Below are 144,179 nucleotides of genomic sequence, written 5' to 3' on the forward strand. Positions count from 1 at the left end.
TCGTTTAAATTCATTATTTCCCTCTTCAATCTACACTTAATACCCTATAATGACAAAGAGAAAACAGGATTTTAGAAAGTTTTGCAAATTTATTAAAAAGAAAAAACTGAAATATCACATTGACATAAGTATTCATACCCTTTGCAATGACACTTGAAATTTAGCTCAGGTGCCTCCCATTTCTCTTGATCATCTTTGAGATGTTTCTAGACCTTCATTGGAGTCCACCTGTGGTGAATTCAATTGATTGGACATTATTTGGAAAGGCACACACCTGTCCATATAAGGTCTCACAGCTGACAATGCATATCAGAGCAAAAACCAAGTCATGAGGTCGAAGGAACTGCCTACAGAGCTCAGTGACAGGATTGTGTCGAGGCACAGATTTGGGGAAGCCTACAAAAAAATTCTGCTGCATTGAAGGTTCCCAAGAGCACAGTGGCCTCCATAATTCTTAAATGGAAGAAGTTTGGAACAACCAGGACTCTTCCTAGAGCTGGCCGCCCGGCAAAACTGAGCAATCGGGGGAGAAGGGCCTTGGTAAGAGAGGTGACCAATGTGTGCACATATATACAGTCACGTGAAAAAGTAAGTACACCCCATGTAAAGTTTGGACTTTTTCAACATATTTCAACATACAGCTATTTGATCTTCATTTCAACAATATTGATAGATAAAGGTGATATAATATAACAAATATCATGAAACATTTACATTTTGTAGTCCATTGTATAATTTAAATAAACATAAATGCAAATTTCGCATGTGGAAAAAGTAAGTACTCCCCTACAATTAGCACTACTTCAAATACCTAAAATCAGAATCAGGTGCACAAGCTCAGGTGCAAATGATTAGAACATCGTTAGAGAGGATCTTGGAGGAACCCGTCTTATTTAAACCTCAGACATTTAGTTTGGTTTGCTCTTTGTTGTTGAAGTGTGCGGCGTCACCATGCCTAGATCAAAAGAGCTCGCTGAGGCCTTCAGAAAGAAGGTTATAGATGCCTACGACTCTGGGAAGGGATTAAAAAAGATCTCCAAACAATTTGAAATCAATCATTCGACTGTTCGGAAGATCATCTACAAGTGGAGAAGATTCCAAACAACTGCCAACTTGTTCAGGTCAGGCCGCCCCAGCAAGTTCAGCCCGAGATCAGACCACAAGATGCTAAAAAAAAGTCTCGAAGAACCACAGAATGTCATCACGGGACCTACAGGTAGCTCTTGCCACTGTTGATGTCAAAGTGCACGAGTCTACCATTAGAAAGAGGCTGCACAAATTTGATCGACATGTTAGGTGTGCCAGGAGGAAACCTTTCCTGTCCAGAAAGAACATCAGGGCAAGACTAAAGTTTGCCAATGAACACCTAGGCAAAGACCAGCACTTCTGGAACAATGTGCTCTGGACAGATGAGTCAAAGGTAAAGATATTTGGCCACAGTACCAGAAGACATGTTTGGTGAAAACAAAATCAATTTGCATTTGACCACAAGAACCTCATACCAACTGTAAAGCATGGTGTTGGAAATATTATGTTTTGGGGCAGCTTTGCTGCATCAGGGCCTGGGCAGCTCACCATCATAGAATCCAGTATGAATTCTTAATTTTACCAGAGGGTGCTGGTGGATAATGTGAGGCCATCTGTCTTAAAGTTGAAGCTCAACCGAAGGTGGACCTTGCAACATGACAATGACCCGAAACATACCAGTAAATCCACCAAGGAATGGCTGAAAAGAAAGAAATGGAGTGTTCTGGACTGGCCAAGTCAAAGCCGGATCTAAATCCCATCGAGATGTTGTGGGGGGATTTGAAATGAGCTGTGCATGCAAGAAACCCCTCAAACATCGCATAGCTGAAAGAATTCTGCATGGAGGAGTGGGAAAAAATTTCTCCCAGTCGATGTCAGAGACTGGTAGACAGTTATAAGAAATGCCTACTTGAGGTTGTTTCTGCAAAAGGGGGCAATACCACCTATTAGAGCCAAGGGTGTACTTACTTTTTCCACATGCGAAATTTGCATTTATATCTATTTAAATTATACAATGGACTACAAAATGTAAATGTTTCATGATATTTGTTATATTATATCACCGTTATCTATCAATATTGTTGAAATGAAGATCAAGTAGCTGTATGTTGAAATATATTGAAAAAGTCAAAACTTTACATGGGGTGTACTTACTTTTTCACGTGACTATGTGTGTACATATATATATGTATATATATATATATATATATATATACATATTGTTGCGGTTTTAGAACCCACACTTGTGTAAATATGACATTATTAAATGGTTAAAGGTAGCACCCCATAGTTAGTCCACAAGCAACACGTAGGCCACCTTAGAATTCCAGTTATTTCATTAGTATGTGTTTTCGATAAGGCCGTGTTTCCAATAGTTGAATCTGCATTGTGTCAATCAAATAAGAAGTAGGCCCCATGCCGTTCAGTTTGCAACCTCCCTCTCCAAGAGACGCCATTACGCGCCCTCCAGTCTGCCCTATGGCTCTCCAGCGTTCGCTGCCTTGAGCTGGAGCTTGCTCAAACGCCGCCATAAGCCACGCGGTGAGGCCCGGAAAAAGGGGGGGGGGGCAGAACTCCAAGAAGAAGGTGTGGCCACGTCATCCAGCCATCAAAGGCGGAGCCGGTAAGCCCTCACCAGCCAACAAGGGCTGAAGGGACATCGCTGGCAGGAGTGGCTTTTGGGCTCGCGGAGCGATCGTTGCTTGCGTTATAAAAGCATGAATGTAAAGCCCTTTCAGGAGACTCATGCGCCGGCGTTTGTTAAAGAGGACGTGTTGGAAGGGTGGCTTGGAGAAGGACTGAGAAGAAGAAGGGCGCGCTTGTTAAAGAGGACATTGGGGAGAGAGAGGGCGTTTGGCACAAGTGTGCACATATTACATACGCAGGACACCAGCTTCCCCCCGCTATATAATTGTCCGGTCGCGTTCAACTACACGTGGAGCTGCCTGCTGGGTGTCGCCCACTGGACCGGAGCCTGGACTGGAGCCGACCGGAGCCGACCGGAGCCTGGACCCCATCGCCGGACCTTCCGCCCTACCATCTACAATCCCCGTGTGAGTGTCTGAGATGGGCCCGTTGTCCTGGGTATTAAGGATAAGACTGCTTTAAGACTGCCCTGTGTGCTGCTTCTTCCTCTTCCTATCTTGTATATTCCTTTCGTTTCCTCTTCATCTTTCTCTCTACATTGTTAATAAATCAATCTTTGTTCTTCCTATTTTCTGGTTTCCTCTTGTCCGATCGCATTCGTCTTTTCTCTAATTGGGTAAACGTGGCACGATTAGGATCCGCTCAGAATCGGGTTTCGTCACTTTGTTAACGGCTCGGATCGCGGATTGCTATCCGCTCGGCATTTTCCATCATATCCGTGGTTCGAGCGGCAGTTATCTCCTGGCTTTACAGCCGGTGGTAGTACTTAGGTAATTGGACTAAGACTCGACCAACAACCCTACTTACCACCGGCCGGAAGGAACGTTATAACTTCTAAGGACTCCGGTCGACCAGATAAAAAGACAAGGGGATGAATCCCCCCCCCCCTTGATAAGGGGAGCGCCGACGTCCGAGATCCGTAACAACTGGTGTTGGGGAGTGGGATTTGGACTCGAACCAAATTTTTATATTTTTGGACAAATATTTGGTCGAAATTACGAGCGGCCGAAATTTTATTTAACATCTAAATTTGAATCGTGCCATGGATAACCAAGGCGATCGGATGCCGGTGGGGGTAAATGAGGAGGTAGAGGAAGGGTTAGAATCAACCCAGGACCCCAGGGAAGAGGTGGGAGAGATGGAGGAGGAAATTAAAGAAGGTGCGGTAGTGGGGGTTGCAGGCACACAAAATGGCGGCGCCTCGCATATGGCAATGAGGGCCGCGCCGGCTGCGCAAGTGGGAGGGATGGATATGCAGGCCCTCATTGCGCAGCAGCAGGCAGCCATACAAATGGGGTTGGGAAACCAAATTGAGGGAATGAGAAATGAATTGGGAAGCCAAATTGGGGGATTAGATAGAAAAATTGGGGGATTTAGGAAAGAGATGGGAGACATGAGGGCCGATAGTGAGGGAATGGAAAATAGAATAGGGGGGCAATTGGGAAGTCAAATTGGGGGGTTAGAAAATAAATTGGGGTGATTAGAGAACATATTGGGGGTTCAATTGGAGGACGTGGGTGGCCAGATGAAGGAAATGAAGGACGGGTTGACGGGATTTGAAAACAGAATGGCCGCCCAGGAGAACCAAATGGAAGGAGTGAAGTATGGGATAACGGGGTTAGAAGACAAGATGGGGGGCCGATTGAGGGAAATGGGGGCTCAATCCGCCCGGGAAATAAAACAAATGGAGGATCGGATAGAAGAGGTCAAAAACGGGCTGGAAAGCAAATTGGACGCCCAAAAGAACGAATTGGAGCAAATGAGGGCGGCATCTAAGAAGGAAATGGGAGAGATGGGGGAGGATATAAGGCGCGGGCTGAGAGAAGAGGTCGGAGGGGTACGCAACGAAGTAAAGCGGGGTGAGGAGCGTGTGGAGAAGGAGGTGAGAAAGAGTACGGCTAGGTTACAGGGGGGTATAGAGGAGTTGACACGAGGAGTAGAGCAGCTGACAGTGGGACAAAATGAGTTAGGGGAGCAAGTAAGTAAGAACACGGACGTGATAGGGGGGCTGAAAGCAGCACAAAGGGAAATTAAGAAAACTTATGGCGACGAAGAAAGAATGTCAGATGGTACACGAGGGGCTGACAAAGAGGTTGGATGAAGTGGGAGAGAGGTTGGGGGTGAGAGAACGAGAAGTTCGGAAGCATACAGAGACGACTTAGGTGGCCTTAGAAGAATAAATTGTGGGGGCGCACCGGGAAATAGAGGAGGTGAAACAAAAGTTGGAGGAGGTAGAAGAAGGGGTGAGTGAAATTAAAAAGAGACGCAAGGAGACTAAGAATGAAATAAAGGAGGAGGTGATAGAATTGGTACAAGGTCTGTGCTCACATCGTGATGACGTACTTGCTAACCAAATAAAGAGTTTGCAGGTGGCAGAGGAGGAGCGAAGAGGAAGAAGCGCCGAGGTGAGTGGCGATATGATCGGAAATGTATCTGGTGTGAGGGGAGGTTCAGCGAGCTTGGGGGTTGGTGTAGACCCGGGCGTTCGTGAGAGGCCAATGGTAAGGTGTGCGACTGGTCCGGAGTGTGTGGAAAGATAGTGTGCACAGGGATGTCTGACCATGGGGAGTGTGAGAGGTGTTGGTGAACCGGGGTGTGCAAGAATGGAGTGGGTAGCGGGTTGCGACGAGGTGACCCAAGCATCGACACCGACAGGGGTAGTCTTTAGAGGGACGGGGGATGCACGCGAGCCCCCCGGGAATAGTGTACTGTGGGGGCCCGAATGGTTCGGCCCCGCGCTAACTCCGCAAGGAGCGACGCACGGGGTCCGGCCTTCGGGCAGCCATAAGGTTCCACTCGCGTCGTATGACGGCAAGAGTGATCTGAGGGCGTACCTGGCACAATTCGACCATGTGTGCAGGGGGAACGGTTGGAATTTGGATGTAGGTGGACTACACCTTGTGGGGGCAATGTGCGGCACGGCGGCAGAGGTGCTGACAGCTTTACCACCGGGTGCTCTCTCCCTGCCAGCCCTCCGCGCGGCCTTAATTAATAGATTTGGAATTGAACAGCAGAGCGAGCTTGTTATAGCTCAGCTCACGGTGCGAAAGCAAAAGCCCCAGGAGTCCATCGGGGAGCTTGCCCATGACATTCGCCATGCGGTAGGGATTGCACACGCCTACATGGCGGCCGCCGCCAAGGAAAGCCTGGCGCTGGACCATTTCATCCAGGTCCCGGCTTCGGCAACAACTCGCCATGTGGCGCCCGCGGACTTTGAGCCAGGCGGCCGACGCTGTGGCCCGTTGGGAAGCAGCGAGGCCCCTGGCCCGGGGAAGCGAGCGCCACGCAGTGGCGGTGCGCCAGGTAGGGCCCGTGATGGGTGTCGGCCCCCCGCCGAAAGGTGCCCTGATTTGGAGAGCATGGTCCGAAGGCTGGTGGACCAGCGCCTGGCGGGATCTGGACCATGGCAGGTGGCTCCGGAGGTGGCCCCCGGTAGGCCACAGACAAATGCCCCAATTCGGCCTTTTAGGGGGGGGGGGGAATTTGGAATTTCGGAGGCAAGCACCTTACCAGGTGAGGTGCTTTAATTGTGGCCGGCTGGGTCACCGTGCGTGAGAATGTCGAGCTCCCTGCCGGACGGACTCCGACAGCCGGGACCATCAACTCCACCTTGAACGGGTCGGATTAGCCGACTCCAGACACCCCCCCCCCCCCCCCCCCGCCAGGGCCCAGGAAACTAGAAGGTGCCGAACATACAGGGCCGTGTTCGGTAGTAGGGGATGGTGAAGCGCCCTCATTGACGCGACAGGTCATTCATTGTGGCCAAATTGGTACTGGTAGTTTGACAATTCGGTGCAAAATTGCCGGCGTGGGGGTAGACGCCATAGTGGACACAGGAGCAAGTGCCACGATCATCAGCCCTGTGATCCTCAATTCGAGTGCAGACGGCTGGGATAAAATCAGCATCTGGAAAATTATAGTTTGCAGTTGGCTAACGGTGTAATGGCCCCAATCATAGGGTGTGGTTTTGTAACCCTCAAGTTAGGGTCGGTAAAGAGGGAGATAGTAGTTTGGGTGGCGGAGGTGTGCGACCTGTGCTTAATAGGGTTGGATTTGTTGACTGCCAGCGGTTGTAAAATCGATTTGTGCCGGGGGACCCTGCAAGTGGGAGTCGAAGAGCTACCATCGGAGGGGGTGAGCACGGCCGAGAGGACAGAGCTGGAGGCTTCTGAGGCTGTGACCATCCCTCCAAGGGCCGAGGCCATAGTGCCGGCCCGATGGTTAGCTCGCCCAACATGGCAGGAGTCCTGCGGCCTAGTCGATCCGGTGGCAGCGCAGTCCATCCCGGGTTTAATCGTGGGCCGCACCCTCGTAAAAACGGACGGGCCGGTGGTGGCCGTCCGAGTAATTAACATTAGTGCAGAACGATTAGTAAGGGGCACGAAGATAGCCGGCTGCACCCCAGTTAATGAAGTCATGCCAGTGAGGGATGAGAACGTCCAGCCGAGCCGACCCCAGAGGGAGCCTTCAAAAAGTATTAGGAATTGGCCCGAGCCCATTTGGGAGATGGTAAATCGGAGTAGTGTAGAATTGGGAGGTACCTAGAGGGAGGCCTTACACAAACTGGTTGGGTCCCATTTGGACCTCTTCTCCTTGTCCACCGAGGATATTGGACGTACGGGCCTGGTGAAACAGCAGATCCACACCGGTGACGCCCGGCCTATTCGTCAGCCCGCCCGACAGCTCCCTTCGGAGCAAGCGGGAGGAAGCTGACGAGCAGGTAGAAAAAATGCACGATGCAGGTATCATCGAGCCCTCGGGAAGTCCTTGGATGTCACCTGTTGTGCTGGTCAAAAAGAAAGATGGGACCACACGTTTCTGCGTGGACTATCGCCAGCTGAACAACGTGACGCTCAAAGACTCATATCCCCTGCCAAGAATTGATGACACCCTCGATGCCATTGCGGGCTCAAATTGGTTCTCAACTTTGGACCTCAAGAGTGGGTTTTGGCAGGTGGAGATGTATAGGGCAGGGAAGGAGAAAACGGCATTTTTCACAGGTAAGGGGCTGCATCAGTTCACTGTGATGCCGTTTGGTTTGTGTTACGCCCCCGCCACCTTTGAACGATTGATGGAGCATGTACTGGGCGGCATGCCATGGCAGTCATGCCTGGTGTACCTGGATGACATCCTGGTGCATGCTAAAACATTCCCCCAAGCCATAGCTAATTTGGACCAGGTGTTTGGGTGCCTCAGACAGGCAGGGCTGAAATTTAGTCAAAGTAAATGCACTTTGTTTGCAAGAGAGGTGGCCTATCTAGGTCACGTTATCGGTCGCGAGGGGGTAAAAACAGACCCAGGCAAAATTACAGCGGTAGAGGAGTGACCCGCACCACGTACCATCAAGGAGGTGCGGGGATTTTTGTGAATCTGCTCCTACTACCGGCGATTTGTGGCAAAATTTGCAGAGTTGGCCCGTCCAATTCACCGGATTACGGAGAAGGGGACGAGATTTAATTGGACAAGGGAGTCCCAAGAGGCCTTCCTCGCATTGAAGGGGTGTTTGACATCCGCACCCGTTCTAGCTTACCCCACTAGTTATGGGAGATTTACCCTGGACACGGATGCAAGCCAGGAAGGATTGGGTGCAGTTTTGTCTCAGACACAGGAGGGCGTGGAGAGAGTGATCGCGTATTACAGTCGGGCCATGAGTAGGCCCGAGCGAAATTATTGCGTCACTCGCAAAGAGCTATTGGCTATGCTGGCTGCCATGAGCCATTTCCACCCGTACTTGTACGGGCGGAAATTTCTGGTTCGAACTGACCATTCCTCCTTGCAATGGCTCCTTCAGTTCAAGGAAGCGGAGGGCCAAATTGCAAGGTGGTTGGAAAAGTTGCAGCAGTACGATTTTAGTGTGACCCATAGGGCCGGGAAGGCCCATGGGAATGCCGATCCACTCTCTCGGCGTCCTTGTTTGGGGGAAAACTGTAAATTTTGTGCGAGACACGAGGAGAGGGAACAATTGGCAGACTCCACCCCTACCCTCATAGTCCGTGCAACCCGGGTGAAGGGCAAATTTTGCCACTAACCGCAGATGAAGAATTTGGCACATTGGCTTGGAGCACGGCCCAGCGAGAGGATCCCGTACTGGGACCAGTGTACGAATGGGTTCGATTGGGGCAAAGACCCAATGGGGAATTGGTCACCCCCCTCGGGGCGCCAACAAAGGCATATTGGGCTCAGTGGCAAACACTGGAATTGAAAGACAACATCTTATATCGCAAGTGTGTGGAGGTTCCCTCTGAGAGAACCTCCTGGCTGGTGATAGTCCCTGATAAATTTAAGAACACAATATTACAGCAGGTGCATGGTACCCGCTCCGGCGGCCATTTGGGCAGGACAAAGACAACATCTCTGGTCCACCGGAGGTTCTATTGGGTAAATATGGGGCGCGATATACAGGACTGGTGTCGGAGATGCGACGCCTGTACTGCTAAAAAGGGACCAGCACTTAGGATGAGGGCCCCCCTTCAATTACACCAGGTGGGGGCCCCCCTTGAGTGGATGGCTTTGGATATTCTAGGACCACTACCCCGCACCCGCCAAGGTAATAAGTACATCCTCGTTGTAATGGACTATTTCACCAAGTGGCCGGAGGCCTTTGCCCTCCCCAACCAAGAAGCCGGGGTGATAGCACAGGCCTTCGTGGAAGGATTTGTATGTCGGCATGGGATTCCACAGGAGCTGCACACCGACCAGGATGGAAATTTTGAAAGTCAATTGCTAAAAGATGTGTGCAGACTCCTGTCAATGAGGAAGACAAGGACAACACCCTTGCGGCCACAATCTGACGGGATGGTGGAACGGTTCAATCGAACATTGATCCAACAACTGGCATTGTTCACCACCACCACCCGTCAGGATGACTGGGACGAACATCTCCCGTATTTGTTAATGGCCTACCGAACGAGCCAGCACGGGGCCACCGCATGTAGTCCGGTGTTGCTTATGTATGGGCGGGAGTTGCGGGCTCCCGCCGACTTGCTATGCGGTCCCGTGCCAGACACCACGGATATCCTGCCGAGGGAGGGCGATGCACGTCACCGAGAGGAAGGCATGGAGAGGGTCCATGCCTTCGCCCGCCGCCAGCTCTAGCTGGCGGGGGCCAGGATGAAGCGCAGGTATGACCACCGGAGCCAGGGGAGTCAGTACGCTCCGGGGATGAAGAATTGGTTCTTCAATCCCCGGAGGCGGAAGCGTAGGTGCCCCAAACTCACATCTCCCTGGCAAGGCCCGGGGGTCGTTCTGTTGCAAGTCTGTGACGTGGTCGTTAAGATCAAAATGGGGCCACGAGCCCTCCCTCAGATCGTCCACACCGGCCGGTTAAGACCCTACACCGGCGAGCAGGCGCCCTCATGGATCGCCTCGGCTTTAGATGCCGAGGCAGGACCCAGTACCTCACATGACGGGGGCTCATAGTGCGTGAAGACTGGGGGGTGATAGTTGGAGATGCCTGATGTAGAGGGATGGTGGCTCGGCCATCCCTCACATCCTTTGGGCAGAGGAGCAAGAGATTTATGGGGTGGCAGTACAATCTAGCCCGGGAGGGTTAGGATAATGGTTAGGGATCTAGAAAGATGACATAGGTAACCGAGATTTAAGTCGTGACATTGTACCTGTAGTGGGGACGTAGGGTAGAGTAGTTGGTTGATAATGACGTGGGATGTGCGTAGTATAAGGGATGACAGGGAAAGCACAAGAATTAGAAGGGAGACAGATAGCCAGATGATGCTCTGTTCATGAGAATCTTTGTGGTGAGGCTGATGAAATGAGGCAATGCTCGAGAGGGATGTGTGTGTGTGTTGAGTGATTGACCTGCATGATGTGCAAGTGAAGTACAGGTGTGTGGAATGAATGGTGTGGAGTGAGTAGTGTGGAATACGTCGAGTGGAGTGTATGGTGCGAAGGAGTGGATGTGGGAAGGATGGACCCCTTCACGAATACTCGGGGAGGGTAGTTTAAAAGTAGGCAGAGGGAGTAGGTAAATTTGGTTGGATATTGACATCTGTGGTGCTGAAATTAGCAAGGTATTGCTTGGTTTGGTGCATGAGTAAAGTGAAATGGCTGGGTGTGTGGCCTGTTAATGAGAATGGTTAAATGGGCACTCCGCCACTGGTAGTCTGTCGGCCAGGTGAGGCCGCAGGTAGGCTCTGGGAGCCAGGTAGTAGAGTTCAGTGGGGCCCGTGGATCCCGAAAGAGGACCCAGGTAGCCTGATGCCGGAGAGGGCATTAGTGGGGTAAGGGAGCCAGAGGGCCTTCCCCAGGTTAGGGTGAGGAGCTAGGTAAGCTCGGGTGGCAACTACAGGGGCGGAGGTGTGCAGGTGAGCAGACCTGCTGGTGAGCCACACGAGTGTGACCGGGGTAGAAATCGCGACTCGGGGTATGGGAAAGCCGACGGCCGCCGAATTAGGAAATAAAATTTTATGTGCACCGGCAGTCGTTGGGCAAGAAATAATTGAAATAAAAGAAATAGTGGAAATTGGGGACGAAGAGATGGCAGAATCAGAAATTAAATCGGAGATTGAGATGGAATGCACTCAAAGTCTGGATTTGCATCGTGATGTCGTGTTGCCTAACCCCAATGAGAGTTTACAGGTGTTGGTGGGAAAGCCGGAGAAGAAGATCCCGAAGGTGAGTAGGAGCGTGTATGGCACGAGCATGTTTGGCGCGAAAATATTTTTGGCGCGCTTGGGATCGCGACGTAACCCGGGCGCTCGTGGAAGGTCCGTGGTGTGATGTGTGAGGGTGAATGGCGCGCGTGTGCGAACGGCACTGAAGCGCGATTGTATAACGGAGTGTATGTGGGAAGAGTGTGAAACCGAGTGTGATACAGAGTGTGCGATGGTCAAGAGTGAGAGCGAATGCACACCAGAGCGTGTTGTCGGGAGTGTGCAGGAGTGCACACCAGAGCGCGTGATTGGGTGTGTACCAGAAGAGTGCACACCTGTGGGTAAGTGTGCACTGATTGTGTGTGTACCAGAAGAGGGCACACCCGTCGTTGTTACCGATAGTGTAACAAAAGGTTGTACGTGAGAGTGTGCGATGGCCAAGTGTGTTACGAAGTGTGTAACAGAGGAGTGTGTGATAATGGAGTGTGCGAACGGTGTGATTGCGCCTGAGTGGTGTGCACCTGAGTGTGTAGGAGAAGAGAATGCACGAGAGCGTGCGGTAACGGAATGCATGGGGTGTATGAGAGGCGCTGGAGCGCCGCGTTGTGTGCGTATGGAGCGGGTCGCGTTTGGTGAGAATGCGACTCGGGCATCGACCCAGACCGGGGGTTAGCGCATAGTGCGACAGATAGCCGACGCGAGCCCTCGGTGCGTGGGGTGCTTTGTGTGCAGCGGGGATTCGGCAGGGATCGTTGCCGCGGCGGCGTGCACGATTCGTGCCGGGCCCCGCCCTGTATGGTCGGTGCCGCGCCTTGGCGGGAAAGGCGATCGGCACGGTTCGAGGGGGGGTAGGAGAGGTAGGAGAAGCGCCCCCTGGCGGCCGCGGTTCTCCAATCGTGGGAGAAGGCCGGCGGCAGATCCACAACAATATATATCCACATCGATCATTGATCGTGAACCGGAAAATATAATAAATTACTGATATTTAGCGACTCGAAAGGTTCTTTATCAACAACGTATTTTCTCGTGCTTCTGCTGACCTGTCTGCAAGGTGTATAAATCGAAGTCCCGAGTGCGAATCACAGGTGAGCCCGTCCTGAGGTAATTAGTGATTGGGAACGATTCAGAACCTGTGGATAAATAACCCTTGGTAATTTCCCCAACAGTTTTCCGGACGACAGACGACCGGTATGGGACATGTATTGCAGCGCAATACTCAGAATGCTTGTTTATCACAGCATCTGTAGAATTTTCACCCTTTTACTCAACTCCGTTTCGCTGTTATTTGGTGGAACAAAAAGTCAACTGAGCTTTATAGATATTTAGATTTGTACTTAAAGATAAATATTTGTGGTTGCTGTTTTTGTGCCACGTTGAAATGTGAAATTTGTGAATAATTCGATTGTCCTCTTTGGAGACTACTTAATATTTGTGGGGTCTGTTCAACTTGTATTTACATTTTAGATGTACCTCGAGGTGCTCCACATGAAATCAAATCAAATCTGGTGAAAAACGGATGTTTAAAAATGAAATCACATTGTTCTGTGCGTTCTGCAGGCAAACGTAATAAGTGATCACACGCACGGACACGGACGTGCAGGCAAAATGACGTTTTTCCTGCGTGATTTATCCATGTCACACGTGATTGTACTAATGGATGCACCTGAGGCTGTTACACTTGTACTAAAATAAGTTTGGGGGGAATCTGAGGTTTTTGAGGGATTATACACCTTGATGATATTGTCGAATTTCAGAGATTCGTAGAATTTTGAAGCCTCGCTTGTAGAAGTATTTATATTGATGATAACACATGTTTGCCCGTTTTGATATAAATAGATGAGATACCCGTTCTACACCCTGGGAATTCAGAGTATGTGGTGGGGGGAGGGTGGTGTCAGGGAGTGGCGGGGTGAGGAGGGTGGTGTGGGGAAGGGGGAAAATACAGTGCAGAGGGGAAGAGGGGAATTCTAAACGTTTGATCAAATGATTAGGGATATGAAGAAGGCAGGGGAGGACATTAGGCGCGGGTTGAGCGGGGAGGTCGCCATGGTATGTGACTAGGTGATGCGGTGTGAGTAACGCGTGGGGAGCGAGCTTGGGCAGAGCACAGCCAAATTGACCGGGGGGTATGGAAATCGCGACGCGGGGTGTAGAAGAACCGACGATCGGCGAATTGCAAAAGAAAATTGCAGGGGCGCCGACGGTCGAGGTAGAAAAAGAAATAATTGAAATTTAAGAGACAGAAGAAATAGGAGATAAATTGCGGGAGGTAGAAATAGAATCCGTGCAAAGTTCGTATTCACACCGTGATGCCGTGCTTGCTAAAGAAATAAAACGTTTGCACGTGCTGGCGGAAAAGGAGGTCCCCAAGGTGAGTAGAAATAATGGTGCTAATGTGTTTGGCGTGAATGGGTTTTTAGCGCGCTTGGGAAAGAGACGAAACCCGGGCGGTCGTGGAAGGTCCATTGTGCGGTGTACGAGGGCGACTGGTGCGCGTGTGAGAGAAAAGTGTGCGCCGAAGCATGTGAGAGAAAAGTGTGCGACAGGGTGTGCGATGATTGGGTGTGTAACAGGAGAGTGCACACCCATGGGTGTTACAGACTGTGTGCGGGAAGAGTGTGTAACAGGAGAGTGTGTTAGAGTGTGTGCAGGAGTGCACACCCGAGCGTGTTACAGAGTGTGCAGGAGTGCACACCAGAGCGTATTGCAGAGTGTGTGCAGGAGTGCACACCCGGGGGTGTTACAGAGTGTGTAACGGAAGAGTGTGCACCAGGGTGTGCGATAATGAAGTGTGTGGAAGGCGCGTGTGCGCCTGGTTGTGCGGTAGAAGAGTGTGTCGAAGAAGAGTGCGCACTGAAGTGTGTGAGGGGCATGAGTGCACCTAGGTGTGCAGGTGTGAGTACGGTGTGTGAGGGAGAATGCACACCAGAGAATGTGGAAGGTACGAGTGTGCCTGGGTGGTGTGCACCTGAGTGTGGAAGAGAAGGGTGTGCACAAGAGTGGTGCAGTAACGAAGTGTATGGGTGGTGCGGAGCGCCTGCGTGTGTGAGTGCGGAGTGCATCACGAGCAAAGAGGATGCGGCTCAAGCATCGACACAGACCGGAGGAGTAGCGCGTAGGGGGACGGGTAGCGTACGCGAGCCCTCGGTGAGTGGTGTGCAGCAGGGACCGGCTGGGATCGGTGCCGCGGCAGTTTCACAAGGACCGCCGTACACGACCCATGCCGGCCCCCACACTGCATGGTTGGTGCCAAGCCGTGGCGGAAAAGGCAATCGGTGAGGTTCAAGGGGAGGTAGGAGATTTTGGAGCAGCGCACCCTTGCAGGTGCGGTGCTCCGACGGTGGCTGGTTGGGCCATCGTGCGTGGGACCGCAAGGCTTCACGCAGGGATGGAGCCCTGAACCTTGGCCTCCCCCTTTGGATCGAAAATGCCGGATGGACACCCCATAAAGGAGACTAACCACCCACATGGATCGCTCGGCCCATCGAGGCCGAGCCATGACAATGTACATCCACTTGGTGAGGCTCGAGTGTAGTGAACGGATGAGAGGAGTGTACCCTACGTGGAGGAATGGTAGTGTTACCATTCCTCACACGCCAGGGCCCATGAGCATTCGTTTAGGGGGATGGCAGTGATAGGCACATGGGGGTGCCAGCGATGGTTACCTCCATGGGGCACCGAAGCTAGCCGAGGGAGGGCTAGGATAATGGTAGGGAACTAGATTTAAGTAGTGACATCTCTACCTATAGTGGGGACATAGAGAGATTATATGGTTGATGATGACGAGGGAGTGCTTAGTGTAACGGGACGACGGGGAAGCACGAGTTTTAGGGGAAAACCAGTTAGATAGATGATGCTGTGTGTGTGAGGAATTGTTTTAGAGGAAACGAAATTGTGAGTAAAATAAATGGATTTGTGTTTGAGGTGTGCGAGGAAAAAGGTGTGTAAGCACAAAAGGTGTGCGAGGGGGAAAAGGTGTGTGAGACAAATGGTGTGTGAGAATATTTGGTGTGGAATGCTTGGTGGGGGAATAGAAGGTGTGGAATGCATGGTGCGAAGGAGTGAATGGGGGGGGAGATGGAACCGATTCACGGACGCCCGGAGGTGGGTAGTTTAAAGCCAGGTAGAGGGCTAAGGCAAAATTTTTGTATGGATATTGGCACCTGTGGTGCAGGTAGTGGCAACGTAGTGCTTTGGAAGGTGCGTGAGACTGTGGAATGGCTGGGCGTGTGGTTTAATTTAACAGATCACCTGCTGGTTAGGAGCAAGTTACAGCTTTGAATCGCTCGGCAAAATCGTTCTGCTGGTCAAAAGCGTCAGCCGAGAATCGATGTGCGTCAACTTCTGACAAGCGAATCTCTCCGCGTTGAGTATGTAGATAAAGTTTCAACGGAAATGTCTCAAATGGTAGACTCGTCATGGTCAAGTTTTAAGCAGGCTGTCCTGAAGGCTGCGGCCGACACAATTCCATCAAAAACGAGGACACGCCATAACTGGTTTGACGAATCTAATGAATCATTACGTGAGCTCCTGGCCACGAAAAACACTGACCTCCAGAAAGCACTGTCGACCGGCAGTCGCGCTGATAGACAGCAGTTCCGAACTCTTCGTAGTGATGCAACCAAATGCACCCGTAAGCTGAAAGATATTTGGTGGGCTGAGAAAGCAAATGAGATCCAAGGCTACGCAGAGCGAAAGGAGTACCACAACTTTTTCTCCGGTCTGAAAACGGTTTACGGACCCAAACGAAACGGTACTTTCCCGATGAAGACACTGGACGGTGAACTACCGACTGACAGTTGAAGCAGTTGGTATTTCAAAAAAGTGGGATTGGGGTGAAATTAGCGGGGGTAGAAAAGATCAAGGTTTTGGATGGGGGAAGATAAGAGATGGTGGTGAACAGCTGTTTTAAAGACCTGGAGGGTGGAGTGGGATTGAAGAGAGTGAGGGAGTTTGTTCCAGAGGTGGGAGAAAAGAGGAATGAAGGAGTGAAGGTGAGCAGAGAGTCTTGTTTTTGGCAGTTTAACCAGAAGAGGGTTGCAGGCAGATCTTGTGCGACCTGTAGGAATATTTGCGGGACAGAGCCCAGAGAGAGCTGGGAGGGCAAGGCCAGAGAGGAGTCGGTAGAAGACGGAAAGACCACCAACCTGCCTGTGGTGAGTGAGTGAGAGGGCCTTGGAGTTAGCTTCATCGTGGGAGATTCCATGGTCTTCATGGTCACATGAAGTGAAACATGAAACTTCCGCGGTCTTCATGGTCTTTCATTCCGATCGAGCTGTTGAAGTATGGAGGCCACAATCTGGTTACAGCATTGTCGGTGTTGTTTAATGAAATTTGGGAGGCCGGGGATGTTCCTCAAGAATGGTGTGACACAAAATTAATCACTTTGTTCAAAGGAAAGGGTGATCGCTCAGATTGTGGAAAACCACCGCGGAATCTCGTTGTTGAGCATAACAGGCAAATTCTTCACGAAACTGCTGCTCAATCGACTGGTGGACAATATCAGTGAGGCAACGCTTCCGGAATGACAGTCCGGTTTCCGTTCAAATCGGAGCACAATTGATATGGTGTTCGCAGCGATGCAAATCCAGGAAAAAGCAATGGAACAAAACCAGGATTTTTACATGGTCTTTGTCGACCTGACGAAGGCCTTCGACATGGTGAACAGAGACGCACTCTGGAAACTTCTTGCTCGCTATGAATGTCCAGACCACTTCATCAAGTTGCTGTGGAGTTTTCACGACAAAATGAGAGGCAAAGTGGCGGTAGCCCGGGATGAGACGGACGTATTCAGCATTACGACGGGAGTAAAACAAGGCTGTGTGCTTGCGCCAACCATGTTTGGGGTCTATCTAGTGGCAGCTATCGAGCGTGCCTCGGACGATCTGGAGCCTGGCATACACGTCCGTTCTCGTGCTGACAGAAACCTCTACAACCTCCGATGTCTAAAAGCCTACACAAAGACCAAGACCATGGTAATACGTGACCTGCTGTTTGTCGATGATACAGCCTTGATTGCCCACACACAAGAGGAAATGCAGCGTATCGTTGACCATTTTGCTGAGGCCATGGAGGCGTTTGGTCTAGTTATCAGTTTGCAAAAGACCGTGGTTTTGTATCAACCAGCGCCGGGAAGCCGTACTTTGAACCAGCAATTACGATCCGGGATCACGCATTGTCAGTCACAAAATCATTCACGTACCTGGGCACATGCTTATCGAATACCGAAAAAATGGACAAGGAAATCGACCAAAGAATCCGCAAAGCGAGTGTTTCGTTTGCCCAACTCCACAGCAGAGTCTGGAAAGAACGTGGGCTCAAAGTAACACAAAATTGGCCGTGTACAAAGCAGATGTCATCCCCTCTCTCTTGTATGGAGCCGAATCTTGGAATTGCTATGCACGCCACCTTCGCAGACTGAATGGCTTTCACTCCCGATGCCTACGACAAATTCTAGGCATCCATTGGTCCGATCTCGTGCCGGATACAGAAGTACTCGAGCGAGCTGAAATGCAATCCATCACATGCACCCTGCAAAAGGCCCAGCTCCGTTGGTTCGGCCATGTGTTGAGAATGGACGGAGACAGGATTCCACGTTTTATTTTTATGGGAGAACTGCACGAAGGAGAGAGATCAGTGGGCCGGCCCAAACTGCGTTTCAATGATACACTGCGTGCACATTTGAAAGAATGTGACATCCCGCTCGACAATTTACAAGCTCTGTCCAGTGATCGACCGAAATGGCATAGCTTGATCCATACACGATGCGACTCAGCAGAAAAGGGTCGTATAGATGCCGCCAAAGAAGCCCGCAGAAAGCGGAAGGAACGCGAGCGGCAACCGGTTCCTGCTGACTCTAAATGGATTTGTACAACTTGTGGACGCCGATGCAAATCGGCACTCGGACTGTATAGCCACAAGCGGGTTCACAAGAATTGAACACCAACGCCGTAACGGCGGGGCGACATGATGATGATGATGGTTATTGGGGCACTCTGCCACTGGTAGTTTGTCAGCCAGGTGAGGCCGCAGGTAGGCTCTGGGAGCCAGTTAGGGTAGTTGTGAGTTGTTGAGTGGGGCCCGAGGATCCAAAGAAAGGGCCCGGGTTGCCCAATGCCAAGGTGGGCATCAGGGGGTAAAGAGCTAGGAGGGGCCTTCCCCAGTTTAGGTAGTCGCAGGAGCAGGTAAGCTCGGGTAGCGACTTCAGTGGCGGAGGTGCACAGGTAGTTGGACCTGCTAGTGGAGCCACAAGACCCAGCCCCGAAATTGTGCAAGGGCACAGGGAGAAAATTTGTGGGAGTGAGACCCAAATTTCAAGGGCACCACAGAATGGACAATGGGAATTCGGGTTTTTAGAACCACATAGTTTAAAGAAGGCCGATTGGCAGGGTATGACCCCGGGTAGGTGAAAAGTAAATGTCAGTAGTGTAGTTAGGAAGAGAAATCCCTTCGCGCCATCCACAGCCAGTCACTGAGGAGGACGAAACTCCACACCAGGGCTTGTAAACCGTTTCAGTGTAAGGCGCATCATGACGTAATGAGACATTGTGTTTGTTCCATTCCTTCCTTCCTGGGAGGGATTGGGAGACGAATTTGAATTAGAGGGGGATATGGGAGACAAGACAAAGGGACGAATTTGTAAATACAAGGAAGGGCTAGGGTAGTGTAAGCCGACGATGGGGGGTACAGATGGCTAGGGACGAGTCTGCTCTGCTCGCTCTTCCGCACCCCTCACACTGCATTACCTTGTGTTTTTGTGTCCCTTTGTGGCCTTTCCGCTTTGCTGGTCGTGCTTTGTCTCTCCCCCCACCCCAGGACCATTTTGGAGGTGGAGCTGTGCAGCACCATCGACCTGTACAGCATCCCTGCTGCACTTTGTTACATCTGTGCAGCAGAAATGCGCAGCACTTTGCTGCCATATCCTTTTGTTATAACTTTGCTGCAACCATGCAGCACTTTGCTGCCGTGGACACTTTGCTGCACCACACACACTATGGACCACAAGTCTTGTGGCCTTGCACCTCTGCTGTGCAGCACCTTGCTGCAGAATCACCTTGCATCTTCGGACCACTTGTTTTGAGTGGCATTAATGTCACGCAGTCGGACCATATGAAGTTGGCCTGCTTGGCAAAGAAATACAATAAACGCATTTGTTGTGCATTTTTAATATGGTGTGCCAGGGACGAGAAGATTTGTAAGGTAGATAGCCCTGAAGATCAGGAATGGCCTGTATGCTGGTCCGGGGGCTAGCCAGTTTGATAAGCACACTGAAGAAGCAAGAAGCAAGATGCAAGAAGCAAGCAGCAAGTGTTATGAATTTTTGAGTGTGTTTGTGTTTTTGCTGTGCTTTCTCTCCCCTCCAATCTTCTCTTCAAAAAAAAAGGACAGGTCCTGGGTCATAGAATTGTAAATAAGAGTAAGTTTTTCTGTGCTTGTAAATATAAGATGCTGCCCACCGGCTATATGTTTAGTTTGACCAATTCCGGATTCGGTTAGTTGTGGGCATGATTCTGTTAGACAGCTACTCAACGCAATAGGGGGGACATATTTATTGTTTTAAAACTGTCGCATACACGGGTTAGAGTAAATGTTAGGGGGAACCACACCTAGATGTCACATGTAAAAGTAAAAGTAACTTGCATATCATTCTCAAAACCGGTCGTTCCATTTTTGTTGGGTTCGACTCGGGGACGAGTCTGACGAGGGAGAGGGGTGGTGTTGCGGTTTTGAGTTTGTACAATAAAGGTTGATTTCCCCCTCATAGTTAGTCACATTACAACACGTAGCCTCGCGATAGTTCAGTTATTTCATAGTAAATGTAAGCATAATCCTTTTCCTGTGTTAGTCTTGCGTTGAGTAGAATAATGAGAGTTAGGTCCTTTCATTGCCTTATGCAGCCTTATTCCGCCTTTGGCTTTTGGCAAAAATTAACACGAAGCAGGCCTGACAAGTCGAGGCAAGACCGAAGGAAGGCGGAGGAGAAGCCGACAGTAAGAGCGAGATGCCAATCAGGGCTCGAAGGGAGTGGCTGTGGCACTGCATCACAAGGCATGGTTAGAACATTCGAGAGAGCTATGGGGGTTGGCAATATAACCCGTTGCGCGAAGCCCCCACCGCAGTTCTGCGAGAGGTGAGCTGAACCAAGCTATAAGAGAGGGGCTTGAGTGTTGAGCAAGTTACGAGTTCTGAGAGAAGATGCGCATGAACCAAGCTATAAGTGCTCTTACAAATTGGACGCTCAGTTGAGCTTGAGGCAGAGCCTCTATTGGGTTACGCGAGTGAGAGCGCGCTGGTAATTAATCGCGCTAAGAGAAACCGCCAAGCCTGGCGAGAGATGCGCTGCAAGTATCCCTCCCACCACCTGCTTGCCGTCATCGACGGACGTGCTGTGGCCGGGGAGAGCCACACAGGGCGGAGCCGTTCCTGGAAGACCAAGTCAGCGCGTGAACATCATCCTACCTTCATTTCCCCCTGTGAGTGTGATCGGGCCCGTGTCTGGGCTTTACATAAGACTGTATAAGGCTGCTCTGTGTCTCTGCTTTCTACCGACTTGTACATAATAGGGTAAATAATAATTAAACCTGTGTTCTTCCTTCCATTCGATTGTCCCCGTCATTTCCATCATTGACTTAGCGTGGTACGAATAAAACCGCTCTAATCGGGTTCCAATACCAAAGGTAACTGCACGGACCACGTGGTATGCAATCCGCTCAGTGTACTCAAATTACGCGTGGCTCATGCGAGGCTTGATTCCCCGCTTCCGCGGCGGTGCAGGTATTTAGGTACGTGCGAGAATTGTCCCATAACCCTACCTTGCATTGGCCCAGGAGGGGCGATTCAAGCCTCTCGGTTGCACGGACCCAAGAAGAAAAAGGGGCCTAATCTCCCCTTGGTAAGGGAAGGGGGGTCGCGCGAAAACCGTAACAATACATATGCACGTCAATCTCTTTCACAGATAATGAATTATGGCTTACATATTGTCGCGTTCCCAGGGTGAACACCCCTGGGGATGGAATAGCCGAGCAAGCTTAACACTCTGAGGCGTTCAGTCAATGATGGCAGAGTTAATACGCACGTGGGAATGAGGCAGCGAAGGCTAACGAGGCTCTTACCTTCACGGACTCCACTGGATGTCTTCGCCCCTGCAATAATTAATTCAACTAACACGGAATTAAAATACAAAAATACCGGCTTTATTGAAAGAAATGCCGGTAACAAAAGAATGCACGGTAATCCTAATATTCCGAAATGGAGCGCCCCCGCACAGACTCTTATGCAACACAAGGGGAATTACAAAAGAAAGAAAGTAAAAATGTCGTGTACTTAGCTTTGAGCGGCTCTTGAACCACGTCGGGAATCGTCACAGGCCCCGCGCCTCTGCACGGGAAAACACAACCCTCCATGCACATTTCACTCGCGGGAAATGCAGGCCTCGTTCTGCATTTCGCTCCTCTAGCCGCCGAGGGCGCAGCGAGCAGGCCGCACCGGTCCACTCCACACAGCCTTCAGACAACACACCGACGTCGTCTCTCTTCAGACAACACAACACACTGTCTAGAGCCTAGGCAACACACCGACATGCCCCCAACAATTTCTCGGACATGCATGGACAAATTTTGTTCAAATTTGGCACAAGGACAATACATGAGAGTAGATATGTGCAGAATATTTTGTTTTTTAATTCGACCAAAGATGGCCGACTGGTGGCCTTTAACTCCGTATAGCAAAATTACTAAAACCATGGGGGCTATGACATTTCATGTCTTTTTCTTCTTGTTACTTACATGATAAATAGATGGTATTAAAGCGCGGCGTTACGCATGCTGCTTGCGAGAAAGGAGGAAGCGGACAAGCGGTAACTTATAAGCGTCTTTATTTCAGGAGCTCACTGTAACACTGGCGCGCTCCGGGCTGCGCGCCCGGTGTATATCATGAGGCCACGCCTACCCCTCGGGCGTGGCCACCGCCCACTTGGTGCGCGGAATGATGTCACCACGCCAGTGGGCTTTTGTGTCCGCCACACGCGCCCCCCCAGAATTCCCGCGCACCTGGAGGGCCAGTTTGCGGGGCAGACAAATGACCCGGCCGAAGCGCCCCCTGGCGATCGGCGGCGTCCGGGGTGCAGGGATGCCAGGTGGGATGCCCCTGGCTGCCCCTGGGATGGGTGCAGGACCGGGGGGCGGCGTGGCTGGGCGGTGCCGGGGGTCCGCCCGCAGGGGGGCGGCCCCGACGTGGGGGTCGGGCCACTGGCGGTGGATGGTCCACGTCGAGGTGGGCCGGCTTGAGGCGGTCCACCGAAACGCGGTCAGGAGTACCGCCGATGTCCAGGGTGAAGTGCTTCGCCCCAGTCTCCAGCACGCGGAAAGGCCCGTCGTACGGGGGCCGCAGTGGTGTCCGGTGGGCATCGTGGCGGACAAAGACGTACTCCGCCGTGCGAAGCTCCGGGGCGACGTGCGTCGGTGGGTGCCCGTGGCATGCCGTTGGCACCGGGGCGAACCTCTTGGCGGTCTCTTGCAGAGCGGAGCGCTGCTGTGCAGCGTCACCATGGTGCCGTGGAGTCGGGGAGGAACTCGCCCGGCACCCGCAGCGGTTGCCCGAAGACCAACTCCGCCGCGGATGTGCGCAGGTCCTCCTTGGGCGCCTTCCGGAGGCCCAGCAGGACCCAGGAGAGCCTGTCGACCCAGCCGCCTTCGCGGAGGGTGGCCCGGAGCACGGCCTTCAATGAGCGGTGAAATCGCTCACACAGGCCGTTAGCCTGGGGGTGGTAGGCCGTGGTTCGGTGCAGCCGGACCCCGAGCCCCTGCGCGTCCGCCCCCCAGAGCTCCGAGGTGAACTGGGGGCCGCAGTCGGACGAGATGTCTGAGGGGGCGCCGAACCGGGCGACCCAGGTGGCGATGAAAGCCTGCGCGACATCGGCCGCCGTTGTCGACGCCAAGGGCACGGCGTCCGGCCACCGGGTGGTGCGGTCCACCATGGTGAGGACGTAGGTGAAACCCCGCGAGGGGGGCAGAGGTCCCACCAGGTCCACGTGGACGTGGTCAAACCGGCGTTCCGGCACCGTGAACGGGGCCAACGGGGCCTGGGTGTGCCGGTGCACCTTGGCGCGCTGGCACGCGAGGCACGTCCTGGCCCAGCCGCGGACGGCCTTCCGGAGGCCATGCCAGACGAACTTGTCGGCGATCAGCCTTTGGGAGGCCCTCGCGCCCGGGTGGGACAGGCTGTGGATGGCGTCAAACACCTGGCGCTGCCAGCCCGCGGGCACGATGGGGCGAGGACGCCCGAGGGAGACGTCGCACAAGAGGGCTGCGCCCGCGCCGTCGAACGGCACCTCGGTGACGCGGAGGCCCGTGACGGCGGTCCACAAGGCCTGGACTTCGGGGTCAGCGGCCTAGTCCGCTGCCATCCGGGCATAGTCGATGCCGAGGTGGACTGCGTGGGCGACGGCCCGGGAAAGGCAATCCGCCACTGGTTTGTCCTTCCCCGCGACGTGCTGGATGTCCGTCGTGTACTCGGACACGGCCGAGAGGTGACGCTGCTGCTGGGCCGACCACGGCTCGGTGACCTTGCCCATCGCGAAGATCAGTGGCTTGTGGTCGACGAAGGCAGTGAACGCACGGCCCTCGAGCAGATGGCGGAAGTGCCTGACCGCCAAGTGAAGCCCGAGCAACTCGCGGTCGAAGGTACTGTAACGGCGTTCGGGCGGGCGAAGCTGCCGGCTAAAGAACGCCAGCGGTTGCCAAGCTCCACGCACCCATTGCTCGTGCACTGCGCCCACCGCGTAGTCCGAGGCATCGGTGGTGAGGGCGATCGGTGCATCGGGCGCCGGGTGCGCGAGCATGGTGGCGTTAGCCAAGGCGAGCTTCGCGCCCGTGAACGCCGTGTCCATCTGCTCGGTCCAGGTAACGTCGCCTTTGCCCGGCTTACCTCGGAGAGCTTCATGCAGGGGGCGCAGGAGCTGGGCGATACGGGGCAGGAACCGATGGTAAAAGTTCACCATGCCCAGGAACTCCTGCAGCCCTCTGATCGTGCGGGGGCGCGGAAACCCCTTCACTGCCTCCACCTTGGCCGGCAGGGGGACGGCTCCGTGCCTGGTGACACGGTGCCCCCAGAAAATCGATTATGGCGGCGCCGAACCGGCACTTTGCGGGGTTCACAATCAGGCCATGCTGGCCCAGGCATTCGAAGAGCGTGCGGAGGTGGCGTAGGTGCTCTTCGCGGGACGCGCTGGCGACGAGGATATCATCCAGGTAGACGTAGACAAAATCCAAGTCACGCAGGACGCTGTCCATCAGTCGCTGGAACGCCTGAGCCGCATTCTTCAGACCGAAGGGCATGCGCAGGAACTCGAAGAGTCCGAATGGCGTGATGACCGCCGTCTTCGGGACGTCCTCCGGCCTGATGGGGACCTGATGGTAGCCGCGTATGAGGTCCACCTTCGAGAAGAAGGACATGCCCGCCAAACGGGCGGAAAAGTCCTGAATGTGGGGGATGGGGTAGCGGTCAGGAGTCGTGGCGTCATTGAGACGGCGATAGTCCCCGCACGGTCGCCATCCCCCGCCGGGCTTCGGCACGATGTGCAGCGGCGACGCCCAAGCGCTCTCTGAGCGCCGAACGATGCCGAGTCGCTCCAGGGTAGCGAACGCCGCTTTTGCCACCGCCAGCTTCGTCAGCTCGAGGCGGCGTGCCCGGGCGTAGACCGGTGGCCCGACGGTGGGGATGTGATGGGCCACCCCGTGCTTGACGGCCCCCGCCGAGAAGGTGGGCCGCGTGAGGGCCGGGAAGCCGGCGAGGAGGCGGGTGAATGCGTCCGCTGCCGGAAGCGTACAGACCAACGTGGCCAGAACCGAACCGTTTGGCAAGCCGCTTGGCAAGCCGCTCGTTGAGCTGCTCGCCAAGCTGGGCAACGCACAAGCGAGCGAGCTGAATGTCTCGGCCTGGACAAGCCGTCTGCGCTTGACGTCGACCAGGAGCCCATTAGCGCATAGGAAGTCCGCGCCAAGCAGTGCCATGGGCACGTCGGCGGTGACGAACGTCCATCGGAAAACCTGCCCTCCGAACCGCAGAGAGAGGCAGCGTTTTCCGTACATACGGATGGGCGTCCCGTTCGCGGCAAGCAGTGCGGGGCCCCCACCCGCGGCGTGCTTGTCTGACGTGCCGGCGGGAACGACACTCACCTGCGCTCCCGTGTCGCACAGGTAATGGCGCCCGGAGAAGGTGTCCGTTATGAACAGCAGGCTGCTCGAACGGCCGGCGCTCATCGCCACTATTGAGCGCCGGCCCGGGCGTTTCCCGACCTGTTGAAGGAGCATGGCGGATGACACTGCCGAGCTTCGTGGCCGAACTTGGCGTGGAACCAGCACCAGGTGGTGGAGCTGGAGGAGCGCGGCTGGCTCCGCCAGGCTGGTGGAGTTGGTGGATTTCCCCGCGGTGGCGGTTTTCGCCGCGGCGGTGGGCGGGGCTTGGCGGCGGTCACGAGGTGCGTATCAGCATGCTGCGTATGCTGTATAAGCTGATGCTGTGGATCAGCAGCATCAGCAACATTAGCAGCATCAGCAGCATTAGCAGCATCAGCCACGAGGGCCGTGACGGCCACGCCGACTCTCGCCCGCGTGTCCGAAGCGGCGAAGTACTTGTCCGCCTCGGCCGCCAATGCTCGGGGTTCCGTTAGCCCGGTCCCGGCCAACGCGAGGCGAACCTGCGCTGGAAGTTGGCGACGGAAAAGCGCCCGGAATAGAGAACCGGGGGCTCCGTCGCCCAACAGTGACAGCATATGGTCCATTCGGACCGACGGGCGCGTGTCACCAAGCTCGGGGAGATCCAGGAGGCGGTCGGCCCGTGCGTCGTCCGTGAGGCCGAACGTGGCTAGGATTAGCCGCTTGAGTGCCTCGTACTTGTGGCCGTCCGGTGGGTGGCGAAGGACGGACACAACTCGAGCGGCCGTGCCGGGCCCGAGGGAGGCGACGACGTGGCAATAGCGCGTGTCATCGCCGGTGAGGCGCCGAAGCTGAAATTGGGCTTTGGCCTGGACGAACCAGACTTCGGCCTGAGCCTCCCAAAATTCGGGAAGTTTGATGAAGTTGGCCATGGCAATGGCGTCGCGTGTGGAAGGATCGCTCCGGCAGATCCAATGTCGAGGGGGTCACCAGTAAAGCGCGGCGTTACGCGCGCTGCTTGCGAGCAAGGAGGAAGCGGACAAGCGGTAACTTATAAGCGTCTTTATTTCAGGAGCTCACTGTAACACTGGCGCGCTCCGGGCTGCGCGCCCGGTGTATATCATGAGGCCACGCCTACCCCTCGGGCGTGGCCACCGCCCACTTGGTGCGCGGAATGATGTCACCACGCCAGTGGGCTTTTGTGTCTGCCACAGTATAGTGTTTTAACTGATAGGTTTTCAGAACCTTCCCCTACGCCCCCATTCTCTTCCCAGTTCTCCTCCCTTTTCACTATCTTCCGCCTTTCTATTCTCCCCTCCCTCTTCTACCCCTCCACTATCCTCCCCCCTCCCTCCCCTTCCTCTCCCCATTCTCATTCCTTTCCACTACCCCCCCCCCCTTCAATTCTCCCATCCTCCCCCTGACCTCTAAGCCATCCCCTTCATCCCCCTGCCCTCCTTCCTCCTCCCTCTCCTCCCCTTCCCTCTCCTTTCCTTCCTTCTCCTTCACCCTCCCTGTTCCCCTTATATCATGTACAATGCTCTATACAGAGCGTCAGTTTTGCCGAAGCAGTTTCTCTCCCCTCCCCCTCCCTTCTTCCCTATTACCTCCCATATCGCCCCCTCTTCTGTTTCCCCCCCTCCTTCCCCTCCCTTATCATCCTCCCTTCACCTTCTCCCTCGCCTCCTTCATTCTCCTTTTGAATGGTATGCTGCCATTTGGTCGGTCATTATATAATTATCATTGATACAAATGAGAAACTCCATTGGAATAATTGAAACAGACAACTATCTATTGAAAGTTTAAAAGTACCATGGTCGACTATTATAATACTTCATTGAGTATTCATTCCTTGGGTTATTTTCATACAAAAGCAACGAAGATGAATATTTTTTTCTAATCTCACAGAATGAGAAGTAACTTTGTGGCTGTGTCCTTCCTCTTCCGATTTGCAACAACCGAAGCAGCTGACAATAGTCGTTGTGAAACATTATGATTATTTGATGACAGTATTTTCCATTGAATGTGTTGTTCACTTTTTTTTCTTTTTTCTTTTGTATACAGAATCGAGATTCGTGTAAGAGCTAACACATTGAACATGAAAACATGCACATACACATAAAACATGCAATAAAAGGAGCGGGAGACAAGAGGGGGAGAGAGGGAAGCACAGAAGCACAAACAGAAGAGAACAGGGACGTCGGTAGATCTGTGGAAGGGGGAGGGCTGGGGGAGGGGAAAACGGTACAAAGCAAATGAACACTTTTTTTTTTTTTTTTTTGTATACAAGATCGAAGCTCGTGAAAGAGCTAACATTAATCACACAGAAAGACAAACCGAGACATAAAACATTTCACATGGGGAGCGGTAGACAAGATTGGGAGAGAGGGGGAAGGACACAAACACAACATTTGAGAGCAGGGACATCGAGAGATCTGTGGGAGGGAGAGGGTTTTGGGGGGCGGCATGGGAAGGGGGGGGGGGGGTGGGAGAGGTATAAAACATATGGACCCTGCCAGGTCTTCTAGGAAAGAAGTTGGAATTTCAAACAAGGTGGATCTGGGGTGAATTAGCGGGGGTAGAAAAGATCAAAGTTTTGGATGGGTGAAGATAAGAGATGGTGGTGAACAGCTGTTTTAAAGACCTGGAGGGAGGAGTGGGATTGAAGGGAGTGAGGGAGTTTGTTCCAGAGGTGGGAGAAAAGGGGAATGAAAGGGTGAGGATGAGCAGAGAGCCTAGATTTCGGCAGTTTAACCATCAGAGGGCTGCTGGCAGATCTTGTGCGACCTGTAGGAATATTTGGGGGACAAAGCACAGAGAGAGCTGGGGGAGCAAGGCCGGAGAGGAGTCGGTAGAAGGCAGAAAGACCACCAACCTGCCTGCGGTGAGTGAGTGAAAGGCCCTCGGTGTTATCTTCATCGCAGGAGATTCCAATGGTTCTGAAAGCTTTGGTTTCAACAGCGTGAAACTGAGCTAGGTGTGAGGCAGGAGCACCGGCCCAGAGGGGAGAGCAGTATTGCATTGAGTTGCGGATGAAAGCCTTGTATGTGGTGAGGAGCTCAGGTGTGCCAAGGAAGGACCCCCACACGACGGAGGATGCCCAGTCGGCGACTGGCTTTGGAGGCCAGATTTGAAATGTGGTTTTCCCAAGAAAGATCATGGCAGATAGTGAGACCTAAAAGCTTGAGGGACAGAACTTCTTGGAGAGGATTATTCAGAAAGTTGTTGGGAGGGTTGTCCAGTCGGTCTTTTCGGAGAGACATAGTAAGAGTGGGAGATTTGTCAGGATTGAAAGACATGTTCCACTTGTTTGACCAGTCTGTGATTTTGTCCAGGTCTGCAGAGAATGAGGAGGCTGCAGACTGCCGATCCGAGGGATGAGGTATGGAGCGGCAGAGAGTGGAGTCCTCAGCCAAGAAATAGAGAGGATTTTCCAGAGTAGGAGGGATCATTGATGAAGACCAGAAAAAGCACAGGGCCCAGAACACTGCCTTGGGGAACTCCAGCCTGAACAGAAAGAACGTACTCAACTAACTCGTGTGACTCATTTGTGCAAAAAAAAGAAAAAAGAAACACACACAATGTGTGGTTTATGCACGTACATATACTTCTTTCTTTTCCAGGTGCCGGAAAGGGTACCATAGATCTGGAAAAGAATTGGGAATGTTGGAAATATCGCAGTAAGTATTTCTCTTTTCTTTAAAATGTGATACGAGTGAAATGATCGATTAACAATAATTGTCTGTCCTCGTTCTTGTTGTTTTCTATTACAGGACGAAGAAGAAGTGAAATAAGACACAGTGCATATAGAAAGGGGAGAAATAACAGCAGAACCAAATGAGACAACCATCTATGCCTCATTAAAAAAGCATGAGAGAAATGAAAGATGAACTCAGGATATCCATCGAATTTTAGGATAATGAAAAAAAAACTTCTAACATCGCAGATTTCAAACAAAAGGTACAAAATGTAGTTAAAAGGGATCCATGACATAGGACTAATACCCAGGTTGATCCGTTTGGTGTTCCCATCATAGTATGGAGCATGCATCTCTAAAAAGACAGGAATCTAAACACTTTACATTTTACAGGTAATACAGGTATCCCAGCTTCAATTCCATTTTTATATTATGCTGATTTGTCTATTGTCTAAAAATGTCCTTGCAATTCATGTTAACGTGTAATTTCTAACATTTTTCTTCGACATGTGTTACATGTTCAAACGCCTCAGCTTAAAATAACTACGTAAATAATACTGTGTCAAGGATGGCTTAGTAAATCTGTAAATTTAGTCAATAAATGGGGAATGCAGTGTAATGTTTGTACTTATTTTGAGGTTAATTTGAGATGGTTTTTAAATTGAGTTTCGTGCTTTTTAACATGGACATTTCAATGTACAGTCGTTATTTTACACAATTTTAACCATTTAAAATGAACGTTCACCATTATTGTATTTCTCTTCTCACATTCATTAAGTTACAGATTTACCAATCATTGTTGGTATGAAAATTACAAACAAGAAAAACAATCCTTGCATGAAAATAATAATAAAGAGCCAGGGCAAAGTCGATGTCGCACCATCGCAAATCCACACGCTTCCCACCTAAAGCAAAGTTGAAGGGTGACAAAAGGTTCCACTAGGAATGACCCAATATCAAATTTGGAGTTGAAAGAATATTTTGTCCCCTGTGACCCCAAGTCCCCACCCAAGGGCATGACCTGGGTCAAATTTTAAATATTGTTACGCATTTAATATGTCCCCCAATGTTGACTGCATATTCAAACTTTCACTAAATATGTTTTAAAACGTGCCCGTAATTGCATTTTTTGGGGGTATTTGACCTTTGACCCCACCCCAGGGCTCCATGGGACCGGGCCAAAATTATACTGCTCCCGCACCTTCGTGCCATGTGGTGATCATAACTACTAAGTTTGGTGAATTTATACACAACTTTTTAGAAGGATATAGCGTGACAGACGGACAGACAGACAGATGAAGCCGATTACAATATCCACTTTTTTTTGATTTCACGGCGTAGCCCATAGTGCAATTTCGTCTCGAACAACATTTGTCTGTCTGTATGTTCTCACAAACATACACCAATCAGAGATGAGGATCTGATCACATGACTGGGGGTGCATTTAGTAATGATTGCAGTTGCATATTTTAATAAAAATAAATATAATAACATTTTGTGGAATGTTTTGGGGTCCCATCGGGTGTCGTAACATAGGTCGGAGGTTTCAGAAAATTCCTCAATACAATTATGATTTTGAAATGCGATCGACACGGATCTTGTTCCCGAATCCGGAAGTGATCAGATGATGGCGGTTTTCTGGTTTGATAATATCTCAATACAATCGTGATTTAACATTATATTTTGATACATTAATACAATCTTACTATAATTCACCAAATGTTCGTCCGTCTGTTCCAAGGTACCGCAAAAACGGCTGAACCGATCGCAACAATATTTTGGGTGGGTATTCCTGGGACCCCTTTGAGTAAAATATGCCATATTGTTTTTCCAATTTTTTCCCCCAATTTTCCAAGTTTTCCAATTCTTCAGTTTTTCCAAACACGATGGAATAATATTTACCGATATGAACAGTGATGTGGGTTTTGTTGAAATTCTACGTACCAGGAGAGAGTAGATCGACTCCTGATGAACTCTTCCGATATAAACGTGCGGCTCCGAAGTAACATGGCAGCGTGTGCAAAGCGACTGAGAAACAGGTGTAGCGGCCGCTTCCGTGTTACAGATTCGGCGCGCACTCTTCATACATAAACGTGCAACTGAGAAAGACGTGTAGCGGCCGCTTCCGTTTTGCAATATTCAATCTTTTTTCAAAATGGGTGCCATGTACTGTTTAGATTTTGATGATTTGCGTGTGATATGATTCAACGAATGTTTATATGAATCGTTTAAAATAAAAAAGCCTTAAATTTCTGATATTTTGCCTTTTCATTTGGGCCTCCCAATTGAAGCCCCGCCCGTAGGGCGAGTTCCATTGCTAGTAGTATTAATCTGTGATTGGAATGATGAATGATGCTGTTTGGAATGAAAATAGAGAGAACATGCTGTCAATGCCTGACGGTTGACTGAAGGTGGCACACAAATTTAGAATTCATTGGTTCATCTTTTGCCATTCGCCGTTTTTTACCCAAGTCATCCATGAACAGGCTGTCCATGCCTGAAGTCAAAGAAAATGTAATACTTACATTATATGCTAATAGTGGGGCAACTTAGCATAACAATTGTGCATTTTGTGAGGAAAGCACCAACTTTGGCACACCAGTAGACTATCATATTATGAAAACATCTGGATATTGGGCCATCTCACATTCAGAGATTTGATTTTTGCAAATTTCGATTCGATTGGGATCGAAGAGAACACCTTCTTCGTCTTCTGTACAGTGAAGTTGCCAGCCCTGAATTATCTGGCTACACCTGGGTGCTTCATTGGGAGTGCAACCATGTCCCTCAGGTGAGCAGGGACCCACCTGGCATAGTGTGTGTGGTCTAAGGCATGGAACCATGGGACCAGTTCCGTCAGGGCATCAAGGTACATCGTGAATGAAGCCTGCCGCAGAGAACGCACGTAGACCAGTACCAACATCTCTAGTTCCAGCACAGTTGCCCAGTACTGAAAGTTGTGAATGTCTTCTCCTCTGTGGTGACACCTGTCTTCGAACTCAGGCAGGTCTTCTGCATCATCAGCATATGTCATACAGTGGCGTTCATACGCACGGTGTTGCAGGATGTGCAGTGCCGCTGCAGTGATTTGATAAGCTCTTCTTGTGCGGGTGACGTGGGCAGCTCGCAGGAAGGAGTCGGCCGTCCCTGGCGTTGCAATCTCAGCTTGCAAATCTGCAAAATCTGCAAATCTTGCAAAAATCAAATCTCTGAATCTGAGATGGCCCAATATCCAGATATTTTCATAATATGATAGTCTACTAGTGTGCCAAATTTGGTGCTTTCCTCACAAAATGCACAATTGTTATGCTATATTTAGCTTAGTTGCCGGACTATAACTGTTAACTGGTATCCCCACCCAGGTCATACCATCCTCATCAAGTAAAGTATCAAACAAGCCCGGCTACGCCGCTGTTAGACTTTCGGTCTTGTTTTCTTTAAAGTGCGTGGATTATTGAATACCCTGCATGAACAAAAGAAACGTATATGCCATCATCAGTTGCTCATCTTATTCCATTTATATGTTTGTGGCTGTGTATACGGTGCTGCGGAATTGTCGATTTACCACTTTACTATGGAGCCTTTTTGCAAGATTTATGTTATTTTGGGAACTTTGAGGCTCAAGATTGCTTTGGTGGCCACCTGTAAGTCTTCAGGTGAAGGATGCTTCCTGTAAGTCTCGTCCAGCCCGGCTGTGCTGGATGTGGGCCGTACGTAGTTTCCTTTCTCTGAAACCATTCTTCAGCCAATGGAGTTAACTGCAACTCCATTTACAGAATAGCTTCAGCTTCATCTAACGTCATCCATCTGTGCTACATTCCTCTCCAACCCTGTGATTTGTTTTTCATCCATATTGTCGACACCACCTTGCCTCCACCATTCTGCTCCTTATCTCCATTCACTGCAAATTCCTCAAACATCATCCGCCTGTGCTACAACTCTTGTCATCTTTACGCTTCCTTTTCTTCTTCACATCACAATGTTTTTGAATATCTGCTGCCTGTGCAATGCCATTGCCAATCTTCTCTTTGGCGCCATGAACCCTCCCTCCCCTTTCCCTGCTCCTTCTATTCCCTTGCTCTCCCCTAGTTCCATATTTTCCTATCCTTGCTACTTCCTCCTTTTTTAAACCAGTTTGTTTATTTAATTGCTACTTCCTCCTTTTTTAAACCAGTTTGTTTATTTAAATGCTTTTGGTTATTTCAAACTTGGAGAAAGCTTTTTAATTGCAAATGTTTATCTCTTGATTAGGCTTAGTTGCAATAGTTAGAGAAGCCTCTTTGGTGTGCAGGGAAACAAGCTATTGCTGTATGAATGAATGAATGAATGAATGCTCGTTTTAAGGCCATTTTCCCCACTAGAGCTGGGGTTAGCCTTGCGGACCCCATGACAATCATGGTTCCCTGTTTGAGGCAATGTTTTTATGGCCTGTTTGAGGCAATGTTTTTATGGCCTGTTTGAGGCAATGTTTTTATGGCCAGATGCCCTTCCTGACGCCAACCCGTAGTCCCCTCTTACGATGTGCAGGGATACAGTGTACCTATTCTAAATCTGGGTACACACCGGGATCATTCATCCCAGTAAGCTGGAACTCAATTTGCCGACCTCAGAACGATGACAGGCTGAGTCAAACCCCCTGGTGTTAATTTAGCAATCGGCCGAGATTCGAACCCAGAATCCTAGGATCCCAAGCCGGCACCCTAACCGCTAAGCCAACAACAGGCTGTATTGTTTGCAATGAATTTTCGTATTTGTTCTTTATTGTTCATTTTTATTTTTACCCTGTTCATGTATCGTTTTTAGGTTTCTTCATAATTACTTGGATATAGCTGCGTGGCAATTTGCTGTCTAGTTGATCTCTCTCTCCTACCCTCCCTACCCTCCATATATATTATCAACCCAAGATCCTTCTCCTATGTGACACGCTCCAAAATTGCTCCTTGCATCATGTAATCTACATTTTCATAATTCTTACCCAGCCCCAGCACCTTACCTTTGTTTATGTAAAACTGCATCTGCTAATCCTTTGCTCAATCTATGAACGTTTCTAGACTTTTCTGAATCTGAGCAAATAACTATGATTATGATTAACACAAGCGTGGATCGGCTCTTTGCACTCGCCTCACCACACATCGCTACAGAGGCACTGGCTTGTTTTAACTGAGGATAATGACCTTTCTGAATTTGAGTTGCTGTGTTGTCATGATTTACACCAATCATTATACAAACATTTATTTTGTACAAATTTATTTGTAATATTGGTGATATTATTTATTTGTAATTTATATGTAATCAAAAAAGGTCCAAGTGGTCTAAAGCTCTAAATGGTCAAGGGTCCAAGCTGGTCTAAGTTTTTCATCGGGGATTTCAGGGTCTCAAGGGGATTTCAAGGAAATAGGAGATTAAAGGGTCTTTGGGATAATAGAGGTCTTTTGGATCTTCAGGGTCTTTGGGTCATCAGGTTATTTTGGGTCTGCTGGGTCTTTGGGATCTTTAGGGGTCTTGGTGGACTTAAAGTGTCTTCAAAATGATATGGGTCTCAGCAGGCTAAAGCGTCGAAAGGAAATTTAGAGAAGAAGACGTTTTGGTCACAACTATATATAACTACAAACGTCTAGCCATTCACACGTGACTTGTGAACTATCTGGTCAATTTGTTTAATAGTGCAAAAGCCACTGAGAAGTTGACCTCCCACGTGGAGGAATGAAGCCACTTTTTTGCAATTACCTCAGCACATGTCTCTGTGTATCGGTGTCAGGATAAATGAAAGGACAATTTTAGGAGTGATGGGAGGAACTCGTGAGGGAATTCCGGGAACTGTTGATGCTGGGAGCCAATTAAATCATGGACCAGTTTATGAGGGAAATAGGGGATTTCAGGTCAGACGAATAAACTTTGCTGTACTTCGATACAAGTTATCATCATGGCAGCTCTCTGCAGACCACCACAAATAATTTCACAAAGTCATGATCAAAAGAGCCAAGAGAAGGGGAGGGGGAGTGGGACAAGCAAAAGGGGAATTTCACTTGTCTGCTATGCTCTCAGCCAGGATGTTGTACATGTAACAAGGACCAAGGTGGTTAAAGACTATTTTTAATGTCTACAAAGGAAGACAAAGTACATTCAAAGAAATGGTTGATTAATAACAATTCACTGGACCAAATACATAATTTAAGGGTTTGTATTAGATAATTTTCCAAAATGGAACTTCCTTTATGAAAGAGTGCATTGCTCAATGAGTAAAGTAAAACCAAGAGGGAAGTGGTGTGTTAGAGGGCGTGGTCCAAAGGAGGCTCACACACCAGTTGACAACACACTAATTAGTTACAGCCTTGAAATGCTGATAAAGTTTCCATTCCTGGAAAAAACAAATATTGTAGCGGAAGTCCACGAGCCAAAACACATTTGAGTGGATCAGCAAAATTAAAATTGGTGGAGTAATTCAAAGACTTATAGTGGAGTATGATCCATCCCATGCAGAACAAAGATTGTAGCCTTCATTTGAATTACAAGGATATTGGTAGACATTGGACAAACGCATGGTATATTGCATTTGAACGTGGGTTCCCTGTATCATGAGCCAGAAATCAAACAAGCAAACCCACTTAAATTTATAAGAAACTAGCAGGAGTACCCGGCGTTGCCGAGGGGGAGGGAGGGGAGGCAGGAGACGGAGGGGTGAGGAATGGAGTGGGAGAGTGGAAGGGGGAGGGATGCGAGAGGTGAGGGGAGAGGGAGGGGAAAGATATACTACATAAACAAATTTGGGGAAGGGGGTGGCTTTGACAGGGCCACATTTTGGGGGAGGGGGGATGAGAAGGAGAAACAATTTACCCGTGCAAAGAGTGCTTTAACCTCAGTGTTGCCCAGGTATAAAAAGGAAATTGTAATACCCTCTGCCACCAACACCAAGTGGCGCGACACGGTGCACATATACATAGAGAATTTACGTCCCTATCCCGGTCCCCGACACCCCCGGATGAGGCCGTGGCCACATAGCCTAGGTTACACTGCAGCCAAAGTTGTATTTTTATTTGTACACCGAGTAAAGTATATACGTGTTTATAGCTGGAGTACCCGGCGTTGCTCAAGCGAAAAAGAAAAATTAACGTATTTGAAATGAGGGCAAATATAATGGAAAAGTAATTACATCCAAATCAGGATCCACCACAAATGTCAAATCATCATTTCACCTTTTTGTTGAATATCTGCTGCTGAATGTGCCGTTAATCACGTTTCTGAGTTAAGTGTGATGCGGATTAGGAAGAAGAAGAAGCCTTACTACCAACTTCGTACAATTCTGGAATTGTTTGATTAATTTGTGTTCAAATGTTTGCGAATTGTTAAGTATTTAGTTATGCGAATGTGTGCTTGTATATAACTGTCATTAATCAAAAAGGTTTAGGTACTATAGAGCGATTTTTTAAAAATCCAAAAAAACTAACTTTTTTTTTCAAATTTTTATTATTATTATTATTTTGCCTAAAACACTCCCAGGCACTCACTGAAAGTTTGACGAAGATCCATTCAGCCATCTCTGAGAAAAATGGCGACACACACACACACACACAGACAGATCAACGGCTCTCTTATATAGTAGGAGAAGATCACCCACCCACATGAAATTGGGAATTTTGGTGCAAAAAAAAAAAAGTGCACTGACCGAATAAGTGCGGACGTTTTTCAGTGGAAGAGACAGCGATCAGACCCGATAAAATGCAAAACCTTCCAGCCAAAACTCCATTGGCGCGATAATAACACCCCTACCTCCCCTCGGATGTCCTGTTTTGATGTCCCATCGTTCCTGAGGCCAGGCTTCCACGTACAGATCTTTACTGCTCTTTGATTTGTTAGTTGCTTGTTAATGTCCTTTTTTGTATACATGGTCGAGGCTCGTGAAAGAGCTAGTACACTGAACGGATCAGGACACAACAGGACAAAAGGAACAGCAGAGACCAGCGAACCATCAACAGAAGAGTTGAAGGCAAAGAAAGAGGCAGACTTGGACAAACAAAGGGTGTGGTGAGGAATGGGGGACAGGAGAGGTTGCATGCGGTGGACAAGATAAATACAGAAGGAAACTCTCAGGAGGGAAAGCTGGAAATTTGGAAGGAGGGGGGATTGGGATGGGTTAACAAGGTTAGAAAATATCATGGATTTGGATTGGGGATGATCTGAGATGGTGGTGAACAGCTGTGTTGAAGACCTGGAAGGAAGAATGAGATTGAAGAGGATGTGGAAGTTGGTTCCACAGATGGGGAAAAGGAGGAATGAATGAGTGGAGGTGAGCAGTGATCCTCGATATACGTAGTTTCACTCCAACGGGGTTGATAGTGGACTTTGTGATCCCAGCAGAGACGCGGGAGAGCGGGGGGGGGGGGGGGGGGGAGTAGATACCTACAAAGCACAGAAAGGGCATAGAGTGCAAGATCAGAAAGGAAGCGGTATAAGACAGATAGACGACCGACCTGACTGTGATGGTGCGGTGATAGGCTCATAAACTCAACTTCACCGTGGGAGATTCCAATAATCTTGAAGGCCTTGGTTTCCACGGCATCAAGCTGAGCAATATGTGAGGCAGAGGAGTCAGCCCAGAGGGGTTAACAGTACTCCATCAAGCTGCGGATGAAGGCCTTGTAGGTCATTAGGAGTTTAGGTGTGCCAATTAATGATGCTACGGTGGAGGATGCCCAGTTGGCGGCTGGCTTTGGAGGCCAACTTAGATATGTGGTTTGCCCAAAAAAGATCATGGCTGATAGTGAGACCGAGGAGTTTGAATGACTGAACTTCCTCAAGAGGATTTTTGAGAAAGTATATTGGAGGGTTAATCATAGTCATATCAGAGAAAGATAGTGAGAGTGTGAGATGTGTCAGGATTGAAAGAGATGTTCTAAGTGTTTGACCAGCTAGTGATTTTTTTTAAGGTCTGAAGAGATGTAAGAGGCTGCAGCCTGTTGGTCTGAAGGAGTAGGTATGTCACGGCAGAGGTTAGAGTCATCAGTATGCAGATAAAGGGGATTTTCCAGAGAGTCGGAGAGATCATTAATGAAGATCAGGAAAAGGACTGGACCCAGAACACTGCCTTGGGATACTCCATCCTTGAGAGAAGATGAAAAGATTCCGTTGAAATCCACATGTTGACTACGAGAGTAGAGGAAGTCAGCAAGCCATGTGTGGAGCTGGCCATAGATGCCATAGGCGGACAGTTTGAGGAGACATGGCCAGAGAAACAGCCTTGATCTCACGTCTGACATTGAAGGCCTCCATCCATTGTTGGGTGAGTATAAGCAGTATGTCTGAGGTGGAGTGACCTTGTCTGAAACCAAATTGGTGCTCTGATGAGGTTATTGGAGAAAAGAAAAGGAAGGATTTCGGATGAATTGTGATGATGGATTTGGCTTGCCGATGATTGGAAGTAAGCTGATAGGTCTGTAGTTAAGGGGACCCGCTTTTGCAACTTTTAACCTCTGCCACCAAAGGTGGATGGAAGTTATGTTTTCACCCATCTGTCTGCCTGTCTGTCTGTTTGTTTTTGAGCACACACACACACGTATATATATATATATATACGTGTGTGTGTGTGTGTGTGTGTGTGTGTATAAAAGCATATATATTTCTACGTTTGTGGGGATAGGTAAAAAGATCCCAAAGGAAAGGTAGCATTGTATAATTTATAGCATGGGCCATGTGACGTGTAGAAGAAACCTGGATGTAATAAGTAGGGAAACTGTAACAAGGTTGTTTACATGTTCTTCACAGGGGAGTTGTGGGGGCAGGGGGGGGTGGTGGTCAAGCAGTGCTAATTAGTGGTAGGGATTAAGGATAGTTTTCCCCAGTGCGTGCTTTCCCTCTGTAACCTTTCCCTTACGTTTTGAAACTCCTTTAAACAACAGCAACCACACCAACAAAAAACCAGGCAGGTTCCCGGACTCAGCCTCACCCTCAATGGACCTCATAAGGGAAAGGCCCTGTCCACGAGAGGCAGGGAATGAGGGGGCGGAGTGAAGATCCTGCAGGCCACATGCCCGGAGCAACGAGGGCTGGGGGTGACGTCAGCGGGAAGCTTCGAGAGCAGAGAGAGTGCAGAGCTGAAGGTACAAAATGCTCGCCATTTTGGTTCAGTTGGGTCGTGGAGTTTGTGCGCTTTGGAGGAGAGCGAGCAGAGAGAGCAGATCAACAGCAGCTCTTTTCTTTGGTGGGCTGGAGGCCATGCTGAACATCCCTAAGCAGTGGAGGAGCCTAAAAGACAACCTCTTGACTTTCACCTCACGTTTGTGGTGCCGTCGAGCGCGTCGCTGCAGCCATCTTGTGCCAGGTTCCTGCCAAAGGGACATTGAAGTCTGAGCCTCGTCCCCAGCTGCCAACCTCGCAGAAGGACCCATTTGGGACGCAGAGCTAAGTGCCGGCACTAAAAAGGACATTCTATTTTCCCCTGTGTGTGTGGTTGAGACAGTGCGTGGAGGATCCTTAAAATCAGGAATTAGTTTTTACCACGACTTTTATTTCGTCTTTGATTTCTTTTTATTAAATTGTTATTGTGGTGCATTTTGTTGTCGTGTTTACTTGTTTGTGGTTTCAGAATAAACCTGTGTGTTCCGTTCAGCGAAACATCTCGCATTCCTTCATTCCCGCACTAACGAAGAGCAACCCTCATCTTCGGCCGGTCGCCTCATTAGTTAAAAGCTGTTTAAACCATCCGTCTCGGCTGATCTTCATCGGCTGAATGAAATCGAAATAGAAAATAGAAAAATCGGCTTCATCGGTTAAATTTATATATAATATAAATAAATTGACTCCTCCTATGCATTTCCAGCCGAAGAAAGCTGCATAACTGCAACCATGAAAGGCTACACAAGGTCAGCCCTTTGCTGTTTCAAACTCTTCCCAGAGTCCCTCCACAACTGTAACGACATTTACACACAAGAGAATACCAATGATACATACCCCCTTAGCTGCCGGACCGGTTTCATCGCTTCTTGGAGAGTCATCAGTGACAGCAAAGACAAAAATGGGCCCCATCGAGGATCACAAGCTGTGGTGAATATACAGTATATGAAAAATTTATTACACAAAAGCCTGGTGGGCTGGTGGGCTGGAGGCCATGGTTAAGGTGGCTGGCTTGGAATATTAAGGTCCTGAGCTCTAGCCCCTGTCGAGCCATTGAATTAACACCAGGTGGGTTGACTTAGCCTACCATCCTTCCGAGGTCGACAAAATGAGTACGTACCAGCTTTCTGGGAACAGGGGGCATTGCATCCGTGATGTAGCGACACAGCTGAGCCTCCAGAAAATGATGCAGCCAAACAACCGCAGGCTGCATACAAAGCACGACATTACACAAAAACAGAACTGAAGTCGTCCAGCTATATACTTCCTCTAAACTTCCTGGTTGGGCCAAAGCAACTGGTTGAGCAATCATGGAACATATTACATTACAGACTTGATTCGGCAACTGTGTTGTTCTTCCTTTCGTCTGCTCAAACAGGACAGCCGTTGGATTGTCAGGCTCATTTGGAGATCGAAGTCTTCGAATTAATCTGAACCGACGAAAGAGACTCGATTTATGTTCATGTTGAAATTAAATTTCATGTTCAAGATCTTCTCATGGCAAACTTCAACAATCCTCTTGGTCTTCTTGCTTTGACGTTTCTTCTCCCATGTACGTACATTTTCCCTTCCTTGGTGTGCATTATTATGACATGATATGTGATTGTTTATCATAAAGACATCGTGAAGTTGGATAATTTTATATTTAATTTACAATCCATATTGTCATTAGTTACACATAAACCATGTCATACAGACATTTTGATTCATACAATGTTGCCAAGCACAGCACATATTAAAAGTTGTTGATCACGGTTTGAGATAATACCTGATTATAGTTTATACCAACTTTTACAAATAACGGACATTCACTGTTTTTTGTTTTCATACGGACTATCAAACACCAAGAGTCCAAGGAATGCTGGTCGTACATGTTGGTTTCGCACAGAGTTCTTGAAAACTCTTTTGATTAAAATGTGCGAGCTGTTTGTGTGTCTGGTTCCAGAGGAGATCGCTCAATTAATATTGTTTCATTCCTCTTATTGAATACTAGCTGAAGTATCCGGCACTGCCCGGGGCTGGAGGGGTGGAGGGGGGTTTGGGGGGGCGGGAGGGGAGAGGGAGGCGGGGGAGAAGTGAGAAGAGGAGAGGCTTGTACTGGTATTCTTACATTCTCCATGTGGTAAATACTACACTGGTGTTTTTACAATCTCTATGTTGTAAATACTGTAGGCTAATGGTGTTCTTACATTCTCCATGTTGTAAATACTGAACTGGTGTTTTTACATTCTCCACGTGGTAAATACTGTGCTGGTATTTTTACATTCTCTATGTTGTAAATACTGTACTGTTGTCACCTTAGAAGTAAATTATTTTCTTGAATACATGCTGGTGAATGTGCCATTGATCACGTTTCTCAGCTAAGTTTGAAGACGTTCAAAAACAAGAAGACTTACCACCAACTTTGACCCCTTCCGGAATTGTCTGGTTGAACATGAATTGTTGTTTCATTTGTGTTCAAATGTCTGGTAATTGTTTTGTATTTATTTATGTGCATGTGTACCTGTATATATCTGCCGTTAATCTAAAGGGCTTCGGCAATACAGAGCGATTTTTTAAACTCCTTCCACACTCCCTCCTCACTCCCAAATTTTTTTTGGTCCAAAACACTCCCTGGCACCCACTGAAAAATGTTAAGTGCTCCTCCCCAAATCCCAGTCACGATGTACCTCCGAGCCCCGAGAGGAGTCACGGCAGAAAGATGTGTTATTCTGTATGTCAAAGATCAATGGTGAAACCACACCAATGTTACCAACAAACAAGTATTGTATTAAGGTCACACAAGAATAACAGTACAATAACAATATTAATCAATTGTCCAACCAATATATCATTCCTATGATGGTACCATCAGTTTCGTACAATATAACTCACTGTGCCCCAAGTGAGCGAAAATAACATCCCCAATGTCTCTGTCCCAGCTTCAAACCAAAGTCGATCCATGCTCCAGTGATCGTCAGAACGATATTGTATCGAGACCAGAATCCCGCTCGGTTGACAGTCACACTGCCAAAGATAGGCAAAAGTGTCCTCAAGAGGCGGCTGGGAAATCACACCTTCGGGTATGGACTTTCAACGGCTCCCAATCGGCGAACCACAAATTCACACTCAAAAATCCACGTTGCACACACACACACCAGGGTAACGTCTGGATGCGGTGAAATGGTTGAAGCGAGGTGAAAAACCTGGTGCGATGCGAAAATCCACCACGAGGCAAAATGGCCAACGGTCTGTTCTCGAGATGGAATGGCACTCCAATGATTCTCTTCGGAATCAACTGCAAAACCTGTCACGCAGGTTTATCTGTCACAGCGATAACAACTCTGTCGCAGCAATTCCTTTCCCAGGAAACCCCAAAGTTCGCTAGTGACCCCCGTTCGCCAGTGTTTGCTCCAGACCTCAAAGCAGCTCGGATCCTTCTCGACCTCACTCGCTCCGCCTCCTTTTTCCTCTTCTCCTTCCTCTTCTTCTTCGTCCTGGTCCCGATCCGGTTTCCGGTTTCTTTTTAAACATCAATTTTTTTTACCTTTTGAAAACAGTTATCTCCAATTCACTTAAACGATAACAATAATAGTACATGGAACCAAAAATGTTTACAGTGGATGAGAACCACAACAACGGAAGTGACGAATCCGTAACACAAACCCCTGAAAGTTTGACGAAGATCCGTTCAGCCATCTCTGAGAAAAATGGCGACACACACACACACACACACACACACACACACACACACACACACACACACACACACACACACACACACACACACACACACACACACACACACACACAAACACCTCTCTTATAGTATAGATTATGCAATGTTCCTTTGCATGTTTAATTGAAGATTACAAAGAAAACTACAATTGGAAAGTATGAATCTATAGTTAATACATGTGAAACCTATCACCGTTCATCCCAAAAAAGCTTGCTAATAGAAAGTTGATTTATGGAGCCCGTACCCTCCACCCCACCTTCCACATACATACTGTACTTTTGAAATTAGTATCCGCAATTTCCTACCACATTGTCAGAACACTTTCTGTAATTACTAAAGCTTGAAGTAACGAAAAACACAAATTACAATGTTAATTATGTATCAGTCAGCTCTATACCTTGTATTAATGGAATTTCCCGAGTTCTGCCGTTGTGGATGTTTGCATTATACAGTGGGTATCAAAAAAAAAAGGTAATCCGCATTCAAGGGGTTAATATGCAAAGGTTATTTATTTTGACAATTTACATGTGGTTTAATAATTAAGAGGAGATCCTCAGCTTTCCATTGATACCTTCCATGCATCATTGCTGTCACACATGACCGAGTACATGTTCATTGAAAATGACAAGTTCAAATCGTATTTTGACAAGTTTGGCTAATCGATGCAAGTCAGGATAATTGGTGCAAAATGAACTTCAGATGTGAGCTTTTCTCAGGTATGATTGGCCTTTATGCACCCACACCTTCAACATGTCCACCTCCCCTTTCAACACAAAGCTCACATTGGCGGAGCATGCCCTAAACTGCTCGTCTCACCATAGCCGGGTCATTGCGCAAAGCATCCACTTCATGTCGAATACGGCCCTGCAATTCGTCAAGATCACGGGAGGAGTTACGAACACCTTGTTCTTTAAATGTCCCCAAAGGAAATAATCACATGGTGTGAGGTCAGGTGATCTTGGCGGCCAATCCATTGCATGGTTGAGGGCGATGACTCGGACTCCAAAGAGTTCCCTCAGTCGATCTCGGACAGCGATAAGACGATGTGCTGGGGCGCCGTCTTGGGCCCACCAGAGATATCTGAAGACACCACGAACCTGTTGCTCAAACTTCTCCTCCAGCTGCGGTAAAACTTCATCATTGATCATCTGCAGATACCTGTCACCATTGACATTCCTTTGAAAGAAAAATGGTCCGATCACCTGACCACTTCCACAAAGTCCCAACAAAACAGTCCACTTTTGTCGATTCATGTTGGTGTCAAAATTAAATTCCAGGGGTTGTCCTGTCGGTGCATATTCAAAAACATTATGGGTATTGACCTTGCCATCCATGGCGAAAGCAGCTTCGTCGCTGATAACAAGATACCGCAGGAAATTGACATCTGTTCGCAACGTGCTATCAACCATCTGGCAAGCACCAGCCTCCTGGCAAAATCCCCTGGCGTAAGTTGATGCCGGATGTGAATCCGATATGGATGTTGGTGGAGGTCCAGTCTTGTGATTCGGTTGAATGTTGCCGAAGGCAATCCCGTCCCATTTCGTCTTGCGCTGGTATCCCTAGGATGCTCCAATACTTGCTGTCTTACTGCTGCAATGTTCATTTCCGATGGCCCAGTGTGCCTCCTACCAGAATTCCCCTTGTTGCGGTTGAGGCTAGTGCCATGCTCTTGGTATTTTCTAACATTCAGCCAGATGGTTTTGGCTGCTGGAGGCTCCCATTCTGGGAAACGTTCCCTGAACGCATCACGAGTTCGCTGCAAACTTCCAGTTTGATGAAAGGTTGAAACCACGAAGGTCCGCTGTTCAGTCGTAAGTTGAACCATCTTTTCAATGACTCAGACTGTCTCTAAACCCATACACTGTAGGCCCATCTTAAATACCCATCTAAAACAAAGGATGACGCAACTGACATTTACCAGACCAGCTTAACAATTTTACATAATCAATTTGGCAGTCGAAAAGTAATGCGTCCATTTAAAACTGTCTTGCACCGATTAACCAAACTTGTAAAAATGCGATTTGAACTTGTCATTTACAATGAACATATACTCGATCATGTGTGACAGAAATGATGCATGAAAGGCATCAATGGAAAGCTGAGGATCTCCTCATAATTGGTAAACCACATGTAAATTGTCAAACTAAATAAACTTTGCATATTAACCCCTTGAATTCGGATTACCTTTTTTTGATACGCACTGTAGAAACAGCTTTCCCTAAAAGACAGGTTGGTAAAGGAATCTAAAAAGGGTAAAATTAATGCAAGAATTTGTTCACATTCGAAGAGATATGTATGAGTAACTGGGACTGATCAACTCTTGAAGGGGTGTGGGAGGGAAGTGGAGGAGGAGGAGGACGACAAGACAGGGTTATCACCATAGTGATGTATATTCTTGCAGTTTTAACCCCTTTGGGGGGGGGGGGGGTGGGGGGTGGTGTATGATTTCATATATATATATATATATATTGTTACGGATTCGTCACTTCCGCTGTTGTGGTTTTCACCCAATTGACATGTTTCTGATATTATGTATTATTATTATTCTCAAAAGGTTTATTATTCAGGAACAGCTATCTAAAGTTAAAAAGGTTAACTTAAAATGATACAGGAAATCATGCACCGGAAAACGACGAGCGAAGAAGAAGACGTCGTGAGGAAAAGATCGGAGAAGAAGCGTGGTTGAAGCTCCGTATCAAGCGGTCGAGCGTACATCGCAAGTGAACTTTGAGTCCTTGAAAGGAAGTTCGTGCGATCGGTGATATCGCCGGAGTATTGTGGAGCCTGCCTAGTCGGGTATCGGCATTGAGATTCCGGAGAATCCTTGCCTCGAAGCTCATGCTCGAGTGAGAGCCGTCTGCCATTTCGCCCTGCGCGTTGCCTTCATCGGAAAAGGTTTTTGTCGCGTTGGCTGGGCTTATCCTCCGGTGGTTTGCCGGGGACGGCTGTGCAATAAAGCGGCGTTTGAGGAGTACACGGCGATTCGCTGATTGAACGGCAAACGTGTACGTCGGCGTGCGTCTTTGGAGATTTTCCATTCTACCGCGAGTTTGCTGGGTGTTGGACCACGTGACTTCTGTGTCGCTTCGACCGCCTACGCCTCAATTGATCTGGATTGGACATTGTTCCAACGATCGCTGGAGCGAATCAACTTCGCCTTGGAGAAGGTTATAGAGACATTGAGGAGGTTCTCTCCATGTACTGGGAACAGTGAGTTCGATCACTTTAACAGATGGTACCATCCTAAGATATTGATTGTATGGTGGCTGGCTATCATGGTTGTATCATTATTCCTGTGTGATTTTTAATATATTCTTTTTCTTGATAACCATATGTGTGGTTTCGATCTTGATTTTGACACGGAGTAATATATTTCTTTTCTGTCATGGCTCCTCCCAGGGTTCGGGGGTATACAGAGACCAGGGGGTCGGGGAGGAGCACGTAACAGAAATTGGAGGCTCGTCCAATTGATTCGTGGGCTCGAAATTGGGTCTTCATCCGGGATATATATTAAAAAAATATATATATATATAATAATAATAATAATAATATATATTCCTTAAATTTCGTCCGGGAAAGAATTCCCTAACATTCCCAGAAGTCCCAAAGTTGGAACTTTTTCCAACATTCCCAATTTTTTTCCAAAAAAATAAATAAATATTTTTTGGGGGTTTAAATCTTTTTTTATTGTGTGAAGGGTAACAGGTGTTAACAATAGTCACCATGGAGTTTGATGCAGAGAAGTTTGCAGCGACCCCTAGTGAAGCACAGTTCAGAGCGTTACTAAAATCGGACCTCTTGGTATTGGCCAGACATTTTAGCTTGGAGGTCCGAACGAATATGAGGAAAGCAGAGATGCAGAGATTGGTGATAGAATCTCTGGTGGGACGCGGAACATGGGAAGAGGGAGCCTTGGATTGGTTACCAGAAGAACAAGAAAATGTGGAGCTCCAAAAAATGGAGATGCAATTGCAGAGCGAGGAAAGAAGAGAGACACAGGAAAGAGAACTCCAGGAAAGGTTAGAAGAGAAACAAGCAGAAGAAAGGAGAGTGGAAAGAGAACTCCAGGATAGAAGAGCAGCACAGGAAAGAGAACTCCAGGAAAGAAGAGCAGCAGAGGAACGAGAACCCCAGGAAAGGTTAGAAGAGAAACAAGCAGAAGAAAGGAGAGTGGAAAGAGAACTCCAGGAAAGAAGAGCAGCACAGGAAAGAGAACTCCAGGAAAGAAGAGCAGCACAGGAAAGAGAACTCCAGGAAAGGTTAGAAGAGAAAAAAGCAGAGGAAAGGAGAGCTGCAAGGGAACTCAAAGCAGAGGAGAGAAAAGCCGGCAGGGAGTTAAAGGACCGTGAAATGGTGCTTCAGCAGGAAATTAGACTCAAGGAGCTGGATGTAATGAAAGAACGGGGAGAGGTACCATCCATGCCGACTGGTTCGACACCTAGTCAGAACACCTGGGATGTTGGCAGACATGTGAGGCTGGTGCCACCCTACAATGAAAAGGAGGTAGCCAATTTTTTTTCACACTTTGAGAAAGTGGCTCGACTGCTAAAATGGCCTGAGGAGTCCTGGACCTTGTTAGTGCAAAGTGTTCTGGTGGGTAAAGCTCAGGATATTTATTCGGCTTTACCGATTGACCAATGTGCAGATTATGAGATTTTGAAGAAAAACATTCTCAAGGCCTATGAATTGGTCCCGGAAGCTTACTGGCAAAAATTCCGGCATGCCAGGAAGAGGGAGAGTGAGACCCATGTGGAGTTTGCCAGAATGAAAGAAACCATGTTTGATAGGTGGTGTGATTCAAAAGGGGTTTGGAAAGACTTCAAACTATTGCGACAGTTGATCCTGGTGGAGGAATTCCAGCGGTGTGTCCACGAGGACATTAAATACATCTGGAGGAAAGGAAAGTACCAAAGTTGTATGAGGCAGCCACCATGGCAGATGACTATGCCTTAACCCACAGGATGGGGTTCCACAAGCCTAACTTCTCGCCTAGACCTAGCCAGGGGAGCTATGGTACATCGGGGCGGAGAACGAAAATTCATGGGGGCGGCCTCGAGATGACTATGAGGACCACTCTGATACCACGACTTCTAGAAATCAGAAGACAACAGTTCCAAGGCAGACGTATCCTCCGGGGGGGGGGGGGGCTCGAGGCAGACCACGAGGTTCTCCTCCGGGCCGACTTGCGCTTTTTGCCATAAACCTGGACACTTGATGTCCCACTGTTATGCTCTGGGAAAGGAAAATCAGGAGCGGAATTCGACTAGTACAACTCCGAATGCAATGTCAAATGTGAAGAAGCGCCCTCACAAGGGTTACCAACCATTTATTTCAGAGGGGTTTGTGTCCTTGGATGGAGACTCGAATAACCAGAAACCGGTTAGGGTCTTGAGGGACACAGGAGCACATCAGTCTTTGATGCTTGAAGGCATTTTGCCAGTGTCAGAGGAGACGGCAACTGGTGATAGTGTTCGTTTACAGGGGGTTGGTGGCTGTGTTAGAGCTCCACTTCATGTCATCCATTTGGAGTCTGATTTGGTGTCAGAACCGGTCATCGTCGGTTTACAAGCCACTCTTCCTGTAGAGGGAGTATCTTTGGTTATCGGGAATGATTTGGCCGGTGGTCAAGTTTATGGTAACCCGATGGTTGGTAAAAACGCCCAGCAGGGAAAATAACACCACACCAGTTATGGATGGCGACAAATTTGACAAGTTATTTGTAGGTGGACTGAACTTCAACACAAAGGAAGAAGTTCTGACCTCTGTTTTCAGCAAATATGGACCGCTTTTGGAAGTGCTGCTGATAAAAGACAGGGAGACGCAAAAGTCAAGAGGGTTTGGCTTTGTCACGTTTGAAAACTCAAAGGATGCCAGAGATGCAAAAAAGGATCTGAATAGCAAGGAGTTGGAGGGTCGGACCATAACAGTAGGGAAGGCATTTCATAGGTGTCGTGGGGGCTACAGAAGAGGACAATGGAGGAGTAATGTTGGTGGTGGCCGCAATCGATATTATTCGGCAGCTCCCGAAGGAAGGATTGTCAGAGTAGTGGCCGAGAAGGAGACCGCTATTCATGTGACTTCAGTGATAAGTTACACTGTAATTATTGTGAAAGTTCAGAAAAGTTGAAGCACTGAATGTTGCGGAGCCGCCGAGCCAAGATTCCAACATGGCTTAACCGTGAATGCCACGTTCCTAAAGGCGTCTATGTAGTGAACTTCCCTACACAGATTAACCATGAACTCCACGTTCCTAATGGCATCCATGTAGTGGACTTCCCTGCATGGCCTAACCGTGAACTCCACGTTCCGAAAGGCGTCCATGGAGTGAATACTTCCAGGCCTCACCAGTCACCACCCAACCACCATGGAACCTGGCTTTCAGCTCGGCCTCCCGGGAAAAGTGTTGTAGATTTGCTTGAATTTGGATTTTGATTACTACCCCTTAACCTTCATTCAAAAGAAACGAAAAATAAAATCAGAGGGGGGTGAGATGGAGTTTGGCTTTGCAGAAGTCCAACTGGGAAATTGAACCTGTAAAGGGCAGGGACAATGTCATGGCTGACGCTTTGTCCAGAGTCAATTAACTTTGGAAATCTGTGGGTTGTGTGAAATTTTGTTGCTTTATTTTTGAGATGTTGATAAATGCTGCTCACGGGAATTGGTGATTTGGGTTGTGAGTTTATTTTTGTTTGTTTAAAGAGTTTGCATGCAAAGAAAGTTTTCGCTGTGTTCAAACTTTCTTTCTTGAGGGGGGAAGTGTTACGGATTCATGACCTCCGCTGTTGTGGTTTTCACCCACTTGACATGTTTCTGATATTATGTATTATTATTATTCTCAAAAGGTTCATTAAACAGGAACAGCTATCTAAAGTTAAAAAGGTTAACTTAAAATGATACAGGAAATCGTGCACCAGAAAATGACGAGCGAAGAAGAAGAGGTCGTGAAGAAAAGGTCGGAGAAGAAGCGTGGTTGAAGCTCCATGTCAAGCGGTCGAGCGTACATCGCGAGTGAACTTTGAGTCCTTGAAAGGAAGTTTGTGCGATAGGTGATAGGAAAGGAAGTTTGTGCGCCTTGCGTGACAGGTTCTCTCTCTCTCTCTCAAATGTTTGCTGTCTCTCTGCCGTTTCTCTGACGCAACTCTCAGGACTCTCTGGGTATTCAACTTCTTCTTTGAAAGCTTTCACGCGTGCTTATATAACGCCTCGGGCGATCAAGCCGCCGGCCTCCAGGACACGCCCATCGGTGAGCTCGCCTTGGCCCTGATTGGTCGTTGGCAAGGCCACGCCTTGTTCCCGGCACTGGGCCGACTCCTCCCAGCTTCTGCTCCGAGATGACCTCGTGGCTAATGGAGTCTTGCAGCGAAAAACCACAACCCCACAGCAGCGGCAGAATGCAGCAAACCGCTCAATGCAGTTGGCAATTGATGAAAGGGGAATGTGAAGGGAATCTACCTTATTTGAATTTGGTGCAATGGAGTGTTAATTAATGGAAGACAAGGCCTTAATCTAATACACATAATAAGGAGATAACTACTAAACAAGGAGGAAATCTATGATTTGCTACGTGATTGTTTATGGAATAACTACGGGCACGACCCTTGACCTTTATACACCAAATGGAGGAAGGAGGGTGATATTTTACCACAATAAAAAAACACAATTCTCAAATCCACAACACTGCACCCTCCTCCTCTTAGGCACGTCCCGGGCCTATTACTTTTACCTTTAGTGTAGCACGTAGGTGTAGTTCCCTCTACATTTAACCTGACCCTGAGTGTGACAGTTTTAAAACACAATTAAATATGTCCCGCTGCTCCATTGCACCCTGCCTAACAGACTCACGCCCACAGCTAACCGAATCGCGGAATGGTTTTCAAATTACAACATGAACGATGGGGGAGCATTATTTACAGTTACTCTACTTGTATTTACAAAATGCAACCCAGGACCTGCGATTGTTCTTTTGGGGGGGGGGGGGGAGACAGCCTGTGCTGCATTGACGCACCAGAAAGCACCAAAAACGCACCAAAACACCAAAACACCATCAAGCACCAATCGGTGCACAGTCACCACAGTTCATAATAAAAATAAACCAACAAACCCTCCTGGTGGTCTTGCTCTTCGGCTCCCTCTGCTGGCTAATATTCTTCCAGATGTTGTCAACTTGCTATTCTTGCTGGCGGCGTATTTGTCATAATAAAAGTGCACAACCGTGTCCATTTTTTATTTATGGCCCACAGGGCCGACTAGGGGTGGTTCACCTGTGCGGCATAGGTGCCCTGTGACCAAGGTCCGCCAGCAAGATCTCGGGCCTTCATGGCCGGTTCCAGCAGAGGGGCCATGCCCCAACCCATGGGGTCCATAAGTGGTGCTCAGCCACAGACATGTGGTCCATACGTGGTGCATTGATGCAGAGAGCTGGTTGCGGGAGTTTCGGGAACACAATGGCGGACTCCCGCACGCTCTCCTCGGCGCCCAGTGGCGCACTCTCCTCAGGTGGGAGACAAGGGGGGGGGGGGGGGGAGAAGACAGGTGAGAGAGGGGTAAGGTCACAAGGGTACACATCAAACAAGGCAATGCAAGGCGAGGTGCGTTTGGAGACTGGGCGGAGAAAAGCTCGTCCCTACCGTACGTCACCCACCCTGTTACCTACTCTACCCTTGCCCTTACCCCATATTTACAAAAATCTACACATTACACTGCACCTTACAAATCCGTCGCTATCTGTCTCGTCTTCCCCATATCTCCCCTATACCAAATTCGTCTTCACTCCCACTAATCCAAAATTTGCCATTACCCAATTCATCATCAGTCCCTCCTAAGGAGGGAGAGATGGAACATCAAAGCACAATGTCACACCCATGTCATGATGCATCTCACAATCCAAAACATCTGCACAGTAAAAATAATCAAACATGGCATGGTGTGGAGTTCTGTCACCTCAGGTGAGTGGATGCAGATGGTGCGAGGAGATTCTTAATCCTAACTATCTTCCTAAGTGACTTTAATACACTTTACACTACCCGGGGTCTTTCCCTGCCAAACCATCGGCCAACTTACTCTATGGGTTCTAAAAAACCAATTCCCATTGACCAAACTGTGGTGCTTCATCAATTTGGGGTCTCACTCCCCCGATTCAACTCCCTGGGCCCTTGCACAATTTCAGGACTGGGTCGTGTGGCTCTCCCAGCAGGTCTACCCACCTGCACACCTCCACCACTGTCGTTGCCTCCGAGCTTACCTGCTCCTTACCCTAACCTATCTACCTGGGGAAGGCCCTCTGGCGCTCTCCCCACTCGGTGCCCTCTCTGGCACTGGGCTACCCGAGTCCGTCCTCCGGATCCTCGGGCCCCATCCACAACAACTCTACCGGCTCCCAGAGCCCACCTGCGGCTTCACCTGGCCGACATCCTCACAGTGGTGGAGTGCTCAACCAACTACACACGCTAACAGGCCACACGCCCAGCCATTTCCACGTCACGAATGCACCCATCCGAACACCATTCTTCCACCACGCACCACAGATGCCAATATCCAACCACAATTTACCTGTACCCTCTACCTAACACTTACACTACCCTCCCCGGGTATTTGTGATAGGGTCCACTTTTCCCCCATCCACACCTTCACACCATCCACTCCACTCCACAGTTTCCACCATACTCACTCCATGACCATCCATTCCATACTCCATATATTCCATACTCCATGTATTCCACACAACCATTCTCCATACACCTGTTCAGTTGCACACCTGTGCAATCACTCCTACTGGTGCTTCCTGCACCCTCCTTCCTCCCTGGACCATTTGGTCAACACAACACTCAATCACTATTACTCACTCATGCACTGCTCCATACACCTCCATGCTCAACACAACTCACAATCACCTCCCGAGGATTGCCTAGCAATTCCTCATTTCACCAAGCCCGAGAGGCACCCATCGGCTGCACCACGGACGCACCCATCGGCTGCACCACGGACGCACCCACGGGCTGCTCCACGGACACACGCACCGGCGGCACCATGGACACACCCACCGGCTGCACCACGGACACACGCACCGGCGGCACCATGGACACACCCATCGGCTGCACCACGGACACGCGCACCGGCGGCACCACGGACACACCCACCGGCTGCACCACGGACACACGCACCGGCAGCACCATGGACACACCAATCGGCTGCACCACGGACACGCGCACCGGCGGCACCACGGACACACCCACCGGCTGCACTACGGACACACGCACCGGCAGCACCATGGACACACCCATCGGCTGCACCACGGACACGCGCACCGGCGGCACCACGGACAGTGGACACACCCACCGGCTGCACCACGGACACACGCACCGGCGGCACCATGGACACACCCATCGGCTGCACCACGGACATGCGCACTGGCGGCATCACGGACACACCCACCGGCTGCACCACGGACACACGCACCAGCGGCACCATGGACACACCCATCGGCTGCCCCACGGACACGCGCACCGGCGGCACCACGGACACACACACCGGCTGCACCATGGACACACGCACCGGCGGCACCATGGACACACCCACGGGCTGCACCACGGACACACGCACCGGCGGCACCATGGACACACCCACCGGCTGCACCACGGACACACGCACCGGCGGCACCATGGACACACCCATCGGCTGCACCACGGACACGCGCACCGGCGGCACCATGGACACACCCATCGGCTGCACCACGGCCAAACCCAACAGCTGCACCACGGATAACCCCCCCCCCCGCCCCCCCCCCCCGGCTGCACCTCGGACTTGCCCACCAAGCGTTCCACACACCTGTTCATCACTTGCATCCCATGCAAGCTCATTCACTCAACACAATGTCACTCATCTCACACTTCTCACAATACGCTGCTGAGTACACTTTCAACACACACACACGGCACCATTCACGAGCATTGCCTCATTTGCTCAATACGAAGACTCTCACACAAAACTTCCATACCAATTCCTCATCCCATAAACCACAAACACACGGCATCATCTAAGCTGACTACTCCCTTCTGAAACTCACGCTTCCCAGTCGCCCCTTTAAACTAAGCACATCCCACGTCATTAACATCCAACTACCCTCTCTATGTCCCCACTACCTGTCCAAAGTCGCTACTTAACCTTACCGTTACCTATGGTCATCTCTCTAGATCCCTACACACTATATCCTAACCCTCCCGGGCTAGTTTTCACTGCCATAAACCCCATAAAACTATTGCTCCTTTGCCCCCGTCTGTGAGAGATGGCAAAGTTGCCATCCCTCCACAACGGGTACCTCTCACTACCAATTTGGCCCATCCAATTTCAGCCAATCAAAAATTTGCCAATCATCTGCCAATCATTCTACCAATCATCAAATTTTGCTTTTCAAATTCACTATTTTCAATTTCGGATCCAAAACACTATCATCATTACAGTCCGCTATACTTGAGCCTCGGTGCGTCGTTATATTTTCAAAGCTCGGCTTCGCAAAGCCCAGCAATGAATTCGGGTGGTTTGGTCGCCTGCAGGTTGAAGCCGTCCGGCATTCGGTTCAAGGGGGGGGGGGGGGTTTGGTTGGGCCGAGATTCCACGCACCATCTCGGCGCGGCCCCTTGCGGTCGCTGGCCCGATGGCTCAATCTCGCCCGGTCGGAACCCCGCCCCTGCCAGGTGGCACCGTCCCGCTTCCTCCTACTCGCCCTTGAACCGGACCGTCGCCTCGCCTGACAAGGCCTGGACTCGACCGTGCAGGGCGGGGCCTAGCCCGAATCGGCAACGGCGCTTCTAAGAGAAGCGATGCAGCATCGATTCACGCCGGGCCTAGCATCCAACAAAGCGCACCGCGCCCCGAGTGCTCGCCTCGGCTATCCGTCACTCTAAACGCTACCCCTTTCAACGTCGATGCCTTACCCGCATGCTCACATGCATACGCGACCCTTTCCACACTCACCAAGCCCGGCGCTCCAACGCCACCCATACATCCCACACACTCGGTCCATTCCACCACCGCACTCCCTGTTACACACCACTCCTCTCAGGCACACTCACCATTCGCACACTTCGTTCCACACCTCTCCTCCGTTACGTCCTCCGTAACACTCACCATGGGCGTGCACTCTTGCATCCACCCACAAACGCACTCCGATGGGCTCTCCCACACCCGCGCCACAACCAACTCAGGTGTGCTTCCTCGCACACGTTCCACCACCACCTTACTCTCCATGTCACACTCACCCTCGCACGTACACTCCGTATCACTCTCACTCCCTGTGTCACACTCCATACACCCCGACGTGCATTCCCACTCGCACTCGGTTTCACTCCCACACTTTATAACACACCCACTCGCCGACGCACACTTTTTTCCACAAGCGCGCCATTTCCACTCACACGGGACCCTTCACCAACGCCCGGGTGCCATATTGATCCCAATCGCGCGACAATTCTCTTCGCGCCAAACCCCCTCTTACAAAATCTCCCGGCACCACATACAGTGTCTCACCTTCGGGGTTCTTCTTCCTCCCTGCACCAACACCTGCAAATCTTTATAAGGATTAATGAGCACAGCATCGTGATGTGAGCATGGACTTTGAGCAATTTCCATTCCTTCCTCCGATTCCTGGGCTACCTCCATAGTCTCTTCAATTTTAACTATACCCATTATTTCTTTTTCTTTATTCACCACGACGACCGCTGGCTTTAATAAAATTCCCTCTTCTACCTCAGCGGTCGCCGGCTGCCACATACCCCGGGTCGCGATCTCTATACCCGTCATTTTACCCGCGCTTTTCTCCGCTTCGCTCAACCAGGGCTCCTCGAGTCGCATTACCTCCTCGTGCACCCCTGGGACCTGCTCGCCCAATCTGCGGTCAATGTTCTCCCCACCTTTTTCAATCTGGCCATTCGATCCATCTCTTTGTTCAGTTCCTGTCTTAACACTCCCATCCTCGCTAATAATCAGGTCATGAGGGCGTCCAAATCTATCACAACCATTTGCGCAGTGCCATTTGCGCACATTTGCACAGCCATTTGCGCATTTGCGCATTGCATTTGCACAGCCATTAGTGCAGCCCTCGCTGCCATGTGCGAGGCGCCATGTTGTGTGTCTGAAACCCCCTCAACCACATCCTCATTTCTCTCATCCCCAATTTCTTCCCTCTGGTCCTGGGTTACCCCTAACCCCTCTTCTAATTCCCCCACCGGCATCCCGTCGCCTTGACCATCCATGGCACGATTTTTAAATTTAGGATTTTATAAAACAAAATCTCGGGCCACTCGTAATTTGAGCACGCTAAGCGCTTCAGGTCCGAATCCCACTCCTGACACCAAATGTTACGGAACCCAACGTCGGCCTCTGTTCCCCCTTAGAGGGGGGATTAATCCCCTCTTCTATAACTGACCGACGTGGTCCCTGACACTGCCCAGCGACCTCCGGAAAGGCCGGTGGCACAGCCCCGTTCGTACCGCGGACAGATGTTAATTGCCATGCGGTTTTAGCAACCGCGGCACGAACTATTAACAGATACTAGACCCGATCCTTGAACGCTGGCCAAATCGTGCCACAGGTTTTCAATGGGGAAAAGACAAAGACGACGGATGTGAAGAAGAGGAAGACGAAGGCAAAAGGTTGGAAATACGACTATTATTTATTACTACTATTTACACAATGAAAGAAACCAAGGAAGAAGAAAGAATAAGAAAATAAAGACAGAAAGAGGGACGGGCCAGAAGGACACAGTGAAACTCTAGCTTACCTATTAACAGTCTTACTTAAACCCCAGGACAACACAGAAGATGGACGAACAATCAGACTTACACGGGGGATGATGGCAGGAACGAATGGCGGGAAGGGTCTGGGTGGTTGGGATGATTGCGGCTTGAGTTGGGCAGCCGCCGGCTCTCCTCAACCGTCTCTCGTACAGCGATTCCTCTGAAGCTGCAACTGCCGTCACCGCTCAACGCTGCCATGGTCCAAAACTGCGGTGGTTCCCAAGCTCCGTCGGTTCAATCTGCTGTGGTGTGCTGCATCTGCCGTGGGGGCCTTGCGTGACGGGTTCTCTCTCTCTCTCAAATGCTTGCTGTCTCTCTGCCATTTCTCTGACGCAACTCTCAGGACTCTCTGGGTATTCAACTTCTTCTTTGAAAGCTTTCGCGTGCGCTTATATAATGCCTCGGGCGATCAAGCCGCCGGACTCCAGGACACGCCCATCGATGAGCTCGCCTCGGCCTTGATTTGTCGCGAGGGCTCACCGATCCCGCCCCTAGAGGAGGCATTGGCGAGGCCACGCCTTGTTCCTGGCATTGGGCTGACTCCTCCCACCTTCTGCTCCGAGATGACCTCGTGCTCAATGGAGTCTTGCGGCGAAAAACACAGTCCCAAAGCAGCAGCGGCAAATGCAGAAAACCGCTCGCAGAAAACCGCCCAATGCAGTTGGTAATGGCTGACAAAAGGGGAATTGGAAGGGAATCTACCTCATTTGAATTCGGTGCAATGGAGTGTCAATTAATGGAAGACAAAGCCTTAAACTAATACACATAATAAGGAGATAACTACTGAACAGGGAGATCTATGATTTGCTACGTGATTGTATATGGAATAACTAAGGGGATGACCTTTGACCTTTATACACAACCTGGAGGGTGATATTTTACAACAATTCATTACACTGACAACAATACAAAAAAAAAACCCACATCACAATTCTCAAATCCACAACACTGCATCAATGCATCATCCTCCTCTTAGGCACGTCCCGGGCCAATTAAACTTTTACCTTTAGTGTGGCACGTAGGTGTAGTTCCCTCTACATTTAACCTGACCCTGAGTGTGACAGTTTTAAAACACAAATAAATATGTCCTGCTGCTGCATTGCACCCTATCTAACATATTTACGCCCACAGCTAACCGAATTGCGGAATTGTCTTCAAACTACAACATGAACGATGGGGGAGCATTATTTACAGTTGATGCTACTTGTATTTACAAAACTAACCCAGGACCTGTAATTGTTCTTTTTTGGGGGGAGACAGCTTGCCCGGCATCGACGCACCATACAGCACCAAAAACACACCAAAACACCATAAAGCACCAATCAGTGCACAGTCACCACAGTTCATCATAAAAATAACCAAACAAACCCCTGGTGTTGTTCTTGCTCTTCGGCTCCCTCTGCTGGCCAATGTTCTTCCTGATGTTGTCTTTCTTCATCTTCTTACTGGTGGCCTATTTGGACATAATAAAATGAAATGCACAAAACATGTCCGTTTTTATTTATGGCCCACAGGGACCGGATATGAGTGGTTCACCTGTGTGGCATTTGTGCCATGCTACCAAGGTCCGCCAGCAAGATCTCGGGCCATCATGGCCTGTTCCAGCAGAGGGGCCATGCCCCAACCCATGTGGTCCATAAGTGGTGCATCGATGCAGGCAGCTGTGGTTGCGAGAGTTCTTGCACACAATGGCGGACTCCCGCACGCTCCCCTCGGCGCCCAGTGGCGCACAGTCCTCGGGTGGGAGACAAGGGGGGGGGGGGAGAAGACAGGTGAGTGTGGGGTAAGGTCACAAGGGTACACATCAAACAAGGCAATGCAAGACGAGGTGCGTACGGAGAGCGAAGTGAGAAAGCTCGTCCCTACCGTACGTCACCGCCCCTGTTACCTACTCTACCCTTGCCCTTACCCCATATGTACAAAAATCTACACATTTACAAATTCGTCACTACTGTCTCATCTTCCCTATATTTCCCCTATACCAAATTCGTCCCCACAATCCCTCTAACCAAATTTGACATCACCCAATTCATCATCAATCCTCATAAGGTGGGAGAGATGGAACAACAAAGCACAATGTCACACCCACGTCATGATGCATCTCACATTTCAACCATTTGCACAAAAAATAATAAAAACAACCTGGCATGGTGTTGAGTTCTGTCACCTCAGGTGAGTGGATGTAGATGGTGCGAGGAGATTCTTAATCCTAACTATCTTCTAAATGACATTAATTCACTTTACACTACCCGGGGTCTTTCCCTGCCAAACCATTGGCCATCTTACTCTATGCGGTTTAAAGAACCAAATTCCCATTGACCAAACTGTGGTGCTTCATCAATTTGGGGTCTCACTCCCCCGATTCAACTCACTGTGCCCTTGCACAATTTCCGGACTGTGTCGTGTGGCTCTCCCAGCAGGTCTACCCACCTGCACACCTCCACCACTGCAGTTGCCTCCGAGCTTACCTGCTCCTTATCCTAACCTATCTACTGGGGAAGGGACCCTGGCGCTCTCCCCACTCGGTGCCCTCTCTGGCACTGGGCTACCCGGGTCCGTCCTCCGGATCCTCGGCCCCATCCACAACTCTAACGGCTCCCAGAGCCCACCTGCAGCCTCACCTGGCCGACATCCTCACAGTGGTGGAGTGCCCATTCAACTACACATACTAACAGGTCACACGCCCAGCCATTTCCACGTCACTAATGCACCCATCCAAACACCATTCTTCCACCACGCACCACAGATGCCAATATCCAACCACAATTTACCTGTACCCTCTACCTAACTCTTAAACTACCCTCCCCGGGTATTTGTGATAGGGTCCACTTTTCCCCCATTCACACCTTCGCACCATCCACTCCACTCCACAGTTTCCACCATACTCACTCCATGACCATCCATTTCATACTCCATATATTCCATACTCCATGTATTCCACACAACCATTCTCCATACACCTGTAATTTGCACACCTGTGCAATCACTCCTACACCTGGTGCTTCCTGCACCCTCCTTCCTCCCTGGACCATTTGATCAACACAACACACAATCCCCAATTACTCACTCATGCACTGCTCCATACACCTCCATGCTCAACACAACTCACAATCACCTCCCGAGCATTGCCTAGCAATTCCTCATTTCACCAAGCCCGAGAGGCACCCATCGGCTGCACCACAGACGCACACATCGGCTGCACCACGGACGCACCCACCGGCTGCACCATGGACACACGTTCGTCACTTGCACCACTTGCAAGCTCATTCACTCAACACAATGTCACTCATCTCACACTTCTCACAATACGCTGCTGAGTACACTTTCAACACACACACACACGGCATCATCTAATCTACCTGATGCCCTACTAAAACTCACGCTTCCCCGTCGCCCCTTATATTATTGCGCTCCCTCGTCATTATAATCCAACTACCCTCTCTATGTCCCCACTACCTGTCCAATGTTGCTACTTAAACTTACCGTTACCTATGGTCAATCGTCTCTGGATCCCTATACATTATCCAAACCCTCCCGGGCTAGTTTTCACTGCCAAACCCCATAGCTATTGCTCCTTTGCCCCCTATGTGAGAGATGGCAGAGTTGCCATCCCACCACAACGGGTATCTCTCACTACAAATTTTGCGCATCAAATTTCAGCCAATCAAAGTTTGCCAATCATCTGCCGATCATTCTACCAATCACGGCGAGGTCACGTCTTTTCGAAGCTGTTCCATGCACTCACGCTTTCGAAGCTAAGTAATCTTTCACAATTGTGTTTTTGTCGAGACTGTATCTATCTTTCGGTGTGTGTACCTATAGCGTATCTTTAGGAAAATTTTCGGTGCTAATTTTTCGTACATGTATACACAATCGTCGGTTAATGCGTATCGAGTATTCTGAGGCCTAGTACTCGTAGGCTTAGGCTACCGTACCGTCTCCGACCTTGTGGTTTTGTTTTTCGCAGCGGTTCGTCGAATGCGCTGCATTTATTTTCGTTCTCTGTTTCGTCCCAGTCGTTCACCCCATACCTCCTTGTTTAATATCTGTACTCAAAAAAAAAAAACCCCAAAAAATATTTCCTTCTCAGGTCTTATTCGTTCATTTGTTGTTCTTACTTGTTCGTTCGTTCTTCGTTCACGTTGTTCGCGATCATGCGATCACGTAGTTAGAAATGTATAATCTCTCCCCTGAACAACTATTTTCTCTCATATATTATAAGACCTTTTTCTTCTTCTCCTACAAAAGGATGCTTTCGTCTTGCTCACCAAATCTATTCATTCCAAAATAAATAAATAATACCATCTCTTACAGTTCCTCTTTTCTACATTCCCTAAACTCTCCAGAACTCCACCCCTCCTTCAGCTTCCTCAAACGTATTTTTGACTCAAAGGTCTCAAACTCATTTTGCAAAAAATGTTCGTTTCCCATGAATCGTACACGTTTCAAAATCCAATCTCACCCCTCCCCTCCAAATCCTCCCCATCACCCATCCCTTTCAAATCTCCCCCCTTACCCCTTCCCTTCCCTCCCTCCTAAACTCCCCCCACACCCCTCCCCTCCGAGACTCTCCCTCGCTCCTCCCCTCCTAGACTCCCCTCTCACCCCTCCCCTCAAAGCATCCTCCCTGCTTCTTCCCCCTTCCAACTTTCACCTTCATCTCCCCCAACCTTCTGCCTCGCTCTTCCCCCTCCTCAAATAACACCTCACTGTGCCTCACCCAATCTCCATCAAACCTTTTGTCCGCCCCATTCTTCCCTTTCTCCAAGCTATTCTGAAATCTCTGAAATCTCTGACACACCTTCAACAGCTGTCCCTACCTCTTCCTCCTTTTCCACATCTTACCCTACCCCTCCCCCCCCCTGTTCTGTACCCGATGCTCCCCCTTCCTCTTCATTAACGGTATGGACCTCAAACATCCGGGGCCTTCGCTCAAACTTGACTGATCTCTCCATACAGGTTGCTTCTGACAAACCAGATGTGATCTGCTTAACAGAAACTTTCCTCCTTCATGATTTCTCTGATTCCTTAGTATCTCTCCCGGGTGACTCCCTCCTCCGGTATGATAGACCTGAGCCTCGTCCTGGAGGTGGGGTTGCTATCTTTATCAAAAACTCTCTTCCTCACTCGCCCTGCACTGCACTCTCTCCACCTCACCCCCAGGAATACCTCTGGCTACGGCTTCCCGTCGCTCCCACCTCTTGTTCATATGTGTGTTGTACCGTCCACCAAACAGTGATGACTCCATTACATCTCGCTGTCTGATAAATGGACCAACTTCTATCTACTCATCCGAACTCTCTCTTCCTCATATGTGGTGATTTCAATGGTCACCATGCCAGTTGGCTGGGTGTGGGTACCTTTCTCACCAGCCATGGCTCCTCAGCAAAGGACTTCTGCGACTCACTGGGACTGACACAATCTGTCAATTTCCCGACCCGGATCTCAGTCAACGGAGCATCTTCTCTTCTGGACTTGGTTATGACTAACTTCCCTGAAAATGTCTGCTGCTCTTCTTCTGCTCCAATCGGCTCATCTGATCATGTGCTTGTCAAAGTGGACATCTCTCTGATCATTCTCAGAGAGCCTCCTCAGCATCGACGAGTCTGGCATTTCACTCAGGCGAACTGGCACGGTCTTCAAGCAGCCATCAATCATCTGGACTGGTCTCCCATCTCTACCGCCTCTGACATCAACTCATCCTGGGAATTCTTTCAAAGTAAATTGCTCTCTCTCATGCACAGATTTATCCCATCTCGTCTTCAGTTGTCATACCCTTCCTCCCGTCCATGATACACGGAATCTTGTGGTGAGGCTGTTGCCCTGAAACAACTTGCTTTCGTCTCCTGGAAAGCAAATCCAACGGAAGGAAATCTCATTTCCTTTAACAAAGCCCGAAACAAGTGTGTGTCCACCCTCAGGAGAGCCAGGCAACAATATCTCACCGTTCTCAAGACCGAACTCTCTTATCTGTCTCCCTCTTCCAAATCCTGGTTGCGTCTGGTCAAATCTGTTTCTGGTGTTTGTTCCCCCTCCATCCCCTCCCTCACCTCAAACGGCTTAACGGCTGACTCCGCACGTGAAAAAGCTGAATGCCTCAACTCTGTGTTTGCCTCTAAATATTGTGTCCCAAACCCATCCCTCTCTGTACCCACCGTACCCAGTCGTACCCAGCTGCTCCTGGACTCTGTGTCCTTTCCTCCTGACAAGGTGGAAAAGTTTCTGTCAACCCTCGACTCTGATTCTGCAACTGGTCCTGACGGCATCAGCCCACGGGTCCTAAAATCATGTTCTTCTGCTCTTTCACTCCCTCTTTCTGTTCTCTTCACCCTCTCTTTTGCTCAAGGTCATCTGCCATCTGCTTGGAAATCAGCCAACATCACCGCTTTGCACAAAAAAGGTGCAAAAACAGATCCTAGCAACTACAGACCAATCAGCCTTCTCCCAATTATCAGCAAAGTCATGGAATCCATCATTGCTTCAGATATGAAATCTTTCCTCTTCTCCAATGGCTTGATCTCTGATCATCAATTTGGTTTCAGACCTGGTCACTCTACTCTGGACATGCTGCTTCTGCTTTCTCAACAATGGATGGAGGTCCTCAACACCAAACAGGAAATTAGAGCTGTCTCCCTTGACATTTCACGTGCCTTCGATAGGGTCTGGTATCCATGGAAATCTCCACGCATGGCTGGCGGACTTCCTCTCTGGTCGTAGTCAACGTGTGACCCTGAATGGGTTTCTCTCATCTCCTCTTCCTGTTCAGGCTGGAGTTCCCCAAGGCAGCGTTCTGGGCCCTGTGCTTTTTCTGGTCTTCATCAATGATCTCTCTGACTCTCTTGAAAATCCTCTCTATCTCTTTGCTGACGACTCTACTCTCTATCGCTCCATTCCTCATCCCTCAGATCGGCAGTCTGCAGCCTCCTCACTCTCTGCAGACCTGGACAAAATCACAGACTGGGCAAACAAATGGAACATGTCTTTCAATCCTGATAAATCTCACACTCTTACGATGTCTCTCCGAAAAGACCGACTGGACAACCCTCCCATCCACTTTCTGAATAATCCTCTCCAAGAAGTTCTGTCACTCAGGCTTTTGGGTCTCACTATTTGCCATGATCTTTCCTGGGAAAACCACATTTCAAATCTGGCCTCCAAAGCCAGTCGCCGACTGGGCATCCTCCGTTGTGCGAAGTCCTTCCTTGGCACACCTGAGCTCCTCACCACATACAAGGCTTTCATCCGCAGCTCTATGGAATACTGCTCTCCCCTCTGGGCTGGTGCACCTGCCTCACACCTAGCTCGTCTTCACGCTGTTGAAACCAAAGCATTCAGAATCATTGGAATCTCCCGCGATGAAGCTAACTCCAAGGACCTCTCACTCACTCACCACAGGCAGGTTGGTGGTCTTTCCGTCTTCTACCGACTCCTCTCTGGCCTTGCCCCCCCCCCCCCCCAGCTGTCTCTGGGCTCTGTCCCCCAAATATTCCTACAGGTCGCACAAGATCTGCCTGCAACCCTCTTATGGTTAAACTGCCAAAATCAAGACTTTCTGCTCACCTTCACTCCTTCATTCCTCTTTTCTCCCGCCTCTAGAACAAACTCCCTCACTCTCTTCAATCCCACTCCACCCTCCAGGTCTTTAAAACAGCTGTTCACCACCATCTCTTATCCTCCCCCATCCAAAACCTTGATCTTTTTTACCCCCGCTAATTTCGGTCCCCTTGTGTTTTATACCTCTCCCCCCCCCTTCCCACGCCTCCTCCCCCCAAGCCCTCTCCCTCCCACACTTCTCCCTGCTCTCAAATGTTGTGGTTGTGTGCTTCCCCTTCTCTCCCCATCTTGTCTTCCGCTCCCTCTTTTTGTATATTTTGTTTGTCTGGTTGATTTGTTTGTGAAATAAATGTTAGGTCTTCCACGAGCCTCGATTCAGTATACAAGGGGAAAAAAAAAAAAAAAAAAATCTGCCAATCATATTTTTGCCGATCACAAATTCCCTATCCTCAATTTCGGGTCCAAAACACTATCATCATCACAGTCCGCTATATCTGAGCCTCGGTGCGTCGTCACATCATTAACACTCGCCTTCGCAAAGCCGAGCAATGAATTCGGGTGGTTTGGTCACCTGCAGGTTGAATCCGTCCGGCATTCGGTGCAAGGGAGGCTGTTTGGTCGGGCCGAGATTCCACGCACCATCTCGGCGTGGCACCTTGCGGTCCCCGGCCCGATGGCTCAATCTCGCCCGGTCGGAACCCGCACCCGCCAGGGGGCACCAAATCTGCTTCCTCCTACTTGCCCTTGAACCGGACCGGTCGCCTTGCCCGACAAGGCCCGGACTCGACCGTGCAGGGCCAGGCCAGGCCCGAATCGGCAACGACGCTTCGAAGAGAAGTGATGCAGCACCGATCCGCGCCGGGCCGAGCATCCAACAAAGCGCACCGCGCCCCGAGTGCTCGCGTCGGCTAACCGTTGCCCTAAACGCTGCCCCGGTCAACGTCGATGCCTCCTCTGCATGCTCACACCACTCGTTCCGTTTGTTGCTCATACATCCCGCACACTCCGTCCATTCCACCTCCGCACTCCCTGTTACACACCACACCTCTCGCGCACACTCGCCGTTCGCACACTCCCTTAACACACCTCGCGCACCGTCTTGCGCACTCTCCCTCGGTACGTACTCCGTACCACTCACCATTGGCGTGCACTCTTGCATCCACCCACTCACGCACTCCGATGGGCTCTCCCACACCCGTGCCACAACCAACTCAGGTGTGCTTTCTCGCACACCCTCGCCGTCCATTCCAAACGTGCATCCTCGCACCCGCTCCTCCACCAGCTCACTCTCCGGGTCACTCTCACCCTCGCACGTACACTCCGTATCGCTCTCATTCTCTGTGTCGCACTCCGCACACTTTATAACACGCTCACTCTTGGACGCACACTTTTTCCTCACACGCACGCCATTTCCACTCACATGGGACCCTTCACCAACGCCCGGGTGCCATATCGATCCCAATCGCGCGACAATTCTCTTCGCGCCAAACATCCTCCTGCTGAAAAACCTCTTGACACCATATACAGCCCGTCTCACCTTCGGGGTTCTTCTTCCTCCCTGCACCAACACCTGCAAATCTTTATAAGGATTAGCAAGTACGACATCAGGATGTGAACTTAGACTTTATGCACAAACCATTTCTCCCTCCAACTGGTGCTTTTTTAATTCTGCCGTCTCTACAAGCCCGATTTTAACTATTTCTTTTTACCCGCGTCGCAGACGCTGTTCAGAGTGCCCTCTGCTGTTGTTGTTGTTGTTGTTCTTCTTCTTCTTCTTCTTGTTCTTGCAGAGAAGACAAAACCTCAAAGCTCCACCCATTCTGGGAACCATAGCTCCACCCATTCTGGGAGAGCCTTCATATAAACAAATATCCACCATTTTATTCACTCGCATAGCTTTGAGGCCTGTTTTGTAGGCCCGTGGTGTCTTCCTCTCTCACACAGTTTTATTTCAAATCAAATTCGATATATCATTTCATTTTTCACAGTCGCTAACATCGTTTTAGACTCGGTTGAAAAAAAACGGGAAGAAAATCCGATGAAAGTTGCCCTTTATATAACGAAATGAATTCTCAAACGCCTGTAACTTCAAGTCCATTGAGATATATATTTTTTATATCGCGGCATGGCCAGTCATACACCGCCCGAAATTAGAGACGGGAAAATGCCGAGATATATTAAAAATTCGTCCATTTGATGACAATCGTCACGATGAAATATTTAATTTATACGTCATCACAATAATGTGGAGAGAGGAGCATAGCTTCGTTCACGTGTCGCCACACACGGGAAATTGCCGAGATATATATTTTTTAAATCGCGGCATGGTCAGTCATACACCGCCTGAAATAACAGACAGGAAAATGCCGAGATATATTAAAAATTCGTTGCCACACACGGTAAATTGCCGAGATATATTTTCACTTTGCACAAAAATAACATCAAGTAATCAAATCAATAGGAATGTCCTGTGCCTATAACATCGACGTTATAGGCACAGCTGCATCTAGGCATTGTGTACCATCGACGCGGCTTTTGTTTTAATTAAAACTTTTTGTACTTGTTCTTTAACGACCGTTGGCTTTAATAAAATTCCCTCTACCTCAGCGGTCGCCGGCTGCCCCATACCCCGGGTCGCGATATCTATACCCGTCATTTTACCCACGCTTTTCTCCACTTCGCTCAACCAGTGCTCCTCGACCCGCTTTACCTCGTCGTGCACCCTCGGGACCCTCTCGCTCAACATGCGATCCATGGTCTCGCCACATTTTTGCATGCGGTCACCCATTCTGTCCCCAACCCTACCGATTCGCTCCAATTTGCTTCCGAGCCCCTCGATTTGATTTCCTAATCGCTCAAATTTATTTCCCAACCGTTCACTGGTACCCCTTGCTTCGTCCCTCATTGCCCCCATTTGGCCTCCCATTGCTTCCATTTGGCGTCCCAACCTGTCCATACTGTCGTTCTCTTTCTGTATTTCCGCCATGAATTGGGCCATGAAGGCCTGCATGTCGCCCACCCCCATCTGCGCAGCGGGCGCGACCACCACGCGCTCGTGCGAGGTGCCATTTTGTGCGCCTGAAACCTCGTGCACAAGGGCGCCATTTTGTGCGCCTGATCCCCCCGCAACCACATCTTCATTGCTCTCCTCCTCCATTTCCCCACTGTGGTCCTGGGTTACCACTAACTCCTCTTCTAATTCCCCCACCGGCATCCAGCCGCCTTGATCATCCATGGCACGATTTCAAATTTGGGATATTCTAAAATTTTGGGCACTCTTAATTTTGACCAAATTTTTTGATGTTATATAAAACATTTGGTTCGGGCCTCAAATCTCACTCCCAGACACCAATTGTTACGGAACCCAACGTCGGCCTCTGTTCCCCTTACCGAGGGGGGATTAATCCCCTCGTCTCTGACTGACCGACGGGGTCCCTGACGCTGCCCAGCTACCTCTGGAAAGGCAGGTGCACAGCCCCGTTCGTACCGCGGACAGATGTTAATTGCCGAGCGGTTTTAGCAACCGCGGCACGAATTATTAACAGAAACGAACCCGATCCCGAAACGTTGGCCAAATCATGCCACAGGTGTTCAATGGGGAAAAGACAAAGACGAACGGATGTCAAGAAGAAGAAGAAGAAGAAGAACCAAGGTAGGAAATACAAATATGATTTATTTCTACCTATTATGTACACAACGAAAAGTAACCAAGGAGAAGGAAAGATAAGAAAATAAAGACACAAAGGAGGGAAGGACCAGAAGGACACAGTGCAATATTAACTTATACAAGCTTACTTATACCCAGGGACAAGACAAAAGACAGACTACAAGCACACTTACACGGGGAATGATGACAGGAATGGCAGGAGGTGGATGGCTGGAGGGAGAGGAAGGTTCAGCTGGACGCTGGCTGGGGCTTGATCCCGCACGGGACGTCGGCCTGGACCTCGACGGCCACCGATGCCACCGCAAACTGGTTCCCGCATAGCAGCGAGTCGAAGCTGCGTGGTGGAGTCAAAGCTGCATGGTGGAGTCAAAGCTGCGTGGTGGAGTCAAAGCTGCATGGTGGAGTCAAAGCTGTGTGGTGGAGTCAAAGCTGCGTGGTGGAGTCAAAGCTCATCTCTCTTATGGGGGCGTTGCGTGATGGGCTCGCTCTCTGACGCATCTGCCGACTCTCTCAAAGATCTTCCTGCGCGTCTCTCTCAAAAGGCTTGCGTGTGCTTTTATTGCGCCTCGGGCGATCAAGCCGCCAGCCTCCAGGACACGCCCATCGGTGAGCTCGCCTCGGCCTTGATTGGTCGCGAGGGCTCACCGATCCCACCCCTAGAGGAGGCGTTGGCAAGGCCACGCCTTGTTCCTGGCGCTGGGCTGACTCCTCCCACCTTCTGCTCCGAGATGACCTCGTGCTCAATGGAGTATTGCGGCGAAAAACACGGTCCCAAAGCAGCAGCGGCGAATGCAGAAAACCGCACGCAGAAAACCGCCCAATGCAGTTGGTAATGGCTGACAAAAGGGGAATTGGAAGGGAATCTACCTTATTTGAATTCGGTGCAATGGAGTGTCAATTAATGGAAGACAAAGCCTTAAACTAATACACATAATAAGGAGATAACTACTGAACAGGGAGATATATGATTTGCTACGTGATTGTATATGGAATAACTAAGGGGACGACCTTTGACCTTTATACACAACCTGGAGGGTGATATTTTACAACAATTCATTACACTGACAACAATACAAAAAAAAACCCACAACACAATTCTCAAATCCACAACAATATATATATAGTACATTCAGAAAGTATTCAGACCCCTTCACTTTTCTCACATTTTGTTATGTTGCAGCCTTATGCTGAAATCGTTGAAATTCATTTTTTCCCTCATCAATCTGCACTCAATACCCCATAATGACAAAGAGAAAACAGGATTTTAGAAATTTTTGCAAAATAAAAAAACTGAAATATCACATTGACATAAGTATTCAGACCCTTTGCTATGACACTTGAAATTTAGCTCAGGTGCCTCCCATTTCTCTTGATCATCTTTGAGATGTTTCTACACCTTGATTGGAGTCCACCTGTGGTAAATTCAATTGATTGGACATGATTTAGAAAGGCACACACCTGTCTATATAAGGTCTCTCAGCTGACAATGCTTATCAGAGCAAAATCCAAGCCATGAGGTCGAAGGAACTGCCTGCAGAGCTCAGAGACAGGATTGTGTCGAGGCACAGATCTGGGGAAGCCTACAACAAAATCTCTGCTGCATTGAAGGTTCCCAAGAGCACAGTGGCCTCCATAATTCTTAAATGGAAGAAGTTTGGAACAACCAGGACTCTTCCTAGAGCTGGCCGCCCGGCCAAATTGAGCAATCGGGGGAGAAGGGCCTTGGTAAGAGAGGTGACCAAGAACCCGATGGTCACTCTGGCTGAGCCCCAGAGATCCTGTGTGGAGATGGGAGAAACTTCCAGAAGGACAACCATCACTGCAACACTCCACCGATCTGGGTTTTATGGCAGAGTCGCCAGACGGAGGCCAAACAGTTCAATCTTGGTTTCATCAGACCGAAGAATCTTGTTTCTCACAGTCTGAGAGTCCTTTAGGTGCTTTTTTGCAAACTCCAAGTGGGCTTTCATGTGTCTTTCACTGAGGAGAGGCTTGCATGTATGTATGTATGTGTGTCCGCTCTTCACCCATTGGTTGGATAGCTGAGCTAACGCTAACCACAATTGTAAGCTGAAATACTTAACCTGAAGCACCCAGAGGACCAAAAAGACCACCACCCACCCCATCCCCCCTCTGTCCCCTCTGAGGACCCAAAAGACCCCAAGGACCCGAACACCAATAATACACGGAGGACCCAAAGGACCCAGAGAAACCAAAAGGCCCAGAGGACCCCAAAGATCCCAAATACCAAAGACTGAAAAGACCGAATGGACCCCAAAAATACCCTGAAGACCCCGAAGACCAAAAATACCCCAAAGACTATAAAGACCCCAAATACCCCGTATACCCCAAATACCAATATGATTCCGAAGACTGAAATAATTCTGAAGGCCTAAAATACCCCAAAGACACAAAAGATCTCAAAGATCCTGAAAGACCCCGAAGAAACAAAACACCCCAAAATTCCTTGAATACCCCGAAGACCAAAAGACTGAAAAGACCCCAAAAGATCCTTAAATACGCAAAAGACCCTTAAAGACCAAAACGTCTGAAAATACCAAAAACCTCTCCCCTGTACAGTCTGCACAGTGATGAGTGGAGTGGGGAGGAGTGAGGGGTTGGAGAGGAGTGAGTGGTTGGAGAAGAGTGAGAAGGGGAGAAGAGAGAGGGAGGAGAGAAGAGAGAAGGAGGAGATAAGAGAGAGAGGGGGGGGGGGAGAGGAGTGAGGATTGAGAGGGAGGTAAGGGAATGGGAGAGGAGAGGAGTGAGGGGAAGGAGGGAGGAGTGAGGGGTAGAGGAGAGTGAGGGGTAGAGGAGAGCGAGGGGTCGAGGAGAGTGAGGGGTAGAGGTGAGTGAGGGGTGGGGAGGAGTGATGGGTGGATTGGGGTGAGGAGGGGAGAGGAGGGGAGAGGAGGGAAGAGCGGAGAGGAGGGAAGAGCGGAGAGGAGGGAAGAGCGGAAAGGAGGGAGAGTTGTGTTCCCTACAAGGGAATTAGTTATTTATTATACTTCGTAAAAGTACTGTGCCTGAAAACTGAAGTTAGGGATCTAACTGTAGTGTAATTATATATATTTTCATATTCCCAGGGTATATATAATGAGTTTATTTCAGGCGAGTTAACTCTTCCAAATATGTAATTAAACAATACTTCAAAAAACTTTGTACGTAATAAATTGTATATGTGGACTAACTATGGAATACAATCTCTCTATATATATAATGGAGCAAGTGTTTGTGATTATGTATGCATGCATGGATGTATGTATGTATGTATGTATGTATGTATGTATGTATGTATGTTCTTCACCCATTGGTTGGATGGCTGAGCTAACGCTCACCACAATTGCAACCTGAAATACTCAACCGAAAGCACCCAGAGGACCCAAAAGACCACCACCCACCCCAACCCCCCTCTGAGGACCCAAAAGACCAAGAGGACCCAAAAGACCCCAAGGACCCAAACACCAAAAATACACCGAGGACCCAAAGGACCCAGAGAAACTAAAAGAGGAAGTGGGACCCAAAAGACCCCAAAGACCAAAAAGACTGAAAAGACCCGAAGACCCCAAAAACCCCATAGACCAAAAATACCCTGAAGATGCAAAAGACCCCAAAGACCCTTAAATACCCCAAAATCCTTAAAGACCAAAAGACCAAAAAATCCTTAAATACATGAAAGACCCTAAAAACGAAAAAGGCTGAAAATACCCAAAGACCCAAAATACCCTGAACACCCAAAACACCCCAAAGACCAAGAAGACCCCAAAGACTCTTAAATACTCAAAATACCCTGAAGGGAAACCTAAATGCAATTATTTTTTTTTCCAAAAACCATTGATAATTAAACACGGTCTAATTTGAAGGGAATTTTGTTTCTCTTTGCCAATCACAAAGTGCCATAAAAAGCCCTAGACTGTCGATTTTCGAGATGGCCAATGACGTCACATTGTGAACTCACTAGGTATGAGATTATTATGAGATACGGGTGATGCATCACGGGTGATGAAGGTTCTGCTCAAGTTTCATTGAAATTGTGTGTGGAGTTTCAGAGAAAATAGCAAATACCTATTTTGGGGAACAACCCCATGTACACTCCCCTGGGGCCCGATTTATTTTTTAATGCTGTGAACAAACTTTGGTACAAAAAGGGTGTTGAAGGTTGTGGTCAAGTTTTAACGAAATTGTGTGTGTAGTTTCAGAGAAAAGAGCAAATACCTATTTTTTTTGGAGGGGGTGTGGCAACCCCCCAGTAGACCCCCTCAGGGACCGATTTTTTTTTCTTAGTGCAGTGAACAAACTTTGCTACATCACAGTATGATGAAGGTTGAGGTCAAGTTTCATCGAAATGGTGTGTGGAGTTGGACCCCAAAGTGTGTAATGTGTAGAAATAGTGTGTGTAGTTCCAGAGGAAAAAGCAAATCCATATTTTGGGGGTCAATCCTGGATCCACTTTGACCCCCGGTCACCCTGATGTTTTTCATGCCATGAACAAACTTGAGTTGCAAGACACCAAATATCATTTGTGCCAAGTTTGGTCACAATCCCATCAGCGGTTTCGGAGAAGAAGTTTCAATTATTTACGGACAGACGGGCGGATGATGTGCCATCGCATAAGCTCCCCAAAACTACGTTCCAGGTGAACTAAAAATCATCAAAGTGGTGTTTAGATAGTGGATGTGGTAAACTACACATAGGTATTTAGATAGTGGATGTGGTAAACTACACGTGCATATATACAGCGCCTTCAGAAAGTATTCACACCCCTTGACTTTTTCACATTTTGTAGTGTCACAACCTGAATTTAAAATTGATTATACTGAGATTTTTTGTCACTGATCGACACATAACGTCAAAGTGGGATACGGGTGATGCATCACGTCAAAGTGGAATATATATATTTTAGAAATTTCTGCAAAATAATTAACAAAACATAGGGGCAATACCCCTGGTGCTCACCTGGTAGAATAAACAGTATACTGCACTGACTAAAGGTATTTTAAACCAATTTCAATGCTTGCTAGAAGACAGGACAGCATGTAGAATCATACTAACATAATCATAAGACTAAACAAACAAATAAAAAACCACCTATTTTGGGGGGTAACCTCCCCACACCTTCCCACCCCGTGTACTTCCTCAGACCCCAATTTTTCCAATGCCTTGAACAAAGATTGGTACATCATGGATGATGAAGGTTGTGGTGAAGTTTCATCAAAATTGTGTGTGAAGGTTCTGAGAAAAGAGCAAATACCTATTTTTTTGGGGGGAGGGGGTCAAAACCTGGACCCATTTTGACCCCCCGAAACCCCTTAAAGGGGCAGATCTTTTATAATGCCGTGAACAAACATTGGTACATCATGGGTGGTGAAGGTTGTGGTTAAGTTTCATCGAAGTCATGTGTGTAGTTTCTGAGAAGAAAGCAAATATCTATTTTGGGGGAGGGGGGGGGTGAAAACCTGGACCCATTTTGACCCCCGTAGATCCCCAAAGAGGCAGATTTTTAATGCCGTAAACAAACTTTAGTCACAACACAACAAATATAATTTGTGCCAAATTTGGTCGAAATCCCATCAGCGGTTTCGGAGAAGAAGTTTCCAATGTTGATGGACTGACGGACGGACGACGCGCCATCGCATAAGGTCCCCTGAACTTCGTTTCAGGTGAGCTAATTAAAAGCTGAAATGTCTTGCGTCAATAAGTATTCAACCCCTTTGCTATGACACTCCAAATAGAGCTCAGGTACATCCAATTTCCTTTAATCATCCATGAGATGTCTCTACAACTTGATTTGAGTTCACGTGTGGCCAATGCTATTGCTTGGACATGATTTAGAAAGAAACACACCTTTCTATTTAAGGTCCCACAGGTTACAGTGCATGTCAGAGCAGAAACTCTACCATGAAGTCCAAGGAACTGTCCATATAATTCTGGTATTCAATTGTGAGGAGGCATAGATCTGGGGAAGGGTATAAAACAATTTCTGGAGTGTTGAAAGTTCCTAAGAGCACAGTGACCTCCATCATTAGAAAATAGAAAGCATATTGAACTACCCAGACTCTTCCTTGAGCTGGCTGTCCGACCATACTGAGCAACCGGGGAGAAAGGACCTTGGTAAAGGAGTTGACCAAGAACCAAATGACCATTCTGACAGAACTACAGAGTTCGTTGGCTGAGATGGGAGAACCTGCCGGAAGGACAACAGTTATAACAAAATGAGGTGGATGAGTTAGTTAGGTGACAAGAAGAAGCCGATTCCATTTAGATTTAGGTCCAGATCCAGATCCGGCCTCTCAGTGAGATACAAAACTGAAACTGTTCAGCCTGGCGGAGGTATGTGATCTACCGAGTGCTGTTTCAGAGTGCGTGAGTTCGTGCGAGTTCCAGACTCCTCAATACCTTAAGACCCCTTGACACCCTGAAGTCCCCGAAACGCCCGAAGACCATTGAGATTCTTAAGACCCCTCAACACCCCTAAGACCTCACAATTCCCCTATTATCCTTCAGACCCCCAGGATCACAAGACCCTTAAGACTCAAAGACCTCCCACAACCCCAAGTCCCTTACGACCCCTAACACCCCCAATAAACCTAAGACTCCTAAGGCCCCCAAACCCCTTAAGACCCTCAGAGGGTGGGTATTCCGTTGATTCTTTTTAAAATTGACAAAATTCAAACATAAAAGCCTGTCCCATGACTTTTGACTTTGATTGCAAAATAATTTGATGTGCCACATCCTCAGACATTATTACACATACAAGCAGAACACCCACCCTCTTGGGTGGGTAAAGTTTCTGCATTACTTGCTGAAAAAAGTATCGTCTGTGTTTTGCAAGAAGACTATAGATTTGTGTGTGGTGTTATAGATGGTCTAAAGCGTGTAAAGGTCTAAAGGCATATAAACTGACTAAAATGCTCTATGTGGTCTAAAAGGTATAAAGCTCGAAATGGTCAAGGGTCCAAGCAGTCTCAGGGGTGTAAATATGTCTAACAAGGCTTAAGGGTCTGCAGGGTCTAAGGGGTGTTAAGATATAAGCCTCTAAGGGGTCTAAAGGGAGTCATGGGACTAAAGCCCATCCCCACCTTCCCAAGCCTCCTCCCCCCAAGCCCGCTCCCTCTCACAAATCTCCCGATGTCCATGCTCTCAAATGTTGTGTGTGTGTGCTTCCCCTTCTCTCCCCATCTTGTCTACCGCTTCCTTTATTATATGTTTTGTGTGTCTGTTTGTTTTTTGTGTAATAAATGTTAACACTTTCACGAGCCTCGATCACGTACACAAAAAAAAAGAAGTGTGTAAAGGTCTAAAGGGTCTGTGGGGTTTAAATGTGTCAAAAGTATCTTAAATGTATAAGGGGTCGAAAGGGGGCAGAGTCTAAAAGGTCGAATGGGGTCTATAGGGTCTTTTAGTTTGAAAGGGTCTGAGGGAGACTATAGGCCATGGTGTTCTAAAGGGTCTGTTGGAGTCTATGGGGTGTTAGGCTTCTTCAAGGTCTCACGGGGTTTAAATGGTCTAGCGGGGTCGATAGGATCTAAGGGTTCTAAGGATTATATATGGTCTACCGGTTCTAAAAGGTCTTCTGGGTCTTCCGAGTTCTTTGGGTCTTTTGGGTTCTCAAAGTCCTCGGGGTATTTTGGGTCTTCGGAGTCCTCAGGTTATTTTGGGTCTTTGGAGTCCTAAGGGTATTTTGGGTCCTTGGGGTATTTAAGGGTCTTTGCAGTGTTTTGGGTCTTAGAGGTGTTGGGGGGAATCTTAAAGGGTCTTCAAAGGTCTAAGTGGTCTCAGTAGTCTAAAGGGTCGAAAGGTACAGTAGAAGTAAATAATAGACGTACGTAATTAATAGAAGGATGCAACTGAGTTCAAACAGTACGTAATTAATAGACATATAATCCCACAGCTTCACGGACAGACGGACGCCAAGACAGAGCTCCTTTTATATTATAGATGTCCAATCAATTGAATTTGCCACAGGTGGACTCAAATCAAGTTGTGGAGACATCTCATGGATGATTAAAGGAAATTGGATGTACCTGAGCTCTATTTGGAGTGTTATAGCAAAGGGGTTGAATACATATTGACTCAACACATTTCAGCTTTTCGTTTTTAATTATTTTGTAACAAATTATAAAAAAGAAATTCCACTTTGACGTTATGGGTAGATCGGTGTAGACCAGTGTGGTGTAGATCAGCGACAAAAAGTCGATTTAATCAATTTTAAATTCAGGCTGTGACACAACAAAATGTGAAAATGTCAAGGGGTGTGAATACTTTCTGAAGGCCCTGTATTTTTTTTTTTTTTTTTGTATACAGAATCGAGGTTCGTGAAAGAGCTAACATTTATCACAAAAAAAAAATCAAACAGACAGACAAACAAAAACATACAAACAAAACAGGCAAACAAACAGACAAAACAGTATGGATGTGCTAAACACGAAAGGAATGGGTCCAGTCATTGTCGATTGGAGTATTCGGATGGAAGGATTCACATGACTCATAATACCCCATCTCCTCCCCGAAATGAGGTCACACCTGTTGGGACTAATAACGGTCCTCATACGAAACCCTAAGGTACCAAACTACTTACAACCTACCAGCGTGGCGTCCTCCCATTCACTGTTTGCTTCATTAAATGTCCACACATGTGGGAATTGGGGTTAATGATCTTTGTGACGTAGCAAGCGGTTAATCAACACAAATAACCACTCCATTCACGTCTTTATTCACCCGTCGACCTTTTAATATAAAAATACAATACTTGTTCGAGGAGGTACAGAGAGCTCGTTCGTTCAACCAGAGGAATCGGGTTCTATATATATATATATTTTATGCAGAATCGAGGCTCGTGAAAGAGCTAACATTTATCACACAAACAAAAATCAAACAGACACACAAAGTATATAACAAGGGGAGTGGTAGACAAGACGGGGAGAGAAGGGGAAGCACACAAGTACAACATTTGAGAGGAGGGACATCGTGAGATCTGTGGGAGGGAGAGGGCTTGGGGGAGGAGGCGTGGGAAGTGGAGGGGGGGGGGGGATATTTTCTACCCATTGGACCACAAGTACCATCGACTCTGCAAAGCTGTTATATAATATTACTTGGAGTGGGGAAACAAGAGGGGATGGAGGGGGTGACATCTTCCAATTTGATCACTTTACATGCACGATTGTGAAAACGATAAAAGAAGAAGAAGAAGAGGACTGTGAATGGTCAAATAATTCTTGATTCGTCACATTTTTCTTTCCCGAATAGCGGATGAGCGGGTGATTGGGGTGGGGATTCGTACCTGCTACCCTCCCCCCTAAATGCTGCACTCTTCCATTGGGATTTAAATGTTTTGTTAACTTCGGTGGTTGATATCGATCCGATGATTCAGTTATATTCAAATAAACAACATTATCAAATCTGTAAATATTTATAAACAATTATATAATAACTCACAATGTTTTCTTGTGTTTTCAGGTGTTGAACACACACGAGCTGTGGAAGAGAAATCCGTGTTTGCAGGTGTGGGTGACGCGGTGACGCTGCCATGTTTGTTCAACAGATCATTGTGGAGAGAAGGGGCTCGGATGGAATGGTGGAATAACAGCGTCAGCATCATGCACCAAGACTTCCGGGATGAAGGATTCACTCGGCGTTTATATAATAATCTGAACATTACCGGTTATGGAGTCAAAGAAGGAGATTTTTCTCTCCTTATCTCACCTGTAAGTTATTTAGATTCTGGAACATTCACCTGTAACCACGTTAATCTTTCTGACAAACGAACCAAACTCGCTGAGGTAAAACTCGTCACTGCTGAAGGTGAATATTTATCATTATGTTTATTAATAAATACAATCATTGAATAAACACAGGTGTGAATATAAATTAACGAAGTAATTAATTACAATATAATGTTTGTTCTTCACAGTGACGAGCCGGGGGGACCCGGTAAAGGAAGGTCGTGAAACCACCTTGAGGTGCTGGATCCATGGTGCTGATGGTGACGTGGAGTGGATGAGGGGGCACCTGTCGGTAGGAAAGGGACAGGTAATGAGAGTTTCACAAATGGGGATCACTGATGGGGGTAAATGGACCTGCGTCGTCTCCACAATGAACAAAACTCGTCTCACCATCAATCACTTTATCAACGTCTATAAACGTGAGATAATTATTTAATTATTGTCTTATTATATAATTTATCTTTAGTTTCACTTTTATTCACATTTGTTATTTAACATTAAACATTCAATTTCTCGTGTTATTAAACATCCCATTCCCTCTCTTACAGGAGGATCACGTGATGGTGTAAAGAGATGTATTTTTATAACTCCAGTTAACAGTAACATCACCTTACCAGGTGTGAATGATCACAGCACTCGATGGTATAAAGTGAATGAATCAAAATCTCTGATGAAGGATCGAGATGAACAAACAAATGGGAAATTCACAATCACCGAGGATTTCTCACTTAGAATCTCCGATGTTCGTCCCGAGGACACCGGACATTACGAGTGTCGATCTGATCGGGATATTTACAATACTAGGGCATGCCCGTACTATATATCTATCTATAATTCCAGTAATCTCTGTCTGTACGTTTGTCTGTGACCGCTGTTTCTCGACAACCACGGGTCCGATATACTTTTAACTTGCCAGGTATATTGCTGGGGACCCGAGGATGTGCCTTTTCAAGGTTTCATATTAATCGGACAATTACTTACCGAGCTATGTCCAAAAAACGATTCAACCAATCAGAGAGCAGCGAACGATCGCGTGTGCCGAACGTGGCGGGCACACTCTGCCTCGGATGGCACATTTGAGAGCGTATTCATTTATTTCACGTTTGCAAACTATGTTGGCGTTAAACTATGTTTTACAACTAATAAAAACGAATTTGCGATTCATTCGCTTTCCTGCGCGTTTGTGCACGCGATGGCGATTTCTTTACCAAACTCCGGAAGCCGTTCGCTTTGGACCAAACCATTGCATGTAAATAGAGGGGGGGGATTGTCACCACTCGCAAGCCGTTCGCTTTGGACCAAACCATTTCATGTAAATAGAGGGGGGGGATATAATTTTAGATATAGATATAGTACGGGCATGCCCTAGTATATCTAAAATTATATCCCCCCCCTCTATTTACATGAAATGGTTTGTTCCAAAGCGAACGGCTTGCGAGTGGTGACAATCCCCCCCCTCTATTTACATGCAATGGTTTGGTCCAAAGCGAACGGCTTCCGGAGTTTGGTAAAGAAATCGCCATCGCGTGCACAAACGCGCAGGAAAGCGAATGAATCGCAAATTCGTTTTTATTAGTTGTAAAACATAGTTTAACGCCAACATAGTTTGCAAACGTGAAATAAATGAATACGCTCTCAAATGTGCCATCCGAGGCAGAGTGTGCCCGCCACGTTCGGCACACGCGATAGTTCGCTGCTCTCTGATTGGTTGAATCGTTTTTTGGACATAGCTCGGTAAGTAATTGTCCGATTAATATGAAAACTTGAAAAGGCACATCCTCGGGTCCCCAGCAATATACCTGGCAAGTTAAAAGTATATCGGACCCGTGGTTGTCGAGAAACAGCGGTCACAGACAAACGTACAAACGTACAGACAGAGATTACTGGAATTATAGATAGACTAGGGCATGCCCGTACTATATATAAGCTAGGACGTGCCCGTACGTGGGTGCCCGTTCCTTGCCAAAAAAAAAAAAAAAAAAAAATTTGTGTAGGGGTGTGTGTGTGTAAACATCCTAGGGCGTGCCCGTACGTGGGTGCAAAAAAACATGCGTGCAAACAACAACAACAAAAAAAAACTTTGAAACCACGTGGCAATAACGACCACAGAACCCCCCCCCCCCCCCTCTATTTACATGAATGGTTTGGTCCATTCGCAACGACCACAGAACCCCCCCCTCTATTTACATGCAATGGTTTGGTCCAAAGCGAACGGTTTGGTCCATTCGATGTGATTCGATGATTTGATGTGAATGGTTTGGTCCATTCGCAACGACCACAGAACCCCCCCCCCCTCTATTTACATGAATGGTTTGGTCCATTCGCAAAGCCAAAGCGAACGACCACAGAACCCCCCCCTCTATTTACATGAATGGTTTGGTCCATTCGCAAAGCCAAAGCGAACGACCACAGAACCCCCCCCCCCCCCCTCTATTTACATGAATGGTTTGGTCCATTCGCAACGCCAAAGCGAACGGCGAACGGCTAAATCGCCATAGCTCGGTAAGTACTTGTCCGATTAATTTCAAACCTTGAAAAGGCACATCCTCGGGTCCCCAGCAATATACCTGGCAAGTTTCAAGTATATCGGACCCGTGGTTGTCGAGAAACAGCGGTCACAGACACACAGACACACAGACACACAGACACACAGACACACAGAGATTACTGGAATTATAGATAGATATCGATCATCATCATCGTCACAGGTAAGCTGCTCCACCTGTAGTTATTGTAACAGAAACATGATGAGTTTCAAATAGGTTTTTATTGTTAAAATAAACAACAACATCTTTACTTTCACCTCCAGCCACAGTGACTCCAGGGAAAAGAGTTTCCAATGGAACTGCAGTGACTTTCAACTGTGAACTTTCGCATCCTGTACCTGGTGTGACGTTCGGGTGGCGCCATGTAACGTCTGATCGTGACGTCACAAACCAGCCCAGTTTCACTTTCACATTTGTTCCTGAAGATGCTGGAAAATGGATGTGTGTTCTGTATGGAGAATCAGGAAGAGTTATCACAACAATCTCACAAACAATTACAGAAGGTACGTTTATGGATTTATTGTAAATGGTATAAACACGAGTGTGAACGAACGATTTGTTTATTACCTGCACTCGCAAAGCGAAAAGCAGGGTTCGGCATTCGGGTGCGTGCATTCCGTCCGTACGTGTCTGTATGTTTACGTGGTTTGAAGTCGACCCAACTACAAACTGTTATTTTTAAAATTGATTTATTCATTCAGTTGGTCCGACTGACACGAAATTTTATCATGTCATCGGTGCCTTCGTTATGACGTCATGATTTGACAAGTATAACGCTTCATCCGATCAGTATGAATTTTTTTTCTCAGCAACCGTTGGTCTGATGAACACGAAATTTTCACCATAGAAGCGCCTCTTCCTGAAGAATAAGTTAATGATAATCATGACGTCATAGGTCACGTGGGTCAGGCACCATCTTCGAAAAACTGAAAAACGTTGCACATCTATATCTCCACAACCGCTCTATGGGAAAAAATTGAAACGTGGCTCATTGTAAAGAACTCCGCATGGGGAATAGGTGTTGTCAACGATGACGTCATTGGTGTGGTAATTATGACGTCATAATTCGCTTCGTCTGATCAGTTTGAAATTTATTGAGCATGATCTGTGCAACAATTATATTAGAGAATATAAATTTATGATGTAATAATCGCTCACGTGGTCTGGCAGCCATATTGGATCAAAGAAAAAAAAAACGTTCACAAACAAAAGAGTTGGCTCGCACCAAGATGACTGCACAGGGCAAGTATTCTATGAATACCATCTGGTTTTATTATTAATCGAGACTGGCAGGAAACCTTATATGTATCATTCTCACCACTGGATACTTTAGTGCAGCGGTCTTCCTCTTCTGTGAAGAAATTCAAACCATGTAACATCCACGATGTACATTATAAGGTTTATGTATCTATATAAATAAAAACGAAAAATACGGTGAAGCCAAAGTGACCAATGTGTGTACATCTATTAAGTACGTACTATTTGAACTGAGTAATGTACTGTACTTCTATCAATTTTCAATCACATCGTATTTGACTTGAGTACATCCATTCATTATATATTGTTAGGCCATAACTATTCCTCCATTTTCAATTTGGCCGTTGGACATTTCAGTTTATTAAAGATAAAATACCGAGTTTATTAAAGATTTCGACCTTTCAGACCCTGTGGACTCTTTAGAGTTTAAACCTTTAAGGATCTTCAAACCTTCCAACCTTTCATTTGCAATCAATGAACCTTTCATTTCGTAAATTATTTCATTTATTTGTAAATTAGATTCCGTACTCTATCCCAGGGATTGACAAGATCGCCGAGACGGACACACACACTTCTCTTCGCTGTTTAGCCTGGATTTGGATCTCGACCCAACTACAAACTGTTATCCCAGTGTGTCACAGGTAGGGTGATGTCATCAGTGTGTGTCGTCCCTTGAACCACCTTTAGAGGCCATTTTTCCCCACAGAGCAGGGGATGGCCTTTTTTGAAGCAATGTTTTATGGCCGGATGCCCTTCCTGCCACCAACCCTGTTGGTCGCCTCTTGCTACACACAGGGAATTACCAGTGAACTAGTACTCAATTTGCCGACATCGTAAAAATGACAGGCTGAGTCAACCCCCCTGGTGTTAATTCAGCAATCGACCGGGATTCGAACCCAGGATCCGAGGATCCCAAGCCGGCACCCAAACCGCTAAGCCAACACCAGGCTTCGTGTGTGTCGTCCCTCGGATGGACGTTAAGCTGGGTAGATCCCACCATGTCCTTCATGAAGAGTAGGCAAGTTATCAGCGACATTCTGGTCAAATGACAAATTATTGTCCTAACTGCTGGGAAGGTAATGGCAAACCGCCCATTATCACCCTTGCAAGCAGCTAATGACCTGCCTTCAGGTAAAGCACCCAACCAATCAGTCTTCTCAAGATTTTATACACCGCTCCTTTCCTAGTCCACATCCAGGCGCTGCATGACGTCATCGCCAGGCACCGAAGTACTCAGTTTTCACTGTTTGTATGTTTGTCCGGACGATATCTCGGCCATCCTTTGAGATAGGAAGTTGAAATTTGGCCACAATAATGATCGCAAGTACTTTGGCAAAACGGTATTTTTTATTTTATTGATGAATCAATGAATTGATTAATTATTTAATTATTGGCGATTTATTAAGTTCATATTAATCTTTTCTTTCTCATCTTTGCAATATCTCAGGTACCTTTTGAGTTAGGAAGCTGATATTTGGACATGACAATGATCAAGTGATTTGGCTGCAAAGGATATTTTTGATTTATTGATTAATCAATTACCCATTTAATTATTTGATGAATTACTTAATTAGGTTTTTTAAAGTTACAGATTTGGATGGAAGGTCGTGGTTTAGCTATTATATTAGCCAATTGATTAATAATTTAATTATTTTATGATTATTATTTATTTATTTTTATTATTAATCACTTATTTATTTTATTTCTCATCTGGGCAATATCTCAGGTAACATTTAGCTCGGAAGCTGATATTTGGACACAAGTGTTTTTTCTTTGTATGCTCAGTCAAGGCTCGTGTAACAGCTAACACAAAGAACATACAATAACGAGAGCAGGAGACAAGAGGGTTGAGAGAGGGAAACACAACACCAGTAGAAACAGGGACATTGGGGTCCACGGTATAACCAAATGGACACTGCAAGAACTTTCAGGAAAGAAATTGGAATTTGAAGGAGGTGGATTTAGGGTGGATTGACGAGGGTAGAAAATATCAAGACTTTCGATGGGGAAAGATAAGAGATGGTGGCGGATAGCTGTTTTGAAGACATGGAGGGATTGACGAGATTGTGGGAGTTTGCTCCAGAGGCGGGGAAAAAAGAGGAATGAAAGAGCGAAGGTGAGCAGAGAGTCTCGATTTTGGCAGTTTCACCAGAAGATGGTTGCTAGCAGATCATGTGTCCTGCAGGAATATTTGGAGGACAGAGCACAGATAGAGCTGGGGGAGCTAGGCCGGAGAGGAGTCGGGAGAAGACAGAAAGACCACCAACCTGCCTGCGGTGAGAGAATGAAAGGTCCTCAGAATCAGCTTCATCACGGGAGATTCCAATGATTTCAAAAGCCTTGCTTTCTACAGCGTGAAACCGAGCTCGGTGTGAGGCAGGAGCACCAGCCCAGAGGGGAGAGCAGCACTCTATCAAGCTGCGGATGAAAGCTTTGCAGGTGGTGAGGAGCTCAGTGGTGCCGAGGAAATTTATCATTCATTATCTTCATTAATAAAAAGTAGAACAGGTACAGAAATGGTACAATGGTACTGATAACTATACATCACGTTCCACAAATCGAGGTCTTTTCAAAGAGTCATCTTCATAAAATGACTAATTAAGGCAAAACACTAATGACTAATTCAGCTTAATTGTTTTCAGAAAATAACTAATTGAGGAATGACAATCAGTTATTTTGGCATAAATAGGACAAGTCAGGAGACAATGATGGTTCACAAGCGAGCGGTATTCAATGACAAAGGTCAAAACCGACATTGAAAATGTATAAATAGGAATGTATTATCTGTTATGAGACTAGTTAGCTACACAATACCGAAAATTCGGTTCGATTCCGACAACTTTGAAAATTTGAACTTTGTGACCTTGAAATGTCAAAACGAAGGTTACTGACCTTCAAATGAGATAGAAAATAATGTATAATCAGTTATGAGGTTAGTTTGCTACACAATACCGAAAATTTGGTTCGATTCCGACAACTTTGAAACTTTGACCTTTGTGACCTTCAACGGTCAAAGGTCGAGGATTCTGAAATTTGTTGGAAAACTTGTATTTCATTATGTATGTGATAATATAAGATCATGTACGACATGTCACCCTATCAGGAAGCGAACAATGTAATAAAACCATCAAAAATTGACTTTTCTAAATTTTGTGACCTTGTGACCTTGACCTTGGGGCGAAAATGAAAAATCGAGCACCGTGGGGTTATACACATGACATTGGCCTAACCAAATATCGAAACCCCTGTCAGATTCCACCAAACCCTTCGGAGAAGATGTAGCTTGAACTCGATTACCCCCTAAAAAGACATCTTTTTCGGGCGTGGCTCCGCCCACAATGGGCTTAATACGCCCACTCGAGGCAGGACACAACTAGATCATGATATCAACCTCCCACCCAAGTTTCATCAAGATCGGATGATATCATCGGGTAGTTATGCTGCGGACAGACAGACACACACACAGACAGACGCACACACGACGAATATAGTGGTCACTTGATAACTCGTGAACCAAAAAAAACAATCTGTTTCTAGCTTTAGATTGGTGAACAAATTAATTGAGCCAATTGACCCAAAATCCCAAAATATGTTGGTGCAGGTCGTCTGTTGTCGGTGGCATACATTGTTCTCCTTGTGACAAAGCCAATCAAAATACTCTGTGCCGTGTATCACTGACGTCAGGTGTCAAGTCTTGACCATAAATAGCACAAACAATAGCTCCAGTACAGCCTCCAATACAGGTTGTTATGTTAAAATCAGCCCCCAATTGTGTCAAGCCTTGCACTAAGTCTCACTTTAATACACTAGCGAGGTACCCATGCTACGCACGGGTGGGAGGCCAGAAGCAAACAGACATTGCCGAAACGGCGAATGCTAAAGCATGAAACCAATAAATTCCACATTCCTGGAGCACCCTCAGTCGCATGTCAGACATGGACAGCAAGTTCGCGAAGGACTTCCATGAAAAACGTACCCGCTGGCAAACAAACGGGTACGTTTGTTCCATACCCAGTCAATGGCGAATCTGCATATGGCGATCCGCAAATTTCACGTTTAGAAAGTAGAAACCGTCACGGCATTCCGTCATTCACTTGAACTCAATATCTCTTTTTAGCTGTGATTAGCAGCTCTATGAGAGGACCGCGTTGTTGTTCTTGTTGTTGGGGTGCCTTTTTGAATAGCGCATGCGCATACACTCGGACGTGCGTTGGTATGAGGTAGGAACATATTGCAACGGATATCCTCATGATTCTAGACGTCACAGCTGGTGACCACACTGTGGTAATTTTCCTCTTGTTTCATTCCAAACAGCATAACTTCAATCACAAATTAAATAACATGAATATTAAAAAATAAACTTTTCACAACATTCGTGACATAAACAAATATTTAAATCCTGATGTGAAGTTCCGTACGGGTGGGAGAATACAATATTACGAATTCAAAATCGTAATTGTATTCACTCTATTCCAATCATCAATTGAGGCTTTAACAAAACAATTAACATGATTAACGTTTAACGATTTAACATTACGATCGAATGACGGTTGTATTTGTATACAGTATTATCAAACCAGTGCATTGCCGTCATCTGTCCACGTCATCTGTCCACGTCCGCATTCGCGGCAGGTTTATAATTCTCATCAAAATCTAAACAGTATTTGTAGAATTTCAACAAAAGCCACATCACTGTTCATATCGGTAAATATTATTCCATCCTGTTTGGAAAAACTGGAAAATTGGAAAACTTGGAAAACTTGGAAAAACAATATAGCCTATTTTACTCCCAGGGGTCCCAGGATTACCCACCCATAATATCGTTGCGATCGGTTCAGCCGTTTTTGCGGTACATTCGAACGGACGGACGGACATTTGGTGAATTATAGTAAGATGGTGGTAAATGTTCTCCTTTTACCATCGCCATAAAACGAGTTTGTGGAGTCACACCAGTTTAGAGTATAAAACTCATTGAGACTTTGAGACAATGGCTCCCCAAGGCCGTCTTTGATGCGCCCGATATCAATCACATGGGCACATTTTTGACGCCAGTTGAAAAAAAACAAATTTGCTGGTATTTGTGGACTGAGAGCAGCAGCGATCATTGTGACATCATTATCTGGACTGTGAATGTCAATATCACGATGACTGGAACTGGCGAGCTTTGCATGGAGGAGGAGACGGGTGTCGGTCTCCTCGTGATCGCACTGCAACTCATCCACGAACTGGATATATAGCTCACCTGATGACACTTTCAACACGTGACATTGGTCAGAATGTGTCACATAAATGCTGTATTCTCGCCCAGATCAGGCAGTTTGCTTGACCTACAAATGGCGAAGATGAAATCAATCAGTGCTTCGTTAATCTCACCCCTCGGGAGAAATTTATTTCACCGACTTGAACTTTGTGGTCGGGTCTGTAATCTTCAGACTATGGAATGTGATGTGTCGTATATGCAGTGTGAAGTGCAGTATATGGAATGTGATGTGCAAAGTGCAGTGTGAAATGCAGCTATGGAGTGTGATGTGCAGTATATGGAGTGTGTTGTACAGACTATGGAGTGTGATGTGCAGTATATGGAGTGTGTTGTACAGACTATGGAGTGTGATGTGTAGTATATGGAGTGTGTTGTACAGACTATGGAGTGTGATGTGCAGTATATGGAGTGCGGTGTACAGTACATGGAATGTGATGTGTCGTATATGCAGTGTGAAGTGCAGTATATGGAATGTGATGTGCAAAGTGCAGTGTGAAATGCAGCTATGGAGTGTGATGTGCAGTATATGGAGTGTGTTGTACAGACTATGGAGTGTGATGTGCAGTATATTTACCAAGGCCAGTGTGATGTGCAGACTATGGAGTGTGATGTGCAGAATATGCATTGCGAAGTGCAGTTTGTGCAGTATATGCAGTGTGATGTGCAGTATATGGAATGTGATGTGCCGAGTACAGTGTGAAGTGCAGTAAATGGAGTGTGATGTGCAGTTTGTGCAGTATATGCAGTGTGATGTGCAGTATATGGAATGTGATGTGCAGACTGCAGGGTGATGTGCAGTATATGGAGTGTGATGTGCAGTAAATGGAGTGTGATGTGCAGTATATGGAATGTGAGTGCAGTATTTGGAATGTGATGTGCAGTATATGGAGTGTGATGTGCAGTGTATGCAGTGTGATGTGCAGTGTATGCAGTGTGATGTGCAGTAAATGCAGTGATGTGCAGTAAATGCAGTGTGATGTGCAGTATATGGAATGTGATGTGCAGAGTGCAGCGCATGTGATGTGCAGTATATGAAGTGTGATGTACAGTATATGGAGTGTGATGTGCAGACTGCAGGGTGATGTGCAGTATATGGAGTGTGACGTGCAGTATATGGAATGTGATGTGCCGAGTACAGTGTGAAGTGCAGTAAATGGAGTGTGATGTGCAGTATATGGAATGTGAGTGCAGTATTTGGAATGTGATGTGCAGACTGCAGTGTGATGTGCAGTATATGGAGTGTGATGTGCAGTGTATGCAGTGTGATGTGCAGTAAATGCAGTGATGTGCAGTAAATGCAGTGTGATGTGCAGTATATGGAATGTGATGTGCAGAGTGCAGCGCATGTGATGTGCAGTATATGAAGTGTGATGTACAGTATATGGAGTGTGATGTGCAGACTGCAGGGTGATGTGCAGTAATTGGAGTGTGATGTGCAGTATATGGAGTGTGATGTGCAGTATATGAAGTGTGATGTACAGTATATGGAGTGTGATGTGCAGACTGCAGGGTGATATGCAGTGTGATGTGCAGTATATGGAATGTGATGTGCAGTATATGGAGTGTGATGTGCAGTATATGAAGTGTGATGTACAGTATATGGAGTGTGATGTGCAGACTGCAGGGTGATGTGCAGTAAATGCAGTGTGATCTGCAGTATATGGAATGTGATGTGCAGAGTGCAGCGCATGTGTTGTGCAGTATATGAAGTGTGATGTACAGTATATGGAGTGTGATGTGCAGACTGCAGGGTGATGTGCAGTATATGGAGTGTGATGTGCAGTATATGCAGTGTGTCGTGCAGTATATGCAGTGTGATGTGCAGTATATGGAGTGTAATGTGAAGTATATGGAATGTGATGTGCAGAGTGCAGTGCATGTAATGTGCAGTATAATGAGTGTGATGTGCAGAGTGCATGATAATTGTGATACTGCAATCAGGCAATGTCACCACTTACCCATCTAAATCTAGCATCTTAAACCTGACCAGTCTAAATCATTTATCGAAGCAGTCACGATACTTATTCCATCTTACCTTAAGCCCCTGTCACACCTTGACGATTTAGCCAGCGTATGCCGACGTATCAAAATTGAGTGCTGGTGTGAGTCATACGCTGGCATACGTCGACAAATTTTGTGCATGCACAAAATTTGTCGACGTGCTCGGCGTACTACGACGTATGCCAGCGTGCTTCAGCGTGCTCTTAACGTATACAAAACTTACCCATAACGTATTCGACGTGTGCCAGCGTATTCGCCAAATTTTTCATACGTCGGCATACGCTGGCTAAAACGTCAAGGTGTGACAGCGGCTTTAGAGAACGGACATATTCTGTGCTTTTACCAAGGCCAGATGCAAAACACAGAATAAGAAAGGCTTCCCATTATATTTTTCCTCACACCTGACTCACCTCACACCGACATGGGGGCTGCCATTGGAAGACAAGTCGTGCAGGTGTTTACAAAAATACGGGTTCTGATTGGCTAAGAGTGCTATTACTATGCCACCTGGCCAAATTACTCCGCCGCTCAAGCCCCATGACACGCTTCCACCTAGAGAAATGAGTGCTTGTAACTCGTACCCAATGCGAATCATTGGGTTTCGTTCACTCAGAGAACTTTAAACACACAACAGGAAATACCATTTTATCCATATTCTCAGTTCGACAAGTCGCACCTCTTCCACGGATCAAAATGATAGCAGCGGACTGCCCACAGCCCACACGCGCTCTCTCGTCTCGTGTGACTTTTAATTTTTCCTGTGACTTTTAATTGAGATGGAACCTTCCAGTGGGTTCACTTCTAACGCAGGCCAAAGATAGACCAGGTTGGTGATGACCCGACTGCAAAACTTTGACATTAGCAGTTCTACCTCCGGATAGTTGGAGAAATAGTCCAGAACCAGTGGATACGGTTTACCAGCAAAGAGGAGGATGGCACAGCCAACTTTGACACGTTTTCTTCGCCTTCCACGTGGCTGTTGGAGTTCTGCTCATTGAGCACTGCGGTGTTTCAGGCACACTTCACAATGGCTCTCATCGTCTTCAATCTAGCCATTCATTGCTGGCCATTACATGGCCTTCGGTGCCCTTCATATTGCATAGGCAGAGGTCGTGGATTCTACTGAGCATGCCACTGTGCATGTTGAAGGAAACGGCTATCCGTTGACCTTTTATCGGTATTCCATCTACCTCCTCAGTTCATCCTGAAATGCAGAGTATGGCTTTTATTTTAATAAAATAAAAATTTCCTCCAGGCCCTCTCCCTTCCACACATCTCCCGGCTCTCGGATGTTGTGTTTGTGTGCTTCCCCTTCTCTCCCCATCTTGTCTTCCGCTCCCTCTTTTTGGGTATTTTGTTTGTCTGGTTGATTTGTTTCTGAAGTAAATGTTAGCTCTTTCACGAGCCTCGATTCAGTATACAAAAAAAAAAAAAAAAAAATGTCCCCCGTACCACCGCGGAGCGAAAGGGGGACTATGGTTTTCCCCTCCGTCCGTGTGTCCGTCCGTCCGTCCGTGCGTGCGTGTGGGCGTGCGTGTGTGCGTGCGTGCGGGCATGCGTGCATGCGTAAGCGAAGGACCGCATTCGAATTTGGTGTGTGGGTGCGACCCACGTCAAAATCCAAGATGGCCGCCGCCATGTCTGTCTGAACCTTTTGAGCTGAATATCTTGAAAAATAAGCGAAGTACCAACTTCTAATCTGGTGTGTGGGTGTATCTAGGCACAAGGAAGAAGGCTATTGAAAATTGGGTCGCCACGTCAAAATCCAAGATGGCCACCACCATATATATATCTGAACCTTTTGAGCGAAATATCTTGAAAAATAAGCGAAGTACCAACTTCTAACCTGGTGTGTGCGTGTATCTAGGCATAAGTAAGAACGCTATTGAAAATTGGGTCGCCACGTCAAAATCCAAGATGGCCGCCACCATATATATGTCTGAACCTTTTGAGCGAAATATCTTGAAAAATAAGCGAAGTACCAACTTCTAACCTGGTGTTTGCGTGTATCTAGGCATAAGTAAGAACGCTATTGAAAATTGGGTCGCCACGTCAAAATCCAAGATGGCCACCACCATATATATGTCTGAACCTTTTGAGCGAAATATCTTGAAAAATAAGCGAAGTACCAACTTCTAACCTGGTGTGTGCGTGTATCTAGGCATAAGTAAGAACGCTATTGAAAATTGGGTCGCCACGTCAAAATCCAAGATGGCCGCCTTGCGTCTTCCACTTTGTCAACTCGCATTACTTCACTGACGGGGAACCTCGGCGTAACGCTTGTTATTATTATTTTTTAATACAAGATCGAGGCTCGTATAAGCGCTGACATTAATCACAAAAAAAAAAACGGACACATAAAACATTTAATAAGGGGAGCGGTAGACAAGATTGGGAGAGAGGGGGAAGCACACAAACATAACATTTGATAGCAGGGACATCGGGAGATCTGTGGGAGGGAGAGGGCTTTGGGGGAGGAGGTGTGGGAAGGTAGAGGCATAAAACACATGGATACTGCAAGGACTTCCAGGAAAGGGGGGTCGGGATACTTTGGGCATTGTCTACAAATTTCCGTGATGCTGTTGCTCACCTGTTGTTTATATCGTTTTGGATTGGATAAAGTCTTGTACGATGAACAAACGCATTTTCTTCGTATTTAAAATGTAATTATTCTGAAACCTGATTTTCAGCGTCATTATTGCTGGTCGGTGTTTTCACGTGATGAATGGAGCTGAGTTTCCTTTGATTCAACACGGCCAATATTGAGCTGTAAAATGATGTTTTCCACAATTTGATATCGTGATTAAAAGTCGTGCGACAGTTGTTCTGCATTAACCAAATGAGTCGTTCGTTGTCAATCAATTTAAAGTCCGAACGTCGGTTTAACTTCCTGTTTATTCTCTTCACCCTAGTCATCTGTTTAATGTCATGTGATTTAACGTTTTTAAAGAACATTTAACATTTAAAAAATAATTTGCTTCATAAAACTTTACCTACTGACTTATGTACTGACGGGTTTTAACATATTGTCGTGTCGACCCTGCAGTGAAGACCTCAGGGTGACAGATGACCAAACGAGCCTTAACTCCGAGGCGTATGAGCCGAATCTATGGCGATTCCTTTGTATGGCGCGCGAGGGAAACGGAGGTCCCATGGTCTTACCTGAGTGGAAGGATGCGACGGGTGGTTATCCAAAATCACAAACACAGAAACGAACAAGACAGGCACGACAACGGAATGCAATAAATACGGGGTTTAGTAAAATAATGCAAAGTAACAGGGAAGGTGAGGTGAGCTAAAATTCCTAAATGACGGACCCTCCATATGGACTCATATACAGACACAGAGAGAAATTAGAATTGCACTCAGTAGAGAGCATACGTACATCCGCCTGGTTGGCCATATCACTCAATGGTGAAGAATCACTTAAGAGATTCTACTTGCCGGATCTGAATCTTCACCAAAATTGAATCGATTCTTCCATGTCACACATACAACCTGTCCACCAAGTTTTGTCCAAATCCATCCATAACTTTTTGAGATATTCCACTATATCGTTTTTAGTCCTATCTCTCAATGGTGAAGAATCACTTCAAATTAAATAAATCTCATATCCAAATCCACATTGAGATCTTCATCAAAATCAAATTGAATCGACCTTGTCAGACACCCAACCGGTCCACCAGGTTTCGGCCAAATCCGTCCACAACTTTTTAAGATATCCCGCTATTAATTCGTTTTTGGCCCGATCTCCCAATGGTGAAGATTTACTTAAAATTAAATAAATCTCATATCCAAATCCATATTCAGATCTTCACCAAAATCTAAGCGTTTCGCCCTTGTCACATACGCTACTTCTCTGCCAAATTTCGTCCAAATCCGTCCACAACCTTTTGAGATATATTGTTCACAAACTAACAAACGGACAGACAGGGGTGAAATCATAACCATCCACCTTTGGTGGTGGAGGTAAAAATGAAAAGAAAATGTGTTTGTGTGGTGCGCTGGCCGGTATTCAGCCTGGCGTCCTGAAATGGCCCTCAAAAACCTGGTGGTCGTCGAATGGGTCCTGAGTCACTGCATGGGAAAACGCACGATTGCGCGAAGTCGCACCGCAGCCAGCCACCCAAGCAAGGCAGCGGGTAGAATCACCGCCCTTGGTCCTGCACATTTGGCTGCACAAAGCTTCAGCTGTCTCTCAGGCACACCCAGCACAAAGCGCAACACGATCGCGTCCTCTCTCGTCGGCGACCAGGCATGAAGAGATGAAAAGGGAGAGAGCAAGAGAGACTGCCTCCGACCAAGCCAGAACCACACGAGAGCACGATTTAAAAGGCCGTCGCTCGCCACTAAGCCCAGGACAGACACACACACACACACACACACACACACACACACACACACACACACACACACACACACACACACACACAGAGACAGAGAGAGACAGAGAGAGACAGAGAGAGAGACAGAGAGACAGACAGAGAGAGAGAGAGAGAGAGACAGAGAGAGAGACAGAGACAGAGAGAGAGACAGACAGAGACAGACAGAGAGAGAGACAGAGACAGACAGAGAGAGACAGAGACAGAGACAGAGACAGAGACAGAGACAGAGACAGAGAGAGAGAGACAGAGACAGAGACAGAGAGAGACAGACAGAGAGAGAGAGACAGAGAGAGAGAGAGAGAGAGAGAGAGAGAGACAGAGACAGACAGACAGAGAGAGAGACAGAGACAGACAGACAGAGAGAGAGACAGAGACAGAGACAGAGACAGAGACAGAGAGAGAGACAGAGAGAGAGAGACAGAGACAGAGAGAGAGAGACAGACAGAGAGAGAGAGACAGAGAGAGAGAGAGAGAGAGAGAGAGAGAGAGAGAGAGAACAATCATGATCCCTTCGCTTTTCTTCCTCCGTTCTTGAAGGTTCCCGTTGACCAAGCGAGGCAGCGGGGTGTGACCCTTTAATCACAGCGCTCACTCCAATCATGATTCAATCACCCCCATCATTCTTCAACCAATCCTCCTTCGGGGCGTGACCTCACGGCCATTCTTGACCACCCATTGAGAATTTTCGGCTGGGTGGGGTGTACTTGTCGGTTGTAATGTCTGGGTACTGTCGGCGATTATGGTTGTTGTTGTAATGGCGGTCTTTTTTTAGATGAAATAAAACATAAGGGAAAAATCACAGCGCAATTACACACTGGGGATTATTCTTAAGCCCTACCTCATCAGCATAGCTCCACCCCTCGTATGGAGACCCATAGACGATCTTACCCGGACAGTTGGCCTAATGGATTCCGACTTAGTTCCATGAAGGTGGGCTTCTTTTTTGCTTCCTCAGAGCATTCTAATGTATACAGTTCTATCTCGACTGAGGTATTTCATTACCTACCCCCACACACATAACAATATATATGTAGGGTGCCCCTTTATATGAATATTTCTTTCGCATTACTTGGTTCCTCCTAAGAACACAAGGGTAGTACAGCATGCATGAGATTTTTTGAATGTCCCTTATTGTCTAATGTCTGGCATTTTCCACAAGCCATGGAGTGTCCCTTTTTTGTTGTTGTTTGGCATTTTCTCCAAGCTATGGAATTTCCTTTCTTTTCTTTGCCACATTGCACACACCATATAAAGGGGTCGTTTTTATGCCACTGGCATTTTCCCAAGAATGTCCTTCATTTTCTATGGCCATCACAATGATGGATGAAAAAAATGCATGCTGACATCACATACATCAATTAAAAACCAACCCATTTTCCACGGTCTGTATGGGGGTCCTGCCCGACACTGCAAACCATCTCTCCCATTGCTCGTCATGAAATATGGTATCAATCATATCTTGGACAAAGAAAAAATTGTGCCGCCATTCTTTTGGTTCTTCTTTCATTCTTTCAGCACACAATTCATTGTATAATTCTTCATTCCCCATCCTCTGGTCGGCTCAGCGCACTCCCACTCATCGTCCCAACACACCTGGTCACAACAACGCACAAAATCGCACCTCCTGTCTGCGAACCCTGGCCAAATCACCTGGATTCATACCCGCCGTACAAAACAACATCAAGCTCACCCTGTTCAATACCCGGTCCCTCAACAACAAATGCCTCATCCTGAACGACTACATCCTGGAAAATAAACTGGACTTTCTCTGTCTCACTGAGACCTGGCAACAATCACTGGACTACTACACGCTCAACCTCACCACACCCAATGGATATTCTTACATCAATAAACCACGCTCGGACGGCCGAGCCGAGGTGGTGGAATTGCCGTTATTCACCGACAAGACATCAAGACCAACCTCATCTCCATCTCATCTGCTCCATCATTTGAACACCTGGCTTTTAAACTCTCTGGTCACACACAGTCAGTCATGGCTGTTGTCTACCGCCCTCCCAAACCACACCCATCATTCCTGTCTGACTTCTCCTACTTTCTGACCCAGCTATGTTCCCTCTCCCCCTCAATCCTCCTCCTTGGTGATTTCAATATCCACATGGACTCCAGTGACTCCACGCTAACCACTGACTTCACTGATTTACTCACCTGCTTTAACCTCACTCAACATGTCAACTTTCCTACCCATAACCGTGGTCACATTTTGGACCTTGTCTGCTCTACTGGACTAATTTTGCACCATCTCTCTGGCTCCGACCTCACTCTCTCTGACCACCTAGCCATCACTCTGACCATCAACATCCCCACCCCAGCACCAAGGCATTATCGCACTATCAACTTCCGTAAGCTAAACGCTCTTTCACCTACCTCATTCTCATCGACCCTCTCTGAAAAAATGTCCACTTCTCCCTTCGTTGACCTCCACACCCCTTCTGACCTCACTGACTACTACAACCACACTCTCTCCTCCTGCCTTGACCAACTTGCACCTATAAAAACCAAAACAGTTTCTTTCACCCATTCTGCTCCCTGGTTTACCCCTGAACTCCGCCTGATGAAAACTCGTGCTCGCCAACTTGAAAGACTCCGCAATAAAACAGGTCTCACAGTTCACTCCCAGGCCTACAAGGACCACATACAACACTATAAAGATGCCCTCTCCCGCGCCCGCTCCGCCTACTACTCTCAAATTATCCACTCTGGCTCCGGAAACCCAAAAGCACTCTTCTCTACAATAAACAAACTCCTCAGCCCCCTGAACACCACCACCCAGTCATTCACAATAGACAACTGCATCTCCTTCCTTTCATTCTTCCAACGCAAAATTGAAAACATCGACAACAGCTTGACCACCGCCGCACCCGCTCCCCCTCAGACCACCTGCCCCCCCTTATCCTGCCATCCCCTGTCTCAATTCTCCCCAGTCTCCCCTACTGACCTCTCTGAACTCCTCATCGGAATGAAAACTGCCACCTGCACTCTTGACCCCATCCCCTCCAGCTTTGTCAAGGCCTCCCTTCCTGCTCTCTCTCCACTTATCATTGCAACAATAAACTCCTCCCTGTCTACAGGCATCGTCCCACCATCCCTCAAAATTGCTGCTTTTACCCCCATTCTGAAAAAACCTGGACTAAACCCTGACACCCTAAATAACTTCAGACCCATCTCCAACCTACCCTTTCTGTCAAAGGTTTTGGAATGCGCTGTAGCCACTCAACTCAAACATCACCTCTCTGCCAATAACCTGTATGAAACATTCCAATCCGGATTCCGCTCCAACCACAGTACTGAAACTGCTCTCCTCAAAATCACCAACGACCTTCTCCTCTCCTCTGACGCTGGCAACCTCAACATTCTCATCCTCCTCGACCTCAGCGCCGCCTTTGACACCATCGATCACACCATCCTCCTCACCCGACTTGAAACCACCTTTAACATTACCGGCACTGCCCTCTCTTGGATTAAATCATACCTCTCTGACAGACGTCAGTTCATCTCCATCAATAACTGCAAAGCCCCTACTGCTCCCCTCCCCCAAGGTGTCCCCCAAGGTTCAGTTCTTGGCCCCCTCCTCTTCATCCTTTACCTGTCCCCCCTCGGTCACTTAATCCGCCGTCATGGTCTCCAATTCCACTGCTTCGCCGATGACATCCAGCTTTTCATCTCCACCAAGTCCATCTCCACCGCCACCCACTCTATCCTGACAAACTGCATCACTGAAATAAAATCCTGGCTTCAAATCAACTTCCTCAGACTTAACTGTGATAAATCTGAAATAATCATCATTGGCCCAAAAACGCTCACCAAGTCCACCCATAACTTTGCCCTCAACATCGACGGTTTCCCAGTATCCACCTCCCCTCACATCCGGAATCTTGGCATCATCTTTGACCAAACCCTCTCCTTCGACAAATACACTAAACAGATCACAAAGACAGCCTTCTTTCACCTGAAAAACATCGCCCGTCTCCGTCCATCCCTCTCCTCCGTGGCTGCAGAAACCCTCATCCACGCCTTCATCACTTCCCGTCTGGACTACTGCAATAGCCTCCTTTATGGTTCACCCTCAACAATCACCAATAAACTCCAATACATTCAGAACTCCGCTGCCCATCTACTCACCCATTCCCGGACCCGTGACCACATCACCCCCGTCCTTTACAAGCTTCACTGGCTCCCCATCTCCCAGAGAATCCAGTACAAAATCCTCCTCTTGACCTACAAAGCCCTCCATAACCTGGCCCCATCCTACCTGGCTGACCTCCTCTCCAGACACACTCCCACCCGCAACCTCCGCTCTGCTGGTACCACCCTCCTGACCCCCCCCCCCATCCGGACCAAATTTAGATCCTGGGGGGACAGGGCCTTCTCCATCGCTGCTCCCACCCTCTGGAACTCGCTACCTCACACCATCAGAGACTCCTCCTCACTCACCACATTCAAAACATCACTCAAGACCCACCTGTTCAACACTGCATTCAACATTTAACCCACAGCATCTAACCCCTGACTCTCTCCTCTCCTTCTCCCTCCTTTGTGCTTTGAATATTTCCCTATTGATTCTTCTTTTTTTGCAATTGTTTTTATGTTTTGCTATGCATTATGTTTTGCACTCTGTCAAAGCGTCTTTGGGCTTCCTGAAAAGCGCTATATAAAATAAATGCATTATTATTATTATTATTATAATGATTACTCCCTGTGGCGAAATTTTTTCTATGTCCAACTTTTTGTGGTTCGCCTCTATGAGCAAAGCAAAATGGAGGGCACTTCGGTGGAATTTATTTAGAAAGCCATTAATTAGACACATTGGGCGATGTATATTCCAAGTTTCAGCTAGTTTCAATGTATAGCCTTTCAGATATGAGCGTCAACACATTTCGGGCGGGACGAACGGACTGATGGACAGACAGACAGACACCAACGTGAATATGAAGGTTTTCTTAATAAAACTCAAGAATGCGTAAATGGACGTTGCTGAAATTTGGAACATATTACCTCGATGAACAAAGCATTTGCTGAAAGTTGCAGCCGATTTTGTCCAGTAGAAGCCGAGAAACGAATTTTCAGTCCAAGTGTTAAAGCTGCATACAGAGAAACGATCCCATATATAAAGGGAGGGGAACTTTGCACCTCCCTTGATAATGTGCATATGTATGAATAATTTGTGTTAGAAATGAATAAAGTTCGTATGTACTATGTGCCAACCAATTGCAAACATGTTGGGTCTGATTTATTATTTGTGACAAGCACGATGTGTGTCCACATTATAGGCCACAATTGGATTAGATGAACGAATTGTACACAAGTGCTGTGCAGACTATTTTACCAGTCCCTCTTGGACCATAATTGCACATTACATAAACTTGCAAGTGTTGACATTGCAGACATATTGGACGAACACGATATGTACATGATGAAAACTGATGATAATTAGAGTTGATGGATTAATAGCACATGCACACCCACTTCTGCAATAGAATGGAAAACTAATATAATGTATGGCATTTCAATTATTTACAGAAAAATGAGGGACCGTGAAGCACTCCCCTTCAATCCAGTTACAGTATCTTGGTCTTTGCACATAAAAACACAAACCATGTGAAGGGGATAAAATCGAGCTAATGGAGTGTATAGCAAGGCGCGGCAAAATATTTAGATAACACCTTAGCATGGAGACGAGTTCACAAAGAGCAAGCAGATCCGGAAAATTCAGTTTCAAGAATGATTGGATGGCAGAAAAATTGCCACGAACCCCCCAAATATTAGCATAGCAGATACTTAGAGGCATATCCTTAGGTGCCCTTGGTGGCGGGACCTGAAATGCAGATTGGGACCGAGTTTCATTAGATTGAATAGTCATAGTGTTACATTATATAGAGGACGAAAGAAGGGGAAAAAAGGATCGTTAGTTCACCAATCTACGTCATGTGCAAGGCCACAATGAAGACAAAACATCAAGACAAAAGAGCTACGGGTGGAGGCTGCCAGAGGTTCAGTGAGGATTCTCAAAGGAGCCCTTGGAAAAAAGCTGTGAGAATGAAGTTTCACAATCTGGTTCATGAATAACGATCATTCACCGAAAAAGGAGGTGGAGATTTTGAGTTCTGGGAGAACTTCATCCCACCTCCTAAAACCGGCATATGGGGATACCAACCAACGAGAGACGTCAAGACCCCAAATGAACCCCAAGCCGGAGCAGAGGCACCCCGATGGCCTTGGGAATGCAACCGGAAGTAGATGCAAGGGCCACCATTCATGCATGTCCATGGCAGTGCAGCTACCCTGGCATTTTACAAACGCTGATGGATCATCCGCTCAATGTATTACCATTGAGTTCAGGATCCTATATTAACGGGTGCCATGACCTGCAGTATGTCTTTAACCTGCACCCTTCAGAGTGATCAGACTCAGGTTGTGAAACACAGGGCTATTAAAGTTTGCATTAAGTGCTGGGGGTACTAAGTGTCAGGTACATGAATGTAACGATAAACTAACCATCCTCATAAATGGAACAACTAGCCCCTAACACCGAAGCAAGACAAATATAGAAAGTTTGGCTCTTCACAGTACAAAAAGGGCTGGGAGGGGTTATTAGTCTGCTTCAAGACAACAGATAGTACCTTTACCCCCATTTTTGGTTGACTGCCGACCAAGGTTAACAAGCTCGACCCTCCCAGAGGACCCCGTCTTAAGGTGCCGGGGATTTGCCAAAACCATCTGCCTTTAGTAAGAAACAGGGTCGGTAGGAGAAGCCAGGCAGTCGGATTTGGTTGGGCTCTTTGAGGCACTGCGCTATATTTGGGACATTTCAGTTGAGATGGAGATGCTCAATCAACCAACCCAATCCCAGCACATTCCCCAACCCATTATGACCACCCTTCTTGATAAATCTATTTTCTGTCGAGTTCTGCTTCTAGCTTCTCCCTTGCGAGCAATTGGTACACACCTGGGTGCATGAATGACTGGTACTGCATCCTCTCAGAGTTGGATAGAATGCACTGCACACCTGGCATGCATCCTATCTCTGCAAACAGTGATGGGTGAGTCTTTTGACTCATGGGGCTAACTACAACAAAAAACAAGGCAATTATTTGTGGGTCTGTGTCTGTCTGCATATCATAGGGGAAAAAACCACAAGTGGTCAATCTCTAATAACGTTTGCATAAGTGCTGGGGGGTACTAAGGGTCAGGTTATGGGCACAACCTCCCCTCTCTCCGTGCACCCCTGGCACTGTGCTCAGAAGGGGGAAAATGGCTTTTGATCTTGCCTCTACATGTGGCACAGTACAAGTGGTTCACTGAACCCTGCTGAAGATGGGGATTAATAGCCACAACCCAAAATACATTTGCTCCAACTCCCCCAATATCTCTCCTTCAATATCTCCAAGACTGCTCCTGTGGTGAGCAGGTGTTTCTAGTGTTAAAAAGTATACAGTTCCTCAATATTACCTTCATTCATCCTTTCAATATTTGTGGTACAAACAAGATTCTTCCAATACACGCCTCACCGTTTTGTTGTAAATGTTTTTCTGCAGTGAAACGACAATTGAATTGGTTGCAGGTGGGAATTGGCATTGCAGTGTTTGTACTCCTAGTCATGATCATTGCCATGCTTCTGTTTTGGAACAAGCAGAGAAAGAAAGGTACGAACCCTGCATTGTAAATCATTTTTCTTTCACAATATACATTTACTTTCGGGTTTAATATACAGTATCTGAGGAAGAATCTCGTATTGTTAAATACTCCAACATATATGCTTGTGGACTTTACTACATTCAGTGCAAATTTATATTGTCCTGTCCACAGCTGGTTACCACCGAGCCATGGACAGATGAGCGAAACCCAGCTTTAATCCCCGAGGCGATCCCATTATGGCTGTTCTGACGGTCAGGGACCGAAGAACCACGAAGCGTTTATTCTCACGAACACACGGGTTTATTCCGAACCCACCAATAACACAACAAAAACGTTACAGTAATTATTCACAGCAAAATAAGGTGCGGAATTAGAATAAATAAAAGAAGTACTGAGGTTAAAATGTGACGGCAAGGATTCTCTCACACAGACACAAAGTCACACACAGGGTGAAGTAAGAAAATAAAAGACACGCTCCGGCACTCAGCTGGGCCAAATGGATCCCGTGGCAAGTCAGCAGCCGTTGAAGCCCGAAGCCACACAGGCGTGAAGCCCGGAAAATGGTGAACCAAAACCGCACGTCGAGACCGCCGCGGTCGCCCGGGATTGAGGCGAGTGGTGTAGACGGCCCTCTTTCTCTCCAGTCTCAAGGTTCCACAATCCTTTTTGAGTGATAACTGGAATAATAGTCCTCCTCTTGGGGAAAGGAAAATACGTCCTGCAGCACCCCTGGGACAGTAGAAAAAGATTCTACACTGGCCCACTCAAAACACTCTCTTCTCTCTCAAACCTTCTTTTTCCCCGTTGCTTTTTTGCTCACGCTCTCCCCGCCAACGTTATCGGGCCGCGTCACTAGGGGGAGTGGGGGAGGGGAGGGGGGTGAGGAGTGGCCTGCCGGCCCTGTTCCCCACCCATCAAACCATTGCAGCTCTATCTCTCATAGGTGGGTCTTTGCCTTATCATGTCCATTGGAGCGTGAATAGCTTGGTCGGCTGATGTTATAAATGTTACGGATGGCCACAGGGGGTATGACGAAGAAGGGAAATTAACCTTAATCCTTACTACTAAGTAACACGGCATCACCCCCCATATGATGCACAATTAAATGCAACCTTAAGCTACATTTTCCCTACTTATTACATCAAAATGCTCCTCCTACATGTCACATGGTCCGGTCTATCCTATTCGTAAGCAATCCCACCTTTACTACGATATTCTCAAACCTCCCCCCATAAACGTAACAATATTCACACTATATAAGATTACAAATCAAACAAGACTTTCAAAATGTTCTCAGAGCATGGCACAATTATCCAAGAAATGCCAACGTTTATATCTTTCAATATGCAAGTGTATAAATGAATAGTCAAAAGATGTTTCTTTCTTACCAGCTCTAGATACCTCTCTGTTTATAAATTATAGAAAACCCTTGGCTTTTCGTTGACTATTGCAAGTATCTCGGTCTGAGGACTTCTAACGTCATTAATGCATAATTTGTTGGTCTTTTAAAAGAAAGTCGACTGTTTGAAAGGCCGTGGACCATGACCTCTTAATTTCTACCTACATCGCTGTCGTGAAACTAGAATGGCATTCGGTAGAGCGCATACCTCTGCTAGGCTGAAAAGTTTACATATCATGGGTCAGAATTTGAGAGGACAATAGATGGCAGGTGGTACACTGCTTGTTTGAAGTGCTGGAGGGAAGAGTGTGCAAAACAGCCTGCAGCGTGATTCCATAGATGGGAGAAGCAAAGAATTAAAATAAGTCGAGGTGTGCAGTAAGCCTGGATTTTGGAAGTTTAATCAGGAGGGGGTTTCTGGAAGAATGCATGCATAATGGAATATATCGGGAGGGTTGGAGGACTGATAGAGAGGAGGGAGCAATATTGATGAATAGATGTTAGAGAAAACAGAGACCAGTATTTTGTCTGAAATGTGACAGCAACAGACCTATTAATTTGGCCTTAATAGGGGAGATTCCAATAGTTTTGAGATATTTGGATTCCACAGACCGAGTAGAGACAGATGTGATGCTGGAGCACCAGTCCATAGTGGAGAGCAGTACTCCATTGATTGTGCTTTGGACAAAGAAGTGTAGATTGAGAGTCGCTCTGATTTTCCAATTAAGATTTGGATTGACGTAGGATACCTAGTCTGTGGCTCGCTTTGGAAACCGGCTTTGCTGCCGGGTCGGCCCATGAAAGGTCATGGCTGATGGTGAGACCAAGATGTTCAATAGATTGAACAAAGACCATTTCCTTCACTTATCTTCCTCCAAGAACATCAGTGTGATACAGAAAACAGATTGGCATGGGAAGGTTACCATATTTCGAGTTCTCAGTAAATCTTCAATTATCACAGCTTCCATGTGCGCATTTGTGACTTTCAAAAAAAATTTTGGAAGAAAAGGGACAAGTAAATGTCAGAAACTAAAACTACAGCAATTACTTATTAATCAATCCTTCAATTACAACGGAAGAGATATAAAATGCTTGCATTGTATGAATTCAGGAAAAGGCAGTGATGTTGACAACATGTCCCCAGAGTTTCTGAAAAATCCTTTGCCCTAAGTGTAGGAAATAGCTTGCCAAGTTTGTCTCATATTATCTTGGATTATGGGATTGCAAATGTATGACCGAAAGCCAAAGTGATTGCAATCCTAAAACCAGGGAGATATCATTCTCACGTTTGCAATTACCGACCAATAACTCTGCAAAGCTGTAGTTATCAACGGCTTAAGCGATTAATCCTTCTGTGAAGAATTCCTACAGTGGAATATGTTTTGAGTGACACTCAAGCAATCTTTCGCCGAAGCCACAGCACATGTGATCAAGTTCTCGCATTAACCATCGCCACTGAAAATGAAAACACTGGGATAAAAAGAAGTCCTTCGACACTGGGATACACAGGATATGCACCCAACCTTCTGAAACAGAAAGTTTCAAGTCGTATTTGACAGCAAATTGAGCTCATGGGGAAATCAGAAAAATAACCAATCGCAGAGATCTGTGCGAGCCCCCAACACTTTTGTCAATGACCTGCTAATCTTATGGTTGGATACATGTTGTTTTCTGGCGCTCCAGAGAGTGGACACACTCTTTACTTTTTGCAAGGTTTGTGGAATGATCTGAGGTTGTCTTCGGTTGGATTTGCCTTCCAGGAGAATGCAAGTCGTTTTAAAGCAACTACCTCACCACAGAATTCAGAGTACCAAGAGTAGGAGGATGTATGGTTCAGGTAATTGAATAGATGCGATGAATCTGTGCATAAAAGAGAGCAGGTTTCTGGAGAAGAATTCCCAAACTGAATATCAGCGGTGGTGTATATAGTAGACCAGTCCTGAAGTAATTATAAAAAATGTTTTTTGTTTATTTTACTGTGAATACGTGAAGCACAAATGTAGAAGCAGGTCACATGTGATGAACCGCAAATACGCGCGGGGTCCGCGAATGTTGAGGATCGATTGCACTTCAAAACTGGAGGTTCTTGGAAGTATTATGACAGGCGATTTGTGTTATACAGTCTTCAAGTACTACAGTCTTCAAGTTGGTGCAAACACATTCAATTTTAATAAAATAAAGATTGTATATGTCATATTCATGGTTATTAGTAACTAACAGTAAGTTTCCTGTTTGGAATGATTTTCAATTTTGTTTGAATATCAGAAAGGCAAACAGAGGACAAAATCTCACTCTTTGCGCTTGTGCGATTGGGACGAATTCAGAGCCAAAAGCAGACTTGTCTTCCGATTCATGTTCCGATTCGTGTTCAAAATATAACATTCAATATTAATAAGTTGTTACTCGTTCATAAACTCATAAGACAATCAGACAGACGGACGGATGGACGTGAACCAATTGTTTAATGCCGCTTTTCGCTTTGCGTATGTGTGGTAGAAATCCACCATCAATTCAAACACTAATAAAAAATACCACTCGGCCCATCCTTCACAAGGAAGTGTTCAAAAACAGCAGCAAGAAACGATGTGAACAAGGTTGGTGCAAACACACAGCCCTGCTTCACGCCCTTCTCAATTGCGAAAGGAGCCGACAGCCTATTATTAATTTTGATGTGACCATTCATATCGTGCAGACTCAAGCAGTCTTTCGCCGAAGCTACAGCACATGTGATCAAGTTCTTGCCACTAACCATCGCCACTGAATGAATCAGTGAGGTATCTGGCCTACCAGTGAGATACAAAGTATGAAATTGTTCAGCCTGACAGAGGTATACGCTCCGAGTGCCGGTGTAGGAGGATAAAATCACTCCCCAGGATGAAATCACTCCCCCTAGGATTTTAACACTCCCCCTTGCAGGATCAAATGACCCCAGGATTATAACACTCCCCCTATATATTTTGTGATTTAAACAATATTTATTGCATGGTAATGACATACAACCATGACAAAGTTAATGAATATGAACATAAAATGATAAATGAATTTATAAACAGGGCAGAATGATGTCCTTTGTAAACGTCTCTCCCTAAAAATAAAAATACAATGTTTTTCGCATCCCTGTATTAAACTGGGTAAATCAAATAAAGAAAAGTATAAATTTAACATTCAAACAACTATATATTTTGATATTAGAGCATTCGCAGTAATCATTACGATACATTTACGATGTTTTATACGAAAAGGATATTTTCATTTCAACATATAATATGTCATTTTAAGTTACGTTCAATAACTTTACTTTGCTATAACTTTACTACCCCTAACCCTAACCCTATACATATAGATATGAAATGAAGTACACTGCATGATATAAAAAAACAAAAAAAAAAGCATAATAACTCTCATGTGAATATAAATGAACGGGAGTATTGATTAAATATACGGGGAAAACGGGACTCGTGTCTTCTTTTGTTTTATTGAAATAATGATGGGCTCAAATATAGTACATGTATTCAACAATTTAACATTAAGATCCGACAATATGATGCACATGCTCACACGGTATACACTAAAATACATAGTAAAAGCTCTGTTGATCATTGCAACGATATCTAACATCCTGTGAGTTATATTTCCAAAGTAACTAAATATATCTTTCCATTCTTTCTGGGGGATTGACTTTATCCTAAAGGGGAGTGCTTTGATCCTGGAGGGAGTGTGTTGATCCTGACAGGGGGAGTGATTCTGTCCTAGGATAATTACACTCTAGAGTGTGCCAGTCCTAGGAATAGTTCACTCTAGAGTGTTTTATCCTTGGACAGAATCACTCTAGAGTGAGATTTTAGGGGAGTGAGAGAATCCTGCTACACCTGTAGTGAGATTTTAGGGGAGTGAGAGAATCCTGCTACACCGGTCTGGTTACCTCCGCCACCGGAGGTGAGCGGATGTTGTCTTTTTCCCACTGTCTGTTTTGCTGTGAACAGGATATTAAAAAAAAATGGAGGACAGATTCGGACGAAACTTGATGGACAGGTTGCGTTGGTGACAAGGAAGAATTGATTCAATTTTGCTGAAGTTTCGAATCCGCATCCGCATCAGATAATTTTTAAAAAGTTAATCTTCACCAGCGAGTGATTGGGCTAAAACCGATATATGGAGCAATATCTCAAACAGTTATGGAAGGATTTGGACGAAACTTGGTGGACAAGTTGGGTGTGTGACAAGGACGAATCATTGTGATTTTGGTGAAGATCCGAATAGGGATGCGGTCATTTTTGGTGATTTTGTACCCATACGAGAATTATATATATATATATATATTTCAGTGATTCTTCACCATGAGTGATGGAGTCAAAAACGATACATAACATGATATTTGAAAAAGTTGTGGATGGATTATGAAAGATGGATGAGGTGGTTAGGGGACAAGAAAAAGCAATTAGATCTTGGTTCAGGTCCGGATCCAGATCCGGCCTATAAGTAGGATACAAAACATAAACTCTTCAGCCTGACAGAAGTATGTGCTCTCCCGATTGCCATTCTAGTTCTTCCTGCCATCACTTTATTTCCCCTTGTATCTTAATTTTACATGCTCAAAACGTTTTTTTCTTTCCGCCAGATGCAAGACAGAATGAAATAAAAACAAATGAAACTCTGAATGGGGGAAATATCCCAGTAAGTATTTTTCTTTTGTTTAATATTTTATCTGATGGGAAAAAATAGTAAATAAAAAACTGCTTGTTCGGATTTTCAGGAGAATGAAGAAGAAGAAGAAGTGCAATACTCCACGGTGCACATCAAGAGTATAACAGCAGAGGCGGTGGAAGATTCCGAAGACACAACTGAGTATGCTACACTGAAAAAACGTTAGAAAGAAGTTGCTGAAGCAGGATACGAACAACGCATTTTGTTACTTGGACTTATTGTTTAATAATTTCACGAATTAAATAATGAATCTCATTTATTGGCTGAAAATGTATGAACATTCCATTGGGTGAACACCATGATGATCTTTGCAGAGGCCCTTTTCTTAAGTCAGATGTTATTGTGTAAAGAGATAAGTGTAGTCTTTGATACCTTTTTTCAAATGGTATCCAGGGAATGTCCACACGTGGCTCGCAGACTTCTTCTGCTGTTGTCGTTAACGTAAGGCGCCAAATGGAATTCTCTGATCTCCCCTTCCTGTCCAGGCTGGAGTTCCTCAAGGCAGTGTTCTGGGCACTGTGCTTGTTCTGCTCTTTATGATCTCTCTCACTCACTGGAAAATCCTATCTTTTTGCTGATGACCCCACTCTCTGCCGCTCCATATCTCAACCCTCAGATCGGCAGGCAGCAGCCCCATCACTCCATGCAGACCTGGATAAAATCACAAACCGGGCAAACAAGTGGAACATGTCTTTCAATCCTGACAAATCTCACACTCTCACGATATCTGTCCGAAAAGACCACCTGGACAACCCTCCCATCTACTTTCTCAACAATGCTCTCGAAGAAGTTATGTCACTCAAGCTTTTGGGTCTCACTATCTGCCATGATCTTTCCTGGGAAATCCACATTTCCAAGCTGGCCTCCAAATCCAGTCGCCGACTGGGCATCCTCCATCGTGCGGTCCTTTCTTGGTAATTCTCAGCTCCTCAACACATACAAAGCTTCATCCGCAGCTTGATGGAGTACTGCTCTCCCCTCTGGGCTGGTGCTCCTGCCTCACACCCAGCCCGGCTTCACGCTGTAGAAACCAAAGCTTTTACAATCATTGGCATCTCCCGCGATGAAGCTGATTCTGAGGGCCTTTCACTCTCTCACCACAGGCAGGTAGTGGTCTTTCTGTTTTCTACCGACTCCTCTCCGGCCTATTTCCCCCTGCTCTCTCTGTGCTCTGTCCCCCAAATATTTCTGCAGGACACAATATCTGCCAGCAACCCTCTTATGGTTAAACTGCCAAAATCGAGAATCTCTGCTCACCTTCACTCTTAGGCTATCAGCTAGGGGGGTCAACCGGTACCAAATTGAGGGAGTAAGGCTAATAATGATTTTTGACAAGGTTTTTACCTCTAGAATAAGAAAATATGTGATAGCAAATTCAACGATGTAGCTAAATGTGTGTTATCAGTTATCACCCATTGATACATTTCAATGGGTGAAATGTATCAATTCATTGATACATTTCCACTATGTCGAAAATACGTGGTGGTGTGATACTTTATTCCATGTGTATACTTGCAAATCTACTGAATGCCAGTTATTTTCGTGCATATTTTGTGCATAAAGTTGTTGCTATGATGGCAGCCATTTTGTGAAATTGGGCACCATATTGGATTCTATCTTCTTGGATTAAAGTTCAGATGATGTATTTCATACTTTAAGAGAGTTGTAAAGTCTTAAACATCTCAAAACGCAATGCTATTTGTTACAAATTCCTACAAGAATATGAAACATGGTGTTTTTAATAAAAAAAACATGCATTTTGGCGGCCATTTTGAAAATGAGGTGATAACACCCATTTAGCTACATGGTTGAATTTGCTATCACATATTTTCATATTCTAGGGGTAAAGACCTATCCAAAAATCAATATTAGGCTTACTCCCTCATTTTGGTACCAATGGACCCTATTTTGGGGGTCTGGCTGATGGCCTATCTTTCATTCTCCTTTTTTCCTGCCTCTGGAACAAACTCCCCCACTCCCTTCAATCCCACTCCTCCCTCCAGGTCTTTAAAACAGCTGTTCACCACCATCTCTTATCTTCCCCTTTCCAAAACCCTGATCTTTTCAACTCCCATTAATACACCCCAAATCCACCTTTTTCAAGTTCCGTTTTCTTTCCTGAAATTCCTCGTAGTGCCCATTTGTTTTATCCCATGTACCCCACCCCAACCCTCTCTTCCTCCACAGATCTCCTGATGTCCATGTTCTCCGCTGGTGTTGTACTTCCCTTTATCTCCCCCTCTTGTTTCCCACTCCCTTTATTATATGTCCTACGTGTTAGCTCTTACACGAGCCTCGACTTATTATACAAAAAAAAGGAAATTCAGTTAGACCAAACCAACAGTGGCCACTGCATCGACAGCGGAGCCGCACTCCCAAGCAATGATGCAAACCCATAGGGATGTGCTTCCAGAATAAAGAAAAAAACAGTGGGATTATGGGATGTTTCCTTGTTATAGGTATCATTTTGGTGCCCATCCAAATTTGCCTTGATGGTAATAGGAGTCAACCCTGAGGCATTGCGTGGCATCACAGAGACAGACCTGGCAACACTTGTGCTCAGCTTAACTCACATATTAATATTATGTCCCAAAGGCGGTTATAGACATTTTAGATGTTTGGAGGTAACTTCCACTTCGGTTGGCATATTAATAGACAAAGAAACACACAACCCTTCTCTGGAAAGGATTGACACTTCCTCAAATTTTTGATCGCTTGCACATGTAGCAAAATTTATCCAGTTTCTTCTTCGAGGAGTTTGATTATCAGGTCTTCATTAGCACCTTCAGCCATACGACAGCAATGTTATTTCATGTATCCAACATCAGCTTGTCCAATTGTTTTTAACTACTGTTTCTCCCCTAATCTTAAATGCCAAATGTTAATGTATTGGTCAGTCATCATTAATCCTGTCTCCACAGGAAGTGTCGCCATTTTTATTGGCCCATTAATGAGTAACACATTCGGTTCCTGGAATGAAAGACGGAGTTGTGTCGAAACAGTTGAATTCATCTACTTCTGCTGTGAGGACAGTTGATATAACTCCATATAACTTCAAAGTGAAAAGAAAGTAGCTTAGCTTGGAGCGAAAGAGGTGGCACATTTATATGACAAAAGCAGTTCACTCCTGTAACAAGATTGTGCATTAAATAAAGATAATTTGCCATTTTAAAGGTTTAAAAAAAAGCATTTCACTCTCTGAACATCGCGACTATTCACGATCCATTTCCCAACACCGCCTTTGTACTTATCACTCGTTCAACTTGTATACCCTCGAATACAACATGAGTGTGGGGGTGATTCCCTAATATCATTATGTAACTATTTTATTAGGTTGTTTCATCATTTCATGTTATAATTTGGATGAGAAGGTTCATTCAATCTCCCTTGTATACGAGGAATTAAGTCCTTCATCCAGCTTGTTTTGCTTTGAATCATAGAAGTGGAGGTTATTTCGTCGATTTAAAATTAACCGCCGCCGCCTTCCATCTGCTTGATCTGCCTCATTCACAACATCTCAATCACGATGTGTTATAGTTTGTCGCTCCACTGTGTAGCAGCTTTGCATTTTGCCAAATGCATCTGCAAGCTTCTCTGGTTTCTGACTGTTACCCTGCACACGCGAAGCGAAAGCAATTGGTTTATGTCCATCTTATCAGTTTATAATTGGGGAATAACATATTTAAATCGAATATTGTATTTTGAATGCGAATCGAAACTTGAATAGTAAGACAAGTCTTTGTTTCACCATACCTTGGCTCTGAATTCGTCCCGGAGTGATAATATTTTTACTCTCCCTGCCTGGTAGTCAAACAAAATAGAAAATCATTCCAAACAAGAAACTTACTGTTTTTAAAGATTGTATAAAGGCCAAAAACAGCAGGCATGTGGAACTCATGTCATGTGTTAGATAGGGTGATGTAATAGATCCTGCGGAAAATGGCGGTAACACCCAAAATTAATTTATTTATATGACTTTTACAATCTTTATTTTATTTGAATTAAATTATATACTTCACGACAGTAGAATACAAATCATCTGTCATAATACTTCCAAGAACTGCCAGTTTTGCAGTGCTTCAATTTCAACAATGGTGCAATTGGGGCGGTGTATAATGGTGGTGTTCGAAACTGCTTCTGGTCTACTTCAATAGCATGAAACATCTGGATTTTTTAACGATCGTTAAAATTGTTCTTTTAAAATTGAAGTACTGCATATACCTGAACACTGGGTGGGATATCGTGTTCTATGAACTCGCCGGTTATTTTGAAGTACAAGGAAATTTCCTTTGAATATTGTGAGAGGACAGTTGGTGGGAAGGGGAGATGAAATTGGTACAAAGATGAGTAAAAACCAAAGATTGGCAATGTGTAGAGAGTTGTTCTATTTGATTCAGTGGTTTTTGTTTTACATGTGATGAAAACTGCAAGTTCACAATATTTGAGCAGGAGCACTTTTGCATCACAAACCTTCCTGGGAGTTCCCTGAATCCACCGTCATTGGTTTAATTGAAATCCGTTAATCTTTTCTCAAGTTATAGCACGACAGACAGACAGACAGCTTCCTTTTATCATAGACATACAAAATTGTGATTGTAAACTTCCGGTATATATTTTTGTTTGTTTCATGCTTCGTCTATTGGCTGAGTTTTCCAAAAATTTTCCTTCATGTATCCACATGTGGAAATAAATTCCATTTTATTGTATATTTTACATTGTGTTTTGTCAGTGACTTGTTCCTGTTCTGTGAAAATATGCTTATGAAAATATTGATCGACTGGTAAAAAGCCCGCCAAAAATGACGTGTTGGAACAGTTTTTGACAGTCCAGCCCGTGAGCATGCTGAAGTCTGAAGCCTGGGCCTAGGGCCAGGTGTGCTTGTATCTTCTTTATTGATTAGACATCCTACAGACATAAATTGACACACTCAGTTTACTCTGCACGGCGCGTTGTACATAACATGCAGCAAATTTCACCACCCCGCACCTTGTATTTATTGTTATAAAAAAAAAAAACGCTTCTGGACACAAACCTTGAGGCTCAGTTTGCAAGCCATCGTCTACATTCCAATAGAAGAGACATAATTACTCTTCTTTTGGGTCTTCGGAGTCGTCGGGGTCTTTTGGGTGCTCAGGGTCTTTTGCATCCTTGGGAATTTTTTGCATCCTCTGGATCTTTTGGTTTCTCGGGGTCTTTTGGGTTTTTTGGGTCGTTAGTGTATTTTGGGTCTTCGGGTTCTTTGGGTTCTTTTTTGGTCTTCTGGGTCTTTTCAAACTTTGGAGTTTTTATGGTCTTTGGGGTCTTTTAATGGTCTTTGTGATATTTTGGTTCCTCCCAGTCTTCAGGGTATTTAAGAGTCTTTGGGATCTTTGGGGGGTATTTTGGGTCTTCGTGGTTCTTTTCCTCTTCAGAGTCCTTGGGGTCTTTTGGACTTTTGTGGTCTTTTGGGTTTTCATGGTTATTTGGGTCTTTAACGGTCTTCAAGGTCTTTTGAGTCTTCTGGGTCCTTGGGGTCTTCTGGGTCCTCAGGGTCTTTTGGATCCTTGGGGTAGTTTGGGTGTTTTGGATCCATGGGGTATTTTGGGGCCTCAGAGTCTTTTAGGTGTTTTAGCTGGTGGACACATCGTCCTGTTCAAAGATTGCCCATTAAAACGCCACTCAAATCCTGCCTAAAGCACTACTCAAAGCCTTTAAAACCTACCCTTATGAAGGGGGACAGACATCACACAAATACACAAACACACATTGTGATTTATATGGTAGATTCTTTGTGAAAATCATGACGTGGCTGTTCCAGTGACCTCATAACGAGATGGAATGGTTTTTGTATTAAAGGTAAGGTCTTTGACCATCTTACAAAACAAACGTGACAACCATTGGAAATATCAACTGAAGTTGCAGTTTATTTTTCAAGGTTAATTTACGTTTGTTGTTTGCATGTATTCAGTTAAAACAATTCCCACGCAACTGATTTAAATTCGGTGACATTCGTCTGAACATTTTCCTTTGTTGTCTGAAATTGGTTCACAACCGTTACATGTCCCATCATTTGGTTGGCCTAACTCTCTTGTCCATATTTTCTCTGCATTGCTATCATCCGGCATTTATAAGATTCGTTTTTCTTTCCAATTTGGTCAGAGTTCAAATCAAAACAGTTGAAGGAATGTTTGCTATTCCGTTTAAGGAATCTTCACCTTCACATCAAAACCTTTGCTTTTCATGCAAGAGAAACTGTGATGTTGCGGCGGACACGATGGCTCGCTGGCGCGGTGACATCATTCCGCGCACCAGGAGGGTGTCGGCCACGCCTACCCCTCGGGATATACACGGGGCTCACAGCCCCGAGCACGGCAGTGCTTTAGTTTGATCCGTGGAATAAAGACACTTGTGGTTACATCGTTGTTGCTTCCTTTATTGGCAAAACAAGTCGTGCGCATAGCACCGCACTACATTGGTGACCTCGACTAGTTCAGCCGACGCTGAACTACAGAACGCGCCATGACGAGCAGCAACGCGGTAGCGGTGAAACTCCCCGAGTTTTGGGAAGCTCAGGCGGAGATATGGTTCATGCAGGCCGAAGCCCAGTTTCAGCTTCGTGGCATAACGGCGGACGAGACACGCTATTTCCACGTCATCGCCGCCCTCAGGCCCGGCACAGCCGCCCGACTCATGTCCGTCCTGCGGAACCCACTGGCCGACCACAGGTACGAGGCGCTCAAGCGTCGCCTCATCGCCACGTTCGGCCTCACAGAGGACGAACGGGCCGACCGTCTCCTGGACCTCCCCGACCTCGGCGACACGCGACCATTGGTCCGAATGGATCACATGCTGTCGCTACTGGGGGACAAAGCACCGGATTTTTTATTTATTCCGGGCGCTCTTTTTACGCCAGCTGCCGGCACAGGTATGCCTCGCGTTGGCCGGTTCCACGATAAAGGAGCCCCGCGCGCTGGCCGTCGAGACCGACAAGTTTTTCGCGGCGTGTGATACGCGGGCGAGCTTCGGTGCGGCCGTCGCGGATCCCGGAGCTGACGCTGATGCTGATGCACAACACCTCGTGGATCTCGAGGCTGATGCACACCGCGTGGCCGCCGCCACGCCCCGCCCACCACCACCGCGAAAACCGCGGCCTCCGCCTTCGCCGCAAACCTGGTGCTATTTCCACGCCAGGTTTGGCCACAAGGCGAGGAGTTGTCGCCCGCCGTGCTCGTTCGGCAAGTCGGGAAACTGCCAAGCCGGCGCTCGGTAGCGGCCCTGAGCATCGGCCATTCCGGCAGCCTTCTTTTTAAAATGGACACCTTGTCCGGGCGCCGTTTCCTATGCGACACGGGTGCACAGGTGAGCGTTATCCCTGCCTCTATGTCCGACAAGCGAACCGCGGGCCGGGGCCCCACGTTGCTTGCAGCCAACGGAACACCCATACGCACGTTCGGGAAGCGCTGCCTCTCCCTGCGGTTCAGAGGGCAACGCTTCAAGTGGTCGTTCGTAACCGCCGGAGTGCCCATGGCATTGCTCGGTGCAGACTTCCTCTGTGCAAACGGGTTGTTGGTAGACGTAAAGAACAGATGCCTCGTCCAGGCTGAAACGTTCAGCTCGCTTGCTTGTGCGCTGAGCAGCTCGTTGAGCGGCTCACTGAGTGGCTCACCGAGCAGCTCGCCAAGCGGCTTGCTGAGCGGTTCGGTCCCGGCGGGGTTGGTTTGTACGCTCCCGGCAGCGGACGAGTTGACCCGGCTCCTCGCCAGTTTCCCGGCCCTCACGTGGCCCACCTTCTCGGCGGTGGCCGTAGAGCACGGTGTGGAACATCACATACCCACCGTCGGGCCACCGGTCTACGCCCGGGCCCGCCGCCTCGAACCAACGAAGCTCGCGGTGGCGAGAGCGGAGTTCGCTACGCTGGAGCGGCTGGGCATCGTGCGGCGCTCCAAGAGTGCTTGGGCGTTGCCGCTACACATCGTGCCGAAGCCTGGCGGGGGATGGCGGCCGTGCGGGGACTACCGCCTCCTCAACGATGCCACCACCCCCGACCGTTACCCGGTCCCTCACTTCCAGGACTTTTCCGCCCGGTTGGCGAACATGTCCTGCTTCTCTAAGGTGGACCTCATACGCGGCTAACACCCGGTCCGCGTCAGGCCGGAGGACATCCCGAAGACGGCCGTCATTACGCCATTCGGCCTTTTCGAGTTCCTTCGGATGCCCTTCAGTTTGAAGAATGCGGCTCAGGCGTTCCAACGTCTGATGGACAGCGTCTTGCGCGACCTGGATTTCGTCTATGTCTACCTGGACGACATCGTCATCACAAGCGCGTCCCGTGAAGAGCACCTCCGCTATCTCCGCACGCTCTTCGAACGCCTGGGCCAGCATGGCCTGATCGTGAACCCCGCCAAGTGACGGTTCGGCGTCGCCGAGATCGACTTTTTGGGGCACCGTGTCACCAGGCATGGGGCCATCCCCTTACCAGCAAAGGTGGAGGCAGTCAAGGGGTTTCCGCGCCCCCGCACGATCAGGGGCTCCAGGAGTTCCTGGGCATGGTAAACTTTTACCACCGTTTCCTGCCCCGCATCGCCCAGCTCCTGCGCCCCCTGCACGAGGCCCTCCGGGGGAAGCCGGGCAAAGGTGACATTGTTTGGACCGAGCAGATGGACGCGGCGTTCGCGGGCACGAAGCTCGCCCTGGTTAACGCCACCATGCTCGCGCACCCGGCGCCCGATGCACCGATCGCTCTCACCACCGATGCGTCGGACTACGCGGTGGGCGCGGTGCACGAGCAATGGGTGCGTGGAGCTTGGCAACCGCTGGCGTTTTTCAGCTGGCAGCTTCGCCCGCACGAACGCTGGTACAGTACCTTCGACCGCGAGTTGCTCGGGCTTCACCTGGCGGTCAGGCACTTTCGCCATCTGCTCGAGGGCCGTTCGTTCATGGCCTTCGTCGACCACAAGCCCCTGGTCTTCGCGATGGCCAAGGTCGCCGAGCCGTGGTCGGCCTGGCAGCAGCGTCACCTCTCGGCCGTGTCCGAGTACACGACGGACATCCGGCACGTCGCGGGGAAGGACAACCCGGTGGCGAATTGCCTTTCCCGGTCCGTCGCCCACGCGGTCCACCTCCGCATCGACTATGCCCGGATGGCGGCGGACCAGACCACCGACCCCGACGTCCAGGCCTTGCGGACCACCGTCACGGGCCTCCGCATCACCGAGGGGCTGTTCGACGGCGCGGGCACGGCCCTCTTGTGCGACGTCTCCCTCGGGCGGCCTCGCCCCATCGTGCCCGCGGGCTGGCAGCGCCGGGTTTTTGACACCATCCACGGCCTGTCCCACCCGGGCCACGAAGGCCTCCCAGAGGCTGGTCACCGACAAGTTCGCCTGGCATGGCCTCCGGAAGGTCGTCCGCGATTGGACCAGGACGTGCCTTGCGTGCCAGCGCGCGAAGGTCCACCGCCACAACCGGGCCCCGCTGGCCCCGTTTACGGTGCCCGAACGTCGGTTCGACCACGTTCACGTGGACTTGGTGGGACCTCTGCCCCCCTCGCGGGGTTTCACCCACGTCCTCACCATGGTGGACCGCACCACCCGGTGGCCGGAGGCCGTGCCTTTGGCGGTGACGACGGCAGAGGACGTCGCGCAGGCGTTCATCGCCACCTGGGTGGCCCGGTTCGGCACCCCCTCGGACATCTCGTCCGACCACGGCCCCCAGTTCACCTCGGAGCTCTGGGGGGTGGTCGTGGAGGGGCTTGGTGTCCAGCTGCACCGTACCACGGCCTATCATCCCCAGGCCAATGGCCTGTGCGAGCGTTTCCACCGCTCCTTAAAGGCCGCGCTCCGGGCCACCATCCGCGATGGCGGCTGGGTCGACAGGCTCCCCTGGGTCCTGCTGGGCCTCCGGACGGCGCCCAAGGACGACCTGCGCGCATCCGCGGCGGAGTTGGTCTTCGGACAACCGCTGCGGGTGCCGGGCGAGTTCCTCCTCGACTCCACGGCACCATGGTCCGCGGTGCAGCAGCGCTCCGCGCTGCAGGAGACCGCCCAGAGGTTCGCCCCGGTGCCGACGGTGCACCACGGGTGCCCACCAACGCACGTCGCCCCGGAGCTTCGCACGGCGGAGTACTGTTCGTCCGACACGATGCCCACCAGACACCGTTGCGGCCCCCGTACGACGGGCCCTTCCACGTGCTGGAGACCGAGGCGAAGCACTTCACCCTGGACATCGGCGGTACTCCTGATGGCCTGTGAGAGCCTCAAACCGGCCCACCTCGACGTGGACCACCCTCCGCCAGTGGCTCAGCCCCCGTGTCGGGACCGCCCCCCGGCGGGCGGACCCCAGCACCGCTCAACACCACCAGCACACCGCCCCCCGGCCCCGCACCCATCCCAGGGGCAGCCGGTGGCATCCCGGCATCCCAGACGCCGCCAGCCGCCAGAGGGCGCTTCGGCCGGGTCATCCGTTTGCCCCGCAAACTGACCCTTCAGGTGTGCGGGAATTCTGGGGGGGGCGCGTGTGGCAGACACAATGGCTCGCTGGCGCGATGACATCATTCCACGCACCAGGAGGGTGTCGGCCACGCCTACCCCTCGGGATATACACGGGGTTCACAGCCCCGAGCACGGCAGTGCTATAGTTTGATCCGTGGAATAAAGACACTTGTGGTTACATCGTTGTTGCTTCCTTTATTGGCAAAACAAGTCGTGCGCATAGCACCGCACTATAATGTCATCATGATGACAACACGACTGCAAGCCCAGAGGGGCATCTAGCAGTTCAAGAAAGCAAAGTCGAGGGTGGCACTAAGCAGATGAAATGCGAAGCTGCTGACCTGATTTTGTCCTTGTTGGGGATCGTCAGGGCAACATATCGCTTTTTCCTCCCTTTCGTGACTTTGAAGCCTCCCGGCTCATATACTGGCTAATGATGCCTCACTAACTGTGACTGAATCTCCCGTGATAAAACTGATTCTGAGAGCCTTTCACTCTCTCACTGCAGGCAGGTTGGTGGTCTTTCTGTCTTCTACCAATTCCTCTCCGGCCCTGCATTCCCTGCTCTGTCTGTGCTCTGTCCCCCAAGTATTCCTTCAGAACGTACAAGATCTGTCAGCAACCCTCTTCTGGTGAAACTGCAAACATCAAGCCTCTGTGCTCACCTTCATTCTTTCATTCCCCTTTTTCCCCACTTCTGGAAAAAAAACTCCCATACTCTCCTGAAAGTCCTTGTAGTGTCCATCTTGTTTATACCATGCGTGTACCCCACCCCAGCCCTCTCTCTTCCACAGATCTCCCAATGTCCCTGTTCTCTACTGCTGTTGTGCTTCCCTCTCCCTCCCTTTATTATATTGTTACGGATCTGGGGTCGGCGTGCTCCCTACTAAGGGGGGGTCAATCCCCTTGTCTTTTACACTGGCCGATTCCCCCAGTCCTGGGGGTATGACGTCACGCCCGGTCAGCACTGAATAGGGTACTAGGCCTATCCGTCCTATGACCTAAGTACCAGCGCCTTCCGGTACGCAAGGAAATACTCCGCCCGGACCGCAGTGTAATTATGGATTACGCCGAGTGAAGCGCGCTGCGGAATCCGAGCCGTTTAACAAGGGACTAAACCCAATTCTAAAGCGTTGGCCGAAATCGCGCCACAGGAACTCAATTGACAGAAATCATGAAAGCAATCAGATGAGAATGAAAACCCAAGAATAAGGAGGAACAGAGATTTATTATTATTTACAACGAACCAAAGAAAGAAGAAGAACGAAGTTATTTACAGAAAAAGAACAGAAGACACAGTGCAATTCTTAGCTTATACAGGCTTACTTACTCCCAGGGACAATACAGACAGAACGAACTCACGTACACTAAAGGGGAAGATGGATGACAGGGATCGATGGCATGGGATGGCAGCAATGGTGGGTCCAGGCAGGAGGAACGGCTCGGGGCCTCAGGACTCAGCGGGACGCGGGAAACAGCTCCGCGGCTGCGTCGTCGCAGCGTGGGCTCAGCGTGGTAACTCCTTCAATCGACACAGCTTCAGCACAGCTTGTAATTCCTTTGGTCAGCCCAGCTCCCGCTCACGACCTTGCCTTGGAATTTCAAAGTCTCTCAGCCTGATCCTTCTTAACTCAGCCTTTGAACGCCAGCTTCGTCTCCAACCTTTCTCCTCAGCTTGGCACTCTCTCTCCACAGAACTCGACTCGGTTCGTGCTCCCTCACGCATCTGCATAAGCAGTCCCTCACTCACCCTTTTATGGCCCTCCCCGAGATCAAGCCGCGGGCTACGAGGGCACGCCTACCGGGTCGCTCACCGCAGTGCCGATTGGTTGGCACGGGCTCTTCCTAGCTCCGCCTACGATGACGAGGTGGGGGCCACGCCCTTCTTCACCGGCTCGACCATGTGCGTAATGGAGTCTTGGGGCAATCGAACGAGCCCCAGCCAAAGGGCAGCGAACGCTGCCTTACTGGCACTTTTAGGAGGTCTTGGGGATATTGCAGGGGATCTATCTGATTTGATTGATGCACGCAAGGTCAACTACTGGAAACACATCCTTACCTGACACACATAATAATGAAATAACTGTTAGAAGGGCTGATGATTTGCTACGTGTTGCAATGTGGACTAACTAAGGTGCACTCATTTCAATTAACAGCCAATTAAGGGGAATGTACACAGGGGTTATTTATAAGGAAATTTACTACTAAATTGACAAAGTGGAGGTTGTAAAAACCGTAACAATATGTTCTACATGTTAGCTCTTACACCAGCCTTGACTGCGTATACAAAAGAAATAGCATAATTGGGGTCCTGATACCTCACCATGTGTGCACTGTTATGCAAAACATGGATGGAAATGAGGATGGATTTATACTGTGTTGCTCCAAGGGGTAAGTTCAATTACCTCTACTATTTACCATACCTGCTCGACTACAACAACTTTCTTCAGGTGATGATGGGAAATGTCGCAACTTCTGAAACAACATCCGAAGTTACAATTCGGCTTTAGCTTTTGCATCAATGGGTGCTCAGATCTCATCTCTTCCAGGAAATGGACCATACTGTTTCAAAATCCACGGTCAAAATTATCATCGCTGTGGTCCATTACATCCATCACATGTGGATGACCAACCAAAGCACAATTTATCCTGGTACGGACGCTATCTTGGAAAAACGTTACACCTCTATATCTCCGAAACTGCTCCATGCAAAAAATTGAAACGTGGCTCATTGTAAAGAACTCCGCATTTTGAATAAGTGTCGTTAATGATGACGTCATCGGTGCCTTAATTGTGATGTCATATTCGAGAGGTACAAAGCTTAGTCTGGTCAGTTTGAAATTTATTGAGCGTGACCTACGCAACAATTATATTGGAGAATGTAAACTTATGATATCATCGCTCCTGTGTGCTGGCAGCCATATTGGATCAACGAAAAAAAAACTTTCAAAAACAGAAGAGTTGGCTCGCACGAAGTTGACCGCAGTTTAAGTATTCCATGAATACCATCTCGTATCTCAACGAGTTGATGTTGAACTCTAAGTGAGAATAATTCTAAATTTTAAAAAACTTTCATCTAATGGACTGTCAAAGAACATTGTTTAGTGACCTCTTGGACACTCAATGAGACACATGGAAAGTTACTCAGTTTAAATATAGATTTATTAATCTCTTGCAATGAACAGTTCCACGAAAATATAGTTATACTCTAAAATCAAACACATGACACGACAGTCTGCTCTCTCGCGCTTCTGCTTCCTCCGATGATTCCCCGTCCAGTTCTCTCGATCTCTCCGAACCTCTCATTAAATAGAACTTGCTCCTTTTCATGTCAGAGCATTGGTATTCAGAGTTCAGCCCAAGGCCTATAGCCCCAGACATCGAGGCGCCCCAAGGCATCTGTTGCTATTTAAAAAAGCCCCAATAAGCCCCGGAACAGCTGCTTATCACTGAGAACCACAGAACACTTCATTCCAGTTCATGGGAGAGGTCATTCTCTCATGACCTCAGAGAGAAGGAATTCGCCCAGCGCCTGGGTTTGTCAGAGAGTTGACAGCAAGCCATTTTCCAGATGGCGCCTCCCCCTCCAAGTTCCATTTCCACAAGCGTTACACAGGAAAAACACCTTCTGTCCTTAGAAGGATATATGAGAACATATATAAAATATATATACTTCCACAATCCCTCAATTTTTATTTTCGTTTATATTAACCATTAATCTAAACATCAACTTGTTAAATATTCAAACCACAAACTTGGTAATCCAATTTCCTAAGGCATTCACCGTCATTCTGGAAGAATCTGATTACAAAACATTTCTTTATTCATTGGCTCTTTCCATATTAATAATGCAATTCAATTGCATAAAGCATACAACCCTTCACCTTTACCACAACTATTTCAATTCACCAAAATAATAAAGCATCTGCAACATTTGGCAATACGTTTTGTTTCAAAACAAATATTGACTTTTTGTTTGAAAAAGAGAAGAGGCTGATCACTCGTGTTTGAAATTCAAATATGAAACATTTTCTTCTGATGTCTTCATAGCACCTACACTATTTCGCGTAGGATTTTCCGCTGTTGTGATAGCTGGGTGGAGTCATAAACTGACCCTGCTCTGCATGTAGCATCCTTGCCACTCTTGCTGTGAGCCACAGTAGACCCGAACAAGGCCTTCGTCCAGTTGCAGTCGACTTGCCTCCTCACTCATCATGAGTATGGAGCAAGTGTTGATGTGATGTTGATTGGCCAGAAAGATGTGGAACAGGGATGCCAGATGCATCCGCAACGATGTTGGGACCATGGCATTCAAGTTGTCCATGGCCCATACAAGGAGCAACCAGCAGAATCGCGCACAGCTGTTATGGAGGAAAAGGCACAGCCGTTCGCTTGCAGCTCCATGCTGGCTCCCCGGAAGTTGGTGAAGTAATGACACACGTCACCGCATCCAGTAGAAGTTGCAGGTAAAATGTCGTCGTCCTGCAATTGCTGACGTGATGAATGTTCGAGGCATTCAAACAAAAGTAAGTGATCGCCTTTTCTTCCATATGTTGCAGTGTGATCCAGGCAAATGGTCACAAAAATTCCTTTGGTGAAGGTAAGCATCCATCTCCAATTTTACAAAGGAGAATGTCTTCATCATTCTTTGAGAAGGAGGGTGTATGCCAAGATTAACTTCATTTTTAGCCACAAATTTTCTTTCTCGAACTTCTTCCCAATTCCGTTAGCACTCCCTATGAGATGTGATCTGGTCTTATCCTTTTACTCAGCCATATCTGAATCTGCTTTCCACACACACTGAATCAGATATGGTACATCTTGTCATAAAATCACCATATTTTAACTAATCATATATTTCTTATAACAGTTTCACATTCAACCATTTGTTGTTTTCCTTAAAACATTCAAAAAAGTTATATTCATTTATATGCGTCACACAAATAATATTCAATCAGGTATGTATTTTCTACTAAACTAAGAATAGCATTTAAAATTGCTTTCAAATCAATATCGTTTGAAAATTAAAGTCATGCAGTTATTTTAACACTACTCAAAGAAAATAAATGCATTAATAATGAGTGTATATGATTAAAATCACAAACAGGAATATCTAATTCCCAACAAATCTTGCAAACCAGCAAACTATGCATAATGTATTATTATCATAGTCCTCCTCACTTTATTTTTCTTCCCATTTAACAGTGTAACTTATGGTGATATGAGTTCACTGATCTGATAAAACTGACGCAATTCATAACATTTTCATTATGCCATCATCTTAACTCTACTGTACTCATTTGCAACATTACTTGATTCAATCATTTAATCTCGGTATTATTCATATCATCATAAAATCTTTCTAGTTTGGGTCCATATTTGTTTCTATTCTCATCAATCTCCTATGGTTTATCAATTCGTTCCAAAATACCGCAACCAAAGGTTTTAACCAAAGCTCTACCAAACTATTTCCAATTTGAACTCAAAATACTGGTGAAACAATGATTTGAAGAATTAACGTCAAGGGGTCAACAAATTCATTTTATAACCAGATCTAATTTTCCCATCCAATAGTTTTCCTTGCCAAATGTCATATTATAATACTTTAATAAACCTTCGAAACATGTTTTCCATCTCAATAAATTCCCTTTTCACTTTACAAATAGCCATCTGTAAATTACGTATGTAACCACAATTTTCTCCCAATTTGTTTGCCTAAATGGCCGCAAAAGTGGCTGCCAACATGCAGTACCTTTTTGTTATCTACCAAGCAAGTACTCGTCCACATAAGACCTCTACCAAAATGTTGTTTTAAAAACAAATCTGGGATTTCTGATTATATGGATGCACACTCTCAGGATATTTCAGGCTGCTGTTAACAATCCACTACGATAAATTAATTCCTTTACCCACAATCAAATAATTAATACAAATTGAGGATATTCTCCCTATCACATTCATTTATAGATTCATTATGTTGGATCTAATTTTTTTCTCCCACTTCTATAAGGAAGAATATTAGCTCTTAAAAGTCTTTGTAATATCTCACTTAATTTACTCAGCATCGAAGAATTTATTTACTATCCATTCTCATCTGTTAACCAATGACTTTGTTTGAACTCCAAAACTTAATTTGATAAATCCCATGTGTACAGCTACCACTTATTGAAACCCCTACTTTTTTTTTTTTTTTTTTTTTGTATACAAGATCGAGGCTCGTGAAAGAGCGAACATTAATCACACAGAAAGACAAACAGACACATAAAACAAATAACATCGGGAGCGGTAGACAAGATGGGGAGAGAGGGGGAAGGACACAAACACAACATTTGAGAGCAGGGACCGAGAGACATGGAGACATCGAGAGATCTGTGGGAGGGAGAGGGCTTTGGGGGGGAGGCATGTGAAGGGGGGGAGGCATGTGAAGGGGGGGGGGTGGGAGAGGTATAAACATATGGACACTGCCAGGATTTCCAGGAAAGAAGTTGGAATTTCAAACAAGGTGGATCTGGGGTGAATTAGTGGGGGTAGAAAAGATCAAGGTTATGGATGGGGGAAGATAAGAGATGGTGGTGAACAGCTGTTTTAAAGACCTGGAGGGAGGAGAGGGATTGAAGGGAGTGTGGGAGTTTGTTCCACAGGTGGGAGAAAAGAGGAATGAAAGAGTGAAGGTGAGCAGAGAGCCGAGATTTCGGCAGTTTAACCATCAGAGGGTTGCAGGCAGATCTTGTGCGACCTGTAGGATTATTTGGGGGACAGAGCACAGAGAGAGCTGGGGGAGCTAGGCCGGAGAGGAGTCGGTAGAAGACAGAAAGGCCACCTACCTGCCTGCGGTGAGTGAGTGAAAGGCCCTCAGAGATAGCTTCATCGCGGGAGATTCCAATGATTTTGAAAGCTTTGGATTCAACAGCGTGAAGCCGAGCCAGGTGTGAGGCAGGAGCACCAGCCCATAGGGGAGAACAGTATTCCATTGAGCTGCGGATGAAAGCCTTGTATGTGGTGAGGAGCTCAGGTGTGCCGAGGAAGGACTTCGCACGACGGAGGATGCCCAGTCGGCTACTGGCTTTGGAGGCCAGCTTGGAAATGTGGTTTTCCCAAGAAAGATCATGGCAGATAGTGAGACCCAAAAGCTTGAGTGACAGAACTTCTTGGAGAGGATTGTTGAGAAAGTAGATGGGAGGGTTGTCCAGTCGATCTTTTCGGAGAGACATAGTAAGAGAGTGAGATTTGTCAGGATTGAAAGACATGTTCCACTTGTTTGACCAGTCTGTGATTTTGTCCAGGTCTTCAGAGAGTGAGGAGGCTGCAGACTGCCGATCTGAGGGAAGAGGAATGGAGCGGCAGAGAGTGGAGTCATCAGCAAAGAGAGAGAGAGGATTTTCCAGAGAGTCAGAGAGATCATTGATAAAGACCAGAAAAAGCACAGGGCCCAGCACACTTCCTTGGGGAACTCCAGCCTGAACAGGAAGGGGAGATGAGAGAAATCCATTCAGGGCCACACGTTGACTACGACCAGAGAGGAAGTCCGCAAGCCATGCATGGAGATTTCCATGGATACCATAGGAGGAGAGTTTGGTGAGCAGAGCTGGGTGCCAGACCGTATCAAAGGCCCTTGATATGTCAAGGGAGACAGCTCTGATTTCCTGTTTGGCATTGAGGACCTCCATCCATTGTTGAGACAGCAGAAGCAGCATGTCCAGAGTAGAGTGACCTGGTCTGAAACCAAATTGATGATCAGAGATCAAGCCATTGGAGAAGAGGAAAGATTTCATATCCGAAGCAATGATGGATTCCATGACTTTGCTGATAATTGGGAGCAGGCTGATTGGTCTGTAGTTGCAAGGATCTGTTTTTGCACCTTTTTTGTGTAAAGCGGTAATGTTAACTGATTTCCAGGATGCTGGCAGATGACCTTGAGCAAAAGATAGGGTGAAAAGAACAGAGAGAGGGTGAGATAGAGCGGCAGAGCAGGATTTTAGGACCCGTGGGCTGATGCCGTCTGGTCCAGTTGCAGAATCAGAGTCGAGGTTTGACACAAACTCCTCCACCTTGTCAGGAGAGAAGGACACAGAGTCCAGGAGCAGTTGGGTTCGACTGGGAAAGGTGGGAACAGAGAGAGATGGGTTTGGGACTAAGGATTTTGAGGCGAACACAGAGTTGAGGCATTCGGCTTTGTCACGTGCGATGTCAACTGTGTGGCCATTTGAGGTAAGGGAGGGGATGGAGGGGGAACAAACACCAGAAACGGATTTGACCAGACGCCACCAGGATTTGGAGGAAGGAGACAGGTTTGAGAGTTCATTCTTGAGTGAGGAGAGATAGTGCTTCCTGGCACTCCTGAGGGTAGACACACACTTGTTCCGAGCTTGGTGGAAGGAACTGAGATTTCCTTCAGTTGGATTAGCCTTCCAAGAGGCAAAGGCAAGTTGTTTCAGGGCAACTGCCTCACCACAAGATTCAGTGTACCATGGACGGGAGGAAGGGTAAGACAATTGAAGGCGAGATGGGATAAATCTGTGCATGAGAGAGATCAGTTTGCTTTGGAAGAATTCCCAGGAAGAATTGATGTCAGAGGCAGTGGAGATGGGAGACCAATCCAGACGATTGATGGCTGCTTGAAGACCGTCCCAGTCGGCCTGAGTGAAATGCCAGACTCGTCGACGCTGAGGAGGCTCTCTGAGAATGGCCAGAGAGATGTCCACTTTGACAAGCACATGATCAGAAGAACCGATTGGAGCAGAAGAAGAGCAGCAGACATTAGCAGGGAAGTTTGTCATAACCAAGTCTAGAAGAGAAGATACTCCATTGGCTGAGATCCGGGTCGGGAAATTGACAGATTGTGTCAATCCCAGTGAGTCACAGAAGTCCTTTGCTGAGGTGCCATGACTAGTGAGAGAGGAACCCACACCCAACCAGGTGGCATGATGACAGTTGAAGTCACCACATATGAGGAAGAGAGAGTTGGGATGAGTGGATAGAAGTTGGTCCATGTTGTCAGACATTGAAATGTAGAAGGAGTCATCACTGTTTGTGGGACGGTACAGAACACATCTATCTATAATTCCAGTAATCTCTGTACGTTTGTACGTTTGTACGTCTGTACGTCTGTTTGTCTGTGACCGCTGTTTCTCGACAACCACGGGTCCGATATACTTTTAACTTGCCAGGTATATTGCTGGGGACCCGAGGATGTGCCTTTTCAAGGTTTCATATTAATCGGACAATTACTTACCGAGCTATGTCCAAAAAACGATTCAACCAATCAGAGAGCAGCGAACGATCGCGTGTGCCGAACGTGGCGGACACACTCTGCCTCGGATGGCACATTTGAGAGCGTATTCATTTATTTCACGTTTGCAAACTATGTTGGCGTTAAACTATGTTTTAAAACTAATAAAACCGAATTTGCGATTCATTCGCTTTCCTGCGCGTTTGTGCACGCGATGGCGATTTCTTTACCAAACTCCGGAAGCCGTTCGCTTTGGACCAAACCATTGCATGTAAATAGAGGGGGGGGATTGTCACCGTACTCGCAAGCCGTTCGCTTTGGACCAAACCATTTCATGTAAATAGAGGGGGGGGATATAATTTTAGATATAGATATAGTACGGGCAATGCCCTAGTATTAACAAAAGGTGGGAGCGGAGAGGAAGCCGTAACCAGAGGTACTCCTGCGGGTGAGGAGGGAAGAGAGCAGTGCAAGGAGAGTGAGGAAGAGAGTTTTTGACAAAGATAGCCACCCCACCACCAGGCCGAGGCTCAGGTCTATCATACCGGAGGAGGGAGTAACCAGGAAGAGATATTAAGGAATCAGAGACATCTTGAAGGAGGAAAGTCTCTGTTAAGCAGATCAAGTCTGGATTGTCAGAAGCAACCTGTATGGAGAGATCAGTCAGGTTTGAGCGAAGGCCCCGGATGTTTGAGGTCCATACCGTTAATGAAGAGAGAGGGGGAGCATCGGGTACAGGACAGGGGAGGGGAGGAGTAATGTAAGATGAAGGATGAGAGGGGGAGGTAGGAAGAGCAGTTGATAGTGTTTCAGATGTTGCAGAAGAGTTCCAAGAAAGGGAAGGATGAGGAGGATGAAAGGTTTGATGGTGAAGGGATGCGGCACAGTGAGGGGTTGTTTGAGGGGGGGCAGAGGAAAGTAGAAGGTTTGGGGGGGTGGAGATATGAGATAGAAGGGAGACGAAGTGGGGAGGAGGCAGCTTGGAGGAGGAGGGGGAGGAGAGAGAATTGGAGAGGAATGGTATGGGGGGAGAATTGAAAGGGAGGGATTGGGGGGGAGTTTTGAAGGGGAGGAGTGAGGGGGGAGTTTAGGAGGGGAGGGGCAAGGGGGGAGTTTTGGAGGGAAGGGGAAAGGGGGGAGATCAGGAGTGGAGGGGCAAGGGGGGGATTAGGAGGGGAGGGGCAAAGGGGAAGTTTAGGAGGGGAAGGGCAAGGGGGGGGGGGTTCAGGAGTGGAGGGGCAAGGGGGGAGTTTAAGAGTGGAGGGGCAAGGGGGAAGTTTCGGAGTGTAGGTGCAAGGGGGGGGATTTGGATGGGAGGGGCAAGAGGGGAGTTTAGAAAGTGGATGATTAATGAAAGACGAACATTGATAACAAATTGGGTTTGTTGTGATTTTCAAGTTAGCAATCCAATTCAGAACGATGGAGGAGGGATGGAATGAATGTGAATTTAGACCATGTAGTGAGGGAGACGTATAAGATATTGAATTTCTTTTTTTTGAAGTGGAATGAGTTGGAGAGGAAATTGAGAAAAGCCTTTTAAATAGGAAGAAAAACAGCGTGTTGTAATATACCACTGAATAAAAAACAGAAGGGGAAAGGTTAAACATATTTAAATAATATTTAAACAGAACTATGAACAATCTTATATGCACAAAAATACCAACGGGGGGAGAGCCGAGAGGGACCACCACGAGTCACGTGAACAGGGCAAACGGTGGATGGCAAGGAGATAATGGGGGTGGGGCGAACAGCACACCTGGACAGAAAATAAGGATTTTGTAGATACTTTTGGAAATACTTTTGTAGAAAATATCCAAGTAAGTGTTCTTATGCCCCCTTAGCTGTTGCTCATCCATTTCTATGCAACTAGTGAATACTACTGACACCAGTATGCCAATATAGGTGTGCCAGATTAACAAATATGTCGCAGGTACACGTAACATCACGTTCTGAGGTTAAATAACGTAACAGCGCGTTCATGTCTGCCCCTTGGTTTTAAGATTCACAATGCATTCCGTTTTAAAACTCACAATAGTTCAATTTAGCAAGATTTCCTTCACTATTTTCCATATCATCTACGCCTAATATACATCCATACATACAGCACAATTTATATGCTGATAAAAGTCAAGTTTATATATGTCAAAAATCCGTGAGCAGAGTACTCTGGGAAGTCAGTGTAAGACCTCTCCCAAATTTGGCTAATTTTGTACTCCCTCATTCTTTTTATGAAGCTCATATCCATAAATAGCTGTTATTCTCATATAAATTCTATCAAAAATGGAATCCCAAGATTACTCACAATTTTACTATTAATTAATGGCTGCTCATAACCCAGCACATCAAATCTTGATATTCCATCTCCCTTGACAAAAGAGATAATGTTCCTAATCATATTATATTTCTATTTTATTTTACGAATTCTCTGGATATTCGATCCCATCCACATGAAACTATCTATTTCCAGACAAGCACATTGTCGGTTTCAACAATCTTGTAAGATTGACACACAAAAAAAACAAAAACACAAACATTGACACACATTATGTCTATTTGTTTGCGTTGGAACCATTATTAACAGATCAAGATGGGTGTCAATTTTATTTCAATTTCGTAAAATTTGTCCTTTAATTTTAGAAACGTTAATACACAAATAGACAAAACGTTTATTTTTAGAAAACCCCTATAATGTCACATTGAAATTACCCTTTCGGTTCCCACAATAATTTATCCAAATTTGACAATACCTCCATTTACATGTCAGTCGACCACTGACCTATCAATCATGCAAAACAATAGTCCAAAATTCCCACCTGATGATCATGTGACGCTTATCACTTGGTTTCCAAAAAATTTGCAAAGCAATCGTTCCAAACTTTGTAAATTAAAAAAAATTTTTGCCCACAATGCTCCCTAAAGTCACATTTATAATTGGCAAATATGAGGCTCCAGAATGAACTCTAATTCTGGATCTTTTAATTCTTGTTCCAAAAATAACCAATTTTGGCATTTGATCAATTAATTATTAATTCGCTAACAAGCAAAAAGTAAAAACCATTCTTGCTCCGAAAACTTTTCAGACACAAGAAGCATCGACAGTTATTCATGTTGGTCTAATGATTTAATCTGTTGAGGCCAGTCGTCATTTGGGATCTGCAGCAATGAAGGCCTAATCGTTATCTGAGGTACCGGTAAGCACTGGTACTCTTGAGCTTGGTTTGTCCTATGAACTAGTCTTCCTATTTGAATGTAGACAACGACGTTTCCAGTGTCCCATATTTCCATACTTGTAACATCGGTTTCTGTCATTGCCTGATCTGCCCACCTGCTCACTTGTATTGGTGGGCTGCATCTCTGGATCCCTGGGCTGCCACTGCGATCTTTGGTTATCTCCTGAACCATAAAAAATTCTCTGTACTGTTCTTTTTGGGGAGACAAATGGGAATCAGATGGGGCAACTGTCACTTTTATTCCTATTTTCGAGGGCAGTTGTGCATTTATCTCCTCCAATGTATCCTGTATTGTTTTCTAGGTCCGTTATCCGTTCTTGCTGTTCCCATTTCCTGGATTCAACATCCCAATAATGGAATGCAAGCCAGTCTACTGTTAAATTCTGTTTCTTCCTGGCTTTAAATTATTGTCCTAATCTCTCCAATCGACTTCGCTCAAATGTACCATCTCTTGGAAACTCCTTAGCATGTCCCTTTGTCCACAAATACCAATTCTCAACCTCTCTAATAGCCTCTACACCATAACGGTCGTACATATAATATGCACAAGTACCTTTTTGTGGAATATCTGGTTGTCCTTGTGTATTCTTACAGGCTCCATTCCCCATTCTGCCTGTATGTGAATAACACTCAGTATTCACTCAATGTACCAAGGTAAATTACTAGGATCTGCGCTTTGGAATACACCTATACACACCTGTACTATATGCACTGTAAATAAAATCTACTAGGGTCTGTTCCACCTTTTATCAAAGTAGCGTTGGATGCGTTGTTGCCTAGCTTGTTCCTATAAAGCTCCACTCGCACTTCCGGGAAGGATCTCTCCACCTGTTCAAACGGTGATTTCCAGAGAATCTCTCTCACCTGTGGCTTTTGCACAACCCAATCTCACAGATCGGTATTGCAGATGAGCCAAATGGGTCAGTATGAAATGGGTGAACCCGCAGATCTCCCGTTCTGTTGAAGGGGGAATCACACAATGGTAACCGCATATATATATCTATATATAGACTTACCACCTTGCTCAATTTCCAAGGTTGTCTTCACATTGATAATATCTCACAAATATATATCAAGGCTTCTTTCTTGAAACCGCACTTTCATCAATCAATTTATTCAATTAAATCAATTCAATTATTCCATTTCAATCAATTTATCAACATTCATCAATAAATCAAATTAATCATTTTAGATGACTCCCTACATAAGCCTTTTCCCAATGTTGCCAGAACAGTTCTATCTGTTGACTGAGATCTATGATCATTGGTCGTCACCTCTGACCCACACCTCATGTCAATTAACAAATCACTGTTCTGTCCTAGGGATCATATCTGACATATTTTTCCAATCTTGTCTGGCCATTGTATCACAAAATTCGACTTTTGCAACCACTAAAGGCAACTCATCCTTCATTCGTGAGACAGTCAGCCAAAATTGATCAGACAGATATGGACCAGTTCATTGGGAAAAATATCTCAATTTGAATGGTACCCAAACGTCTTGACAATTAAAATTTCGTAAAACTCCTGAAATGTTCTACCAACGGATGACAATTAATTCATAATATTAGCCAATTTTAATCCAATCATGCTCAAATTTTGACACTTTATTTAACTCTATTACTTGTAATGCATCATTAATCCTACAGGGCTCAAAAGTTGTCCTTTAAGACCGTGCAATCATTTTACACTGAAAACCTCATGATCTCATTCCTGTCAAGCATAACATCATGATTTTAAAATCATTATCATAATGATTATCATTATTATCATAATCGTAGTCATACCATAATCATCCATTTGAAAAAACAAACATTTCCTGTATCACCACATCCACGTGGTATAATGAACAATGAAAAAAAAAAAAAGAACTGCACATAGCAAAAGGCTACTTCCTGACCAATTAGTATACCTATTTACAAGAAGTTGTAACAATATCGAATAGTCATTAAAAAATTAAAAAAGAGGAAAAAAAATCGCTTCTATTTCTGGTGCCGCAGCATTCATCATTCCATCCACTCCCCCACCGTGACCAAACCGAGATAAAGGGAACTCAACCATAGGAATACCATAGAAGCCTCAACCATAGGAGCTCAACGTAATCACGACTCGGCCACAAAAACTAGCAGATTTCGCAGGACATTACGCTAAACGTTTCAAAAAATAATTGGACGAGCACAGCACCTTTTCTCTAATGGCCAACGCGGTCCATTAGTGGTTCTTTGGACTCGTGGAATTTACCTGAAAAAAAATTGAAAAAAATTGGAAGAAAAAAGAAAAGAAAAAAATACATGACGGACGAGCACATCACCCTTTCTCTAATGATCAACACGGTCTATTCGTGGTTCTTTGGACTCGTGAAATTATTCTGGGGCTTTCCGCACACCTCAAAGAGGTATACCTTGTGGTGTTGCCCACCTACCACATTTAATTAATCTCAAATATTTATTCCATTCAAATCATAAAGCAAAAACCAAAAAGTTAAATCACAAATGAACTCAAAAATGAAATAAAAAATAAATAAAAAAATGAAAAAAAATGAAAACAAAAATGAAAAAAATGAAAACAAAAAATGGAAAAAAAATGAAAACAAAAAATGAAAAAAAAAAGGAAATTAAAATCACAAATCATCTCCCTCTAAGAAAAATCAAGTTTATTATCACAATCTTCTGATTTCAATTTAAGTATTTCAATGCTCCCTTTTTAAGAATTCACTTTTAAACCAATTAAAAGACAACATGCATAATCCCTTTTCCAATTTGGTCCAACTTTAATTTTGAAAACTAACTCAAAAGTTCGGCCAAAAGGTCTAACCGATGAAAAAGTATTTGTCCACTCTAATCCATTTCCCTATCACATCTTACAAAGGAGCCTGGAAGAGAATGTAAAATCACAAGCTCTATCAAAGGAACAATAATATGTTGTTCCAAACCCACAACAACAAAAAACATCAGCCAAAAAAAAAATCCTAATAAAATTCAATAGAACACCATTTAGCTCAATACAGCCCGATTCCTCATTTAACAGGTAGGAAACACAATGCCGCTTCTTGGGGACCCTCCAAGGAGCGAAAATATGCTTCCCACTCATCCTATTACCTCCATCAAAAAAGAGGATATTACATTTAAACCCATATGGTTGTCTGTCTGCACAGACCAATTTTGATTTTCTCTACATTTGTTGCTATGAATGACAGAAAACTTCCATCACAGGTGCAACATCACCTGTGCAAGTGTGTAAAATCATAATCATGTCATTGATGACATGGTGTAGGCATCATAATTGTTTTAACACAGCAATCTTAACATCACTTAGAAAAAATCCTGGCAAAAATCCACAATCCTGATTTCTGTGTCAATGATAATATTACCTGCATAACATATTAATATTGATTTATAATATACAATAAAATGAAGACATAGCAAGGGGTTCAGGGAAAAACAATAACGTTTACCTGCAAGACATATGTCCACCCCATGCATCAATTGGAACAAACGAAGCATTCCGAATCCAAAATAAATTTTCACAGCATGGTACATGGTGCTTAATTACGCTAGCTCTTGTACCAGGAGAGATGATCTCTAATAATATTGATGACAAAAGACAGGTGAAAATATGAAATGATCAAATTTACATTCGATGGCTCTGCCTTCTAGAAATTCTATATCCCCGTGACATGGGATTGCCTCTCATCGATTTTCATATTGATCGAATAAAATTTAGCTGTCATCCAAGATGGCCGCCGCAATAAAAATCCTAAAAAAAACGTATATTTTCCTCTTCGGGATTCAAATATAGGAATGATTACAGGTGAAAATGTCATATTACAGAGCGGGAGGGTGGTGGGGGGAAGGGGGTGGGGAGGGAGGGGGAAAGGGATGCAGGAGTGAAGGGGGGTGAGATAGGAGGGGGTTAGGGCCAGGACCAGGGTTAGGGTGGAGGGGGCGGGAAATGGAAGAAGGGAGGGGGGGGGTTGGGCGGGAGCACAGAGGGAACAGAGAAAGAAAGAGAGGGGGTGGGGCTGAAAGTTTAAGGAAAAAGGGGAGGGAGGCAGGGGGGGAAGGACAGGTAATGCAGGTAGATTAGAATAAGAAGAAGAAGAAAAAAAATAAGTAAAAACAACAACAACAACACTGGCGATTATTTGCTCCATGAAAGCATTTGCGACCTGGAACCTTTCAAAACACATACATACTGATCCCAAAGAGGCACAATGCATGGATCATACCATTGGCCCACTCCTCAATAGGAGTGAGTCCACTGACATGTGCTTATGGGGCCAGCACTAAGGCCTGCCTTTTTTACATGAAAAAAGGTAAAAAGCCAAACATTTGAACAGCCTTGGACGTGCACCTTGACCCCATGGTCAAGGCACAATGTCAACAAGGCTGTCCCAATAACAATACACATGCGCCTCAACCCCAAGGGGGAAGCACATGGTCATTCAAACGCATGCATCATGCCCCCGAGGGGCCACAATGCATGGTCATACAATTGGGACCACTCCTCTCAATAGGAGTAAGACCCCTTAATCCACTGACTGTTTTAGGGCCCCAGTCAGGGCCTGCCTTTTTTGCTTGTGAAAAAAGGTAAAAAGTCAAACATTCGAACAGCCTCGGACGTGCACCTTGACCCCATGGTCAAGGCACAACGTCAACAAGGCTGTCCCCATAACAATACACATGCGCCTCAACCCCGAGGGGGAAGCACATGGTCATTCAAGCACATGCATCATGCCCCCGTAGGGCCACAATGCATGGTCATACAATTGGAACCACTCCTCTCAATAGGAGTAAGACCCCTTAATCCACTCACATACGTTTAGGGCCCGCCTGAAGGCCTGCCTTTTTTACAATGAAAAAAGGTAAAAAGTCCAAACATTTGAACAGCCTCGGACGTGCACCTTGACCCCATGGTCAAGGCACAACGTCAACAAGGCTGTCCCCATAACAATACACATGCGCCTCAACCCTGAGGGGGAAGCACATGGTCATTCAAACGCATGCATCATGCCCCCGAAGGGCCACAATGCATGGTCATACAGTTGGGCCCACTCCTCTCAATAGGAGTAAGACCCCTTAATCCACTGACATAGACGTTTAGGGCCCGCCTGAAGGCCTGCCTTTTTTACAATGAAAAAAGGTAAAAAGTCCAAACATTTGAACAGCCTCGGACGTGCACCTTGACCCCATGGTCAAGGCACAACGTCAACAAGGCTGTCCCCATAACAATACACATGCGCCTCAACCCCGAGGGGGAAGCACATGGTCATTCAAACGCATGCATCATGCCCCCGAAGGGCCACAATGCATGGTCATACAGTTGGGCCCACTCCTCTCAATAGGAGTAAGACCCCTTAATCCACTGACATCAAAAAGAGCTGATGCCAACGTAGGTTTTAGCATTCTCCAACAAACACGTCAGCTTTTCCCTTACTCAAACGACATAACATCGGTGGTGATCATAGAATTACGACTTAAATTGATACCCATTCAAGAGGGAACATTAAATTATATCGCATAGAGTATTTACTTACCAAAATAATACATATTTATTATTTTGGTGAATTGAAATCGTTGTGGTAAAGGTGAAGGGTTGTATGCTTTATGCAATTGAATTGCATTATTAATATGGAAAGAGTCAATGAATAAAGAAATGTTTTGTAATCAGATTCTTCCAGACTGACGGTGAATGCCTTAGGAAATTGGATTACCAAGTTTGTGGTTTGAATATTTAATAAGTTGATGTTTAGATTAATGGTTAATATAAACAAAAAGAAAAATTGAGGGATTGTGGAAGTATATATATTTTATATATGTTCTCATATATCCTTCTAAGGACAGAAGGTGTTTTTCCTGTGTAACGCTTGTGGAAATGGAACTTGGAGGGGGAGGCGCCATCTGGAAAATGGCTTGCTGTCAACTCTCTGACAAACCCAGGCGCTGGGCGAATTCCTTCTCTCTGAGGTCATGAGAGAATGACCTCTCCCATGAACTGGAATGAAGTATTCTGTGGTTCTCAGCGATAAGCAGCTGTTCCGGGGCTTATTGGGGCTTTTTAAAATAGCAACAGATGCCTTGGGGCGCCTCGATGTCTGGGGCTATAGGCCTTGGGCTGAACTCTGAATACCAATGCTCTGACATGAAAAGGAGCAAGTTATATTTAATGTGAGGCTCGGAGAGATCGAGAGAACTGGAAGGGGAATCATCAGAGGAAGCAGGAGCGAGAGAGAGCAGAATGTCGCGTCATGTTTTTGATTTTAGAGTATAACTATATTTTCGTGGAACTGTTCGTTGCAAGAGATTAATAAATCTATATTTAAACTGAGTAACTTTCCATGTGTCTCATTGAGTGTCCAAGAGGTCACTAAACAAAGTTCTTTGACAAGTGGTGGCCGTACGTGGTTGCAATGCTGGGGGAGAACGGCAGCGGAACGGCGAAGCAGAGGTATGAAAATTCGAGAGGTACAAAACTCTGGTCAGTTTGAAATTTATTGAGCGTGATCTACGCAACAATTATATTGGAGAATGTAAACTTATGATGTCATCGCTCCCGTGTTCTGGCAGCCATATTGGATCAACGAATTTTTTTTTTCAAAAACAGAAGAGTTGGCTCGCACGAAGTTGACTGCGCAGTTTAAGTATTCTTTGAATACCATCTCGTATCTCAACGAGTTGATGTTGAACTCTAAGTGAGAATAATTCTAAATTAAAAAAAACTTTTATCTAATGCACTCTAAGCACAGGTTCAACCTAAGCTCCAAACAGCTATTTCAGATATCTGGGATTTATAAAGAAACTATTTCTCCCATGTGCATGGACATGTATTGATATATTATATGAAGTAAATAAATTGTGAAGATTACATCATTTCTGTATTTGATGAGATGCCAGTACCCATTTTGTAAAACGCTACATATAGTATCCAACTCAAGATGTCCAAATGTCATACATGTCTGTGCCTGCAGGTTCCCCATGGGTGCTCCACTAGTATATTCATATATCTTTAAACGCAAAATGAGAACCGAAGTTATGGAGCTGTATCCATCCTCGAAACCAACACTAGAGTCAAACAAACCAGTTTAGCAATTGTTTCGTGACACAGTGTTGTTCTTCCTTCCTCTTCCTCCACTCGAACAGGAGAACCGTTCAATTGGCAGGCCCATTTGGAGGGGAACGTCTTCAAAAAAGACCCGAGCAGATGAGAGAATTGATACATGTTCATGTTAAATTTTAAATTCATTTTCAAGATCTTTCCGAGGATTTTCAAACCTCCCATGACAAACTTCAACAACTTTCGTGGTCTGCTTCCTTTGATATTTCTCTTTCCATGTATGTACATATGTCCTCCGATCATTTGCATTACTATTATATGTGATGCGATTTAGTATCATAAAGATAATGAATGGTAAGATGTATAATTTTAAATAGCATTTCAATTCATTTGGTGATCACACTGATCAGTTATAAAGAAAAACTTCGTCATGCAAATATTTTAATACAATGTTTTCATAAACACAATATGTTGTATAGAATATATTCTCAAGGTGATGCTCACAGTTGGAATTAATACCAATCTAGAACAGCACTTGATAGCGATCAAACCTCCACCATGCTGAACAGTTAACGGTTTATAACCCACTGATATTTTGGATCGGGAATCGGACCTGAACCAAAATCTAAGTTTGCCCTTGTCACTTACCCAACTCATCCACCTAGTTTTTTCATAAGTCGTCCAAATTTTTTTGAAATATCATGCTATATACAGTTCTTGGTCCTGTCGCTCAATGGTGAAGAATCACTTAAAATGAAAAAAACAAACTCATATCCGAATCCAGATTCGGATGCGATCTTCACCAAAATCTAATCAATTCGTACTTGTCACACACCAAACCGGTCCACCAAATTTCGTCCGAATCCGTCCACAACTTTTTGATATATCGTGCAAAACATATTTTTTATGTATCGGTTTTAGCCCAATCACACAATGGTGAAGAATCACTTTTAAAATTCTCTGATCTGGATCCGGATTCGGATCTTCACCAAACTTTTATCAATTCGTCATTGTCACATACCCAAACTCTCCACCAAAGTTCGTCCAAATCCGTACACAACATTTTGAGATATCCTGTTCACAAACAAACAGACAAACAGACAGGGCTGAAAACACAACCTCTATCCACCTTTGGAGGTGGAGATAATAAACACAATCCAAGACAAGTTATATATGATATATATATACTGCATATGATATATATATACTGGATATGATATATATATATATATCTATATATATATATATATATATATATATATTGTTACGGTTTTCACGCGACCCTCCTGCCCTTACCAAGGGGAGATTAAGCCCCTTGTTATTTTTGGGTCGTCGCAACCGAGAGACGAGTCGTCCCTCCCGGGCAGATGCAAGGTAGGGTTTCGGGACAATTCTCACACGTACCTAAGTACCTACGCCACCGCGGAAGTGGGGTTCAAGCCCCGCATGAACCACGCGTAATTTGATTACGTCCGAGCGGATGACGTACCACGTGGTCCGTGCAGTTACCTAGTATTGGAACCCGATTAGAGCGATAATTCGTACCACGCTTCGTCAATGATGGAAAACACAAAAGCGGTAGAATCAAAGGAATAACACGATTTAATTATTATTTGCAATGATTCGGTAGAAAGCAGAGACACAGGGCAGTCTTATACAGTCTTATACAGTCTTAGCTTATCCCCAGACACGGGCCCGTTCACACTCACAGGGGGAAATGAAGGAAGGATGTTGTTCACGCACTGAACGCGCCGGCTTGGTCGTCCAGGAACAGCTTCGCCCGGCGTGGCCCTCCCCGGTCACAGCACGTCCCTCGATGAAGGCAAGCAGGCGGCGGGAGGGATCCTTGCAGCGCATCTCTCGAACAAAGGCAGAGCAGGCAGGCGGGAAAATATACGCGTCTCTCGCACGGCTCGGTGGTTCCTCACAGCGCTATTAATCAGCGGCGTGCTTTCACTCGCTTAACTCAATGGAGAGGATCCGCCTCAAGCTCAACCGAGCAATTAACTTGTTTAAACGCCTCTTCCCTCAAAACTCGTTTGGCTTTTTTCAGCGCACCTCTCCTCAGAACTTGTTCACTTGTCAAGCGCCTCTCTCATACCTCGTTCACTTCTCAAGCGTCTCTCCCATAACTCGTTCACTTCTCAAGCGCCTCTCCCATCACTTGTTCACAACCCAGCGCATGCCCTTCTCACAACTTGTTTCAACAGAGCGCCTTTCCCCATAACTGGGGTGGGGGCTTTTGGCAAAGGGTTTTATTGCCATGCCCTTAGCCCCCATCGAATGTTCTAACCACGCCTTTTGACACAGTGCTAAGCCACTTCCTTTGAGCCCTGATTGGCGGCTCGCGCTTGCCGTCGGCTTCGCCTCCACCTTTCTTCAGTCTTGCCTCGACTTGTCAGGCCTGCCACATGCTAATTTGCGCCAAAAACCACAGTATCGAGGCGGCATAAGCAATGGAAGAACCTAACTCTCATTATTCTACTCAATGCAAAACTAACACAGGAAAAGGACTATGCTTACATTTAGTAAGAAATAACTGAACTATTGTGAGGCTACGTGTTGTAGTGTGACTAAACTATGAGGGGGAAATTAACCTTTATTTGTAAAAACTCAAAACCGCAACAATATATATATTTCTTAGTTCTTAATTCTTAATTCAACAATTCAACAATCTTAATTCAACAATATATATAGTTCTTGACATATATATATATATATATATATATATATATATATATATATATATATATATATATATACTTTATACAGTGCATTCAGAAAGTATTCAGACCCCTTCACTTTTTTCACATTTTGTTATGTTGCAGCCTTATGCTGAAATCGTTTAAATTCATTATTTCCCTCTTCAATCTACACTTAATACCCTATAATGACAAAGAGAAAACAGGATTTTAGAAAGTTTTGCAAATTTATTAAAAACAAAAAACTGAAATATCACATTGACATAAGTATTCATACCCTTTGCAATGACACTTGAAATTTAGCTCAGGTGCCTCCCATTTCTCTTGATCATCTTTGAGATGTTTCTAGACCTTCATTGGAGTCCACCTGTGGTGAATTCAATTGATTGGACATGATTTGGAAAGGCACACACCTGTCCATATAAGGTCTCACAGCTGACAATGCATATCAGAGCAAAAACCAAGTCATGAGGTGGAAGGAACTGCCTGCAGAGCTCAGTGACAGGATTGTCAGTGTCGAGGCACAGATTTGGGGAAGCCTACAAAAAAATTCTGCTGCATTGAAGGTTCCCAAGAGCACAGTGGCCTCCATAATTCTTAAATGGAAGAAGTTTGGAACAACCAGGACTCTTCCTAGAGCTGGCCGCCCGGCAAAACTGAGCAATCGGGGGAGAACGGCCTTGGTAAGAGAGGTGACCAATGTGTGCACATATATACAGTCACATGAAAAAGTAAGTACACCCCATGTAAAGTTTGGACTTTTTCAACATATTTCAACATACAGCTATTTGATCTTCATTTCACCAATATTGAAAGATAAAGGTGATATAATATAACAAATATCATGAAACATTTACATTTTGTAGTCCATTGTATAATTTAAATAAACATAAATGCAAATTTCGCATGTGGAAAAAGTAAGTACTCCCCTACAATTAGCACTGCTTCAAATACCTAAAATCAGAATCAGGTGCACAAGCTCAGGTGCAAATGATTAGAACATCGTTAGAGAGGATCTTGGAGGAACCCGTCTTATTTAAACCTCAGACATTTAGTTTGGTTTGCTCTTTGTTGTTGAAGTGTGCGGCGTCACCATGCCTAGATCAAAAGAGCTCGCTGAGGCCTTCAGAAAGAAGGTTATAGATGCCTACGACTCTGGGAAGGGATTTAAAAAGATCTCCAAACAATTTGAAATCAATCATTCGACTGTCCGGAAGATCATCTACAAGTGGAGAAGATTTCAAACAACTGCCAACTTGTTCAGGCCAGGCTGCCCCAGCAAGTTCAGCCCGAGATCAGACCACAAGATGACAAAAAAAAGTCTCGAAGAACCCCAGAATGTCATCACGGGACCTACAGGTAGCTCTTGCCACTGTTGATGTCAAAGTGCACGAGTCTACCATTAGAAAGAGGCTGCACAAATTTGATCGACATGGGAGGTGTGCCAGGAGGAAAACTTTCCTGTCCAGAAAGAACATCAGGGCAAGACTAAAGTTTGCCAATGAACACCGAGGCAAAGTCCAGCACTTCTGGAACAATGTGCTCTGGACAGATGAGTCAAAGGTAAAGATATTTGGCCACAGTACCAGAAGACATGTTTGGTGAAAACAAAATCAATTTGCATTTGACCACAAGAACCTAATACCAACTGTAAAGCATGGTGTTGGAAATATTATGTTTTGGGGCAGCTTTGCTGCATCAGGGCCTGGGCAGCTCACCATCATAGAATCCAGTATGAATTCTTAATTTTACCAGAGGGTGCTGGTGGATAATGTGAGGCCATCTGTCTTAAAGTTGAAGCTCAACCGAGGGTGGACCTTGCAACATGACAATGACCCTAAACATACCAGTAAATCCACCAAGGAATGGCTGAAAAGAAAGAAATGGAGGGTTCTGGACTGGCCAAGTCAAAGCCGGATCTAAATCCCATCGAGATGTGGGGGGATTTGAAACGAGCTGTGCATGCAAGAAACCCCTCAAACTTCGCATAGCTGAAAGAATTCTGCATGGAGGAGTGGGAAAAAATTTCTCCCAGTCAATGTCAGAGACTGGTAGACAGTTATAAGAAACGCCTACTTGAGGTTGTTTCTGCAAAGGGGGGCAATACCACCTATTAGAGCCAAGGGTGTACTTACTTTTTCCACATGCGAAATTTGCATTTATGTTTATTTAAATCATACAATGGACTACAAAATGTAAATAACCACCGTTGAGAGGCCATTTTTCCCTGCAAAGCAGGGGTTGGCCTTTTCGGGGACCGTGGTAGTTGTTGTTTTTTGGTCCCCTTTTTGAAGCAATGTTTTACGGCCGGATGCCCTTCCTGACGCCAGCCCTTTTTGCCGCCTTCAACGACAAGCAGGGAATTAACAGTGAACTGGTACTCAATTAGCCGACCTTGGAAGGATGAACAGGCTGAGTCAACCCCCCTGGCATTAATTCGGCGATCGACCGAGATTCGAACCCAGGATCCTAGGATCCTAAGCTGGCACCCTAGCCGCTAGCCCAACACCAAGGCTCTTCATGATATTTGTTATATTATATCACCGTTATCTATCAATATTGTTGAAATGAAGATCAAGTAGCTGTATGTTGAAATATATTGAAAAAGTCAAAACTTTACATGGGGTGTACTTACTTTTTCACGTGACTATGTGTGTACATATATATATGTATATGTATATGTATATGTATATATATATATATATATATATATATATATATATATATATATATATATATATATATATATACATATTGTTGCAGTTTTAGAACCCACACTTGTGTAAATATGACATTATTAAATGGTTAAAGGTAGCACCCCATAGTTAGTCCACAAGCAACACGTAGGCCACCTTAGAATTCCAGTTATTTCATTAGTATGTGTTTTCGATAAGGCCGTGTTTCCAATAGTTGAATCTGCATTGTGTCAATCAAATAAGAAGTAGGCCCCATTCCATTCAGTTTGCAACCTCCCTCTCCAAGCGACGCCATTACGCGCCCTCCAGTCTGCCCTATGGCTCTCCAGCGTTCGCTGCCTTGAGCTGGAGCTTGCTCAAACGCCGCCATAAGCCACGCGGTGAGGCCCGGAAAAGGGGGGGGGGGCAGAACGCCAAGAAGAAGGTGTGGCCACGTCATCCAGTCGTCAAAGGCGGAGCCGGTAAGCCCTCCCCAGCCAACCAGGGCTGAAGGGACATCGCTGGCAGGAGTGGCTTTTGGGCTCACGGAGCGATCGTTGCTTGCGTTATAAAAGCATGAATGTAAAGCCCTTTCAGGAGACTCATGCGCCGGCGTTTGTTAAAGAGGACGTGTTGGAAGGGTGGCTTGGAGAAGGACTGAGAAGAAGAAGGGCGCGCTTGTTAAAGAGGACATTGGGGAGAGAGAGGGCGTTTGGCACAAGTGTGCACATATTACATACGCAGGACACCAGCTTCCCCCCACTATATAATTGTCCGGTCGCGTTCAACTACACGTGGAGCTGCCTGCCGGGTTTCGCCCACTGGACCAGAGCCTGGACTGGAGCCGACCGGAGCCGACCGGAGCCTGGACCCCATCGCCGGACCTTCCGCCCTACCATCTACAATCCCCGTGTGAGTGTCTGAGATGGGCCCGTTGTCCTGGGTATTAAGGATAAGACTGCTTTAAGACTGCCCTGTGTGCTGCTTCTTCCTCTTCCTATCTTGTATATTCCTTTCGTTTCCTCTTCATCTTTCTCTCTACATTGTTAATAAATCAATCTTTGTTCTTCCTATTTTCTGGTTTCCTCTTGTCCGATCGCATTCGTCTTTTCTCTAATTGGGTAAACGTGGCACGATTAGGATCCGCTCAGAATTGGGTTTCGTCACTTTGTTAACGGCTCGGATCGCGGATTGCTATCCGCTCGGCATTTTCCATCATATCCGTGGTTCGAGCGGAAGTTATCTCCTGGTTTTACAGCCGGTGGTAGTTCTTAGGTAATTGGACTAAGACTCGACCAACAACCCTACTTACCACCGGCCGGAAGGAACGTTATAACTTCTAAGGACTCGGATCGGCCAGATAAAAAGACAAGGGGATTAACCCCCCCACCATTGATAAGGGGAGCGCCGACGTCCGAGATCCGTAACAACTGGTGTCGGGGAGTGGGATTTGGACTCGAACCAAATTTTTATATTTTTGGACAAAAATTTGGTCGAAATTACGAGCGGCCGAAATTTTATTTAACATCTAAATTTGAATCGTGCCATGGATAACAAAGGCGATCGGATGCCGGTGGGGGTAAATGAGGAGGTAGAGGAAGGGTTAGAATCAACCCAGGACCCCAGGGAAGAGGTGTGAGAGATGGAGGAGGAAATTAAAGAAGGTGCGGTAGTGGGGGTTGCAGGCACACAAAATGGCGGCGCCTCGCACATGGCAACGAGGGCCGCGCCCGCTGCGCAAGTGGGAGGGATGGATATGCAGGCCCTCATTGCGCAGCAGCAGCCAGCCATACAAATGGGGTTGGGAAACCAAATTGAGGGAATGAGAAATGAATTGGGAAGCCAAATTGGGGGATTAGATAGAAAAATTGGGGCATTTAGGAAAGAGATGGGAGACATGAGGGCCGATAGTGAGGGAATGGAAAATAGA

At 46.7% G+C, this 144,179-nt stretch overlaps 1 protein-coding gene across 3 annotated transcripts; it reads left to right on the forward strand.

Annotated features, from left to right (window-relative positions):
• Positions 1 to 40,512: 40,512 nt before the first annotated feature.
• LOC144890817 (T-cell surface glycoprotein CD4-like) lies at positions 40,513 to 111,601 on the forward strand. Of its 3 annotated transcripts, XM_078772661.1 has the most exons (7): positions 40,513 to 40,791; positions 77,425 to 77,769; positions 77,879 to 78,109; positions 80,500 to 80,739; positions 100,693 to 100,800; positions 106,810 to 106,865; positions 106,945 to 111,601. In XM_078772661.1, exons 1-7 carry the CDS (start codon positions 40,737 to 40,739, stop codon positions 107,059 to 107,061), a joined length of 1,152 nt encoding a protein of 383 aa, XP_078628787.1. In that variant the 5' UTR covers positions 40,513 to 40,736; the 3' UTR covers positions 107,062 to 111,601. The 3 variants fall into 3 exon arrangements, with proteins under 3 accessions (XP_078628787.1, XP_078628791.1, XP_078628796.1); XM_078772665.1 differs by lacking the exons at positions 80,500 to 80,739; positions 100,693 to 100,800; positions 106,810 to 106,865; positions 106,945 to 111,601 and adding an exon at positions 78,239 to 78,854 and having other exon boundaries at positions 40,688 to 40,791; XM_078772670.1 differs by lacking the exons at positions 80,500 to 80,739; positions 100,693 to 100,800; positions 106,810 to 106,865; positions 106,945 to 111,601 and adding an exon at positions 78,242 to 78,854 and having other exon boundaries at positions 40,688 to 40,791.
• Positions 111,602 to 144,179: the final 32,578 nt, after the last annotated feature.

Source organism: Myxine glutinosa, chromosome 1 (genome assembly GCF_964187855.1).
Source record: "Myxine glutinosa chromosome 1, kmMyxGlut1.1, whole genome shotgun sequence".
Classification (NCBI taxonomy): domain Eukaryota; kingdom Metazoa; phylum Chordata; class Myxini; order Myxiniformes; family Myxinidae; genus Myxine; species Myxine glutinosa.

Coding starts and splice junctions, on each gene's coding strand:
- LOC144890817 (XM_078772661.1), top strand. CDS start 40,737: ATGGCAAACTTCAACAATCCTCTTGGTCTTCTTGCTTTGACGTTTCTT. Junction 40,792..77,424: donor TTTGACGTTTCTTCTCCCAT/GTACGTACATTT, acceptor TTGTGTTTTCAG/GTGTTGAACACACACGAGCT. Junction 80,740..100,692: donor CTCACAAACAATTACAGAAG/GTACGTTTATGG, acceptor GTTTTTCTGCAG/TGAAACGACAATTGAATTGG.